The sequence below is a fragment of the Lepidochelys kempii genome, chromosome 3 (genome assembly GCF_965140265.1).
Source record: "Lepidochelys kempii isolate rLepKem1 chromosome 3, rLepKem1.hap2, whole genome shotgun sequence".
Lineage (NCBI taxonomy): Eukaryota > Metazoa > Chordata > Testudines > Cheloniidae > Lepidochelys > Lepidochelys kempii.
Window position 1 is genome coordinate 170,858,317 of NC_133258.1, and position 144,179 is coordinate 171,002,495.

The 144,179-nt window shown below is 42.5% G+C and overlaps 1 protein-coding gene and 1 non-coding gene across 4 annotated transcripts; one reads left to right on the forward strand and one right to left on the reverse strand.

Moving 5' to 3' along the window:
- Positions 1 to 8,910: 8,910 nt before the first annotated feature.
- On the reverse strand, positions 8,911 to 77,344 carry HAAO (3-hydroxyanthranilate 3,4-dioxygenase). Of its 3 annotated transcripts, none has more exons than XM_073335297.1 (10): positions 77,096 to 77,344; positions 58,814 to 58,892; positions 41,746 to 41,829; positions 40,715 to 40,821; positions 37,176 to 37,265; positions 36,134 to 36,177; positions 16,613 to 16,758; positions 15,565 to 15,633; positions 13,292 to 13,374; positions 8,911 to 11,035 (listed from the first exon to the last, which is right to left on the reverse strand). In XM_073335297.1, exons 2-10 carry the CDS (start codon positions 58,868 to 58,870, stop codon positions 10,957 to 10,959), a joined length of 759 nt encoding a protein of 252 aa, XP_073191398.1. In that variant the 5' UTR covers positions 58,871 to 58,892; positions 77,096 to 77,344; the 3' UTR covers positions 8,911 to 10,956. The 3 variants fall into 3 exon arrangements, with proteins under 3 accessions (XP_073191398.1, XP_073191396.1, XP_073191397.1); XM_073335295.1 differs by lacking the exon at positions 77,096 to 77,344 and adding an exon at positions 62,369 to 62,507; XM_073335296.1 differs by lacking the exons at positions 41,746 to 41,829; positions 77,096 to 77,344 and adding an exon at positions 62,369 to 62,508.
- Positions 77,345 to 77,981: 637 nt separating this feature from the next.
- TRNAI-UAU (transfer RNA isoleucine (anticodon UAU)) lies at positions 77,982 to 78,075 on the forward strand. The gene is made up of 2 exons: positions 77,982 to 78,019; positions 78,040 to 78,075. It is a non-coding gene; the product is annotated as a tRNA-Ile (tRNA).
- The last annotated feature ends 66,104 nt before the right edge of the window (positions 78,076 to 144,179 follow it).

Genomic DNA, 144,179 nt, shown 5'->3' on the forward strand with positions numbered 1-144,179 from the left:
GGTGGTGAAGCACTGGAATGGGTTACCTAGGGAGGTGGTGCAATCTTCATCCTTAGAGGTTTTTAAGGCCCGGCTTGACAAAGCCCTGAATAGGATGATTTGGTTGGGGTTGGTCCTGCTTTGAGCAGCGGATTGAACTAGATGACCTCCCGCGGTCTCTTCCAACCCTAATCTTCTATGATTCTGTGTCCAGACAGTCAGTCTCCTTACCATCCTGGAAGCTGTCACTTCCATTGAGCAAGGTTAATAGCTTCTAGTAGTGCTGCAAAGACAAATGTAGCTGTAACCAGAGATTTCATAATATAGCAATACTCAGGCTGCCTTTAGTTTTGTCTTGTATTGGGCTTGGAATTAGAGTAAAGCTACAGCACACAGGACATTAGAAACAGCACATTTAATTTGATGTACCCTGTGTTTGTTTAATCTAATTTGTCTCCATGTGCTGAGCTTTTTCAATCATTATGTTGTTGTTTATCTGTACTTGTGTGTGTGTGTGTGTGTGTGTGTGTTTGGGGAGGGTGAGGGGTTTGAGCCAAATTCTGCTCTCAATTACTGTCATGTAAATCTAGGGTAACACCATTATAACTGAACAGAATTTGGTCCAATATCAATACAAAAGAAAATGTTTCATGTGCAAAATGATTAAAAAGGTGTGTATGGAAAATAAATAGTTTAAATGAAACACTACAATGATGTGTAAATACTTGTAGAAAATAAACCAAGAAGCCCAGTTTCTCAGAATATTTTATTCTGTTTCTGTAGGTTTTTTTAAACAATGTGACTCCTGATGCCTGTGAAAGATACACATTCTAGTGAGCAAGGAGAGCTGAAGATGGCTGTTCCCTGGCCCGTGTGAAATTTAATTTGTTTGTCTCAGTCCAGTTCCCAGCAGACAGTTGTCCACATCATAGAAACCTGGCACACTTGTTGACAGCCTCAGCTGAGAGATCAGTGATCAAATGAGCATAGGACAGTACTAATGGCAGGTCCCTCATGGTCAGGGGGCGGCCCACTGGTAGGTGTGGGGAAGCTTTCACTGCCACTTAGGGTATGTCTACACAGGGATAAAAAACCTACGGCTGGCTCGGGTCAGTTGACTCGGGCTTGTAGGGCTCAGGATAAGAATTGCTGTGCTGTTCAGGCTTGGGTTGGAGCCCAAGCTCTGGGACCCTTCCCCCTCGCAGAGTCCCAGATCTTGGGCTCCAGTCTGACCCTGAACAGCACAGCAATTTGCAGCCCCACAGGCAAGCCCCTCGAGCCCAAATCAGTTGACCCGGGCCCGCTGCAGGTTTTTTAAGCCCTGTGTAGATGCATCCTTAGAAGCCCACACTGCCTGTTCTGTGGATAAAAAAAGGACTTCCCTCTCCATGCCTGTCAGTCTGGCATCTTTCACCAGCACAGTGTGTGCATAGGCTCCCATGCCAGGCTTTCTGAGCCTGCATCTTGCTTCCCGCTGAAGGAATGGAAGCTTGCAGGGAGAATGTGCCTTGTTGAAGCTGTGTTGGTCCCAGGATATGGGAGAGACGAGGTAAGTAAGTTAATCTTTCACTGCAAATTTCTTATAGGTTAAACCCCCTCCTGGCCCCACATGACATATTTCTGAGGTTCAGAGGTCCTTTAGGTGGAGAGCACCCTGCAGTCACCTTGCCATGCTGCTCAGCAAAGTTCTCTGCTTTTGCTCTTGTCCAGCAGTACATGTGGATGGAATGCAGCCAGCCCCCAGAGAACACATAGGTAACTGCTCCATCAAAACATTTCAAAATACATCCTATGTCTGCCAAAAATAAATACGGCCTTTGCTATCAATTCTTCCTATCTCTTATTATTAAATTATAATGCACCAAATGTGATTTGAGGAAAAAGCTTAAAAACACGTGCTCTGGCACAAAACTTACTGGTACTTAGAGAAACTAATGATTAGGTGAAGATACTCAGAATGCCATATATACAAAGTATGGCACACACTGTGGCACCCAAACAGGAAAGCGGGGTAAAGGATTGCCACAGATCCAAGGGATCAGAGCTATGGCCCTATCTTTGGAGCAGTCTCTGGGAGGAACCTTTTCAGTGTGCCAGACCCTCAAGGGGTCTCACGCTTCCTCCAGGGTAAGCCACATGTCTGCAGAGCCCGGAGCTCTGTTCAGTGAGTCCATCTGAGACAGACCGCTGATGGAGACTTGTACGCTCTTCAGGGACGAACGCACCTTGCTAAGCATTTGCAGTGATGCTTAGTGTTGTTAAAAGAGTAGGTTTTATTATTAGTAGGGTTTACTACTCGGTTTATAAATCATCTGTCACCAGCAGCCAACACTTATCCCCCCACCTCACACCTCTCCATCCTTTGATCTCAAATTGATGGAGTAAAGTAATGTGAAGTCCAGAGCTGTAATTTTATTGTCTTGATTTAACAGTAAAGCTGGTCCAATAGTATTCAGCAAACAGTATATTGAATTTTGATCAATTTTTGGTTGTGTCCCCTTTGAAAATCAATACAAATGTTACCAAATGTATTTAGTATTTGAAAATGTTTGCTGAACAGTAAAAAATGAACAATAGGAATCTTCATGGGTTTTCTGCAAAATGTCTGGGCTTGTTTTTATTTTGTCATTTCAAATTTTTCACCAAATCATATGTGTTTGTTTCTGGTCACTGAATAGATGACCTATGCCCTCTAAACTGGAAGCATACCTGAAAGAAGAAAAGGAGTACTTGTGGCACCTTAGAGACGAACAAATTTATTTGAGCATAAGCTCATGAAAGCTTATGCTCAAATAAATTGGTTAGTCTCTAAGGTGCCACAAGTACTCCTTTTCTTTTTGCGAATACAGACTAATACGGCCACTACTCTGATACCTGAAAGAGACTCAGTCTCATAAGCAAATTAGGGAAATGTGGTCTAGACTCTAAATGAAATTACTATAAGGTGGGTGCATAAACAACTGAAAGAACATACTCAGAGGGAGATCAATTGTTCACTGACAAACTGGGAGGATATATCTGTCCTGGGCCTGGTGCTGGTCAGTGTTTTCAAGAATGACTTTGGATAGTGGGGTGGAGAGTATGCTTATGAAACCTGTGGATCACACCGAGTTGGGAGGTTTGCCAGCACTTTGGAGGACAGGTCTAGAATTCAAAACTATCCTGACAAACTGGAGAACTGGTCTGAAATCAACAAGAGGACTTTCAATAAAGACAAGTGTAAAGCACTACACTTAGGAATCAAAAATCACATGCACTGATACAAAATGGGAATAACTGGGTAGGTGGTAGTACTGTTGAAAAGGATCTGGGGGATAGTGTGGATCATAAATTGAATGAATCATCAATGTAATGCAGTTACCTAAATATAATTCTGGGGTTTATCAATAAGGGTATTATATGTAAAGCATGGGAGGTAATTGTCCCACTCTACTCTGCACTAGTGAGGCCTCAGTACTGTGTCCAGTTCTGGGTGCCGCAGTTGAAGAAGGATGTGGAAAAATTGGAGGGAGTCCAGAAGAGAGCAACAAAAACAACAAAAGGTTTAGAAAACCTGACCTGTGAGGAAAGGTTAAAAAAACTGGGCGTGTTTAACCTTGAGAAAAGATGTCTAGGGGAGAAGGGGGCGGGGGGGGGGGGAGGATCAAGGGATATAACATCAAGGGCTGTTATAAAGAGGACAGTGATCAATTGTTCTCCATACCCACTGAAAGAAGGATAAGAAGTAATCAGCTTAATTTGCAGCAAGGGAGATTTAAGATAGGTATTAATAAATTCTTTCTAACTATAAAGTTAGTTAAGCTATGGAATAGGCTTCCAAGGGAAGTTGTGGAATCCCCATCATTGTCTAACCCATTCTTTAAAATCTCCAGTCACCTGTCAGGAATGGTCTAGGTTTATTTGGTTCTGCCTCTGCGCAGGGCTGTGGAAAAGATGAACTCTTGTGTTTTTTTTCCAGCCCTACATTTCTGTCTTTCGATGATCGTGGCTTTGATTCTCTTTGCAAAAGAGGGAAAAGGATCAGTTCTCTTGTTGTTTCCTCTTATTGGCCTGATTCAAAACAATGATGTCAATGGCAGTGGATTTTGGATCAGGTCCTTTGTGAATAGCACAGTGTTTTAATTTATCATCACCTCTAGCATGTATCTCCCTGTGTCACACCTTCAGTTTGCTGTTGTAGGTCCATGCTGGTTCATGGCTGCAAGTGATAACTGAAATCTCTGCTCATTTTCTCTTTCCTACGGCTCCAACTGCTAGCAAGCTCTCCTCCTTTCTAGCCCACAGATGCATTGTTGAAAGACAAGGTCAGTACAGCCAGCAGCACTGAAATGAGCACACAAACTGTTTAATCAAACAGGTGTATTCACACTTCGAAGCTATTTGTTTTGAATGATGTAGTTCAGCTTCATAGCTTTGGGAGTAAGCCAACACCTAGGGCTTGGATTCAGTTCAAACCTTTGTTTATGAAGCTTTTATTTTAGACACATTCTATTTCATTTAACACTCACCAACTCCTTCCCAGACTGAATGGTAAGAATGACCTGGGGGAGGGCGATCGAACTCTGAAAACTCAGTTCAGATACTCACCCTGATGTTAAAATAGTGGTGTTCACCCAATAATTGCCCACTGGGTTTTTCCTGTTTGGACTTTCTTCTTCAGTACAGGAAAGGTCACAACAAGTGTAGTCATCCTGTGGTAAACGTACTGCCAGACCAAGAGGTAGACTATCAGTGGTCCTACAGTCCAAAGCAGGACTGTGTTTTGATTACCTCCACTGTGTATTGTGTGCCAAGACACAGATACCGATGGCACTATTATAATTGATGGAACCTCTGCATCTAATGAAATGTATCCATTCTATTGTTTCTTTTGTGTTCTTAACTTTTTATTATGGCAAAGTTACATCTTACATTACTTGTTCAGAATCAAGTTAATAGTCAAAGAATATGGCTAAAAATTCTGATTTGCTGGCTAGTGAGCTATCCTCCTCTGAGTACTTTAGAAAGAGTGACCAAATTTCTAAATACCTGTGCTCTTTTCGGCATTTCTCTTGTGTACGTACTTGACATGGAAGGTTGGTATGGAAGCTGTTCCCTTACAAGAACAGTCTGTATTTTATTCTGTCACAATTCTGTAGGAGAAGGGGGTCCAATTTTTCCACCAATGTGCAATACATAGCTAAGCTGCTAACACTAAGAAAGGAATTAATTTGTCATTCTGTTTAAAATGGTGATCCTTTACTGGAGCATTAAGTAAGCAGGCTGGGCATCTCTAGGAAGCTGACATTTTGTTATCAAATGAATCTCTTTAATATTTTCCGCCCAAAACCATCTAATTCCTGGACACAACTACCACATGTGCAAGTATGTTCCCCTTTCCCCTCAGTGCCTCCAATAGAGCATCTCCCTAGTATCAAAAATATGATGGATCTTAACTGGAGTCAACTGCCATCTGTAAAGGAATTTGGAGCCTTTATTGAGTCTGCATTTCCTGATCAAAACTTATTTCCTACATCACCAGTTCAATTTTTCAATGCACTGCTGTCTTTGGAATTCTTAGTAAAAACAGTGCCAGGTCTATTAACTATAAATGGCTTCAGTTGTTTTTTTGGTGTTTTTTCCCCCTCTTAACCTCTTGAAATTATAAATTGAATCTTCAAGCTTTACATTAGCATCTGCCAAGTTTTAAATTAAGTCTGGCATTACTGGATGTTTCAGATCTGTCCCCAAACTATAAAACCTAAAGTACAAGTAGTGTACAAGTGGAAGTGTATCTACTGGAAGTGAAACGCACAGGCTTTATCTGTTACAAGCTTTATATTTTACACAGTAGGCTTTCTGTCTTTTAAATTATTTTTCCAATCCAGCAATCAAACTAAGATATCTTCTGAATGAATGCATTATTGCTCTTGATGAGAACTATACAATTACAATCATTCTGTACTACTCTGATATACTAAGGATATTCTCAAATTTTTAATTGCAACTCCAAGCCAAGTACTAGCTGTTTCTGAGTAATGGTGGTAATACTTTACATTAATATCATCTTTCTGTAAGCAGGGACAGAAACATGGGGGAATGGTGCTCCCACACTTTTGACCTCACATGCACTATACATTTGGGGTCACACTGCATGGTGGACAGAATTTTATTCAGAAATGCACCAGGGTCCACCGCAGTATGGGTGGAGTACCTGCACTTGCAAAATCAGGGCTACCCGCTCAGTTGGTCACAGAGTGGGGAACAGAACCAAGATCTCCTGAGTCCTGACTCTCAGCCTTTTGCTGTAACCAAAGTACAACACTGCTTCCCCAAACCAGTAAAACCATTCCAAAAATCCTACCCTGCTACTTTGTGCCCCACCCACAAGTTGCCTCAATGGTCAGGTACATGCACTTTTGACTAACTGTTAGAAAACAAAGAGAACATCAAACCCTTCAAGTTCACACTTTTGAAATCAGTTTGTGTGATATGCTATTTGATATAACTTATTATTGAATATAGATTACATGGCTTCTGGTTTTTTTCTTCACAGTATAGGTAGCATTTTGAAGTATGGTTTTTTACCCAAATGACTAAGTTTAAATGCAGAAACTAAGACTATTAAAGGTCATGGGATTGTAGTTAATGTTGACCAATACCAAGTCAAAAGACAAACTCTCACAGGGCCTCCTTCTAGAGATAATAAACCCAGAACTAGGGAGCTCTGAGGAAGGATATGAGATCAACAGTGCATTGACTTACTTTGTTATTTCAGTGCTTGATCCTGCAAAGGTGCTGAGCATTCCGTGAAGTGCTACATGTCCTCAACTCACATGGATGACAATGGAAGTTGAGGGTGCTTAGCACCTAGCAGGCTCAAGCACAATATGTTGAATCCTTTTCTAACCTATTTCCTTTTTCTAACTTTGCTGAGTCAGGTCTCCATCAAAAACTCAACAAAATCAGTGGGAGCCCTGCTGTTGACTTCTGTGGGTTTTGGATTGTCCCTTCAGACTTGCTGAATGTCTTTGATTGGCTAGCCCAGTTTGTACTTCCACTAGCTAGCTTGTTTGCACCCTGTCTTTGCAGCCCTGCCTTTGTTTCTAATATACAGTATGAAATTTAATTCGCCCTTTAGTTACTCATTTTAAGTCAATTCATCTTATGCATCAGCTCTGTTTTACTTCGAGTCCGACCAGCTCTTATTTTGAAGGTTGTGCTGTTAAGGAATAGTTCCATCACTATTTGTGTCTTCAGTTAGAAATAAACCATGACTGACAATCTTAACAACTGGAACTAATTTGAATTTGTTCCTTCAAATGGAGTCTAGGTTGGTAGCCACAAAAAACCCTGAAAAATCCATGTAGGAAGTATAAGCTTTCATGAACACATGACATTTTGTAGGAACCTCTTAAAATGCATAGATAACTCAATTTATCTCTCTCTTTATTTGAATGTGAAGTTTGTTTTCTATGCATCTGTTCCATAAAGTGAGTGTGGGTGGTGGGGAGCTGAAAGCACTGTACAATGAGCATTTTAAACTATAAAATGGGAGGCTACTTCTTCCACTGTGCAACATTTAGGCCATGTCTACTCTCCCACTTATGTCAGTATAACTTATGTCGCTCAGCGGTGTGAAAAAACACCACCCCAAGCAACATAAGTTACACCGACATAAGCACCAGTGTGGACAGTGCTATGTCTTCCGACAGGCTTCTTCTGCCAACATATCTGCCGCCACTCATTGGGGGTGGTTTAGTTATGTCAATGGGAGAGCTCTCACCCGTTGGCATAGAGCGGCTACACGAGAGATCTTACAGCTGTGCAGCTGCATCAGTACAGCTGTGCTGCTATAAGCTCTCTAGTGTAGACATAACCTCAGAGTAAGATCTATTTACCACGTGTGAGTAAACTTACCACTCTTAGTGTGTAGGAGGACAAAGGTTCTGCTACAGGGCAGATTTTCTGAACGCTGAGCTGACTGGTCTGATATCCTACTTCTGGTAGGGCCTGGAACCTGACACTTCAGAACTATTCAGGGATAGTCAATTATTTTTTGTCAAGGTCCAAATTTCTTGGTCAAGGTATAGTCAAGGTCCAGACTCCAGAGAAGAAAATTAAAAAAATGATGATAATAAGTAGTAAATAAAAAGGTTTTGGGGCCCATTCAAAGGCATCTGGCAGTCCAGATTTGGCCCAAGGTCCGCCTATTGACTACCCCTGCTTCAGAGGAAGCAGTAAAATTCACCCTTGCTTGTATTGTTGTTCAAGGAGGAGGAATTCCTTCCTGATCCTTTACAAGCGATCAGTTTATGCACTGAAACATGAGGTTTGGTTACTCTTAAACCAGTCATAGCTCAAGTAAAAATGTTCTTAATGATAAAATTATCCAGTGTTTTTTAAAATCAGGCTCCACTATTTATCAGTGAATTCTACATGTTGCATAGAGAATGATTTCTTTTTATTGGTTAAAACTGTACTGCACTTTAATTTCACTGGGCCAAACATATGCTTCTCCCACTGAAAATTTTCTCACTATGCCTGTTCCAATAGACTGGAAAACATTGGTGAGTACTTGTGACTTCCTTATTGTGCTGGGGATTACTCCTTTTTATCGCAGTGGTTGCTTAGTGGGACCAGGCTGTTTGTTATGATCAGATGCCGACGTTCAGCAGAATCTTGCCAATCAGCACTCTTTCCAATTGTCCCCACATTTTAACATGTTTAGTACCACAGTGATGCCATGAGCACTTATATAATTACGACTTAATTGGACAAATGGTATAAATGGCATAACTCCACAGATTTCAATGAAGTTATGCTAATTTGCATCAGTGGAGGATCTGGCTCCATTGTTGTTATAAAAGAAGACAAAAGTATATAAGGAAGTTATTTCTAAATACTATAATGAAAACAATTTAAAACATTACAATATCTAAGAAGGTACATACAGGGTTTAATCTTTCTCCCAGGCTTGAGCAGGCTCAAGCATACATTATTGATTATCTTTCTTTTTCTTGTTGTTTGATCACTCAAGCCCTGATCCTGCCAGGTGATGAGCACCCTCTGCCCCTGCTGACTTCAATACTCAACACCTTATGGGTCAGACCCTAATCCTAGTCCTGCTTGAAGATGGTGCCAAAACTCCCATTGACCTCAGTAGGAGCAGGAGTGTCCCTTACTCACTGAGGAGATAGTGCCGCTTAACCATGTGAATAACTTTAGTCACATGAGTAGTTCCTGTGAATTTAATGGGAATTATTCATATGGTTAAAGTTACTCACATGTGCAAGCACAGCAGGACTGGACCCTAATTAGCCAAATTCAGTTATTCACAATGGGTCTCACAGTTGTGAGTGGGAATTAAGTTCTGTTGTACTCTCCAATGGAAAAGCTTCTAGAGTGAGCATTCCATAAGAGTTAAGGATTAAAGTCATTCCATCTGACATCTTCTCCCCAAAGGAATGAATAATAGCATAAAAGAGATATGACAGCTCAGTTTAATAAGCCCTGTAGGTGGTAGGCAGAAATACTGAAAATCTATAGGCAGGAACAGTCTGTTTTTAATTTACATTATTAGTATAATTGGAAATATTCAAGCTACAGTAATTTTAGACTTTCACAAACATACAAATGTTAAGATTTTGTAACACCACCTTTCTAACTAACTTGTTTTTCAATGTTTCAGTAGTAAAAGGATCCAATATGCAGGCCCATGTAAAATCTTTGAGACCCCAGAGGAAACCAGTGAAAACCACTTGTCATGCCAGATATTTCCAAAGTAAAAATCAAGTGGGGACTAGCAGGGGGTATCCCTTTCAGGTTTTCGAAGGAATAGCTGGTCACCTTAAAATGAGGTTTTGGCATTTGGAGAACTACAACCAGACCTATCTGTGTGCTTTAGAGTCATATTGCCACAATATCAGTTGATATACATACAATACTGTATGTTGTATGAAGTATTACGTGATATGCATGATATGTTCCCTACCAGATTTTCATAGGCTCAGGTCAAGCTGTACTGTTATCTTTTTGATCTCTTTTAATTTACTTGAAAACATAAACACTGAGGGTCAGCTACAACTGCAGTCTCTGAAGGGGTGTTAGGGGAGTACAAGGACCAGCCCCTTCTTATGCTGCAAAATGGCAAGTAGGGACTGGGTGATGGCCCCATTTCCACCCCACTGCAGTTGTCTGTACAGGACTGTGTATGTGACAGCTGCATATCTCACACATGCACCCCTGAGCTCACAAAATGAATGTAACTTAAAGGTATGGTCTCGCTCTAAATCCTTTAATGTAGTCACATTGGGCCACACCTATGGGTCCCAGTGGGGAACCATTACTCACATGAGTCGTCCCACTGAAGTCCTTCAGCTACTAGAAGAGACTCCTATTTGGAAAGGTCTTTAATTTGCTGTAATTGGGATTCACAGATTCATAGGTTCCAAGGCCAGAAGGGACCACTGTGATCTAGTCTGAGCTCCTGTATAACACAGGCCATAGAACTTCCCCCAGATAATTCCTAGCACAAATCTTTTAGAAAAACGTCCAGTCTTAATTTAAAAATTGCCAGTGATGAAGAATCCATCACAACCCTGGGTACATGTTCCAGTGGTTCATTACTCTCACTGTTAACAATGTACACCTTATATCCAGGATGAATTTGTCTAGCTTCAGCTTTCAAGATCAAGTATATAAATCTGTATATTTGGCTGCATTACTTAAATCAGTTTCACATTTCTTTTGGAATAATGAGTATTCTGCGTTTTAACCAAATAGCTCATAGTTGTCAGTTTATCGTGCAGTATATCGTATGCAAGCTTTATGTTTAATTGGATCTATTGCTTGAAACCAAAATTTAATTGTAACCTTTTTATTAGACATGTAATTCAGTTTACAGTTGTTTACTGTAGCCCTGTCAGCACCATCTTTAAAATGATCTATGTGGGATAAAGTTTTTGATCACCAGTGTTTAGTTTACATTCCCAGAAATTAGGCATAGGGTCTTTTGTGTATTGGGTCTTGAGCAATGTAAAGAGCAATGCATCCTTCCTCTCTCTTCCAGTGGTACCTTCAAAAATATGAAGAGAGAGAGATTATATAATGTAAATATTAATGTATTTGTAATGTAGGGGAAAATAATGGGGTCTAGTTCTGATCACACTTATACTGGTCTCATGCTGGTATAATACCATCAACTTCAATGGAGTTTCTCTTCACAGACACTGATATAAGAGAGGTCAGAAGTGAGTTTAGGAAGCCAGACACAAATTAAACAAGATGAAATATTCAAGTAGAGAAAGGACTACATTCTGCTTTGTTACATGGGGGTAGCAGCAGAGTAACTCCACTGAGCACTGAATTTAGTTCAAAAAGTCCAGATCTGAACCAGGATTTCAAACACCTAAAAGTTCAGGAATGTTTGCAGTTGGTATTGCGGTTTAGGGCCATCTCTCTTACTCATATACTTACTTATTTAATGTCTATTACAGTATTGACCAGAGGCCACAGTCAGGATCATGGCCCCGTTGTGCTAAATGCAGTCCATATGTATAGTAGGAGAACCCCTGCCCCAGAGAGATTACATTTAAAGGTCCCAATCCGATATGATCTGCCTGGGTGGACCTTTTCGACCAGGCTTAATCCCACTGACTTCAATTGGATTCTACATGGACCCACTCTCATTGATCAGATTGCAGGATTAGGGGCTAATTTAAGACAGGTGGGTTCAAAAACTGTAGGAGGGTACAGTAGAGGGAGGAGTGAGTGAGTGAGTGTAAGAATCACATGTTTATAGAGAATAATTTGGAGACAGCACTGTATTGTCAGGACAAAATTAAAAGCTGTCACTTTAGATTTTGCTCTGCTATAATAGACAAATAAAATGAGGCCAACAACAGTCATGGAAAACAGCATGTTATAGGGTCAAATCAAAATGATTTCAAATCTAGAACAAGCCTGAGTTTGTAAAGAGATGAAATCGAGGATCTATTAACACTTTTATACCTCACATTTTTATAAATCTAAGTACTTATAGTTACTATTAAAAAAATCTGCATGGCACTAAAATATTTTGTAAGTTACAATATAAAGACAATAGAACAAGATCATACACTACTGGGAAAATATTTAATCAAATAGACGGCATATGCCAAAGGGTAACAATATTCGATGTAGCACTTGTTATAAAACAAGGTAAAGGGGGCATGGGGCCCTCTGGCAGAGTATTTAGTGAAATACTTAGATGTAACTTCTTATAGTGTTTTGGGTGGAAGTGGCCAGTGTGTTAATAGAATTATAGATTTTTGTCTTAACTGTTGACATTGAACATGATTTTTGTGTGTGTATACTCTGCTGTTATCTATCACAATGATTCTGTATTAAATCCTATTTAAAATGTATTGAAAAGATGACTAAGCTCACTAGATAAGTGGCCTGACTTTATAGTACTGTGCACAGTTAGATGGTTTCAAGTCTTCAGACAAGGTTTTTAGTGTTATAGGATGTTAATATAGTAATGAAATATCAGAAAGATTTTTCTTGAGCTAGTGTTCCTCCATAGGAAAGAAAAAACGTCATCACTATCATCTTCCTGTACCCAGCTGTACCTACCAATGTGCATGCATTATCCTTTATTTTTTGAGGATGGGTGCTTTCTCTGCTGGGGTGCCTGTGTCACTTTTCACAAGAGTTGGCTGGAAAATGACATTCTTCCAACTAAAATATTTTCCATTCTCCACTGGAAAACTTCTCACCAACTCTCCTTTGCAAACATCTTGTCTGTCAGCAGCCTACTTAGGGATGGCCATGCCATGATCCCATTTCCTCATGAGGATAATGCACATGGGAGAAAGCTGTGTTCCTGAACTGGCATCTAGATAGTTGGTGTTCATATACACCAGTTAGATCAGGTATCATGCTCAGGAAGTCACCTTCTGAAGGATATGGGCTCTGGCTCCCCACCACTTTACCTGTACTCATGGTCTTTTCTGTATCCTGGTTTTTCCAATGCTTTTAGTGAGAGCTATTTTCTCTCCCTGACTCCTCAAGAGAGGTTCTAGACTGATCTGTCAGCACCACCACATTTCCTCCTCAATGCCCCTTTGTTTGAGTAATATTGCCTATGCAGATACCGTATTCATTGGGGCTATATTCTGATGTGCCAGTTGACACATACCCTAGTATGTAGTGAATGAGTCTATTTGCTAGAAGTTTTGTGCAGCTGCCTTGCTCAAATAGGCATGCTCACTCGTCTCCTGTGTATCCCAGTACGGAATTGGGACTTTTGTTGCCAAAACCATGCATAGAACCATTGTTCTGCACTCACCTAGACAGGGCAGGGATGAGCAGGCTGTCACCAGCAGCTAGACTCAGTGTTTTACCATCCATAGTAACAACAGATGTGCCTTCCTGAAAGACAAGAACAAGTAGTTGGCTTTTAATTCTTTGTGTGCTGTCACTGGCAGAAAGAAAAAGGAACCACTTAGTAAGAAGTAAAGCCTACGAGGAAAATCTAACATTTCCACAGAAATAAAGCTTGAAAATGGCTCTGTTCTACATGGCCTTTGTTAAAACTTTAGCAGATCTTCCCTGCCTGACAGTTAGCAGCAATAAAAACAAGGCTTCACACTTCATAGTCCCTCAGGTTCCCCATGGCTGATTCATTGCAGCTAACCTAACAGCCCACTGATCAATATGCCTCCCTGAAAATCACAGGGCTGGACTCCTGGAGTATTTTTCAAGTTTCTTTTTTAGATTCCTCAAATCCCTTTTGAGATTTGAAAAGCAGTTCACAAGTCAATGGAGAGCTGACAAAAATTACTGATAGGACCCCATTGAAACTGAAATGGACTCATCACTATCCTGTCAGACAGCAGTACTTTGAGACGTTAGATTCTTGCCAGCATTAACAGGGTCTTGCCTGCTATATCATTTAGCAGCAGTACAAACAAGTTCTCTTTGAGGTTTTTTTTTGTTTGAAACTAGCATTTGATGGTCAGTGTCATAAATATAAAGGGCAGGGTAAACCCCTTTGAAATCCCTCCTGGCCAGGGGAAAGCTCCTCTCACCTGTAAAGGGTTAAGAAGCTAAAGGTAACCTCGTTGGCACCTGACCAAAATGACCAATGAGGAGACAAGATACTTTCAAAAGCTGGGAGGAGGGAGAGAAACAAAGGGTCTGTGTGTCTGTCTATATGCTGGTTTCTGCTGGGGATAGACCAGGAATGGAGTCTTAGAACTTTTAGTAAGTAATCTAGCTAGGTATGTGTTAGATTATGATTTCTTTAAATGGCTGAGAAAAGAATTGTGCTGAATAGAATAACTATTTCTGTCTGTGTATCTTTTTTGTAACTTAAGGTTTTGCCTAGAGGGGTTCTCTATGTTTTTGAATCTAATTACCCTGTAAGATATCTACCATCCTGATTTTACAGGGGGGATTTCTTTATTTCTATTTACTTCTATTTTTATTAAAAGTCTTCTTGTAAGAAAACTGAATGCTTTTTCATTGTTCTCAGATCCAAGGGTTTGGGTCTGTGGTCACCTATGCAAATTGGTGAGGATTTTTAGCAAACCTTCCCCAGGAAGTGAGGTGCAAGGTTTGGGAGGATTGTTCATTGTTCTTAAGATCCAAGGGTCTGGGTCTGTAGTCACCTAGGCAAACTGGTGAGGCTTTTTACCAAACCTTGTCCAGGAAGTGGGGTGCAAGGTTTTGGGAAGTATTTTGTGGGGAAAGACGCGTCCAAACAGCTCTTCCCCAGTAACCAGTATTAGTTTGGTGGTGGTAGTGGCCAATCCAAGGACAACAGGTGGAATATTTTGTACCTTGGGGAAGTTTTGACCTAAGATGGTAAAGATAAGCTTAGGAGGTTTTTCATGCAGGTCCCCACATCTGTACCCTAGAGTTCAGAGTGGGGGAGGAACCTTGACAGTCAGTCTCTGCGAATTTAAACAGAATAGGAACTAGTGGGACTGTCTGGCAGCCTGCTGTGTAAATGGGAACTTTTTCTTCTGTTCTCTTTTCTGCTGGGCTGCAAATCTTCTCTGCTTTGTTTTTGTGATCCTTTAGGTTAGTTTCTGTCCCAGGATCCCTGCTCTTAAGGGCTGCTGAGCCATAGAATAGGTGCCTCTACTATTTCACTTTCAAGTAGACAAACTGTTACACAACCATGCAAATCTACTTCAGAGTCCTACCTGATTCCTCCATGGGAAGGTCAGCAGACTGTGTGTATAACTAGGTCAGGTGCTCTGTAGGGCCAGGGGAGGGACAGCAGAGGAAAGATTCCTGCAGTCCATGGTATGTCCTCCGTGGATCTGGGGGAGGGACGCTGGCAGGAATCTAACCCCATCCAGGATGTGGTGAGGGATGGTAGTGACCCCTGATCATTCCGTGGGAGAGGAGGAAGAGGGGTTACTTTTCAAGCACTGATGAATGACTGATGGTTTGAAATGGACTCACAGGTGGTTCCTGGGCTAGGGAGTCTTCTTAGAGAAGGAATACAAAATTTCTTTTTCTTGCCCATGGCTAGGAAGTTTTCTCACAGAGTGATCTGTTCCAGATCTAAATACAAACCCAGACTTAGTCCGTAAGCATGTCACTTACCAGCTGCCATATCCAGATATCGGCATTCGTTTTGCTTCCTTCACTTACTCCTTGTCCATAAACTACAGCCTAAAACATAAAATGGGGAAAAAGTCGTGGATTTTATCCAGAGACTGAAGTATATGTGACTCTTCCTACAGTATGTAAAACATTTTATTTTTAGGGGAAGTGTTTTTAGAATGCGAGATTATTTTACCTACACTGTTGGAATTCACATTACATTTGCTAATCTCTTAAAGATACCTACTGATAAAAGGAGAACTGATCACACCTGCCACTCCTTATGCTCCTCCATATTCTCACTTATCTGTTTCTTTTGCCTCCTCCCTCTCTCAGCTTTGCTTCTTTATTCTTGCCACCTCCTACTCTTGGAACAAACACCCTCTCTCCCTGCACCATGGGGCATGATCCAAAGCCTGTTGAAATCAATAGGATTTTTCCCATTGACTTCAAAGGGCTGGAAATCAGGCTCTGTGTGTCCTCCTTTTCCTCCTTCAAAGCCTTATTATTCCTGCTGTCTGCATTGATCTCTCTGACAGCATTTCCATGCCGTCTGTCACTGGAACTGTCTCATATCTCTGAGTGTGATTCTAAGTTCTCCAGGGAAGACATGTTACTTTCTACATGCTTTGTAAAGGACTGTGTATGTTGAATAGCCACCAGATGCTAACAACTTTACTTTTATGTGGGACTGATTTTGAACTGGTGATCTAGACATGAAAGGCTCTTCCACTGCTGATCCCCTGGATCAACCAGTCCCCTATCCTCCCCTATTTTATGATTTAAGAGAGAAATCACACGATTAACAAATCAAAGTTGGCCTTGGTGCCAAGAATGTTATCTGAAATGAAGGGGGTATAATGAACAATTTTAATAGCATTTTTCAACTTATTAATTTTATGTAAGAAAAATGTGGGAGCGGTTATCAAAACAGACATGGAAATGGTTGCCTAATTCTCAGTGATGGCTAATGGGAGTTGGGTACCTGACTGCCATTTGAGCCTTTGAACATTTTCCCATGTCTCTTGAAAAAAATAAAAGCTTCTACCTCTGTCTCAAAATTGTCTCCAAACATGGTCAAGGATTTCTTCTGATTTATTTCTCCATGATGATCATTTAGCCAGATTTGGAAGGGAAATGGATCCATGACTCCAGTGGCATTTAGTGGGAAAGGGGTGTCTTTCAGGAGATCATCTGCAACCAAAGCAAAATGTTAATAGTAGTGAAGCTCTCTTCCACTTGCTCTTTACTGATAGTTCTAGATGCCTAAGCCAGTTGTAAACACAGATGTCGGCTAATGAGGACGCCAATGACAAGCAACGTGTGCTGTTATAGAATCTTAATTTTGTATCTGATGTTATGTATATATGCATGTTTCTGTGCACTAATGGAATGGCACTTTCCATAATAGGGCTGGTGAATTATGTTTCCCATTTGCTTTAGACTGATAACAAGACCAAGCACGTAGGCCTTATCCAAATCAGGGCTCGTAGCCTTCTTTCAATCTCTTTTCAAAAGTGGTTTGCATGAACACATAACACAGTTAGGGTATTGCAGTTATATTCAGAAATTATGCTATAGATATACAAGGGTGCAAAGCTTTTGGCACATTTTCTGCTAGCAGGTTATTCATGCCCTTTCCACACTGGTCCCTAAAACAGGTAAAATCATGCAGCTAGGCTGATTCTCATCTCTATGACTTCAATATGACCTCTGTGTAAATAAGGCCTGTTTTTCACATATTCAGCAACAGAATTCTCTTCATTTCCTCTCCACCATGTGTTCTGAGGCATTATGAAGGTTGCGTTGACCAGAGTGAAACAAATCAATTTTACAGTCTTAAATTTAATAAAGAATCTTTCTCATGATGTTCATGCAGTTATGGTTGGAATTAATTTCCAGTAATTCTCCTTCATAACTGGTTTATTTTAAAATAGCTAGAGGGCTGAATGCAGCTTCAGTTTTGCTAATGAGGTTCAAGGTTTGTGTCTTGAGTTGCTGTTATTTGAAATTAACTTCAATCATCCAAAATTATTGGAGGGCTGGAAAAAAACCCTGCTGTATAGCGAGACTTAAAAAGTTCAAACTGTTTATGTTATCAAAAAAAGATTGGACTTGATCATGATGTAGAAGTACTTTCATGGGGACACAATAGCAAGTAATAAAAGGCTCTTTAATCTAGCAGAGAAAGGCATAACAAGAACCTGTGACTGGAAGTTAAAGATGGACACATTCAAGTTAGACATTAGGCACAAATTTTTAACAGAGAAGGTGAATAAACATTGGTACAAACTACCAAGGGAGTTGGTGGATTCTCCATCTCTTGATGTCTTCAGATCAAGACTGTCTGCCTTTCTAGAAGATGTGCTTTAGTCAAACACAAGTTACTGGGCTACATACAGGGGTAACTGGGTGAAATTCAATGGCCTATGTATTGCAGAATGTCAGACTAGATGATCTAATTGTTTCTTCTGCTCTTAAAAATCTATGACTCCATCAACCCCCAGTGAAGTGCAGAGATAATGCAGTTATCTCAGGTTATGTCTACACTGGCAATTGAATGACAATGGCACTCTCCTGCTGACAAAGCTAACCCCACTGTTTGGGGGTGGAAGATTTTTGTTGGCAGGAGACAAAGAGCGGCTACACTGCATGCTTTAGGCTATGTCTACACTACACCGCTTTTGTGTCATTACAGCCGTGCCTCTAAGGCTAGGTCTACACTGGCAATTGAATTGACAAAACTTTTGTCTTTCAGAGGTGTTAACTCTCGCCCTGCCCCGTCCCCGGAAGACAAAAGTTTTGCCGGCGACAAGTGCCAATGTGAGCAGCACTTTATTGGCAGGAGCTGCTAGGTAGAATGTTCTGAGATGGGGTGGAAAATGCCTCTGGGATGTTTTTTCAAGTAATAATCCCACGTAAGTAGACACAGAAAAAAAAGCCGCCCACTATTTCACAGACATTTCCCATAGTCACAGTCCTTTGTAGCAGGATGCAATTTATTGCCATGCATGTTTGCATTAATGCAGCCCCAATGGTCGACTTCCCCACTCCAAACTGATTCGCGACCAGCTGGTAGCAGTCTGGAATTGCTAGCTTCCACCCAGCGATTGCCACATGCTTCTCTATCGAGAGGGCAGCTCTCATTCTGGTGTCCTTGCACCGCAGGTCTGGGGCCAGCTCAGTACACAGTTCCAGGAAGGTGGCTTTACGCATCCAAAAGTTCTGTAGCCACTGCTCTTCATTCCACACCTACACGATGATGAGATCCCGCCATTCAGTGCTGGTTTCTCTAGCACAAAAGCGACGGTCTATCCTATGCAGCTGCTCTGTGAATGCCAAAAGCAATGTAAAGTTGCTGCTATCCATATCATGCAGAATGTCGGGTGCCTGTGAGTCTTCTTCTGTCAGTAATTTCACGATTAACTGCACTGCCATGCACAATGTCCTCATGACACTTAACAGAGCATAGGAGAGCAGTGCGGGATCCATCCCATCTCACAAAGATGCCAGGGTGCACAGCAGAAAATGGCCGTTGTAAAAATGCCATGAAAGAAAGCTGGAAGCCCATGGAGTTCTGGGACACAAAGCAATGCAACACGGGACATTTAGTCAGATCCCAAGATGTGTCACGACCCGCTCCGCCTTCCCACAACCCCTAGCGACAGATGGTGTCGCCCTGCACTGTGGGATATGTACCCACAGTGCATTGCTCACATTGTCGATGACGGGGCCCCCAGTGTGGATGTCATCTGTCGCCAGAGGGGGCTAGTGTGAACAAGCTTTTCTGATTTTATTAAGTCAACTTTTGGATGTCGATATAAGTGTAGTTGACAAAACTTGGTAGTGTAGACAAAGCCTGAGTCCCAGTACAGATAATGTGAGTTTTAGAAATGCAGTTTCATTCTGTTGACTATATGATGTTCTCCTTCCTCTTTTCTAGAAATTACAAACCTCACTGAATGTGTTATCACACCATGGTATCCTGAATGTAAATTGCCACCATTTTTTCCCAGAAGGTCAGTGCATGAAATGTAATGCACTGTGTTAAAGAAGCTATCACAGTTTAATGGCTCATGATATGCACAACATATTTGCAGCCATAGTCGTCCTCAAGAAAATTTGGACAAGGTAAAACCCCTTTCAGCAGCTTTTGATCTAGAAACATCCTCTTCTGCCACATAAATTAAAATCTCTATTATATCAATGCATGTTAAAATAAACAGGTTAACAAAGCTCCATTTATAAGCAAACCATTTATTTTTGTAATGCTTCTCTTCATTATTTAGTGCTAACACCAAAAGAAGGAATCTTTTGGTTAAAGCTCTTTTTACTTAACAGTTATTTTAGCAAAAGGCATCTTATTCTGTCTTATCCAGCACAGTTGTTGAACAATTTTGTTTTTGTAAAACAAAACAAAGCAGAAAATCCCCTAGAAACGGAGTGACACTATGAGGAAAAATATGACAGAAACTCAGTTTACTTTAAGGTGGGATCGCAAACACTAATAAGAATTAATTCTATTTGTATGGTTATTGCATGGTGTCACTACAGGGCAAAGTAAACATTGTCTGGGTGCCTTAACTGTCCATTTTCATACCTGAATATATTTGGGTTTCTTTTAGGTTTAATTTTAATTCTGAATTTCCTAGGTTCATAATGCTTGGTTTTGGGATAATTACCACATGCATGTAATGTTCTTCATCCTTAAATTATAGATATAGATTCTCAACCTCAACTGCATCTTAACATTGGTTTTTTTGGCTGGGAATGCATGTAAAATATTTTTATAATTCATATCTACACATAAAAGCAGAGAGAAATTGAAGACATTCCACCATGGTACTTAGTGCAATTAGTGTTCTAATTTATTTTTAAATGCTTTGTTTGGTTAACAGTAATAGTCTGCTTTATTGAGCACTATTTAGATAGCTGCGTTATTTCCAATGTCACAGAACATATGGCACTGTTTAATTGGAAAAAACTTTCTGGAGCCCAACAAGTGGCTTAGTCGTAGTGCTCCCTATCATGTGGGAGACCTGAACATGGTGCCAGTGTTTCACAATCCAGGCTAAAATGGGAGGAGAACAGTGAGTTTTATCAGCAAGTTGAGCTCCTCTTGGGACATTACTTGGCAGTGAGACACTTGGTTTCCAGTTGTTAAGGTTCCCAGTGAGAGGCTTAAAAGGGAGTACAGTGCTCTTGGCCTGGAGGAATAGTGGCAATAGTTTGGGAGTTTGAGGGTGAGCATAGAGATAGTTTAAGCAAGGGAAACTGGGGGTCTTTGTGGGTTCAAATGAGATGCGAAGAGCCCTGCAAGGAGAAAACCCCCTACCTTGTTTGTGTTTCTAAGCAAGAAGTGGAAACTGATCCAGAAATGGAAAGAGTCAGTCTGAGTATGGGCCCAGGAGCCGATTATAACCCAGGATCTGCTGCTCACTCATTGTGGGGCCCATTTTGCTAGCCTTACTCATGCTAGTGTCCCACTGATGGACTCCAATGTGGTAGCCAACAGGGTGTCAGAACTTATGGTTGGTATAGGCCTGCAGCAAAATTACTATCCCATCCTCTGCCAAGGCAAGTGTGATGCAGGGAAGGGCTTGTAGTTCTGAGGGGTTGATGCAGGCCCAAAGAGGCTCAGTCTGGGGTATTGCACCTTATATGCCCTGCCCGTCCCCCCTGCTTGCAGCTGTGCTGAAAGGCACACTGTCGCCGTTAACCAGTGGTTTCAGTTAAATCCCATATGAGATGGGGGATAATGTTACTTTCAGGCAGGAAGGCTTAAATTCACAAAGTACTTCAGTGCCTAAGTCTGGGTCTAGGCATCCAAGTCCCAGTTCTAGGCTCCACTGTGATTCACAAAACTCCCGCTGAACTCTGTAGGTACCGAAACTTACTTGGCACCTATGTTTCTGCAGTAAATAGTTCCTTAGGCACCTGGGCTTCTGCCCCTGGGCATGCACACTAGGCATCGCTCTAGGCATCTGGTTGCTTGTCCCCGCCTAAGCCCACAGTGATTCACAAACCAGGGGAAGATGGGCGTTCAGCCGCCGAACTCAAGGGATTGGATAGGCAGGCTCCAAGGCTGCCTACTGAATCTGGCCCCTCAGGTGAATTCAGACAAAACAGTGGAGGAAAGGGAGGGAAGTAGAGGAGGAGGATTACCTCTTTTGTAACTTTTAGTCAATGGCTAGAGTACTCACCTGGGATATGGGAGACTCCTTGTTCAAGTTCCCCCTACAGCTGATGAGGAGAAGAGAGTTGAACAGTGATCTACCTTTCAGGGGCATTCTAATGAGATATTCTCATGGGGGGGCTCCAGCAGTCTCTGTTGAAGCTGTTGCATTGTGGATAAATACTTAGGGGCATTTGGGCCAGAGAGAGAGTGCACAAACATGAGAACGAGTTTATAGCATGGTACCTAGAGCACTCATCCAGGATGTGGGAGACCCAGCATCCAGTCCCCCTGCTCCAATGACTTTTAATTATTTATCCACAGTGGAACAGCTTCAACAGGAGAGACTGAGGGAGCCCTACATTGCAGGCAAGGTAAACAGGCATTTCATTACAACCTAACAACCAAAGGAATTGAGTGTCTCTTATCACCCAATGGCTTTTGTTTTGATAGGACCGCTTATGTTTATGTATAGTTTGTTCTTTTGCTTTAACTAATCTCTAAGCAAATTGGTCTCTTGATACTTCCTTAACATTTGATGTGCTAATGGTATTATGAGACAAGTAGCAAACACAAATTAATTTATTGGGGGCAGTGGAACACACAGGCAAAATGTAAGAAGACAGTACTTTCAAACTAGACAGCCAAAAGCATTAGTATATTTATTCCCCAAATGCCACATCCTTAAGTGGAACATCAACTCTAATATTTTCATACATGTCCTAATATTGAAGAGCTTCATTAGAAGAGTTCAATAGTTAGGTCCATTTTTATAGTTCATTACTATTAAATATTCATACTGTGAAAATTTAGTGTTAAACTATTAGTGTTATAAACTCGCTGTGCTTTTTACAGCTTTGACTGATAAAGTGTGACAATATGCTAAATTGAAAAATACATCAGGTTTACTGAATGAATTTATAAAAGAAAATGACACTTTTTAGAGCAGGTCAGATTCAGTTAAACAATGAAAGCTGAGATTAGGTCTATGTGGCTCTGCTAAAGGGATTTAGTGGGAGGGAGGGGATTGGTTTCAAGAAACTTCTACAACTTCAAACCCTTGCATAAAGGTAGTTCCAGTCTGTCCTTCCTTCCAGCTTGCACCTCAAAGGAGACAGGGTAGGGCAACCTCTCCTTCTCCATTGACTGGTGCAAAGCGTGTGCATGCTGGAGATGGTAAAAGGCTTCAGCAGGGATGACTGGCCTACAGTGTCCCAACACTCTGGCAGGCATTGAGTCTGTGGCCTGGTCTACACTTCACAGTTAGGTTGACATAAGGCAGCTTATGTCATAATAAGATGACATAATAACGCCACCTCCACAAAAGGTATAGGGCTTATGTCGGTTAGGGTGATACAGTGTCTGTGTATATACTATGTTACTTACATCTGCTGTTAGTGCTCTTGTCAACAAGAAAGATGGGCAGCTAGAATCCAGCTGTCCCCCGCTCCCCTGGAGAGCTGGGCAGCTGGACCCCACTCTTTGCTGGGAATTGGGGCAAGAATGGACCCCACTCCTAGCTGGGAGCTGTGACATTGACAAGGTTGCCCAGCTACCAGTGAGGAGCTGGCAGAGTGGAGGGGGGCGAGAAGCTGGGGCAGCTGGACCCAACTCCCTGGGGCCTAGAAGCCCCAGAGGATTCTCCCCCCCCTACACTCCTGGGGGGGGGAACGGGGAGCTGAGTGGAGGACAGTCCACCAGGAGCCCATGAGCAGGAAGCTGCCAAAGGAGCTGAGAGCCCGGGGTCTCCGCTCCCTACACTGCCCCTCTTTGGTCAGTGGAAGTGCTCCTGGTGAGGGCATGTACCGTCAACCCAAGGAGGGTAGTGTGGACATGCACCACTGCAATAATTACTACGGTGGCTGTAAGTCGACTTAATATAGGTCGACTTAAGTTTTTAGTGTAGAGCTTTCACTGCTGCCCTCTGCCTGCATGCTCAACGCTTTACTGCAGGCAGGGTTTACATGCCTCAACTTTGTCATTATTTGCATTAATAAGTTGCTGTTTTTCGATGTATTTTTGTGGGGTTATTTATATATATTTATTCCTTGATTTCCCATTGCGGCCCTTATGATATGTAGCTTCTTTAGTTATTTGTACAGCAACAACAGTGTGTTTAAAAATAAATATCACAGTGCTTCAGTAATAGCATTGTTAATGCAGGACACTTATGTTCCTTCAAAATCAACATCACTCTGACTGGATGGGAGGGATTATTCTACAGACAGAAGAGCATCGATGCAAACTACATCCAAATTTCTAACACCTCAAATTTCAAGGGAGCAGGGTCTGGGACTGGGTTTTTGTTCGGTCCATTATAAAAAATATACACTATTTGCAAAGACTAGTGATTTTCGGGTGCCCATCTTCAGACACCTGAAAGGAGCCTGATTTTCAGAAGACAGATGCTCAGCAGGTATATCAAGTTAGGCATCCAAAAACTGCAACACTTCAAAAAGGAAAAAAAAAAAAAAGGCTCAAAAGGTAGATTCGGATGGGTCTGGCTCTGGGTCACATCCAGAGTTTGAAATTTAGATCTGGGATTTTACTTCAAGTCTTTCTCTGGTTCATCTGAACCTTGTTTTGGTTTCCGAGTCTTCAGATCCCCTTGACCTCAACCCAAAACTTTAAATGAAACTATTGATGAAAACAGTAAATTTTTCCCTATTTTGGGATTTAAATTATGCCAAACAACCAAGTCTCACAGAACTTCCATCCACCACTAGCCTGGCAGTACTTACAACTCAGGCTAGACTTGGGCAGGCCTTCTGGATTCTGTAACCTGGCAAAAGCTCACCAGGTTATGGGTTTCATTACAAAAAGCTCTGCATGCAGCTGACTCAGAGTCCAATTCAGCCCTGGCACAATGGGTGCATCTTCTAGAGTTTTCAGTGGGAACTGATTTGTCTATACTAGAGCTGAATTTGGTTCATACTCTCCACTGGCCCCAGAAGCAAGACTTGCAAATTCACTCTTGCACCCAAGTGTTCTGCATGGCCAAGTAAATCTGAAACTACATCTCAAAACCAACTCATGCTTTAAGAGACACTGGAAAGCAGTAGCACATCCCCCCTCCGGCTCCTACGCGGAGGTGTGGCCAGGCAGCTCTGCATGCTGCCCCGACTGCAAGTGCCGCCCCCGCAGCTCCCATTGGCTGCAGTTCCCGGCCAATGGCAGCTGCAGAGCCAGTGCTTGGGACAGCCGCAGCGTGTGGAGCCCCCTGGCTGCCCCTACACATAGGAGTCGGAGAGGGGACATGCTGCTGCTTCCAGGAGCCGCATGGAGCCATGGCAGGCAGGGAGCCTTAGCCCTGCTGTGCTGCCAACCAGACTTTTAACAGCCTGGTCAGCAGTGCTTCGACCAGGTGTTCTGGTCGAAAACTGGACACCTGGCAATCCTACTGTCTAAGTGAGAGCAGGCATTGGCCATAATGCTCTCCAGAAACTCCACATATCTGTGTGCTGTGCCCCCCCCAACCCCCCAACCATTGCTGCTGTGCCAGAGCATGATGCAGGAGGTTAGGAGACAGCTTTATGGCTATCTTCTCCGTGCTTGCATCAGAGCAATTCTCCTGCAGCTGGAACAGAGGTTTTTATGCCTCTCTGGCCTTTTTACCCAGCCGAAAGGTGCTGGAGTGGAGATGGGGAAATCACACCCTTTTACTTTAGAATTTGCATTTCATTACTTTTTTTGTTCTAGTTTGCATTCATCTCCTTCCACCTCTTATTAATGAGTGAGTGTATTTTAGCGAATCTGTTTAGGTGACCGCTATAATTCCATAACTTCGCATATGTTAAGGTTTAATTGTTCCTGCTAATGAGTTATATCCTAAAATTCTCTGCCCAGATATGTAAGCCTAACTCCCCATGCACAAGCACATCTCCCATAAACACTAATATCTTTAAATAATGTATATAACTTGAGACAGCTGCATTGTAATTGATGCAATCAAATGCTATTCTAGACAAATTATTTTACTGACAATGTCAATTAAATATCTAGGCTAGCGTTTTCAAAGTGGGGTGACAACTAAAATAACTGTTCTGATTATCAGAGGTACTTGAGAGTTCAGTTCTCAAAGCCTCAATTAAAAAAAATCTCTTTTTTCAGGACAGCAGTTGAGCACCTGTTTACCTTTAAATCAGTGCAATGGGTTTTAAGCACATTTCTAAGTGCTGTCCTGAATTGGGATGGACTTAAACATGTGTTCAGTGATTTCCTGAATCAGAGCCTCAGTGAAGTCAGTGGGAGTTGTAGGTGCACAATAACTCTGGAAATCAAACCACTTCATCAAGTGCCTGAATATGGACTCAAGTTTGGACTATATTAGTCTTATTTCACCTTGTCTTTCTTATTTCATATAAATCTCTCTCTCACACATGCCCATCACAGTACATTTAGAGTAATTTAGAGTACCCAGCCTGAATCACTGAAAAGGGACCTGATTTTCAGCAGCTGGATGTTCAGCACTTTCTGAAAATCAGGCCTTTTAAAAGTATCTCAAGTTGAGCATCCAAAAACCGAGGTACCTAAAATCACTCGTCAATTTGAAAACTTAGGCCAGGGTATTTATGCCCATCTCACTGATGTCAAGTATAGCTGCTGAACCATCCATCTGAAAATACAGCACTTTGGCATATGTTTCTCTGTGTAATTATATGTTTTTGTGGCATGCCTCCAGGCTTATCATGGCTAATAATTTATTAGTGATCATGTAACAATGTCTTTGCATATTTTTTTTCATGTCACTAAATCTATGCTACAAATGAAATGGTAGGTTTTTCTCTTGTGTTTTTCTGATTCAGACAAAGAGGTTGATGAAGAGAATTTATAAAAATAAATGTTGCACGTAAAGAAATAGGCCCATGTTTTCTCCTTTCCATAAGGGAGGTGTAGCCAGCTAGATGAGGGAATAAGTGAGAACGGGAACTGTATGTGCTGTCTTCCTTTGCTCAGGTAACAAGTAATTAGGCCAGGTTTTGCTATGGCCCATTGCAAACTCTTAAGGGCATGATGGGTCTGTATCACTGTGGTCAGGAATGCCAGGTAATACATATCGCAAATGTAGTCTAGTGTTCTGGGTGCAGGCCGAGATATTGAGAATCATGGGTTCTATTTCTGAGTCTGCTATTGACTTGCTGTATGACCTTGTGCAATTACCTCACCCGCCTTGTCTCTCTTATATCCTAGGACCAACATGGCGACAACAACATTGCATAGGACCTTGGGCGAGCCCTTTAATATCTATCTTTGTGACTTGATTTCCCCATGGATAATAATACCTACCTCACAAGGGTGATGGGAGGCTTAAATAATTTCTCCAAAGCCCTTTAGATCTCTGTGAGGAAGGGGCTTGAGGGATGCAAATTATTATTATTATTATTAAATAGCCCTGGGTGTGGGTAAGGCAAAAGGCAGCAGATTGATTCTCCTGGTGCATAGTCTGTTCTAGATGTTGCTGTCTGGGGAGCATTTGAAAAGAGAAGAAGGAAGTTAACCAGTAAGTTCATCTCCTCTAACAAGGTGACTGATCTAAGCTTTGGTTCTGGTGACCAAAGATTGAACAAAAAAAGGAAGAGCATTTTGACCCAGCACTTTTGTGATTCCTCTGATGGTGTCATTAAATACATATGTGCAAAAGGTTGGCAACGGCTCAGTTCCCATGGTGAAGCCTTAGGAGAGCTCTTTAAGATTATGGCTTGTGCTCTGCCTCACTTGTTGGCATCTCAGCTGAGAGTATTACAGAACAGAAGAGGTCTCTGTGTTTTGGGGGTTTTCTGGGGTGTGGGTTTGGTTGTTGTCATTAGAGTGCACTGAGTTCAAGGAACTCCTCTGGGAACCCATGGCTCAGAATCCTGAGATCTGTAGGAAATTTAGAGATTTGGGATTAAAGATTTTGTGGAAGTTTTCAAATGGCAAATTATGTAAATCAATGTGTAACTCAATTAAAAAAATTACTATCCTATGTCCTTAATTTAGGACAATTATGGCCCATCCTTTGGGTCCACGCAGGAGAATATGACCATTTATTCCCATATACTGGCTGCACATATTGTAGGTAGCTTCATGGTGGGGAGAGCTGGTTCCATAGAGCTTCTACATCCCTGCCCCAATGCGGGGGTGGGGTGGGGAAGATGAAGGGGTGGAGCCGCCTTGGCTCCCCGCCAATGCACTAGTCAGCTCTGCTACACTAACATGCTTGGGGACTATACAGTGCTAGGTATAGGCCTGGCACGTGGTTGGAGCTGGGGAAAACTGGGAGGGAGACTGAATCAGTGAGTCACAATCTGCTTCCTAGGACAATGCAACAACATGCTTCTCCTTGTCTGGGGACCGAGACAAAGCCACCATTTAGCTCTTAATTAAAAACTGCACTCTACTGAATTTCTTGATGTGTAAATAAGAAGTTTAAAAAACCCCCCAAACTACACATAGGCTTGTTTTGATAGAAATACTTTGCATTTCAATAGCACCTGCCAAGGGCTCTACATACAGCAATGAATTACACCCTATCAGATGCCTGGGGTTTAGGTAAGCATGATCCTTACTTTACAGCTGGGAAACCGGCACACATGAGACCTGATCTAAAGCCAGTTAAGGTCAGTGGACAGTCTCCCACTCATCTCAAAGGCTCAGAAAAATTAAGGCCAACTTTTACCTTATTAGTTATGGGTGCCACAATTTTGGGTACCCAGTTCATCACCTAGATTTTTAGGTGGCCCACTCAATCACTATTGAATGATTAAATGGCTTGCCCCTGCCATACATACAGTCAGTGGATGAGCCAGTAGGTCACCTGACTCCCAGTTTTTGGACTTAACCCCACCCACCCATCCTTCTTTTTAGGTAATTTACATTCTGTCTTTTAAACTGTGCTTCTGTTAGCTCTTGCAGCCAGAATGCTACAGGTAGACTGACATCTGGCCCTCCTTTCAAACACCTTGTCTTCTCATGCTCATATCTTTGTGAAAAGAATTTCCTCTCGGACACAGACTCTATTCAGTCTCAGCTCTTTTTACAACTGAATTTTAGATTTTTTTTTTTTTTTTTTTTTTAAGTTTGAAGTGAATCTTTTTAGCCATTTTTGAACAGTGGGCAAGTGGACGCAAAATACACTCTTGAAGGGTTTTTTTGCTTATCAATAACTGAAAAATAACCGAACAAGAAACCTCCAAACGTGGCATGAGGCCAAGCCTCCATGAAGAAGGGCCTGTTTGCTTAACGGCAGATTGTGCTTTGAACTCAGTCTCTTCTAGAGCTGGTGAGTCTGCATGCTGTGCCATTACTGTAAATGGTGCAGCCTTCCCCCATCAGGTGCAGCCAGATGGAGGGGTAGCACAGGGGGTTAGTATGGCCACATCTTTCATGCCCCCTGTAGGGCACTAGTACAGGATCTGCTATTATGTCTGCCAGCCTAATGGAAAAGTCATATAGAATTTAGTAGAAAAATCTATCGTATCTATAGACACTTTGACCCTTCCTATAGAATTTATTATTTAGACATTTATTATTTTTTCAAGTGCCCAGAAGTGTGCTAGGAACAACACAGTCCCTGCCCAGAAAAGCATAGTCTTGGTTGCACATGCCGCTACTAGTAAGGGACAGACGCACATAAGGCCCAGAGAAAGGGGAGGGGAAGGAAAGGACAAGGGGGACAACAAGATCACACGATCACTTGGTAAAGCATGTACATATTTAGATGGTCCCATTCATTGCTTCTACTTATTGTTGACTGTGTAGCATTCATCAGTCTTAGGAGGGATTGCATGTGGCTAGGAGAGCTCGCATGGCAAACAGGTTTGGGGAAGGAGTTCCAAGAAGAAGGGGCAGGGTAGATGAGGCCTATGGACAAAAGAAGTGACAGGGGTACTGAGGCTAGTATCTTTGGCAGAACGAAGAGAGTGGGGGAAGATGCGAAAAGAGACCAGGTCTGAATTATAGGCAGGGGTTGCACAGATAATGTCTCACGGAACTCTGAAGTTTTCATGGCCCCAGATAGTTTTAATCCACCCCTGAAAAGTGATTACTGGTGTGAGCTTAACTAGCCCAACTTGAGTGCTGCTCGGCTGGGATTTGCACAATATGCGGAGACTTGGGTGTTCCCAGCAGCAAGGCCACTTTTTAAACATCTGCACACTTCAGTCACTGTGCACTTTAGTCACAGCCCATATATTAGACAATGAGAGAGGGTTAACTGGTCACAGAAGAGAATTGAGTAATCCGGCCTAATGTGTGGGTGGCCTTTTAACTCCTCCCCCCTTCCTCCATTAGTGTAATAGCCAATGAATCATTATCTTAAACTGCTTCAGAGCCAAAAGATTGTCAGGATTAATGTTTTCAACATCTGGATCATTTTAATTTTTTTTTAAGTTTTTGTATGGGACTGAAGTGGGATTATTTTAGGGTGTGGAAAAGGGAAATGTAGGATATTGGTACAAGCTGTTTTTAATAATAACTTCAATTTAAAATATTACTTTATAGGTTTTTTTGCATATATGAGCATAACACTGGAAAATATAATTTCCATAGGAAAACTTGTTTTTGTATATTTCAGCTGGCTCAACTATGATCTTTAACATATTCTCCTGAATTACACAAGTGCAAATCTGATGAACTTTTCTACAGAGTTACTCTAGATTTATTTGAGGTAACACAGCAGAATTCTGCCCTTTGGAGTTTGATCTTTTTTTAAGTTGTACAGTTTTCATTTAATTGAACCAATAAACTGTCCACTAGCCAGTTATCTTTCTTATTTAGCTCTCTTTATTTATTTTTTATTTTCAATTAACTGATAATTACACTTAAGCTTATGTGTGCTAAATCTTAATGTCTCTAAGGATGATGTCCTGGAAATAGGCCTTGCTGTAAATCAGACACTGTCTGTTGCATAACATACAACTGGGCTGTGTCTGCTGAGAACAGTGTTGCACTCCTCTTGACTTGTTTGATTTCATGCTCTATTGGCACAAGATTCACAACAAGGTATGAAGGCTTGTCTAAGCACAAAAAATGGCACCGGATTAACAAAAGGTAGGATGTTAAACCAATGCAGCTTTGTAATGTGGGCACTCATGTTGGTTTAAATCCGGCTTACTCTGGTTTAGCTCACAGCTATAATTTATATAATACTTCTAGTTAGTCAATTTATAGAATACTTTAGTTAGTTAAACCAGTGCAAATGTGTGTGTAGATCAGGCTTTAGACTACATTATATCTTTCCCCCCACAACTTGATGAGTGAAACACACAACGTTTCATACTTGTTCATATATTTTTTTGTTTTCGCTATGCTGAGTGATTACCAAGAGCAAAGACTTGGTTATGTACTCACTAGGCTTTGAAGCCAATGCTGCAGTTGTTCCACGCACTGGAACAGTGCAAGTTGTGTATGTGATGTGACAGCAGAATCAGGCTCTTTGTACCATATTCTTCTATATCCATGGTGCTGTCCTCATAAAGCCCTTTGTAGCTGTTGAGGCACTGGTATATATTGACTAAAAATAGGTAGTTCCATTTGGAGAAAATCAACCCTATTATAAAATCTTTAGTGAAGTTCATTAAACTTTAGTTTAAACTTTAGGGCACCTAAATTCTCTGCAGACATTCTGACAACATTTCCATCCCACCTGGAAACAGGTACCAAATGTCTTAGAAGAGAGACAGCTGGCACAAATTTTTGAGCCCAGATTTTAAGTGTGAATTATTTCAGGGAACACCAGATAAGCTTCTGAACCTTTGGATGCTTTTGTAAACCAAATCTCTGAAGCTTTTCAGGCACAGCCATTGCTGACCATTACTAGTGATGAGCAAACATCAAGTGCCTGTCTACACCGTACATTTGTCTACACCAGAGGAGTGTAAATTCTAGTGTACATTAACATGTCACACACTAAGTAGCCCGTGTGGAATCTGCTGGTGCACACTAAAAGTTCCCAAGTGCATGTTAATATGATATTGTTTGAAACAGGACTACATTACTGCGCACTAGGGAATTTTAGTGCAGGCCGGCAGGGTTCACATGAGCTAGTTAGTGTGCGACATGCTAGCGCGCACTAGAATTTACACCCCTCTGGTGCAGACAAATGCACCTTGTAGACGTGCCCTTAATTTGGGTTGGTTCAAATAACCAACCCAGACCTTGGATACCTACCTGAAGCTTATTGAACATATCTGAACTTTCCGAGTCTGCAAAACTGGGCTAGCACTGTAACCATATCAGGTTCTCTGATGAGATTTCTGGCACTTTGGCTTCCAGCTGGAAATCTCCAGTGAAGAAACTCCCATGGTTATTTTGGCACTTACAGTTCCACACATCATGACTGTGATCATAAAACAAATGTATTTGATACCTTTCCTGGACCCCAAATCAGGGGGTTTTTAAAAACATGTTTAATTCTAGAAATAAGAGGAGGAGTTCTTGTTTACATAAGTTGTGGGCAAGCCAGCTTTTATCCCCATATGGCAAAACTTCAGGTTAGTGTAACAGGTAGTTTCACAGAAGGAGGCCTGAGGTCTGCATTCAAAAATGTGTGCATGATTGCAGTTCACGTGATTGTCCTTGAAAATGGCTATTTAGACAGGCGCCTGCTCAGTTTTTGCATACATAATTTTTCTCACTTACAGCACACACAAATGTAGGCATTCTTTTAAAATTAATCCCAAAGGCTTAATTGTACCCTTGCATGTAGCTTTGTAAATCCTGATTTCAGTAGGGTTGCCTTAGTGATAACTGAGGCCAAAAATGGGCCCAAAATAAATAAACAACCAAGAAGAAACTTAGCTCAAGTCCAAAATAGTTATGGAGCGATTGATTCCATTCATAGCTTTCCTGAATGAAACAGGTGCTATCAGGACTTTCTCTGGAGATTTTTCTCTTGCTTCTTTTACCTTTTCTATTTGTCTGTCTCTCTGCAGAGGTTGTGGAACAGCTGGGACTTATGGAGATGAGGCTGAGAGCGCTTTGGCTGAAGCCCTGTTGCTGCTGACTTAGATGCAGATTGCTTGCCTGGCTTGAAATTCACCTCTTTGCCCAGGACCAGCACAAGATTTGTGGACCACTTAGGTACCTGGGGCTTCAATTGGATTTGCATACTGCACACATCTTATGCTGATCCTTGAATTACACCAAGGAGAGAAAATTATAAATCCCAGAGGAAATCACGGCTCTGGGGGGGTATATTCTCCATCAGCAGAACACAACTTGAGAAGTTAGTAGTTTTTTGTTACTAGCTTACCCAAGGCTTTGTGCAGGGTTTGATACACAAATTCAACTGAGTTTAATGGGAGCTGGGAGCTAAAATTCCTGCAACTCTAAAAATATTAGGGTATGTGTGGCTTTTTTTGCACAACAGAAGCTGTTTCTGGAAGCTTGTGTTTATCACTGTCTCTGAGAAGTGCAGATCAGGAGCACTGAGCTGTTCACCAGGCTGAAATTCTGCACAGAATTTTTCTGATTGCATTTTACTTGGGGCAAGAGCAAAGCCAAAAACCAGTGAAAATATTTGTATTCTGGATTCAATTGCTAAATCCAAGTGGGAAACCATTCAGGGGAAAAAAAGATGTAATGAGCTCAGAACAAATGTAATACGCTTAAGTGCTTAATTTTTTTTCTCTTGAAAACATCTCTAATTAAACTCTCCCTAGCCTCCTGGGCTTTGGAGGACTTTTGAACAGCAACAGAAGAAAGATCTTCCTTGCTAGATTTATGTAAAATTTCTTGCAGTTCTATGTGCAAAAGCTTCAAGAAATATTATGGCATGTGACAGTCTAGCCTGTGGTTCTTACTTTCTGTGAAAATACTGCCAATGTTAATATTTAGTATTCTACATTTTTTTCCTGCTCAATATAATTCACTTGTTCCTGAGCTACAACCTCCCAGTTCTGATGTGGAAGGGATTTGCTCAAATATATCTTACTCGTGTTTATTGGGAATCATTAAATTGACCAAGGATGGATGATGTGTGAGATTGGGGATATTATTTTTATTACAATATCACCTAGAGGCCCCAGTTGAAATTAGGCCCTCCGTTGTGATAGGCACTATACGAGTATAAATTGAGAGAGAGTCTCTGCCTTAAAGAGATTACCATCTAAATAGACAAACAGGCAAAGAATAGGAGAAAAACAATCCTAATTTTACTGATTGGGAAGTGAGGCACAGAGAGATTAAGTGACTTGCCCAAAATCAGAGTAAGCCTGTGACAGGTCTGGAATTGCAAACACATCTTCTAAATCCTAATCCAGTGCTTTAACCACAAGGCCAGACTACCTTAGATTCCAGCTCTACAGTCTGTACCTGTTGGACACTGGGAGACACCAGTGTTAGAATAAACTAGTTTGTTTATTCTATGAGGTAAGTAGAAGTGAGCTTTTGGGAAGACAAAATTTGCTTCCCATGAAAGCACAGAGCCCTCCTCTGTCAGAAAGCCATTTGCCAGGAGTATATGAGAACACAGTACTGATGCTGAGTCTCTCATGTAGCTCTTGTACATGGTAAGGTGCAGGTCAGGCCCTTGAATCACATGTGGACTGACTACAGAGTTTCCTTCCCGGGGATACACCAGAGATGTGTTCACTATAAGATCCTTCAATGCAGTGACAGGTTTCAGAGTAGCAGCCATATTAGTCTGTATCCGCAAAAAGAACAGGAGTACTTGTGGCACCTTAGAGACTAGCGAATTTATTAGAGCATAAGCTTTCGTGGGCTACAGCCCACTTCATCGGATGCACAGAACTTACTTATAGTAAGATATCACTACAAAAGTTTTTTTCTCCTGATGATAATAGCTAATCTTAACTAATTAGCCTCTCACAGTTTGTATGGTAACTTCCAACTTATCTGTATGTATGCGTGTTTTTTATATATATATATATTACTAAATGTTCCATTCTATGCATCCGATGAAGTGGGCTGTAGTCCACGAAAGCTTATGCTCTAATAAATTTGTTAGTCTCTGAGGTGCCACAAGTCCTCCTGTTCTTTTTTCAATGCAGTGCTTATTCTAGCTATTACTAGCTCAGATAAGGTATGTTACACATGACACCACCTAATGGCTGAATGGTAGAATACAGTTTAGCATCCCATTACAGGGTCAGATACAATACTCTTTATGCAAAGTTTTCATACTCTCTAAGCCTATGTCTATACTTAAAATGCTACAGCAGCACAATGGTAGCACTACAGCTGTAGCAGTTTCCCTGTCACTGTATTTAATCCACCTCCCCGCGAGGCAATAGCTTGGCAACAGAAGAATTCGTCCGTCAACCTAGCACTGAATGCATTGGGAGTTAGGTCTGCATAGCTACCTCTCTCTGGGCTGCTGGGGGGGCCTCAAAGAGAAGAGATTTGCACTCCAATCTGAGGTTTGACTTGAAAATAGATTAGTGACTTAAGTAGCTGCTCTAGGGCAACACAATTGCAATCAGCACTGGGGCTTGATCTAAGGCCTAGTGAAGCCAGTGCAATTCAATGGGATTTGGATCAGGCCCTGAGTGACCTGAGGGTAAGTGCCCTTTCTCTCAGATAGGGTCGCCAGGTGTCCAGTTTTCGACCGGAACGCCCGGTTGAAAAGGGACCCTTGTGGCTCTGATCAGCACTGCTGACCAGACCGTTAAAAGTACGGTCAGCAGGGCTAAGGCAGGCTCCTTGCCTGCCGTGGCTCCGCGCGGCTCCTGGAAGCAGCGGCATGTCCCCCCTCCTTCACCCCAAACCCCTCATCCTTGGCCCCACCCCAGAGCCCTTCCTGCACCCCAAACCCCTCATCCCTGGCCCCACCCTGGAGTCTGCACCCCCAGCCGGAGCCCTCACCCCCTTCCACACCCCAATCCCATGAGCCAGTCCAGTGAAAATGAGCGAGTGAGTGAGGGTGGGGAGAGCAAGCGACAGAGGGAGGGGGGATGGAGTGAGCAGCGGCGGGGCTTTGGAGAAGGGGAGGGGCCTCAGAGAGGGGGCAGGGCAAGGGTGTTCGGTTTTGTGCAAGTAGAAAGTTGGCAACCCTACTCTCAGAGTGTGGATAAAATACACAATCCTGTGTAAAGGAAGAGAAATAACTGTGCGATGTGGTGATTTGATTTACTAAAATCTCACTCTGGCTTGCATGGTGCTCAAATAGTGTGGAAGCAGAACAGAGTTTCTTAGATCTTGCACTATATAATTCTCTAAATAGTTCATTCTGATGTCCTCACATAAGCAGACTAGGTACTAATTCCGCTCATAGATATGCATTTTTCTTGTCTCTGTTGCAGGGAAAGAGAGTGGCTATTTTTCCTTACAAAGTAGCTTTCATTTACAGAAGCAGCGAGAAAGGAAAAACAGAACTTTAATTCAGTTAAAATCATTGCTGCTTAATTACTCTGATGTAAATTAATTTTGTAATTGGGACAATCATTTCATTACCTGGATTTGGTTTTCCAGTGTGAAATTGTGTTGAGTTGAAAAACCTGCAATAAGAAACATTAAGCATCACTAAAACCTAATGTTCACATTTTGTAGGCTGAGATTATGTAGCAACACAGCCTATGAAGTTGTGTACTACCATAAGCAATCTGCAAAATAGATAGGGCCAGATCCTCAGCTGGTGTAACTAGACATAGCTTCATTGACTTCAGTTGTGCTATGCCAATTTCACCAGTAGAGGATTTGGCCCTAAGGCACTTTCCAACCCAAAGTCATTCACACAATAGTCACTAAACATTTTGCTGACTTCATGTTCTGCGGCTCTGGGAGACTGCCTTGCCATCCTGTAATACAAAGCTTGCTCTGCTAGTTGCTCATCCTTTATGAACCATTTGGAGAAAACAGGTTTCAGAGTAGCAGCTGTGTTAGTCTGTATCCGCAAAAAGAAAAGGAGTACTTGTGGCACCTTAGAGACTAACAAATGTATTTGAGCATAAGCTTTCGTGAGCTACAGCTCACTTTATCGGATTTTGTTTTGTTTTGTTTTTCCACTGCATGCATCCGATGAAGTGAGCTGTAGGTCACGAAAACTTATGCTCAAATACATTTGTTAGTCTCTAAGGTGCCACAAATACTCCTTTTCTTTTTTTGGAGAAGACAGCAACTCACTTACATCAATGGACAAGTTTACATGTTGCCTGGAGACATTTGCTTTTCACACGCTCAGGCAAGTTTAGCAAAACACTGATTACCCATTAATAATATCTCAGTGGAACTGAGCAGGCCTTCTTAGTCTTACCTGCAATTCCAAAGAATTAATTTCAGGAAGGAACTGTGGTGGGTTTTTTTGTTTTTTGTATTTTTAAGGTTTTGCTATATATTTTAAAAGTCCAAGCAAACAGAAACAGTCAAACAAGCAGAGCTAGAAAACCTAACCTATTTTTTACAGTTAATTTTACAGTTAATTTTTTTTACAGTTAACATTTTTACAGTTAACATTGTTCAAAATGCAGCATAAACAGAAAAGTAAATAGATACTTACTCTTGGATTATCGGTATAAGTTGTGTGCCAAGATCCTCACAATAAAACCATCTTTCAAACAGGACATTAGTTGATTCTCCAACATAATATCTGACAAAGTAACAACATTAGTAAATCATTCCTTTGCATAATGGTTATTTTTTTAAAAAAATAGCATCTTTAGAGTTAATGCAATGAGCTACATTTTATTAATAAGGATAGTGCATTAGAGGGCCAGTGTTCTCTAGTGGCTAGCATGGAGAGTCAGGACTCTTCGGTTCTATTTTCAGCTCTAACACAGTCTTGCGGAGCAACCTTGGATAAGTCACCGAGAGTGTGCTCCACAAAGGGACTTAGGTGTTGCAGCACTGAGTGTCATGGTGGCTAACTTCTAAGCACCTAAAAAAAAACAAAACAAAAACAAAAACCAACCACAAGAACAACACTGGGATCCACAAAGCAGTTACGTGTCTGGCTTCCCTATACAGTGAACGGTGAGAGATAGGCACCTGAGCAAGCAATCCACAAAAAGCCAACATGCTAGATGGGAAGCTGTCTAAGCTAGCCACTGGGAGATGCTGAGGAGATGGGTGTGTGTTAAGCCCTGCCCCTCTCACAGAGATAGGCACCTCCTGGTAGCCTGGATTTAAGTGTCTATCTGTGCCTAGTGATCCATGAATGGGAAACTGTCCTGGAGTCAGGCTGCTTAGGTTCTTTGGGTGTTTCTTGTGGAAATGAGTGAGGCTGCCATATTGAAGGCCCCTGTTTGAAGAGAATTAAGTTAACGCAAACTAGGAACCTTTCAGTTCACACCCACAGCAGCCACATGGGGGAGTTACAGAGCACCACTTTGGTGTACGCTGCTGTTCACACCCCTGTAGTCCGAGCTGTGAGGCAGGGTAGACAAACCCTTTATTGATAGTGCTGTGCCTAATAATCTTAACAGGGATTTAGAAATAGCCTGGGGGGTTGGCCACTTTGAATTTCTAGCTTTGCTTGAATGTTTTTCTTTGCCTGGACACTTTTAATTTATATAAAAATAATATATAATATGTGAAAAATTCACATATATGTGTTACGATTAAACTTAATTCCAGTGCAGCCTCAAAAGTGGGATATGGTGCCTGGGAATATCAGAATAGTGAAAGTGAGATCCATGTTAGATGCATCAAATACTGGACTGTAAGTTCCTACTCTTGATTTCTGTCATTGGTTGGCAGCGATAATGACCACTTTCTTATCATTAAGGTTTTGCTGATTACCCATACAGGCATTAAACATGCAATCTGCATTATTTGTTAGAGTAGCTATTTACTTAAAAGTGTACTTGAATACAATTTAGTTTGCCAATTGCAAACAAGATGTTGTTTTTTAATTCCTTTAATTTCTCCACAGGTTATGAAAGCAAGAATATATCGGTCCATGAATCAACAACTCTACATGAGCTTCTTAGAAACCATATGCCCCCTCTGGCCCAACTTGATTATCATACACATTGTAAGGAGAGTGATCACTTTAGATAAGCTATTACCAGCAGGAGAGCGGGGTGGGGGGAGGTATTTTTTCATGCTTTGTGTGTATAAAAAGATCTTCTACACTTTCCACAGTATGCATCCGATGAAGTGAGCTGTAGCTCACGAAAGCTTATGCTCAAATAAATTGGTTAGTCTCTAAGGTTCCATAAGTACTCCTTTTCTTTTTGCGAATACAGACTAACACGGCTGCGACTCTGAAACCTCTCTAACATTTACAGACTACATCTGGGAAGCAGCCGTTTTAACCAGGAAAGGTGATTCTATTTAATGTTGGTGAACAACTTCAGTTTTAAACTACAAATATACAAGGTTTCCTCAAGTATTAGTCTATTGTGTTTCCAGTTCAATGTATCTTTGGTTTCTGGAAATAAACCAAGTGACATTTTTTATAAATGCAGATGACTCTGAGCTGTTTTGAAAGGAACATACAGTGCTGTAGCTGAACAGTGTTTCAAGTATATTGGGTGTGCCTGGAACTCAGAATCCATTCAGGTGACTTTCTGAAAGGTGCTATTCTCAGTTCTTTTTTCATTCTCTAGACTTCCCAGTTGAACAAATTTATTCCTCTGGCTCAGCATATCTACTATAGGGAGTTCTTTTGGCTACTGTGACATGCCCCAATAGAAAGATCACAGCTGTTCAATGTCATGTTTTCCTGAATGTAGCTAATGAAAAAACTGGTAACTCTGTTACTGCTATTGTTTAAGCCTTCTGTAAATCACATGAATAGCCAAAAACTCAGCTTGGTCAGTCTTCAGGGGCGGCAGGTTTGTGTAATTTTTGGTGGTGCCCAAGTCGTAATGTCCCACCCCCCCCTCAAACACACACCCGCCTAAGGCTCTGGGAGGGAGTTTGGGTGCAGGCTCTGGGCTGGGGCAGGAGGTTGGGGTGTGTGGGGGGTGAGGGGTACAGTGCTTACCACGGGCAGCTCTTGTAAGTGACCCGCACCCCCCTCTGGCAGCGGCTCCTAGGTTGGGGGCCTGGGGGGCTCCCTGCGCCGCTGTCCGCAGGCACCGCCCCCGCAGCTCCCATTGGCCACAGTTCCAATGGCAGAATCTGTGCTGGGGCAGGGGCAGCACGCGGAGACACCCCCCCACAGGGGCTGCAGGGACATGCTGGCCGCTTCCTAGAGTGGCGCGCCGTGCGGAGTGAGGGCGGGCAGGAAGCTGCTTTAGCACCGCTGCGCTGCCGGTGGGGGCGGTGCAGGCCCCCGAGCCCTTGTAAATCACCCCGGGGGCCAGAAAATGCTCCGGGGGAGGCACACAGGGGCAGCAGGCGGGGCCAGGGAAGAGACCCAGCCCCGAACATTGGTGGAGCCGGGCCCCATGCTCTGAATATTCTTGGAGCACAGCACCATGGGCCCATACAACTCGCCGCCCGTCAGTCTTATACAGACAGTAACAGCAATCCCCTCCTAAATTGGCCCAAGTCACTGCTGTGACTTGCATTGTTAAACACTTAACAAATTCAGCAGAGCTAAAGACCAAAGCTTGATCCTGTTCCCAGTGAAGTCAACGGTAAAATTCCTATTGATTTCAATGGGAGCGTGAGCAACACTGAAAAACACAGAGCCATTCTGAGCCACCGTTGATTTAGAGATTTTTGTCTAGTAGTTAGAGGTGTAGACATACGTTCTGTTCCTGACTCTGCCGCTCAGAAATTGTGTAAATTTGGCCAAGTCTCCGCTATCTCTCTATCTTTTGGTTTTTAAATGAAATTAACGATACAGTGTGCCAATAATCTTGTAAACCTTGCTTGTTTCATGGTTTTAAAGTATTCTGAGATCCTTAGACGAAAGTTAATATGTAAGTGCAAACATATGACAGATTTGTATAAAACATTTCAATGAGGAACACATTAGCTAACCCATTTTCTAAATTGTGTGTGTAATAAATACATGAAATTTCCATTTATAATTTACCAGGAAAGAAATAGAATACAATATTGTAGTGAAACAATAACTGATTCTCATATTTGAAGTTTAACAGATTAGCTCTATGTCCAAAGTAGAAAACTACATTTCACCTGAGTCCATCTGTTTCTGTGTTTAGCCTTTTCCTCTCGATCACGAGTCCCACAGTATTTGCATACCTCTGAGGAGAATGTGGTATCCTGGCAGGTAGGAGAAACATCTGCCCAGACAAAGATATTGGAAACAATAAATATAACAGTGTCATGTAGGTTTCTTTTCTTTTTTGCAGGCCTTTGTTCACCCTCCCACTTTTCCTCTATTCCTGTTGATATGATGTTTCTTGGCAACTGAGCGCACGTTTATACCAGCAGCAAAACAGATGCTGTTGCTAGCTTTCTCAGGCTGGTGTCTTGTTAATGACAAGCTTTCATTCAGCAGCGGGCACTGCCTTCTCAGATATTGAGCTGCTCTCTTGCCAGCTGTATCATTCATGGCTGTTAGACAATCAAAATGAAGAACCTACCTGAGATTTAGAAAGTTACTATATTTTCTGAGCAGTGGTAAGTAAAATTAAAGGAAAGCTTGTTGTTAGCACAACAGGATTCCTAAATTAGTCCTCCATGACTATTTCTCCAACATGACAAGTGCTTGTCATTGACTGACAGGGCATGTGGTTCTCTCCAGACCCAACTGACTAATAGGACGTACTTGATCTGAGAGAAAGAAGACAAACTGTGTGTGGGTCTGTGACTGCAGTTTGGAAATAAACTTGTTTTCCAGCAGCTACCTGCCTAAGTAGGCTAGTACTATGGTTAAACCCGGAGACTTTGTAAATAAATGAACAAGGATTTGCCCCAATGTCCTTGGACAAAATGTTCCCTCCTCCACACTATTTGCAGTGTTGTGTCTGGCTGCCATTTTATATCCCAGTTGTTGCTGCTTTTCACTGAAATTTTATGTGCAATGTATAGTTTGTGTAGTGGTTTGGTACCTTTTAGAATGGAATTTATTATATTGAATTCAAAATATTATTAATCATGACCTGATCATTATTTTATGGAATGCAGTGGAAGGATGATTTGAAATAATTGTTATGAGAGTCATTTAACACATGCAATAATGACAAGAACAAACCCCAGTTTACCTCCCCTTCTCTGATGTGGATATCTCTGTGGTTTCCATTTTCAATTATCTTCAAGCACATGTCTCCTTCCACTTGGTAAAATAACTGATATGTAGAAAAAAAGACATTAAGGCATGTGAGTTTACTAACAAGGCTCTCTCCTGCAATCCTTTGATCCCTAAGTCCTTAAGGATGTCTTGACAAGGGGGCGGGGCTTGAGAACAGAGGTTTAAAAAGTCAGGGAGAACAGAGGTTTAAAAAGCCAGCTCCTAAGCAACCAGAGGAGGTAGCAATCAGGGGAATTTTGTGAGAGAGTGTAGATAGGGAGCATGAGAGCCAGAAACACCTAACAAATATACTCCAAACTTAGACCAAAAGCTCACCCCCCTGCCCCCAAACAACGAACAAACAAATAATCCCCACCTTCAAAGAGTACCAATATTGCAGGCAGAATTCCATCAGCAGGGTGGGGGGGCTACCCGCTTTATTGCACTGAATGCAGCATGTATGAGTACCTGCTTTGTGGAGGGGAGGGATATGTGTGCATTTGATGCAAGCAACTCATGCCCCTCAGGGTCTCAGTACAGTCTCCGGAGGACGGAGTGGCTGAACTAGAAGAGCTAAGGGAGGCACAGAGATATATAGCTGAGACACAGTAGAGCGGTCCCATTCTGAGTCTTGACCAGCTGTGTGCTGTGGAGGAGGATGAAAGTCTTGGGGAAGGAGACATCAAGCTGGAGAGGAAGGAAACGATCCCATAGTTGGGACCCTCCTCCCAGATGATGTCATGGTATCCTCTTGCACAGACCCCAGTTATTAGGAAGAGACAGGTAATAGTAATGAGGGATTGGATTATTAGAAATATAGATAGTTGGGTTTGTGATGAGTAGGAGAACCACATGGTGAACTGCCTGCCAGGTGCGTAGGTTATGCATCTAGATAGACCAGTGGTCACCAACCTGTCGATCCTGGAGACTCTCCCCGCTGATTGCAATCTCCAGCCACAGCAGCGCAGCAGGGGCCTGACTCTAAGGCAGGCTCCCTGCCTGCCGCGGCCCCATGCCACTCCCAGAAGCAGCCAGCATGCCCGCAGCGGACCCGCCGGGGAGGAGGGGCAAGAGTCTCCACACCCTGCTCCTGCCTGCAAGCACCACCCCCACAGCTCCCAGGAACAGGAGCAGTACCTGCAGAGAGGGGCAGCATGCGGAGCCACGTGCCTCCCCCAGGGGCCACAGAGACATGTTGGCCCCTTCTGGGAGCAGCATGGCCACATGGTGCACTACTGGCTGGCAGGGTGAGGGGGTGGCCTGGCTCGTGATGGGGAGGAGGTGCCGATGTGCCTGAGTGGGGCCAAGCCCCACTGCACTGCTGACTGGGAGCCGACCGAGTTAAGTGCCCCCCTCCTGGAGCCAGCACCCCAAATTTCCTCCTGCCCCAGCCCTGCCCCCCCTCCCGGAGCCAGCACCCCATATCCCCTCCTGCACCCCAACCCCCTGCCCCAGCCCTGCCCCCCCAGAGCCAGCACCCCATGCCCCTTCCTGCACCCCAACCCCCTGCCCCAGTCCTGACCCCCCTCCCAGAGCTTGCACCCCCTCACTCCTTCCTGCACCTCAACCCCCTGTCCCAGGTTCAGCCCAGTGCCTCCTCCCACATTCCAACCCCCTGCCCCAGCCCAGTGAAAGTAAGTGATGGGGGGCGAGAGCGAGCGACGGGTGGGGGGGATGGAGTGAGTGAGGCGGGGCCTCAGGGAAGGGGTGGGGTAGATCCTGGGTTGCCCTTAAATTCAAAAAGTGATCTTGGGCATAAAAAAAGGTTGGAGACCACTGAGATAGACTTACATGTAGTGCTGGGGAGGAGCCGGTGGTTGTGGTACATGTAGGTACCAGTGGCATAGAGAAAGGTAGGAGAGAAATCCTGGAGGCCAAATTTAGGCTGCTAGGCAAGAGATTAAAGTTCAGGACCTCCATGGTAGCATTCTCTGAAATGCTTCCAGTTCCAAGTAAAAGGCCAGTTAGACAGGACAGGCAGAACTGCAGGATCTCAATGCATGGATGAGATAATGGTGTTTGGAGGAGGAATTTTGATTACTAGGAATTGGGAAAGTTTTGGGAAAGGAGGAGCCTATATAGAAAGGATGGGCTCCACCTAAATCAAAATGGAACCAGGTTGCTGGCATGTCAAATTAAAATAGTTGTAGGGGGATTTTTAAACTAAGGGTTGTGGGAAAGCTGACAGGTGCAGAGGAGCACGTGGTTTGGACAGAGACATCCTTTGGGGGAAAATTTATTAATGGGGATACTCTATATCCCAGGGAAGGGGAAAGGACAGAATTTGATAAAAGACAGGTAGGTACTGAAAGGAAACAGTCAGACAAAAAAGAGTCCCATTCAATTACACCACGTGAAGGCAGATAACCCAATTTTGACAAATTTTATAAGTGCTAAAACGGGTGAACTTGAGTGCCTTGTATTAGATGAGGATATTGATATAATAGGCATTACAGAAATGTGGTGAAACCGTGACAGTGAAAGGGACATGGTTATACCAGGGTACAAAATATACAGCAATGACAGAGTAGGTTGTGCTGGTGGGAGGAGTGGCACTATATGTGAAAGAAAGGGCACAGAGTCAAATATAGTAAACATTTTAAATGAATCAAACTATACCATAGAATCTGCATGGCTAGAAATTCCATGTATAGCAGTATGAATGTACTACCGACCACCTAACCACAATGGTGATGGTGATTGTGAAATGTTCAGAGAGCTTAGAGAGGCTACAAAAACAGAAAACCCAATAATAAAGGGGGATTTCAACTATCCCCATATTGACTGGGGAGATGTCATCTCAGAGATTAAATTTCTAGACACTTTTAATGACTGCTTCTTGGAGCAGCTATTCAGGGAACCCACTACGGGAGAGGCAGTTCTTGATTTAGTTTTAGGTGGAGCACAGAATCTGGTCTAAGAGGTGAGTATAGCTGAACTGCTCAGTAATAGTGACTATAATGTAATTAAATTGAACATCCTTGTAAGAGAAAAAATGCCAAAGAAACCCACCACAGTAGCATTTAACTTCAAAAAGGGCAACTACACAAAAATTAGGATGATAGTTAAATGGAAATTAAAAGAAAGAGTCACAAGAGTGAAATGCCTGCAAGCTGCATGGAAAGTATTTTAAAACACCATAATAGAGGCTCAAACTAACCATAACCCAAATAAATAAAAAAAAACAGTAAGAGGATCAAAAAAAAAAATGCCACCGTGGCTAAACAACAGAGTAAAAGAGGTGGTTAAAGGCAAAAGGACATTCTTTAAAAATTGGAAATCAAATCCTACTGAGGAAAATAGAAAAGAGCATAAACTCTGGCAAGAAAATTGAAAAGTATAATGAGGTGGGCCAAAAAAAGAATTGAAGAGCAACTAGCAAAATACACAATAACAAACAGCAATTTTTTAATTACATCAGAAGTACGAAGCCTGCCAAACAATCAGTGGGGCCACTGGATAATCAAGGTTCCAAAGGAGCACTCAAGGAATACAAGGCCATTGCGGAAAAGCTAAATGAATTCTTTGCATCGGTCTTCACTGCAGAGGATGTGAGGGAAATTCCCACACCTGAGCCATTCTTTTTAGGTGACAAATCTGGGGAACTGTCCCAGACTGAGGTGTCACTAGAGGAGGTTTTGGAACAAACTGATAAAATTAAACAGTAACTTTACTTCTCTCACTGAGCCCACCCTCTGACTTAACCAACAGTCCCTCCCCGCCACTGTAACTGCTTTCATATGGCTTACCTTTGCCCTCAGACTCACAAACCAGATAGGTATCTAAATGGATACAATTGTTGGTGCTGTTAATTTGACTGATAATATCTGCCCTGCCCTGGCCAGAGCCATGGGGAGGAAGGGCCAAGCTCTTAGCCCCCCCACCCCACCCCAGCTGAGGCCACAGAGGGGCTGAGAGCAGTGAGCGGGGGCATGGCCTTGACCAGAAGAGGCAGGGCAGGGGGCTAGCCTCCCCAGGGGGAAGCTTCTGAAATGTTCACCTAGCCATGGTCTGAATCCCTTTATTGTCCTTGTATTCCATTTAACCTTCCCCCCGTCATTTTTCTTTGGTCTGGTGTCAGTGAGTGATTGTCTAAAATGCCACAATTGCCTTCACTCACAAGGCCGATGGCTCATTCTACAGCATAAAGTGACTCGAGGGGAAGATTGCTCTATAACACATCCCTTCAAAGAGAGAGATCTTTTGGGGGGGTTTTAAGACTGATCATGACTATCACAAAGGCCTGTTCATTGGCCATGCTGGTAATTGAATAGTAATTTCCGAAGTGCTCTCTTTGGTAGCCATATTTTGCTGATAGCTGCTGCTCAGAGTGCTGCTGCAGAACATTACCATGGAAACATAGACTAGGAAGACGGAAAGGGCTACGGTCCGCTAATGTCCAGCGCCAGGAAATCACTCAGCCATTAGGAACAGAGGATGTAACTGTGCCTAACTCCCAACTTTAATGCTGCGACTAAAAATAAAAAACTCAAAGTGTCCTGATTGTAAAATTCCTCCCTGATCGCAAAGTTGTTCTGTTTATATCTCTATGTGTGAATTTCACCCTTGTGCAGAGGTTGGGTTGCCAACTTTCCAATTGCACAAAACCAAACATCCTTGCCATGCCCCTGCCATGCCCCTTTCCCGAGGTCCCACCCCTCCTCTGAAGCCCCATCCCCCACTCATCCAGCCCCCGCCCTCTGTCGCTCACTCTCCCCCACACTCACTCACTTTAAATGGGCTGGGTTAGGGGGTTGGAGTGTGGGAGGGGGTGAGGGCTCCAGCTGGGGGTGCTGGCTCTGGGATGGGGCCAGAAATTAGGGATTTAGGGTGCGGGAGGGGGCTCTGGGCTGGGGCAGGGAGTTGGGGAGTGCAAGGGGGTGGGGCTCCAGCTGGAGGTGCAGGCTCTGGAGTAGGACTGGGAATGAGGGTTGTGGGGTGGAGGATGGGGCTGGGGCCAAGGGGTTGGGAGTGTGGGAGTGGGCTCAGGGCTGGGCGTTGAGGTGCGGGAGGGGGTGGGGGCTCCAGAAGGGAGTTAGGATGTGGGAGGGGGCTCAGGGCCGGGGTTGGGGTGTGGGAGGGGGTGCGGGGTGTGGGCTCTGGGAGGGAGTTTGGGTGTGGGAGGGGGCTCCGGGCTGGGGTAGGGGGTTCAGGTGTGGGAGGGGGTGTGGGGTATGAGCTCTGGGAGGGAGTTAGGGTGCTGGAGGGTGTTCCAACCTGGGGCAGGGAGTTTGGGTAGTGGGTTACAGCCAGGCAGTGCTTAATTCAGGCGGCTCCCGGTTGGTGGCGCAGCGGGGCTAAGTGGCTCTGCGCTGCTCCCAGAAGCAGCCAGCATATCCAGCTCCTAGGCGGAGGCGCAGATAGGTGGCTCTGCACAGTGCGTGCTGCCTGAGCCTGCAGGCACCACCCCCACAGCTTCCATTGACAGTGGTTCCCAGCCAATGGGAGCTGCAGAGTTGGCGCTGGGGGCGGGGGCAGCACCTGGAGCTTCCCTGATTGCCCCTGCACCTTGGGGCCGGACATACCGGCCGCTTCTGGGGAGCTACACAGAGCCAGGGCAGGCAGAGAGTTTGCCTTAGTCCTGCTGTGCAGCCAACTGGTCTTTTAGTGTCCCAGTCAACAGTCCTGACCAGAGCCGCCAGGGTCCCTTTTCGACTGGGCGTTCCGGTCAAAAACCAGATGCCTGGCACCCTATGCAGAGGGTCAGCTCAAGGCCTATGCACCTCTTCAGCCCTATTCTGTGGGTGCATAGGGCTTGTGCTGGCCTTCTGCACAGGGCTGCATTTCAGCCTGTTGAGATTAGGAGTAATCATGGAATCTTTCCTGTATTGAATGTTTTTTGATTGCTTGTGATCCTGCCCCCATTCAAGTCAATGGAAAAAAAGCCCATTGAATTCTATGGTACGGGTCCCTAATAGAATACCTAGGAACCTTAACTCTGAATTTATTGCTGTGTTGTTAAGATTTGTTTTGCAAATAGTGGGGTGTGGTGGTGGTGTGGGTTTCTTTGTTTTTTTCATTATACTCAATTCAAGGATTTCTTGCGTCTCTATTATAACAACGCGTTTCACAGCAAGTTGGGGTTTATTCTTTGAAATGGTTTTGAGGAAAACGTCTTTTTAAAGAAAAAAAATGAACTTTTCATTCACCTAAAAATCATTTGATATTTTGACTGGTTTCAGAGTAGCAGCCGTGTTCGTCTGTATCCGCAAAAAGAAAAGGAGTATTTGTGGTACCTTAGAGAAATTTGTTAGTCTCTAAGGTGCCACAAGTACTCCTTTTCTTTTTTTGATATTTTGAGGAGCACGTGGCAGTAATTAGCCAGTTCATTACTGTGCTAATTATATCTTCTGAACTTTATCAAGATAACTGTCCTCTGTTTAATGGCTCATTGAGTTACAGCCCAGGACCCTTCCATTTCAAGAGCCATAGGAATAGCTAGTAATAAATATAGGACTACTGTCCTTTGCTGAAACACTGTCATCCATCTGCTGGTAGAACCTCTCCATACTTTGGGGCAAATCCAACCCTTCCTACACAGCCACAGAAAATCCTTTGGCCGTGGAAGCAGTCTGGTTCCAGCAGGTGGGCGTGGTTGCATTGAGCATGCGGATGCTTAGAGCATCTGTTCAGTGCCCAGCCTTGGAACATAGCATCTGCACCTTTGTCTGTTTTGAGAGAGACTCCGATGTCCAGTCTTAGGAACATGCGGGAGACAAAGGAAATCAGGCTATTGTGTTTAATGTGTAGGCTTTTCTTTTCATTTTTTATTAATTATATCGTGTCCCCCAAACTGCTATGAGCCCTAGACAGAGCCCTACTCCAAAGAGCCTATGGTCTAGAACGTACAGGCAAGAGAAGAGAAGGAAAACAAGGGTAGGCTTGGGTTGTTTAAAGTCTTCTAATTTTTGTACTCTTATTTAATTTGGTTTTTGATAGTCTCCCAAAGTTTACACATCTTCTTCCCCAACCCTTCTCCCTGTGTTTTTTATTTGAGCCCTTTCTTATTTACTATCTGACACTCTCCCGTTCCTGTTATTGTAAAACTTCCCTGCTTTCTTATTAATCCTTACCTATTACCTCCCCCCTCGCAGCCACCCTCCCAGAGTTATCATGAATTCAGAAGTGGCCCTTGACCTTAACCAGATGGCTTTATATTGCAGAAGTGTTGAATACCCAATGTCTCTGTTGAGAGCTGCAGGTGCAAGGCATTTCTGAAAATTAATCAATAACCCCTTGAGACTGGCAGTTTGGTTTTGACCTAGTTCCCTTGCGCTTTCTGGAGTATCCAAGACTCACCTCCTCTCCTTTACTCTGCTCCACCCTAATCCATTGCGGTCCAAAGGTAGGTGATATCACCAGTTACTAAAGTCACTAGAGTACAACGAAGAGCAGCACTGTTGATACTGAGCCATTGTTGAGGCTGTGACGGATGCCTGCTGCCACTGCAGTCCTGCCCAGCTGCACGATCTCTCACCTCATGGGTACAAGGGTTTGACTGGCTCTTCCAAAGGAAATAGGTGGCACTTCAGTTCCAAAAAGGAGGGGGGCTGAGGCTTTGCGGAGAGCCTACTGCTCTGTGCAGTGCTGCTGCTTTTTTTTTTGGCTGGGCCCCGTTTCACTGGGGAAGGCAAGTGAGAGAGTTTGTCATCCTCACTGTCACCTTGGGGCCCAGCCCCAGAAAGAGTGCACCCAAGTAGTGATATAGAACGAAGCAGGTAGCAGAGATTCAGAATTCCGCATCGCTGATTTGAGCGTGAAAATTAACTGAGTAGGGCCTGAGTGCCTTGGGTCCTGCCAGATTAGAAATTGGGGCTGCTCAGCACCGTGTAGGATTGGGCCCTGAACTGGCATGTACTATGTGTCAGATTATCAAGAACTAAATGAATTTGCAGAGCAAATCACATTCTGATGTGGGAGTAGAGTTTGGGTGCTGTCCAGGCTTCACAGGTGACTGATCAATATACATGAGCACAGAATAACATAATTTTCTCTCCCTTTCTCATCCCAAGGTTTTCAACCATCAGAAATCTGGAAAAGCAACTGGATGAGAAAGGGAGAGAAAATTATGTTTTTCTTTGCTCATGTGCATCAATCACCTGTGAAACCTGGACACTAGCCAAGCCTTATCCCACCAATCTTAGGCGGCGAAACTATTTCTGAAGATGAAGGCTGTTTCTGATGTGAATGGAACTTCTCTCCCACTGATTGCAAGAGGAGCTTTGTTTCCGCTCATTTAAAAACAAACAACCCATTATTTAAAGTATTTTCACAGCTAGATAGATCAGGTGTTAAAATATTACAAGTTACCAACAGGCCTTTTTCTACTTTGCTGACTAAACTGTCTGCATAACAAACAAAACACACACAATGTAGTAATAAAAATCTGAAGCCAGTGACAAACTATTTCTGATTATCATTAACTATCCATCCATCGTCAAGCTTCACAATGAGCATAGTCTTCATCTCCCACTGACTTCCCCTGAAACAAACCAGTCCCTTCACTTTTCACATGCCACATCTCATGCCAGAGTGAAATTTTCTTCTGGGAACTCTGGAAAATATCACAGGAGGAGGAATTTAAAAGATACAGTGCTACATCTTTGCTCCCATTCAGGCAGCACAAAGCAGCCAGGATGCCTGTAAATCCAGTCCCTGAAGATGCCCCACGAACAGGGAAGTCTGTGGGGTGTGTAGAGCTGTCTCAACTCCTATGCAACCCCTCACCCAACCTCACCTTCAGTGTAGGGGGAAATGTCCAGGAGAAAAGGATGTGGCCAGGGTGCCCCTGAAGCTGGCTGATCCCTAGCTCCATGTATGGCCCCTTGAAGCCATGGATAGCTGGGTATAAGGCCAGGTCTACATTAGAAGCTTTTGTAACTATAGCAATGTTAACTAAAAGTGGGATGGATTTATTTATTTTGGGTGACATTTCTGTGCAGGCAAAAGCCCTAGTGTAGATGCAGTTGTACTGGCACATAGGCCATGTCTAAATTAGAAGTCTAGTGTCCCCTCTCCACCCTGTTTCCTTCTTTAATGCCAATCTGCTTACAGGTTTTGATAGACAGGTCTGGGTTCTTCTGGATCCCACTACCCACTCAGCAAGGTGCATCTTTTTTATTTTACCTTATGAAATTTATTTGGCGGTGCCTCCACCCCACTCGCTCCTTCCTGGCAGGGTCACCAGGGCAGCTTGGGAGGAAAATTCTAACCATAGGTAACCCCCACTTCTTTGCCAGATAGTTGGAGGCTCCCAAGAAATAACACAAATACATACAATGTACTCAACCCAGTAATTATATTAAACAGGAGACAAATATAACATAGCAGGGTTAAACACTATTCTTAGGATCACCGGTGCCAAGGCAGATAATACCCGTGACTTTCCCCAGTCATGGGACCTGATGTAGCAAATGTAAGATTAGTGTCCTGTTGGTACATGTACTTTGCTGAGGCCCTTGATGACCTATGACCACAATATCTTCTCTGCAGTGGTTTAGCAGTCTGGCTGACTGGATTCAGTACAGCCCAAAGGACTCACAAGTGGGAGGAGGTGGTAAGTCCCTCCACTATGGACTAATATGCAGCAGGTTATAAAATCCCCAAACCCTTACACCCTGGCTTGAGGACAGAGTTCAGGAAGTAGGGAGTGCCCAAAACAATTTCCCTGACTGACTAACTAAAAGATGGTTCACTCACAAACTCCATGAATGATCCTCTGCTGGCAGGGATCCTCTTCAGGCAGGAGTCAGGCTGCTTTTGGTCCCAGATTTCCCCTCCCCACAAAGGGGTGCAGGCCTTAAGGTGCAGATTACACAACTATACTAAAATCCAAACTGTAATCTCCTAGCCCAGCATCCAGACACACTCACAGCAGGCAGCAGCCCTGAATTAGCAGACTGAGCAGAGCTGACCATGTGGTGACTGGTCTCACCTAGGGAGCTGGGGGCTAACTCAGCCTGGCTGGGGAAGTTTACCAGCAAAAAGACTCTACAAACTGGGAGTCATCAGTGGAGAAGAAAAAGCCCAGCTGAGGGATCTGCTGTCAGGTCCCTAGAGGCCAGTTCTCAGGGGGAACCCTGTATGCAGGCCTGGGACTCACCAGGTCCCCACACAACCAGTCCTGCCCTTGCCCTGGCTGGCTCCAGACTGTCTCAAAAAATGGCTTCTCCCCTTTTCTGAGCTCCCTGGGAAGGGCATCTCACTCCTATTAGTTGCTGGACAGACTCTGAGTCTGCCTTGGCTCCCCCTCCCTACCAGGGACAGCGTGCCTCTCCCTGAGCTGCCAGCAGACAGGGTCCCAGGAACCTGGGTAATCTCCTTGGGGGTTACAGAAGGTTATAGCTATATCAGCAAAACTTTTCAGTGTAGGTTAAGTCCAAGTTAGAGTAGCCCTAAGTCTACTCTAGTGCTAGCCCTGAACTTGCCCAGACTTGCGGATTGTGGTCATTCTGGTCCTGTGCCAAGTGCGGCTGGGTTTGATCAAAGTTATAAAGATTTCCAAAATTTCCTTGTCCTTCTCTTGGGAGCGAGTGTGGTTTTGAGGTCAATGGAACTGCATATGAGTAAGTGTTTGCAGGATGAAGCCCTGCTCTCTTTGCTTCTGCGGAGAGAGATCAAAGGGAACTTGATATTAGAGAAAATATGAGTATGCTGTCGTGGTGGGCTCAAGCCACACAGTTTAGAGCCAAATTTGTCTAAAGTCTGAGTGGTAGCTCAGGCCTATCTCTGATAAACTGGGTATTTTAACTCCAGTGTCTATAAAAATAATCGGAGGGGGAACAGAATACAAGATGAGGGATGCTTCTGAGTGTGGTTGAGGATGATGCAACAACAAGTAATGGCCTGAAGCTAAGAGTATCAGTTCCAAGAACTGGAGCATGCTCACAAACCCTGATATGCTGGTGAATCCCTTGGGGGATGTGACCGGCAGGCTGAGAAGCACTGGGCTAGAGAAGCACAGAAGATCCTTTCTGATATTGTCAACTAATTGTGTATGAGTATGTAGTTCTGTACATAGAACAATGAACTTAACAGATTTAAACTGTTCTAAAATTAACTTCCCTCCCAAAACAAACATGTCTGCCTGGAATTTCCTCCAACCTGGTAAGTGTCAGTGTCTGAAGTTTTGAAATCACTGAGACATTAAACCCTTATAACCAGAGTGGCTTATAAAAGGGTGCCATCATAAATTATTTTTAAATATACAATAGTGCTGTTAAACTGGCATTAAGATTGTGAGCCCAGCTTTTAAACATGAGCTCCTTAATAGGATATGCACATTCTGGGCCTCAACTTGTCACTTGTTTGTGTAAATGAGCATTTTCCTCCCCCTAAGTTCAGAGGTGAGCATCTACATATGGCATTTAGATGTCCTATTAAATAGCCCACATTAAAATGTGTTTGTATTTATTGTATATCAAGGCTGAGGTTCATAATCATCTGATTCACTGCAATAAAAGTTTAAAACATAAGTCTCTTTAGGAAAGGGGTGACAGTGGACGAGAAGCTGGATATGAGTCAGCAGTGTGCCCTTGTTGCCAAGAAGGCCAATGGCATTTTAGGATGTATAAGTAGGGGCATAGTGAGCAGATCGAGGGACGTGATCCTTCCCCTCTATTCGACATTGGTGAGGCCTCATCTGGAGTACTGTGTCCAGTTTTGGGCCCCACACTACAAGAAGGATGTGGATAAATTGGAGAGAGTCCAGCAAAGGGCAACAAAAATGATTAGGGGTCTGGAACACATGACTTATGAGGAGAGGCTGAGGGAACTGGGATTGTTTAGTCTGCAGAAGAGAAGAATGAGGGGGGATTTGATAGCTGCTTTCAACTACCTGAGAGGTGGTTCCAGAGAGGATGGTTCTAGACTATTCTCAGTGGTAGAAGAGGACAGGACAAGGAGTAATGGTCTCAAGTTGCAGTGGGGGAGGTTTAGGTTGGATATTAGGAAAAACTTTTTCACTAGGAGGGTGGTGAAACACTGGAATGCATTACCTAGGGAGGTGGTAGAATCTCCTTCCTTAGAAGTTTTTAAGGTCAGGCTTGACAAAGCCCTGGCTGGGATGATTTAATTGGGGGTTGGACTAGATGACCTCCTGAGGTCCCTTCCAACCCTGATATTCTATGATTCTATGAAAAGCTAGTTTAATATTGACTAAGTGAAAGAACATAAGGGCTATATCTACACTTGGAGCTGATTCCCAATTTGAGTAGACATACTTGGGCTAGTTTGATAACAGCTAGCATGCTGTAGCCATGGCAGCACACACAGTGGCCATAGGCACACGGGCTAGCTGTGCTGAGTACAAACCTGTGCTGCCACTTGCCACTGCCCAGGCTACTGTGGCTACACTACTCATTTTCGTTGGCTAGCTCAATGAGAGGTCCTGGGAATCACACCCCCAGCTCAAGTGTAGATGTAGTCTAAAACAATATTTAATAGGCAGCTGCTGTAAAAGAAATTTGATTGCTTTTTACCTGTGTTGTCATAATATGTGTACAGTTAGGGAAGGAAAAAAATATTTGCTATTTTCCAAGGAACTTCATGTTAATTACCATAGGAACCTTTCCACGTAACCAATCTTGTAACTTGAAAAGTGCATTCAGTGCAAAGAGATGCGATTCAGCATTAAGACTGGAAAGGTCTGAGACAGAGAGCAGTTCATGCATGAAAAGGCTAAACTTCATACTGCTTTTCTCAGCTTTATTTATTGTCCTCTTGAATTTCCTGGCTGAAATTAATTAATTCCTGTCATTTCTATTTCAGCAATTTGTAAAAGCCAAGTCCATCATATGTAGCTTGAGAATACAGACAGATGGGTACAAAGACGGGAAAGATAGGCTTAGAGTGACAACTAGTGTTCAGTTTTGTTTCTTTCTTTCCAGCTTAATAGAAAAAACAGAAAACAAGAGACAAAGTGGGTGAGGTAGTATCTTTTATTGGACCATCTTCTCTTAGTGAGAAAGACAAGATTATGAGCTTACACAGAGCTCTTCAGGGCTGGGAAACTTACTTAGGGTATGTCCACACTACAAACTTATGTAAACCTAAGTTATGTTGACATACGTCCACTTCAGTAATTAAATTGCTTTTGCATGTCCATGCTATGCTCCTTGTGTTGGCATTGCGCATCCTCACCAGGAGCACTTGCAACAATTGAACTGTCAGTGTGGGGCACAGTGGGATGGCTTCAGAAAGCCAGCAGCAGTCAACGTGAGCAATGCAGGGTTTACCCTGACACTGCATCAGACAAAATATATCAACCTAAGCACTACACCTCTCACGGAGTTGGATTTATTAAGTCAGCGTAGGGTGAGTTACATCAGCGGGAGTGACATTTTAGTGTAGGTGCTGTGGCAAATTGCCAGCACTACTATGATGGGTCTCACGCTTTCTCTTCTTGGGGTGACATTCAGGGCACAGTTTCTTGCCCCTGAACTGGGGTATTAACTGCCCCACTAGTGTCCTAGATTAGTGGAGAGGGAGGGACCTGGGCCCACCCACTAATCTGGGTCCCAGCCCAGGGGCCCTAGCGATAGCAGTAAACCACTTGCACTAGCGGTTCCTTCCCCAGGCTACTTCCCTCTCCTGCCCTTCAGCTTATGGGGCTTCCTGCCCTCCCTCTGCACAAACCAGGTGTCCCTTTACCTAGGGTCTTGGTCTTCTTAGCCCACCACAGCACTTCTCTAAACTCTCCTCTACTTCCCTCCAAACTGCTCTCTGCTCCAACACCAATCCGCTCTCTTTCACCTCCTCCAAACTGCTCTCTACTCCAACACCAATCTACTCTGCTTCAACTGCTCCTCTTGTCTGATTGAAGCAGGGGGGTTTTATCAGGTGACTGGCTTCAGGTGCTCTAATTGGCTTCAGGTGCTTTAATTAATCTACAGCAAACTTTCTTCCCTCTACAGGGAATAAGAGTCCCTTCTCACACTCTCCTGTTGCCCTTTGGCCATGCTGTATCACAATGCTTAAAGTGAAGTGAGCTGTAGGTCACGAAAGCTTATGCTCAAATAAATTGTCTCTAGGGTGACTCTGTTAGTCTCTGAGGTGCTACAAGTACTCCTTTTCTTTTTGAGAATGCTTAAAGAGTTAGGTCGATGTAAGCTGCCTTGCATCGACCTAACTCTGTGGTGTAGATCAGGGTTCAGAGTGTCACTGCTAAATACAAGGTGAACAAAGTGTTTGGCATAAGTAGATAACACATATTTCAAGGGACCATTCAAGATAAAGTGACCCATTAACAGCCCTCTAGTCATAGGGAGAAATGCAAGTGGCAGGGGAAAAGCAACTGAGGAGGGGAGTTGTTAGCTGGTTATAGATTGTTTTCATAAGTCATAAATCCAGTGTCTCTGATCTGTCCATGACTTTTAGTGTCTAGCAAAGTTATTAATTTAAGCTGTCAGGGTCATTTTTTGGAAGTGGTGTGCAGGTTTCCTTTGAGGATGAGGACGGATAGGTCAGATACGGAGTGATCGCTTTGTGAAAAGTGTTCACCCACAGGTGATGTGGTGTTTTTGCATTTTGTCATTTCCTGTGTGAGTTCATTCAAGAGCATAGGGGTTGTCTGGTTTTACCCATGTAGCTGTTATTGGGGCATTTCTTGCACTAGATGAGGTATACCACATGTTGTGATAGGCATGTGTAGGACCCATGGATCTTGAAAGATTGTTGTGGGTGGTGTTTGATCACTGGAGCAGTGGAGATATGTCTGTAGGTTTTGCATCTGTTGTTCTGGCAGGGTCTGGTGCCGCTTTGAGTTGGTGTGTCCTGGTCTGTGGGGAGCTTGCTTCTCACAGTGAGCTTGGAGAAGTTAAGAACGTAAGAATGGCCATACTGGGTCAGACCAAAGGTCCATCCAGCCCAGTATCCTGTCTGCAGACAGTGGCCAATGCCAGGTGCCCCAGAGGGAGTGAACCTAACAGGTAATGATCTAGTGATCTCTCTCCTGCCATCCATCTCCACCCTCTGACAAACAGAGGCTAGGGACACCATTCCTTACCCATCCTGGCTGATAGCTATTAATGGACTTAACCTCCATGAATTTATCTAGTTCTCTTTTAAACCCTGTTATAGTCCTATTCTTCACAACCTCCTCAGGCAAGGAGTTCTACAGGTTGACTGTGCGCTGAGTGAAGAAGAACTTCCTTTTATTTGTTTTAAACCTGCTACCCATTAATTTCATTTGGTGGCCCCTAGGTTGGGTGGTTGTTTGAAGGCCAGAAGAGGGGGTTCAAGAAAGATTTCTTTCAGGATGGGTTATAGTTGTTGGATGATACCTCTTATGGGTTCCAGTGTGGGGTGGTAGGTGACAATTAGGTTATGAATTTCCACCACAGCTTCAACAACCACCACCTGTACATTAAACTCTCTTTGGAACACTCCCACACTAGCATCAACTTCCTGGACACCAGGATCAGCAACGGAACTCTACAGGCAGCTACATACAAGAAACAAATGGATCACCACACCTACCTTCATAGATCCAGTAACCCCTCCAAACACACCCAGAAATCTGTTATCTAAAGCCAGCACTCAGATACCACAGAATATGCTCCAAGGAGGAAGTCCGGGATATAGACCAGAATACAGTTCAAACCACCATCACCAAACAAGGACACTCCACAAGAAAAGTAGATCGCATCATGGAATGAGCCACTCAAATACCCCAAGAGAATCTGCTTCAATACAGAAATATTCCCGTCCCCCCCAAGATCGCACATGCCTAGTTGTCACCTATTCGGGTGGTTTGGGGTCATTAATTTTAATTTTGCAACCCCATCACCAGGGGTGCTGGAACAATTTGTATAGTGGGGGTACTGACAGCCATTGAACCAAACTGTAAACACTGTATATGATGGAAACCACTTCAAGCCAGGGGGTGCAGCAGCACCCCCAGCACCCCTAGTTCCAGCACCTATGCCAACCACAATAGCTCCAGTGCCAAACCTTAATTCCTTTAGCTTCACCCAACCCTATCAATACTATGTAATAATAATGTAGTATAACATCAGAATAGAGATCGGAGGTTCCTTCAAATGTTTTGTAACCTGACATCCTACAGTTGTGATTACCTCTTTCACCAGGATCTTATCTCTTATAGAGAAAAATGCACGCAGTTTTTCCCAGCAGTATTTACTTATAAATATATAACAGGTGCTTTTCACCTCAGTTACAATTAAGCTATATTACTATTACAATATAAAATCACCTAAGGTATGATTCTATTAATTGTTTCCATGGTAAGTATATAAACTCCCACAAAGTCTTTTAAAAATGCTAGGCCTAATTCTGTACTGCCTTGTTTTTGTGAAGTCATTTAGGCTGACATTTTCAAATTTTCATTATACTATGGGAATTAGGTGGTCAAATTCCATTGAAATGTAATGGGAGTTTTGTGTTTATTTGAAAATCCCAGGCTTACAGCAGTGCAAATTTGGGTGTAAGATGTTGCCATTTTTATTTGATTTGGTCTATTTGCACTCCACACGTGGGCAAATGGCTACTCAAGGTGCAAAGCATGCCTTCTGTCAGTAGAAAGCAGAACCCCATTACATAAATACTAGAGCTGTGCAAAGGATTTCCTGATGTTGAATTTTTTTCATTCTGAATTGGAATGAAAACCAAAAAATTTAAATTCTCCATAAAGGAAAATTGAGGGAGAAATTCTAAATGTTTCTTTTAGATTTTGATATTTTAAAAAGTGTTGTATTGTATTATAATCTAGAATAGAAAATACAGAATGCAAAACAAAACATCATTTAAACATGAAAAACTGAAAAGTTTCATTCAGAAAATATTGCAATGGGACATTTTGACATTGTTGGAACTTTTTTGCATTTTTTTCCTAAACAAAATTCTGGTGAAATTGACCCAATTTCATGAAGTATTTTGATGGAACTGCTAGTTCTGTTCTCTGCCGACCACTGATCAGTTTAATAGAATTAAGCAGGACATTACTAATTTGCAGGTATCACTTATAAATTTCTTAAACTTAGAGATCAATAAAAGTAGTAAAACATAAATGTACTATGTGTTACCTCTTCTCCTTCTTCAACATGATAATCCTTCCTTTGGTTTGGTCCTCCAACAAACATCACATTCAGCTGCTGACAGTGCCTGGAAAAAATATTTTAAAGAGATCAGTAAGAATATCTTGCATTTCTATATTTCATCTGAGGATTTAGAAGTATTTTACAGTCAATAACTAATTTATTAAATAGTTTAGGCAATATGGCCCAGTGAATAGGCCCCTGGACTGGAATTCAGGAGACCTGGGTTTTATAACATGCTTTGAGATCTAAAGATGAAAAGTGCTATATGAGAGCTAGGTATTATTATTGTTGCAATATCACCTGATCAGACTAGAAGTTTGTAAGTAAAATGTAATGCTTCACAGCTAGTAAAGTTACTGAAAGCTATTGATGTTAAGAATGCTGGTCCTGAATCCTCTCTCGCTTACACCACTCTTACAATGGTGCCACAGGAATGAGTTCACCAGAGTTGCACCTGATTCTAAAGTGGTGGAAGTGAGAGGGGAATCAGGCCCTCTGTCTAATTCTGCCATGCTTATGAATTCTGATGAGCACTTTTTCTCTCAGTTCTACTACTCCGAATGCCAAAATTAGCCTTCAGGCAGCTCCCTTCAGGCTAGACTGTACCTCCAAGTTCCATGTGCAGAAGGGACCCTCTATGTGTGGATCTCACCCTTCCCCCAGGTCAGCAGCCAGAGGTATTACATTTCCCAGGTAGTATCTTACACCACAGAGAGACCCCTACTGAAGGGGATGCTGGGAATAGAGCTGGGAACAGCTCTGGCTGGGAAGTCCTTGGTAGTCCAGTTGCAGTGGAGCAACACTACCATGAAATGCAACTCCGGGATGAGAGCAGGGGGACACAGAGCTACCACAGAGATAGAGAAGCAATCTGTTCACATTGAATCTGGGCCTCAATGCTGAGTGTGTTGTCACCATGCCTACACTCAGCCATCTTCAACAGAGTCATGTTAGGAGAGTTTCTGAGATGTTGGAACATGCAAGTCAACTCGGGCTCACAGGGCTTAAGCTACGAGGCTAAAAATAGCAGTGTAGACGCTCCTGGTTGGGCTGGAGCCCAGGTTCTGAGACCCCCTTCCCTCACCAGGTTTCAGACCCCAGGGTCAGAGCTGGTGCTAGCCCATTGGGGCCTAAGCAGGCATATTTTCCAGCCCCCCCAACACTAAAACAGGCAAGTTCTTATAATAAAAAGCAAATAGGGGGCCCTCTTGAGCTGCTCAGGGCCTAAGCAATTGCTTAGTCTGCTTTTGCCAAGTGTGGGCTCTGCCCCGCCACCAGCCCAAGCAGGAATGCTGCTATGTTTAGCCCTGTAGCATGAACCCAAATCCGTTGACCCGGTCTCTGAGACTTGCTGTTGTGGGTTTCAGGAGACTCCTAAGTCACTTAGGCATTTTTGAAAAGGTTGCCCACTGTGATAGAAATGGTGACAGGATCACCACCTAATGCACCTCACACAACTGATTTTAGTGTGGAGATAGAACCAAAGTTTTGAAATAATTTCAGAAATCTGCTAGCCATTTTTGCCATAGACCCTGGAGTCCTTTTAAAAGCCCTGCCGACATTTTGATAGAGACAGGAGAATGGCAGAGAGAAACTTAGGAGCCATAGGTATTTATTAGACAAATTCAGTCTCTTTCACCATAGGCTGAGGTTACATTGAGAGATGAACATTTTCCAAAAACATTCACCATTATTTAACCAGCTCTGGTACAGCGTGGCACAGATGGGTTGATGCTGGTCACCCTAATGGGAATGATTTTTTCATTCTGACTTCTGTGAGATTCCCCTGCACAAGAACAATTTTCTGAAGCTTTGCGGAGAGATTTGACCCAAGGCAGGAAGAGTGTTTAGGGGTGGGGGAAAAAAAGTTTGCAGTAACAGCAAAGTAGATATCCCTTATTGATGAAGAGCAGAAAGGAGGAATATTCAAAATACTTCAACAATAGCACAGGTGCTGTGGTTCAAAGGTGCTCTTGTTAAGCTGAGAAATGAAGCCACCTTGCAAAAGTATAGCAGAATTCATTTTAAATGAATATTTCAAACTAATAATTGAATGAAAGAAATCAGAAACAGAAGACACTTTCTTGTGCTCTTTCATGCCATGAGATCTACTCAGACCGAGCATTTTTGTCTTTCTTTCTGTCTACAATAGAACATCAAACGGTACTTTCAATAGATGAGGGAATGTGCACATCCTCCATGAAATCTGTATCTTGGCATAGTTACTCAGAAAAGCAAGCATTTACACACAGTCATGAAAAGCATTAACATTCCTTAACTGTCAGAACCGGCTATTCGGCTTTCAATTACAAGGAATCCTTTGGGGTAGGAGAAAAAAAAGTGGTTCCTGGAAGTTTTGTTCATTTGCAGTTTCCTTTCGATGGATTAAAACATATATCACAGAAAATAAAAGGAACATAATATAATGTGAAAATTGGATTATAATATAAAAACATTATAATATATATAAAAAAGAGGGATAGGCAATGGAAACTCTTCTTAAGGAGACCCTTCTTTTCTGATTCATGTACTGTAGGTTCAGAAGCAAACACATTACGCTTTATTCCACTGACATAAGAAATAATTGTTATTACTGTGATTGGAAGAAGGTGCCAAATTCTGGACCCTGGCACAGCCACACTGCAAGTGTCCACACCGGTGCTTTTGTCAGTGAAACTTATGTCACTCGGAGGGGTGTTTTTTCATACCCCTGAGCGACATAAGTTATAACAACAGAAGTGCTAATGTAGACATAGCCTGAGTCACAGTCAGGAAACTGAATAGGCCGGAGCAGCTCGCAGAGCCCCCAGCTGACAGTGGTGGTAATGAATTTAACTCGCTCAGCATCCCTCTTCTTCCCTACCCCCTGGTTTTATGGATTACTCTGCTATTCTTTGATTGTAATAATGGGGTCATCCTTCACTTCTGGAGCTGGAGTGGCCCCTCTCTCACTGCTGGAATGGCTTTCGCCACCAAGTCTGGAAACACAAAGTGGGGGGGAAGTAGTGGTAATTTATTAGGTGAATCTCATAATTCACGAGTGTGATCCCATGAGATTTTTCTCCCATAGGGCCTAATCCAAAGCCCACTGAAGTCAGTAGAAAGAGTGCTGTAGACTTCAATGAACTGTGGATCAGGGCCATATATTGCAGTGTGCTGAACACAGCACTCCATCTATTTTAAAACATTAAACAGTTTTCAAGCACTTTCTGTCTTTTAAAAAAAAAGCCTGTGCCCAGACAGGAAGAACAATTTTATCCACACTCATTAATCTTTCCCATTTGCATGAAATTTACAGCAGGTTCCTTTTATCCCTCCCACTGTATTCTTTCATAGAATCTCAGGGTTGGAAGGGACCTCAGGAGGTCATCTAGTCCAACCCCCTGCTCAAAGCAGGACCAATCCCCAATTTTTGCCCCAGATCCCTAAATGGCCCCCTCAAGGATTGAACTCACAACCCTGGGTTTAGCAGGCCAATGCTCAAACCACTGAGCTATCCCTGAAAATATTCAAGGTAAAACAAGATCTTCATTTACTTACATAAACTTATTGCAGACGGGGGGCAAAAAAGCAGCTTTGTTTTCTTCTATCCATTTTCTTACATTTACAAGCAGCTCCATGGCTCACCAGCAATGAGACTTTTGGGGAAGGTAATGAGCTGGCACAGAAGTATGCAGCCTGCACTCTGGTTAGGTTATTCCCACCACAAAGCTCTGGTGATTGGCTGATAAGATAGAGTTCTTCAGGCTGGGGTTTCAAAGGGAACTACTTTGTTCGATCAGCCAAAGGTTATTTTGTAGAGCAAACTATATTCTGGTAGCTTAGGCAATAATCAACTCATGCATTTCAAAAACATCTAGATCTTTGCTTAGCTCTGTTTAAACATATAAACTCTGTGTGCGTCTGTTAGCAGGGCTAGAAGAAGACAAGCATTCCATTTTTATTCATCATATTGTTGAAAGTACAGGTTAAATGTCAGTCAGTAGCATTATCATGAAAACAATATATATATATATATATATATATATATATATATATATATATATATATGACAGAGAGAGAGATTTATTTTTTTTAAATAGATATTCCTGAAGCACTTAAGAGTGGAATAATGCACTGATTTGTTCATGATATTTAGTTCTCATAACTTGTCACAAGTGCAACTAGAGAATTTAAGTCAGATGTCAACAGGTTAGTATTGTAAGAAATCCACAGCTCCCTGGGAACTACACAGTTGTTACTATGTCAACTCGAAATGTTAGGAACGTCCTGCTACCAAAGCACAGAGCTGCTAAAGGAGAATCTCCATTAACTGTTAACAGTACAGGGCCCTGATACTGTAGATCAGTTCTGAATCCACATAGCAGAAGGCATTGCTAAATATTACAGTATTGCCTTTGAATCCTGAAACATCAGGAATGGGGATGTACATTTTTGAACTCTCAGATGGTGCATGACTAAGCAAAATGGGGGTAATTTTTTCTTAGGGTCAAATTTTCAGAATGTGATATCTATTGCTGAATTATCCAAAGTCAGTAATACAGATATTTGTCTTGGGCACTATCATTAGCTTGTGTACTTACTAGAATTTATATATAAAAAGGCAGATTCTGACTGGGTTATATCAGGGTAAATCTGGAGTAACTCTATTGAAGTCAATTGAATCCTGCCTACAAATTCCATTTGTGCATGTAAACAGAGTTTGTACTGAGTACAAGGGGGTTTTGTGGGTATGAGCGCTATCGTTTGTGCATACAACTGTCAGTGTGCTAAACTGTGTGTACGTAGAATTTCATGTGCACAAATGGTGGCTAGGTTGAGGCCTTTGAAAATATAACCCTTAAAGGAGAACTGTGAAAAGTGGGAGCAGTTATAGTTGCAAAACATCCTCTCTTGAAGCAGGAGTGTCCTTCCCTAGATGGGCAGACCTAGTGGACATCACTATGTTATGTGTACATTAGAGTTCTTTATACAAAAAATTCCCACAGTTGCTAATGCTGATGCAAGCTCAACCAGTGGCCGCAATACAGGGGTCCTTAGCATTTTAGGCTCCATGTAGACTCACTTCTGAATTTATCACCTTCTGTTTATGATTCTACATAAGTTTGATGACAGAATGTGGGGCTGTGACTTGACTATCATGAAATTCTTATGGCTGGGAAGGGGGGGGGGCGTGCAATCTGTTGTTATCAGCTTGTTGGGTAAACAACAAGTGGCAAACTGGCTGTGAATTATTAGGCATTACTGTGGTCTCATTAGTAAGTACAGATCTGTTTGTCATTCTCTGAACACCTGGGGTAGTTTCTGTTCTGTTTTCACTCTCAGTTCCTGGGGGATTTCCCACTGACTTTTATAAAGAAACAAACATATAGATTTTTTTTACCAATTAAAAAAATATTTTTGCATTGGTGACAAAAATAACAGTACAAAATTTACAAGGACTTGTTTCTTCTTGTCATAGCTTAGTCTTCCTAATATTTATATAATATGTATATATATTAAGGGGTGGCAACATGGTTTCTGCTTAAAGCTGAATTTTACATTCTCACTGAATTGCACATATGTGGCCAGATTGGCTTGAAAATTGATATGTTAAAGGGTAAAGTGCAAATATGTGGTAATTTGATCCAGGTGTTCCTTACACAGGAACTTGTCTACACAGGAAAGCTATACTGGTATAAACTAAGGGCATGGCTACACTTGCAGATGTAGAGTGCTTTGAGTTAAACCCGCCTTCATAGAGCGCAGTAGGGAAAGAGCGGCAGTCTGTCCACACTGACAGCTGCAAGCGCACTGGCGTGGCCACGTTTGCGGCACTTGCAGCGGCATTGGGAGCGGTGCATTATGGGCAGCTATCCCACAGAGCACCTCTTCCCACTCTGGCGCTGTGGCTTGTGGGAAGGGGGCAGGAAGTGCGGGGCATTCTGGGTCCTGTCCCAACGCCCCGTGATGCATCGGTTCGCATCCCAGCATTCCCTTTGCTTCCGTCCACATTTGGCACCATCTTTCAACGTTTTTTGTATCGCAAGCTCTGTCTTCCCTTTTGGTCAGTGGGAATGGAGCCCGAACTGCTGAGGAGTATGCTGACGAGTCTCTCCAGCACGTCACGTTTGGCAGTCAAGTTATTCCTTATGATGACAGTGAGGGCTCCAACGATGATATCGACTTGAGTAACACATATGACATGAGTTTGCTTGTGGCATTCATGGACATGCTCACGGCCACGGAACGCCACTTTTGGGCTCGGGAAACAAGCGCTGAGTGGTGGGATCACATCGTCATGCAAGTCTGGGATGACAAGCAGTGGCTGCAGAACTTTCGGATGAGAAAAGCCGCTTTCATGGGACTGTGTGAGGAGCTCGCCCCCAACCTGCGGTGCAAGGACACGAGATTGAGAGCTGCCCCAATGGTGGAGAAGCAGGTGGCTATTGCAATCTGGAAGCTGGCAACTCCAGACAGCTACCGATCGGTCGCTAACCAGTTTGGAGTGGGGAAGTCGACCGTTGGAATCGTATTGATGCAAGTTTGCAGGGCCATTAATCACATCCTTCTCAGAAGAACTGTGACTCTGGATAACGTGCATGACATTGTGGATGGCTTTGCACAAATGGGTTTCCCTAACTGTGGAGGGGTGATAGATGGCACGCATATTCCAATTCTGGCACCAGCCCACCTAGCCTCCAAGTACATTAATCGGAAGGGGTATTTCTCTACGGTTCTCCAGGGGCTTGTGGCTCACCATGGGCATTTCATTGGCATTAACGCAAGCTGACCCGAAAAGGTGCATGATGCATGCATCTTTCGGAACACTGGCCTGTTCAGGAAGCTGCAAGCTGGAACTTTTTTCCCAGACCAGAAGATCACCATAGGGGAAGTCGAAATGCCCATTGTTATCCTTGGAGACCCCGCTTACCCTTTAATGCTGTGGCTTATGAAACCCTACACAGGGAACCTTGACAGCAGCGAGGAGCGGTTCAACAACAGGCTGAGCCACTCCAGAATGACTGTGGAGTGTGCTTTTGGCCGTTTAAAGGGCCGCTGGCTCTCTCTGTATGGGAAGCTGGACCTAGCCGATGACAGCATCCCTGCAGTTATATCCGCGTGCTGTACCCTCCATAACATTTGTGAAGGGAAGGGTGAACGATTCACTCAGGCATGGAACTCGGAGGTTCAACACCTGGAGGATGAATTTGAACAGCCAGAGAGCAGGGCTATTAGAGGATTAGGGATGCCTTGAGGGACCAATTTGAGGCTGAAAGCCACCAGTAATGTCTGGTGCCCTGCACGGGAGTGAAGTGCAGTGGTTCCAATGTTAGTCGGAATCTGTGTTTGCTATGCTGACTTGCAGTGCCTGTTTCTTTCCTGGGCTAAGGTATCTTTTACTTTATGCAATAATAAAGAATGTTTTCAAAGCCAAAAAATCCATTTATTGAAAATAAAATTCATTTATTGAAAAGAAACACAACTGCTTGGGAAACAGAAAGGGCAAGGGGGTGGGGTGGGGAATGGTACAATCACAGATTTGCATATGTCCTGTTATGATACTCAGCCTTCTTGTCTGGAGTGCTTCACTTCAGGATGGCTATCCTGCATAGTGATGGGGGTTGAGTGCAGTTGGTAAGGGTCGTAGTTTTCAGGGCTGGGTGGTGAAGCTCCAGGTATTGGAGGCAGCTGGTGGTGGTAAGAACCCGGATGTTGGGGAAAGTAGGTTGGAGGTGACATGGGGGCACAAGGGAAAGAGTTTTGGGACAAGGGCTGCAGGGAGGTGCGGGTGCGGTAGTGCTCCGCCTCCATTGCTACGAGCGCCTGGATAGAGTCCGCTTGGTGCTCCATTATGCTTATTAGCTGATCCGTGCTTTGCTGCCAGAGCACCACGCTTTTGTGCCGGCACTCCTCATTCTGCTGGTGGACCCTCCTTTCACTCTCCCACCACTCCTGCACTTTTCGATTTTCATTACTTGAATGCTGCATCACTTCATGCAACGTGTCTTTCTTGCTTCTGCGTGGGCTCTTTCTGATTCTTTGGAATCTTTCGGCTGGTGATAACACGGACGGCTGAGATCTCAAGGACGGCTGAGATCTGTAAAGGCAAAATGCAACACTTAACAGAGGCAGCATTGTTCACACCAGACTGCGCAATGATTCCCCTGCACTTAAGGGCAAGCACAGTCTACACAATAGCATAATTTGCCCATCCCAAAGCGAGCGCACATAACCCACGGGAGCCCCAAAATGGTGAGTAAGCACAGGGTCAAGCGTGACTGATTGTTTCACGGCTGTACTGTCCTCTGGGTTTCTGTGCCTTGGGGAGAGCCAACAGTGACAGGGGGCCCCTATACTGAACACTGTTCCCACATTTTCCACAGGAGTTCGTCCTGGAAGATATCTCGCTACTGAGGATGACCTGGGAAGCAAGGGATTCCGGGGTGTCTTCCTCCGCCTCAGCACCCTCGCTCCCGCTTTCCTCCCCTTCCCGCCTTGTTGAACTGGGCTCTGAAGAGTCCATGGTGGTACTTGGAGTGGAGGTGGGGTCGCCCCCAAGTATCGCCTCCAGCTCTTTGTAGAAACAGCAGGTCGCGGGGGCAGCACCGGAGTGGCTGTTTGCCTCATGGTTTTTGTGGTAGGCATTCCGCAGGTCCTTCACTTTAACCCTGCACTGCAGTGCGTCCCGGTCGTGGCCCCTTTCCATCATGTCCCTTGATATCTGCCTGAAGGTATCGTAATTCCTGCAGCTGGGACAGAACAGCTTCCTCCCCCCAAACACTGATGAGGTTCAGCACTTCGCCATTGCTCCATACTGGGGATCGCCTGGCGCATGGAGGCATGGTCACCTGGAAAGATTCGCTGAGAGCACTCCATGCCTGGCTGAGCAAACAGGAAGGGGATTTTCAAAATTCCCAGGGAATTTAAAGGGCGGGTCTGACGGTTGGTCACCTGAGGGCAGGGCAATAGAGTTCAAAGTGACGACCAGAGTGGCTAGAACAGGCATTGTGGGAGACTGCTGGAGGCTGATCAGAGTGCACTAACAGACCAGGGCGTCCACACTGGTGCCGCGGCACTCCAGCCAGGGCACAGCAACCGTTATTCCACTTGCTGAGGTGGAATACCAGCAGCGCTGTAGCCGCGGAGTCAGAGCGCTCTACGTGCCTTGCCAGTGTGGACGGGTAGTGAGCTAATGCGCCTGGGGCTCCTTTAATGTGCTGTAACTCGCAAGTGTAGCCAAGCCCTAACATGTGACTTTAAACCAACACAGTTACACCAGAATATCTCCCTGTGTGGACACTCTTATTCCAGTCTAAGAGTGTCTTTTTCCAGTTTAGTTTATGTCTCTTTAAGTGGTTTAGTCTATACCAAAACAAAACAAAAATAAAGGCCACCCAAAATAAGAGTTTCCGCACAAGTATTTATACTGGTACATATCAGTTTAATTATACTGGTATAACTGGTAAAACTTTCACGTGCTTTTAAAAAAATGTTGACTAATTTTTCACATGACCTGTCTGTCGCTGGAATGCCCCTAGAGAGGTGTCGTGCAGGGGACCGAGAAAGAAGGCCAAGCATTTGAAATAGTAACATTTATTAGACCTTGCAGTACAATGTTCTGCTGCAACCTGCTGGCATGTGGTACGATGAGACAGAGACAGATCTTCCATTCAAACTACACTTTAACTCAGGGAAGGTGCACTGGGCTAGGAAACAGAACAGGATTTTTACAGTAATCTCTTCTGTGACCATGTTTTTGTGTACTTTATAGCCTTATTGTTGGCCAAAATCTCATCTCTCTCCTTTAGGGTAGGCAACTATCATTCCTTCCACATAAGAAAACAGAGAGGTTGCACAAGGTCTCTTCCAACATAGCTGGAAACAGAACCTAGGTCTCTAAAGTGACAGAGCCAAAACTCTTCCAATTAGCACATACCTTTTCAAAATAAATAGGCTAGATCTATGATTTTGGCTATGCTGTCTGTAACCATTGTTCTAATCACACTAGTCCACTTACAAAAATCTTCATGACAAGGACTTAAGACTGCTATTGCACAACAGTACCTTCTGCCAGCTTCCGCAATGGTGGGATTTTCCAACCCCCAATCAAACATTAGAAAATCAAGAACCTCGATTGGATAGGGATCAATCTGCTAACATAGCCCAACAGATGAACCGGTGGGGGGCTGGCACAGTTCACTGAATCCAAACCAGAGAGCAGGAAATGTTTCTCCTTTTGCACCTGTCTCTGACTTGTGGGAAGAAACTAGGTTAGTACGGGGGACTTCCGATTGGGAGACAGACGGGGGAGGTCTCACGTAGCCAGGAATAAATCATCCGTGGAGATTTTGAAAAATTATAGATACTTTTCTAACACAAAGTTTTGTACCCAACTAGGGGTGACTCTATTGTGGGCCTCCTTGTGGTGGGTAAAGATGAACTGATCACAGGACTGGATGTTTGTGGTTGCTCTGGGGCCACTGATCATGACTTGACTGTATTCAGTAAGGACCAGTAGGGTGGTTTTGCAACAAATTGATAAATTAAACAGCATGGTATTCACCCACGAGTTCTGAAGAAATGCAAATGTGAAATTGCAGTACTACTAACTAACCATAGTATGTTGAGGAAAAGTGAACATGGTTTTTCTAAAGCAGATGGTGGGGGAGCTGAGGGCCTCCCGCTGGGCTCTGACCCAGGCCACTCTGAGGGCAACACAAGGGTGTGACACTTCCTACCACCCCGCTATTGTCCAAGGTTCTCAGTTTATCACAGGAAGCGCTGAAGAGTGTCAACTCACTGCTTGGCACCTCTTCATGGCCAGGCGTGGCATGGCAGCTCTCTCCCTCTTGGGGCGGCAGCTGCCTGTGTAACGCTGACAGATCCCAGTCGTTGGTGGGCGGGCTCGAACCATGGACCTCTGGAGCTTAGTGCATGAGCCTCTACAGCATGAGCTAAAAGCCAACTGCCTGTTAGCTAAGGCTGTAGAGCAGACTCATTTTATCTCTCTCTCTAAGTGGTCTCGGTGCCACTAGATGGGACACACCACCACACCCAGAAGGTGTGTGGGTTACCTACTTCCCCTAGCTGAGGAAGCGCATCTTGAGCTTCAGAGACTCCCCAGTTGAAATCCCGGACGACCCCTGTAACGCTGCGGCCTCTGGCGGGACACTACTGAGAGTACCAATTCAGGACAAATTGCTTGGAGCAGGGCAGTGACAGTTCAGTTAAGGTCTCCCCACATATGCCTGAAATGAATGTTAGCACTACAAGACAAAACAAATCACAAACTTAGGGAAAACCAGGAAATGCACAGTTAAGTTGCTGCTTTATACACCTGTTAAGAACTGGGAACATCTCAGTACCTAACCCTTCCTAACAAGAAGTGTCATTTTTCCTGTGTCCAACATAACTCCAAGCCAGGACTCCCTGATGGGTATGTCTAGACTAAAGTTTGTGGGCCTGCTTTAGTTTGAGTTAATTGATTGCCAGCTAACTTGATAAGTAGTAGTACCACAAGTCTGAAGTCTCACCTAGGTGCTCCACAAACATTTGGTCCAGGACACAATGCTATGTCAACATTGTGAATAGGTGTAATCACTAATCAGCACAGCTCTACTGGCAAAGCCCCTACTGGAGATGCAGTTATACTGGCAAAATTGGGCTTTTGCTGGTATTGCGTGTTTCTCTTGGGGGTGGAGGGAGGGAGGAGGGGAGAGAAGGTGGTAAGGGTGAAAGAGTAGCTCGGGGGTTGGGGGGGGGGGCTGAAATAAGCTATACTGGCAAAAGCACAGTTTTGCCCAGTATAAGCTGCATCTGCACTAGGAATGCTTTATTAGTATAGTACAGTGGTATAGATATACCAGCAAAGCACTCCTATTGTAGACATGGCCTAGGACTCAGCCTAGGGTAAGCCAACAGTCTTAGTATCCTGGTACAAACGTTTGTTATACCCCTGCATACATGTTGATGTCATGGCAACCAACAAATATTTCATTCAGCCTGAAGTAACACACCAACAAACATTTGTGGAGTGTTTGGACTAGCATTTACAATTACAGGAACTCCTCACTTAAAGTCGTCCCGGTTAACATTGTTTCGTTGTTACGTTGCTGATCAATTGGGGAACATGCTCGTTTAAAGTTGTGCAATGCTCCCTTCTAACATCGTTTGGCAGCTGCCTGCTTTGTCCACTGCTTGCAGGAAGAGCAGCCCGGTGGAGATAGTTGGTGGGGGCTTGGAACTAGGGTGGACTGGCAGCCCCCCTAGCAGCTCCCTGCTCCCCTAAGTTCCCTGTGCAGCAGTTGCCCAGCAGGCTATCAATTGCTGGCAGTTCAGCTGTCCCTCTCCTCACTGCCATGTGCTGCTCCTGCCCTCTGCTCCAGAGCCTCCTGCTTGCTGTGTGTGTGTGGGGGGAGGGGGGGGAACAGAGGGGAAGCAGGGGAGAAGAGGGGAACTAATGTCAGAGTGTCTCCCTCCCCCCTGCTCCTGCACCCCGCTTACCCCATCTTCCATAGAGCAGGAGGGACACACGACAGTCCCGGAGGCAGCAACTGAGGGGGGGGGGTCTCAGCTTGCTGATCTAATTAACAAGGCAGTGTACTTAAGACAGGGATCAGCATACTTAAAGGGGAAATGCACCTCTCTCTCTCTCTCTCTCTCTCTCTCTCTCTCTCACACACACACACACACACACAGGGTGTGTGTCTCTGTCTGCCATGCTGTCTCCCCTCTCTTCATTCCTTCTGCCTTGTAGAGTGTGAGGCTACATTAACAACAAGTTAACCCTTGAGAGTTAGTTCATCATTTAGCAGTAAGGCATTCCCTGGGAAATGTCCCACCCTCTGACTTCACCACCTCAACCAAGCTTCACAATCATCATTGCTGTGTACCAGTATTAAATTTTTTGTTTAAAATTTATATTCTGTGTGTGTGTGTGTGTGTGTATATATATATATATAGTCTTTTGTCTGGAGAAAAAAATTTCCCTGGAACCTAACCCCCCCATTTACATTAATTCTTATGGGGAAATTGGATTCGCTTAACATCATTTCGCTTAAAGTCACATTTTTCAGGAACATAACTACAACATTAAGTGAGGAATTCCTGTACATTAACTAACTCAGTTTAATTTGGAATCAGTTAACATGGGTTAAAACAGAATCAAAAATTCTAGTCTAGACAGCCCCACTGTAGCCTATCAGCCTTCAAATAAAGAGCAATTGAAACAGAGATTACACTGAATGCATGGAACTCCTTTTTTCCAGCTGCACAATAATAATTAAAGAGGCTAAGAATGCATTAGGGAATTTCCAACAATTAGTTTCCTGCAGTTCAGGCAAATATTCCCCAGTCCCAAAAGAATGATACAAGAAGGCTCTAGTTTTCCAAAACCACTTTTAGTGGAAATTAGTTAGTCAGCAGTGGCCACTTAGAAAAGGAATGCTCATCTTTAAGAGAATTTAAATTTGTCAGGAAAATTTTCTGCTCAATCTACTGTTCTACAAAGAGGAATGGAAATACTGGCCACTTATAATCGGCAAATGAAGATTACTATCTTTATAGTATAAATATTACTAATTTAATGATGTGGGCTTTTTTTCTCTAAATTTTGAAATATAAAAGCAGTCACTTTACCACTGTCTATGATATATGCATGTGGGAGGCACGGAAACCATCCAGTCCTATTTGTGCACCTAGAAGTCGGGCATATAGAATAATGATTTTATGGCTGCTATATAATAGTGACAAGCACCAAAAGGTCCTGTTTTTATGTTTTGATGTAACTCATCATGTCCTCACTTTATCAGGAGTACAAAGAGTCTTCAGCATAAGGTGTTCAGAGTATTGTACCTACAAAAAACGATTAAATTAACCGCTTGCTATAATAGCTTCCATTTTTGGCTTCTCGTTCTGTAAAACTCAACAGTGGCTGCATAAGGGCACTGATGTGAAAATGGTTAATAACTTTGTAAATGAAGTTACATACAATAATTAGCCAAACGGGGAGAAATAGAAACAATATATGCTGACAGGTTGCTTTATTTACTTGTTTGGAAACATGGGTATTTAAAAAGAGCAACACACAACCTTCTGCACACACATTTCTTGTTACAGAAGACTGCTAACATCATAGTGAGGCATGTGGAATTATTCAGAGGTCAGTTGCTCAGCAGCCATGAAAATGTCAGTTTCATTATCTTTATATGACAGACATAGGCTAAGTTTAATTGGCACCAGCAGATATTTGCATGTTAGTGATGCTCCATTCCTGTTATAGGAAGAGACAAATAAGGGTAGTTCACTTTTTTCATCAACCATTAAACATCGCCAGCTTACTGCTCTGTTAGAGCTGAGACAGTTCTATTGGCTTTGCCAGTTATAGCATTAGAAAGTGCCTTCCTCATTACCGCTGTTGATGGGGGGAAGAAATGAAGAGTTTTGACATGTCACACCAGCCACTATTGCTACCACTAAGGAACAACAAGCAGGCAGAGCTCCATTTGCCTGGGAACCAATGAAGTATTTACACCTTAGCAAGTGGCAAACGTCAATTTAAAATAAAATAAAAGAGCAGATCTCCAACTGTTTTGATATACTGACTCAGAGTGACAGTTTCATACGACAGGTTTCAGAGGAACAGCCGTGTTAGTCTGTATTCGCAAAAAGAAAAGGAGGACTTGTGGCACCTTAGAGACTAACCAATTTATTTGAGCATGAGCTTTCGTGAGCTACAGCTCACTTCATCAGATGTTTACCGTGGAAACTGCAGCAGACTTTATATACACACAGAAATCATGAAACAATACCTCCTCCCACCCCACTGTCCTGCTGGTAATAGCTTATCTAAAGTGATCAACAGGTGGGCCATTTCCAGCACAAATCCAGGTTTTCTCACCCTCCACCCCCCCACACAAATTCACTCTCCTGCTGGTGACATACGACTTTCTCCAAGCAGTTGCCTCCTCTGCAACTTCCAATTCATTAGCGAGCCGGGGCCTTTTGAGACTTGTTTTCATGTAGGCAAGGTGCTTCTAATTTGTGCACAATACAGCTGTTTTGCTGTCAATAATGTCATGAGCATTACTAAAAATATATTCAAACTGAGTACTCCAGTGTTCCCTCTAATTTTTTACATTCATGTGCAGAATGAATTCTGTTATGTGCCCCGATATGAAGGTGATGTGTGGCAGAGGTGGGGCCAAGGGGTTCAGAGAGTGGGAGGGGGCTCAGGGCTGGAGTAGAGGGTTGGGGTGCGGGGGGGGGTGTTGAGGACTCTGGCTGGGGGTGTGGGTTCTGGGGTGAGGCCGAGGATGCCGGGATTGGGGTGCGGGAAGGGGCTCAGGGCTAGGGCAGAGGATTGGTGTGTGTGGGAGGTGAGGGCTCTGGCTGGGGTGCAGGCTCTGGGGTGGGGCCGGGGATGAGGAGTTTGGGGTGCAGGCTGCTCTGGGGCTGTGGCGGGGAGAGAGGACTCTCCCCAGCTCTCTCCTGCCACAACAGCTCGGGGCTGGGTGAGAGGCACCTCTCCCCGGCGATGGCAGCTTCGGCAGGACTGGGCTGGGCCAGCGGAGGGGTGCCTCTCTCCACTTGCATGGCCCTTGATAGCCTGCTGCACACCTGCACAGCTTAAAGGGAATTCAGGTGTACTCTATTGGCAACAGCGAAAACAAGAAATTGCTGCAACTGACCTCTCACTGGTGGTGGGTGGGAATAGGATACAGAGCTTTTTGGCAAAGTTGTGATCAATACACCTTAGGCCAGGTCTACACTACCAACTTGCATCGGTATAGCTACATTGCTCAGGGGTCTGAAAAATTCACACCTCTGAGTAACACAATTATGCCAATCTAATCCCCGATATAAACAGCGCTATATTCAGGGTCGACATAGGTATCGCCTTTCACAAAGTGGGATTAACAGCCAACGGGAGAAGCTCTCCTGTCAGTGTAGTGGCGTCTTCACTGCACAGCTGCAGCCTTTTAAGGGTAGCCTAGGGATGTAAATGTGTAAAATCAGTAACCGTGTAACCGATTAAAATTCTATCGGTTACACAGTTAAACGTTTATCCGGGGAACCAGTGGTGCGGGGGGGGTCTGCAGCACCCCCACGTTTTATGTGGGGCTCTGCTGCTGCCCCTGCACCTGGGGATCCCCGCTGTTGCTGCTGCGTCCGGGGCTCTGCAGCCGCCCAGCATCTAGGTGCACCCGAGGTCCCGGCTGTTGGGACAGACCCTGGGCGCGGGGCCAACAGCCTGGAGGGGCCCCAGACATGGGCCCGGGATGCTGGGCAGCAGCAGAGCCCCAGCACTGGGCAGCGGCTGGGATGCTGGGTGCACAGGGATGCCAGGAGTCAGGCATGGGGGCTGGCAGCCAGAGGGACCCTGAGCAAGCAGGGCAGCAGCTGTGACCCTGGGCACGGCGTGGCAGCCAGGACCCTGTGTGGGGTTTAACTGTTAACGGAAACCGATAAGCATCAAGCTTATAGATTAACCAGTTAAACTCTTGCATCCCTAGTGTAGACCTGTCCTTAGTCTCAGCCAAGAGGAGATGCTCAGAAGGAAATACAGTTATTTATCTTACCATTTTATTCTGCCACCCATCACTGCCACATATTTGAGTGCCTTCCCCATAAAATCATTAGCAGCAGTGAAGTACCTAATGGACTTCACAGTGTTTCTGGCCCTTTTGGAGTAAAAACCCTGCTTGGGGTATTTTGTGTTTTTGTTGGTTGTTCCTTTCGTGTATCACCTGCTTTCTCAAAGACTAAAGGCGCTGGAGTAGCGTAGGTGTAACAGTGGATAGAATTTAGCCCTATGGGCTTTAAACTATTGACATGTATTCTGGGGGTGTAATTTAAGAGCCTACTCCAGCTCCCACTGTAGTCAAGAAGAGCTCTGTGTAGCTCAAAAGTTTGGCTCTTTCACCAACTGGGTCCAATAACAGATATTCACCCATCTTCTCCCTCTCCTATTCTGGGACCAACATGGCTACAGCAATACTGCAAACAACAATGGGAAGTTTGTCATTGACGTGAATGTGAGCAGTATTAGGCTTTTAAATATCTTCTTATTTTATATAACTCCAGCAACTTCTGAGGATCTGTCTTGGAAGTTATTTTAAAATGTTTTATTTTTTCCAAAAAGGTGAAGTATGTCCTTATTTCTGATCACACAAAGGTTTATGGGGGACAGAAAAGGAACATGAAATGGCAAGGCGTGTAAATGGGCATTATGAACTAGTTAGTCGTATCCTTCTCTTCCTCTGTCTTTCCTCACCCCACAAACAAGAGAAGCATAAATTAAAGCTGCCTTTGGGGAGTTGCGAGGTTCACCTGGTAACAGTGACTTTTTCATAAATTACTACTTTTGCAGAGAAGCCAGGAATCCAATTAACAAGAAGATTGGATTACTTTCTCACCCTCTATGACTTTGTCTACACACATACATTCTTACACCTAGTGGCAATGTAGCTTCGGCAATTCTAACAATGGTGGATGTGCTAGTGTAGACAAGTCAGAGTCTCTGAGGAGGTTTAGATGACATGAGACAGTGATAAAAATATCAAAGGCTACTTCATACCAGTGACAGAGCAATAATGGGAGAATTTCCTCAAATCCTTGGTGTAGATGAACCTGTGAGATATGGACAGACTTGCCCTGCTGCTGTACCTGTGTATCTCATTAGCACTGAATTCACTAAAAACGTGAACTTGCTCTAGGAGTGCCTCAGACTACAAGATTCTTCTCATTCTCAGTATAATGCATGCTTTCAGGACTGTAATAGGCAGAGTGAAGCAGGAAGTGATTATGGAGAGAACCACTATCTTTGGTTGTGAGGTTTGTTTTGTTTTTTAAATAAGGTTGCTCTGGACTGTGTGGTTAATTTAGTCTGTTTCATCATTTGTTTTGGTAAGAAAAACTGAATTCAGGCTTAAGGAGAATAATGTCAAATACATAAGCCACTTCAATGCTGCCCAAATGTTGGGCCAATAAACCTTAAGCCAGCAATGAAATATTTTATTTGCATATGTAGCAAAGAAATTCTTTGTTCAGAGCCCAATTCTTCTCTATTCTAGTCAATGGGAGCAGTAGCAGGTGCTTAGTCCCTTATACGTTATAAGACTGCAAAGAGAAAATAAAGTTAAAAAACCAACCAACACCCCCCCACTAATATATCCCCCCCTGCAAAAAAATCCACAACCAACCATCCAAGCAAACAGCAAGGCTATGGAAAGGACACAGTCCAGGAATGCTCCTCAGCAGTCATGCCAACCCCACAGTGCCTACCTGCACCAGGACACACGTTTGCAAAGTTGTTTTAGGTGAAGAAGGGGGTGGGGGGAACCCCCCAAAGTATAAAAACTGATTCTCTCTGACCGGGCCCGGGAAGTATTTAGCTCCCCGCCCTAAGGGGCGGCGGCTGCTGCTGGGAGGGAGATGTGGGTGATTTCAGAAGATTTCCTCTCGGGGAAAGAAAGTCACCCAAAGGCTGGTGTGCCAGAGCAGCCATCAGCGGAACTGAAGGGGCGGAGCGCCCGCCCTTCCCCTGGGAACCGCAGGCTGCCGGCGGCCCCGCGCCGGGGACCAGGAACGGGGGCGCTGCAGAGCACAGCGAGCTGCCCAGGGGAGCGGGGCCGCTGGCGGGACCTAGGTCCCGGCTCCTTCCCCCGTGGAGCCGGAACTATGTCAGAGCGGGCCCGCTGCTCTGCGCCCGGCTAGGCCCCGCGCGGCACGGGGGCCCTACAGCGCGGTGCAGAGCTGCCAGGGGCCCGACACCCCGCGACTAAAGGGGGCAGCCGGGCACCTTGCTGCTCGAGCCCCCCGCAGCCTGGCACCGCTCCGCCCCGCAGCCGAGCCCCGCGCTGCACCCCCCCCCCCCGCGCCGCCTTACACCACGCTGCAGAGCCCCCCCTTGCAGCGCCCCGCAGCCAGGCACCGCGGGGAGCCGACACCGTGCTGCCCTGAGCCCATTGCTTGGCTCTCCGGCCAGGCCCTGCTGCGCTCCCCGCTAGCCCAGGGCCGGGCCCGCCTCTGCACCGCGCCGCCTCCTCCCGCCCCCCCATCCACCCAGCAGTGTCCGCGCGGTAGTTTGGAGCATAGGACTGGTGAAAGGCACCACTCCCCACCCCCGGGTGCACCATTGATAAACCGTTCGGAAAGACATGGTGTCAGGGCTCCAGTGGCGCAATCGGTTAGCGCGCGGTACTTATACAGCAGTACAGAGCAGAGCAATGCCGAGGTTGTGAGTTCGAGCCTCACCTGGAGCACATATTCTTTTGGGACACGCACCGCACGTTTTTCGTGTTTGGTGTTAAAGAGTGTTTGCAGCTTTCGACTACTGCTTGCACTAGGAATAACTGCTGAGCTTGGCGACGGCTAAATTGTGCAGCCATTTTATGTGTGTGTAACACTGCATAATAGCACTAATCTATACACTGCATTATATAATAAACACAGGGCATGATAAAAGTGTTTCTCTCTCTGAATATATTTATATATACACAATTTTATGTGTGTATCTGTAGAAATACACAAACTTTTCTATGTATTATATGTATGTGTACACATATACATACGTGCAGGTGATTTTTGTATGTGTCTGTGTATATTTCATGTATGCTTCTGCCTTTATTGATACATCCAAATTAGTTTTTGAAATGATGTAATTCATACATTTTCTTGGGAACAGATGCATACATGATCTTTGTGGTAAAGCATTTTTTAAAAATTCATGTGATTTAATGTATATATTATGATATATGTAAAATACAGATTATTGTTTCATTTCTAGTATAAAGGTGAGTTCATGCAAACTAGTTCTCTGAGGCTGCAAACTGATAAATTGTCTTTTTCCTCATTTGAATTAGATGTATATTGTGTAGCCTCACAATACAATAATTGGCTTTTAAAGTCTGGACTATTAGGGTTGCCAGGCATCCGGTTTTTGACCAGAACGCCCGGTTGAAAAGGGACTCTAGGGGCTCTGGTCAGCATGGCCAACCAGGCGGTTAAGTCCGGTTGGCGGTGCTGCGCATCTAAGGCAGGCTAGTCCCTGCCTGTCCTGGCTTTGTGCTGTGGCCCTTGGAACTGCGGCCAATGGAAGCTGGGGGGTGACAGTGTCTGTAAGCAAGAGTAGCGCACAGAGCCTCCTGGCCCCGCCTTAGCCCCACTGCACTCCAGAGCCCACACGGCCAGCCCAGGTCTTATACCCCCTCCCTCACTCGAACCCCCGCACTCTGAATCCCTTGGCCCCACCCCCCAGCCTGGAGCCCCCTCCTGCTCCCAAACTTCTCATCCCCAGCCCTACCGCAGAGCCCGCAACACCAGCCGGAGCCCTCACCCCCTCCCTCACCCCAATCTGCTGCCTCAACCCCCGTCCCCCTTCCACATTCTGAATCCCTCATTTCCAGCCCCACCCCGGAGCCTGCACCTGTAGTTAGAGCCCGCACCCCCTTCCGCACCCCAACTCTTTGCCTCAGTCTAGTGCAAGTGAGTGAGGGTGGGGAAGAGCGAGCCACTGAGGGAAGGGAAATGTAGTGAGTGGGGGTCGGGACCTCAGGGAAGGGGCAGGGCTACAGTGTTCAGTTTTGTGCGGTTAGAAAGGTGGCAACCGTAGACTCAATCATGATATTATTCTCTGCAATTGTGGATTATGTTGAAAGTTTTTAAAAAACTAATACATAAAATGTAAAAATAAATTATTGTAAGCGGCTTGTAGTGACTTCGGAGGTCTTTGCTGTTAGTGGCATGTCAAAAAGGGAAATAGCAAAATGCTTGATAAAGATTGACATGGTGGTGACTGGATTATGGATGCTTCCATAATATAACGAACAAATAAAAATAATACATAAATAGCTCTTTGTTTGCATTCAGTGTCACCTTATCTTTCTTCATGCACTAGCCCAGTGCCACAATAGTCAAGGTTAAACCCAAACTTAAAAAAAATTGAAAACATAAAAATCATTCCTAAAGATTATTGCTTGCATTGAAGACAACGTCAAAGACCCATGTTGGCATCAATGGGAACAAGATCAGATCCTAGGTTTTGTGAAACATACAGTTTGGGATTAAACTACTTTACAATAGCCTTTTATGAAATGTCCTTACCATTTCCCTGTTAGAAGCTGCTACAAGATGAGGCCATCTGGAGTTTAAAGGTTTCATATATAGGATTTTGGTCTGGCCTACCGGAGACTGGGGACAGCTATGAAATTCTCATCTGATTCTGAATTTACCCAAAATATAGGGATGTTTGGATCCATGTTTTTTTATTCAGACCTTTCTCTTATTATTACCTTTGCTATCATGCACACTTCTGCTGCACAACAGAATACAGGGTAGAAAGGACTTCCTTCTATAATAGTAGGTTTCAGAGTAACAGCCGTGTTAGTCTGTATTCGCAAAAAGAAAAGGAGTACTTGTGGCACCTTAGAGACTAACCAATTTATTTGAGCATAAGCTTTCGTGAGCTCTCCGATGAAGTGAGCTGTAGCTCACGAAAGCTTATGCTCAAATAAATTGGTTAGTCTCTAAGGTGCCACAAGTCCTCCTTTTCTTTCTATAATAGTGTATGCTTTGCACAGGTGTCTAGTTGAACTTCCTCTTTGTTCTAATGAGCACTTTGGTTTGCTAATCTGAATTTAAAATGGCAGGGAAAAAAAAGAATGATAGGGTATGTCCATATGTACAGCGGTGCAGTGACCCCGCTGCATTGATACAGATGCACCACTGCAACGCATCTGGTGAAGATGCTCTATGCAAGGGGTTGGCAACCTTTCAGAAGTGGTGTGCTGAGTCTTCATTTATTCACTCTAATTTAAGGTTTTGCATGCCAGTAATACATGTTAACGTTTTTAGAAGGTCTCTTTCTATAAGTCTATAATATATAACTAAACTATTGTTGTATGTAAAGTAAATAAGGTTTTAAAAATGTTTAAGAAACTTCATTTAAAATTAAATTAAAATGCAGAGCCCCCCGGACCAGTGGCCAGGATCCGGGCAGTGTGAGTGCCACTGAAAATCAGCTTGCATGCCGCCTTTGGCACGCATGCCATAGGTGGCCAACCCTGTTCTATACTGAAGGGAGAGAGCTCTTCCGTCAGCATAAAAAAACTACCTCTGCAAGCAGCATAAGCTATGTTGGTGGGAGAAGCTCTCCCACTGACAGAGGGCTGTGCGCACAAATGCTTATGTGGAATATTCACACCCCCGAGTGACATAATTTTTGCTGACATAGGCTGCAGTGTAGACAAAGGCTGAATCTGTTTCTGAGATGCTGAAATTATCTTTGTTTTGCATCTGAACAAGGCTACTCAGCATTGTTGCATCATGTCATTCTTGTGGTAGAGGTGACTTTATGGATGAAACCTAGGGCCCTGATCCTGCAAACACTTATGCAGGTGTCAACATGGTAGTAGGACTACTCGTGGTAAGGAAATTAAGCACATGCATACAGATTTGCAGGATAGGGGGGTTTATAATGGAAATAATGCTAAATCATGGCAACTACTGGTGATGCAATAGGTCATTAATCCACATTAATGTCTAAATGCATACTCACAAAATGAAGTGAATGAAATTACTACAGATATAATTAATAATTTGAATAGATTTGTGACTATATTCTGTTGGGAGCAGGGCTGTTTAAAACCCTGCCTGGCCATTGCTTTTGATCTTGTGTAGTCATTTGCACCTGTACAGAGTGGTAGCCGTTTACACTCACTTTGCACAGGTGTAAATCACTAGATGAGGTGCAAGGTAGTGAAAAAAGCAGTCTATGGTTTAGCTGGGTTTCAAAAATATAAATAGCAGAGAAGCAGCCTGATGGTAGAGCATTGTGAGTTTTGTTTTGTTTCCTTCCCTTCTTTGTCTACTGAGTGTTTCTTTCATTAGGTAGCAATACAGGCCTGTCTACTAATGCCTCTCAATGACTGTAGGAGTTTGGAGCCAGTAAAACACTGCACTACTCCGCAGCAGACTAATTAAGGTAAGGAGTGTTTGGGGGCTTGTGGTGAGGTAGCAAAGGGGATAGTGAGCCTTGTTCAGTAGTATGTAATGGAAAAATGTGTGTGTCAGAATGAGGTAAGTGGTTGAGGAGGAACAGGGGGCTTACCTTAAATGTGAGAGTCAGGTTATCCATACTCTGTGGGAACTGCCCAGCTCTGGTGCTGTGGTTATGGCAGCCTAGCTTGATACTGTAGATCTATCTTACAGTGATAGAAGGGGGCTTTCTGGTGCTTTAAGAATGTCACCTATCTCAGTGATGGTAGCTAGCTGTACCTACTACACTAAGGGTTAGGTCAGCATAGCTACGGTACTCCAGAGCGTGGCTTTTTCACACCCTGGTGTGCTGTAACTGTGCTGATAGCCACTTTTAATGCAGACCAGGTTTTGTTTGCACTGTCTCTTTGGTTTTTATAGCACTAGTATAGTTGCCCTGGTGCAAATCCTTAACCTGCTGCTAAATCGCCAGTGCGGAGAGGGTCTTGGGGCCATGTAGCACACCTCTGTGTACAGACAGGCCATGCTGTAGCTGGAGTCTGTGGGAGGAATATTGGCAGCACACCCTACTGGGGTAGCTGCACCATTCTTGTTAAGGGTGTGGAGTATGCTTCTTGCTTTGGCTGGCTGGCTGGCTGGCTTCAAGAGACTGGAAAGAAAGCAAAGCTGTATTCTATTTATATCTATGCTAATTACTATTTCTGTTGACAACACACAGGTGTCAGTCATTTGTTTTGATAAAGTAAAGCTCAGCTCTGAGGTATTTTGTGTGTATGACCAAAATGTAATACAGCATGCTTCTGCTTATTTCTGTGCTAAAATCTTGCAAGGCAGTTAAGCGATCAGTACTCTTATATTTTAAAATGAAGTTTGAAAATCTGATACCCTAAACTACCTCTGCTGGCTATCTTACTCTCTGGCTTGCACTCATCTTGGGAATGATAACCTTTGTCCAGTCCAGTAAACACTTGAGCACATGAGTGAAATTCACCCTTTGCAGAGAGCCCAAGCAAGACTTAAGCATCACTAGTGTCCCATCCCTGTCTTCCCCCCACCTGCGCTGTTTGAGTTTTAGGTTTTTCTTTCTTTTTTTTTTAAAAAGACTCAAGTGGGACTAACCAGCTTTAGTTTTATGGTGTGTGTAACCCATGAGTGACTTGCCTAAGCAGCCTCACTGAAGTGAAGGCAGGGGCGGCTCTACCAATTTTGCCACCCCAAGCAGCTGCCGCCAAATTGCTGCCGCCTCACCAGCGGCGGACCTGCCGCCGAATTGCCATTGCGGCAGGAAGAGCAGCAGGGCTGCCGCCCCATTTTGAATGCCGCCCCAAGCACCTGCTTGGAAAGCTGGTGCCTGGAGCCAGCCCTGAGTGGAAGGCATGGGATAGAAGAAGAGTAAAGAAACTTCCCTCCCTTTCCTTCTCAAGTGTTGGCAGAACAGGCCCTTAGTGATCTTGTTTCAAGTCAATCTCCCGTTTCGCATCCTTTTTGTACAAGCTGGAAATGTTTGGCTTGCAAACATCTTGGAAAGTGCTTAGATTTAAACAGGTTTTTATTGTCGTTAAATTTAATCACGTCTGGCAATATTAGGTATTGTAAAAATTAACAAATCCCCTACAAATTTCAGATTAAACTACTGTCTGTGATCCTTTGGCTGTCCTGAAGTCCTAGTATCCAATATCACTAATCTTACACTTTATGCGGAGGCCTCCGCATAATGGCTTATGTTATGAAGCACTAGTTCCATTCAAACCATGCTTTCTATAGTTTTCCAACAGATGGAGCTATGATCACATACACAAACATGAAGTGGAGGGGAAGGAGACAGCGGTTCCAGACTTCCTAAAAATAATAGTCACTTGCCATTGTGCCAAACACTTATTTTGTTCCACACAGCAGAAAACAATAGGCATGCATTCCAGTGGCTAGATAGAAAGCCAAGTTAATAATTGGAGGGATAGATGGGTTTCTGTGAGCCATCCCCCTCCTGCTCATCTCTCAAGTTACATGTATTGTTTGGTGCCACTTAAAGTGAATGATATGGATGGAATCTAAATGAGAACACTAAAAGATTTCATAGCAGTTTGACTTCTTCAGTGCTGGTGGATGGTGTCAGACGAACAGCCCTACAGACTGCATTCTGTCCGCAGATCGGATACAGAACAGTTGGCATTAGTGGAAACTCCCCTAAATTGCTGTCAAAGGGCCAAGCTGCTCTCCACACTAGTGCTTAGTCCAATAGCATTGTTAGACTAGGAGAGAGCAATCAGCTGGGAAGGAACAGGAAAAGCCTCTGTGCAGAGGACAGGAACAGTGTGTGGGGATCCAGGCAAACTTCTGGAGTCTCTTCTTGATGGTAGTGCCCTAACATGACTACACCATTATCCATGGGGGACAAGGGCAGTGAGAGGTGAGTGACTAGGGCAAAAGGACAGAAGAGTGGTGAGGAGGCAGAGTGGATTTCATTGTCGGCTAAAAGCATGTAATAGAGGGATAGGAGACTGAGTGAAGGTTGAGATGAGTAAAGGGAGTGTGTAGGTAGATGGGAGGAATTAATAAGGAAAGGTAGGAATAGTCTGGTAATGGTGGAAGAGAGCACCACACAGGAGACTGAAAGGAAATCCACTGAAAAGACATATCCAGAAAATGACAGAGGGGGAAATGGAGTGAAAGAGGAGAAGGAGGTACAAACACAAGAGGAAAGCATAGTAGCTTTAAAAAGACTGATTTATAGAAAAATGAAATGGGCTGGACTCTGGGGTGTGAACACACATTTTGCTCAAAGCAAGGTAATGGTAAGAGCCAATTGGGTTCACCTACAGAAACTTTTCAGAGTAACAGCCGTGTTAGTCTGTATTTGCAAAAAGAAAAGGTGCCACAAGTACTCCTTTTCTTTCTACAGAAACTTGTGATGGTGACTGCAGAATACAGTCTGGGTCATCAGCCTGTTCCCTTCCCCACTAAGGGACAGGAGTAGCAACAGCAACCTAGACTGAGGCCCAAGATTCCCCCCTGCTTCTCCTACAGTGTAGAGACAGGGGATTCTCTTCCCCCTTCCTTCTACCTTGTGTGGTCACCAATATCTGTGCAGCAGTGTGAGAGCATCTCCATTGCTGCAAATGCCAAGGCTGGGGCTGGGAATGGCTGCAGAATTGAGCACACAGTTGAAGGAGGGAAATGTGAAGATACAACTAGGGTACCTAAATACCTCAGAATATCTGGGCCCTGGTTCTTAAAATATTTTGCATGTTATGTAATGAGCTACACCAATGCAAAAAGTATTTAAAAAGCTACTCCCAGTAAATGAAAGGTGAACTTGATTTAGTAGTACTAGTTTATGCTGCTACTTAATCTGTAGCCTAATCAATCCTGAAACATCTTGGCTCTTTAGCCATGAAAGAGGTTGCTGCAACTAGCATGTTTGACTTAAATATTATGAAAGGTAATGTGTTGGATATTTAGTGGTTGTGGTAATAGAATCTTGTTGTTGATATGGCAACTGAGTAAGATTAGGGGATAGCCCCGCCAGTTTTGGCTGGTTTTTGGTTTAGTTCAGTGTGTGGCAATAAATGGCTGCTTTTAAGGTTTACAGCTCTGTCTCAAGTGATTTCTTCCTAAAACTGTTTCCCCTAAGGATATAACATAAAGTAACTAAATGTCCGATAGAACTTGTTCCTATTCAAGTCAATTATGTTTTTGCCATTGATTTCACTAGGTTCAGGATTGTGCTCATTAACATGGCTTGTGGTTAAGACTAAAACTTGCCTCAGACTTCAGTGCCTAATCTGATTGGGTGCTTCAAAACTCCCTCTCAGTGCCTTTCTAAGAATTGTAAGGTAGGAGGTGTTTGCCTCATTGCTTAAAGGGTACACCAACCCATCTCCTCATTACACCCAGCTGTGAAACTGACAGAGGGAATTCATTATGGGTATACATGGGTGCAATTCCACCAAAGTCAATGATGGAAGCTTCCCACCACCTTGGGATCAAATTCTATCTGACTGCAAGGAAACCAGGAGCTGCACAGGGTAAAAATTTAGCTTTTAAGTATGATCTACTGCAGTAGTCAGCAGTAAGTATCTGACAGGATTCACCAGAAAATATTGGTTGAAAACAGAAGCCCAAATTAGAGTAAATACAGGCCAACTTGAGTCCTCTTTTTCCATGTATGCAAGGAATTGTTCCAATTGTATCTTGTGGTTCCGATTCTTCTTGCTCTTGGCTCTCCCAAAATGCCAACTTTTTTTTGCAGCTGAAACTGGAGTGATCATCCTAGGCCAGCAGTTAGGACCCAGAACCATGGTTAGCCACTTCAAATGCATATGCACCCTGATGACCAATCCTACATAGTGCACAGATTATGGCTATCTTTGGCAGGCAGCAGTGTGGGGGACCTTGTGCAGTGCCATAGCTGGGTTGGAATACATACAGGCTAGTGTGAATGCTACTCTGGTAGATACCTAATACAATCTCTCTATTCTTAACTTCTATTTCTTTAAATGTTTCACTGTCTAGAATACATTCAAACAGTTGGCAGTAAGACTGGATGCATCATAGCTCTTTATTATAATAATTTAATAATAATAAAATACTACTCTGCATGAATAAGGGTGACAGAATGTGCCCAGTTGCAGTTAGTGCATGCTACACTTTTCAGTCAAGCACAAGTTTTGGGGTGTCTTAGTTCTGATCCTTGCCCCCCCCCCCATAGGAAATGACAAAAATATTTCCTATAGTTTGATCACTTCAAGACACTTTGAATCAGTAACTAGGTCTCCACCATTAGGAAGCTATGCAACCACTCCTTGCCTTTGGTGTTATCCACCAAGATCAAAACTACTAGGTGGCACATTGGAAGCAGAGGGAATGCAAGAGGACAGTAGATGTTTCAACATAGCTCTCTTATTAATTGCTTAAAAAAATCTATTCAAGGAATAAGGTATAAGCACAAGTGAAGTTGCAGAATCTGGACTATTACCACACAATGGTAACCTCCAAAGGAGGCCTGGGTCTTCACTTAGCAGGAATGCACTGATTAATTTTAGATTAACAGCCCAAGCAAAGGTGTTCAAATGTATATTAAAAAATATACAGCAGAACTTCACCTGTGTGAGCATCAGAAGGGAAGATGAAGGCATGGCAGATCTATAGGACACAATATTTGTAAGTTATAAAGAGTAACTTTGTTTTCCTAGGAAGTAAATAATCGGTGTGTATGATCCCATCATACTGTGTTGCCTACAGTGTGGGTTCCTTGCCTAATGCAACACTGTTAGTTAGCTAGCTTGGTTAGGTTAGTTTGCTAGCTTGCTATATTGCATAATGTGTTCTTCATTGGTTTGATTATATATTTTTAGGGTTTTGTTTTTACCGAAGTCTAGTATACAGCCAACTATTTTGAGTGGCATAATGCAAGGAACCTACAGGCCAGTATTCTGTATGATTAAGCTAGAACAAGTTAGCATAAGTGTAATCTTTGGCATAGGTAAATGGCCTATTGGTAACACCTTTTTGTCTTTGGGGAACTGAATGGAGAACCAAACAGAGAACTGAATGTTTACCATTAGTCTGGAACAGCCCACAAGTTACACCACAGAACATGGAAGTCATGATTTAGGCAAAGGTAATGGTTTCAGGGATGAAATAATTGATATTAACACATGAATATATGTAGTAATGTTAGGCTATAGAATAAGTGGTACCTGAAGATTTATCTGGGTGGGGAAATAAGATTTGGGTATGGTAGGTTGGGCACTGATAGGACTATCCAGGGTGTTGCAAGGACCGTGTAAAAGGGGCAAACAACCATGCAGAGGGGTCATTCTTTCTATCTTCAGTTAAGCTATTCACTCAGCTTTAATGATATAGCTTAGCTACTAGATACTCAAACCTGATCTCTACCAACTTGGGGAACCTGGACCATCGAATTCAGCGGGCATGCCAGAGACAAGGCTGGTCCTGTCTCCCACTACTAGGTCTCCAGGGAACGGTGAGTGATAGTTTTCTAGTTGAAAAGACTATTTCATATTACCACCCAGGACCATTGAGTTGTATTACTACTCTGTGTGTTATAGCTTTGATGATCCTTTCATTTGTTTTAATAAAGATCTTGAAATTTTGGTATTGTCGTCATCCTGAGAGTCCATTGGAGTTGGCTTCCAGTGGAATATCTTAAGAACCCACTTGTTTCCTCTGTTTGTCTGAGTAAATTCCTACAAAATACTGGAGTATGTAGATGTTGAATAATACAAGAAAGTAAATAGTTCAAAGGTTTACATAGAAAGTAATGTAGGCCAAGACTTTCCAATAACATTGTGGTTTGGATGAGGCTGAAATAAAACACTAGCAACATCTGACTTATTGTATTTACTAAAAAGGCTTATGAAACTGAAGCAACAATTAGCTGGAATTGTTCATATTCATTAGATGTTGGTTTTCCCAACTTAAAGAAATGTCAGTAGGCTGCAAGATGAGGAGCATGTTGCATTTAGTTCTCTATCTAATGTTGGTCAGTAAATTCTGTTGTATGCCTAGTGACCGCATTTTAAATGGCATTAATTTATGGTGATGTAACTAGGGAAAACACCATTGATGTCAATAGAGTTGCCCCCACTCAAACAAGCCAAAAACTTGGCTTTATGTTTACATGCTGGCAGTGCATTCTCTAAACCTTTCCATGATTTAAGAATAACCACATTGCCTCAAGCATCAGTAGCTGCAGCTGAGCTTGTGCAAGACATTTGTCTTGCAAGTGACAGGTAAAAGTTGCACCTATCTCTTGCTTAGTCAAATCTAGTCTTTCAACTATTCTAAATTCCAAAAATGGAAAGGTATGTGTTTCTCTCCAGCGTTATGGATCCTAATGCCTTTTGCACTTGTAGTAAAGAACCTGCTTCTGTGCATTAAGCAACTTCATAGAGTCAAGATCTAGCTACAGCTTAATAGCCCTATTGACCACAGTTGACATGAATGGATTTGGCATGGGTTGCCTTATTGATAAGCTTCAGCTTCCTTCTACACTATCTTAATGAACACGGAGTTGTATTTACATGAAGGTTTCATTATAGTACAAAATGTTGGCTTCACATAGTCGTAGATGCAGTTAACTGAATAAATGGCTTTTTAACTAGGGCTGTCAAATGATTAAAAAAACTAATAGTGTGATTAAAATTGTTAATAGAGGAATACCATTTATTATAAAAATTTTTTGCATGTTCAACAATTTCAGATTGATTTGAATTACTACACAGAATACAAAGTGTACAGTGATCAGCTTATATTTGACTAAAAATATTTGCACTGTAAAGTGTTTTTTTTCAATTCACCTCATACAAGTACTGTAGTGCAATCTCTTTATCATGGAAAGCACAATTTACAAATGTAGAATTATCTGAGTTCAGTTATGTTTAACCCCCTTTCCCCCCCCCCCGCCCCCAACTTTAGGGCTTGCAAGTCCACTGAGTCCTACTTCTTACTCAGCCAGTCACGAGGACAAACAAGTTTGTTTACATTATTTATGGGAGATTATGCTTCCCACTTTTATTTAGAACATCACCTTTTGTAGCCAGCATTGCAAGATATTTACATGTCATTCCAGAAGACATGCTTCCACACTGATGGGTTCTGTTCAATAATGATCCAAAGCAGTGCAGAATGATGCATATTCATTTTCTTTATCTGAGCTGGATACCACCAACAGAAAGTTGATTTTTTTTTCCCTTTTTTTTTTTTTTTTTTTGTGGTTTGGGTTCTGTAGCTTCCGAATTGCTGTGTTGCTCTTAAGACTTCTGGCAGCATGTTCCACACCTTATTCCTCTCAGATTTTGAAGGCACTTCAGATTCTTAAACCTTGGGTTGAGTGCTGTAGCTATCTTTAGAAAGCTCACATTGGTATTTTCTTTGTATTTTTTTTCTTAAATTGACCAACATATAACACAAAATATATGGCAGAATGTGGGTAAAACCATGGAGCAGGAGACCTACAACTCTCCCCCCAGGAATTAGGCATAAATTAAAAAAAAAAAATACCACTCATTAAACAAGCATCATCCGCATGGAAGCATGTCCTATGGAATGGTGGCCAAAGCATGAAAGGGTGCATGAACGTTTAGCATATCTGGCATGTAAAGTATCTTGGAACACCTGCTACAAAAGTACCATGTAAATGCCTGTTCTCACTTTCTGGTGATCTCGTAAATAAGAAGCAGGAAGCATTCTCCTGTATATGTAAACAAACTTGTTTGTCTTAGCAATTGGCTGAACAAGAAGTAGGACTGAGTGGACTTGTAGTCTCAAATTTTACATTGTTTTGTTTGAGTGCAGTTTTGAAAAAAATTCTACATTTTGTAAGTTGCACTCTCACCATAAAGAGATCACACTACAGTACTTGTATGAGGTGAACTGAAAAATACTATTTTTCTACACTGAAAATATTTGTAGTAATAAGAAAAATAAAGTGAGCACTGTATACCTTGTATTCTGTTGTAATTGAAATCAATATAACTTGTTCTGTTAGTGTAATTAAAACTGCAATTAATTACAATTTTTAATTTGTTTTAAGTTAATGGTGGTTAATTGACAGCCCTATTTTAACACTTTTTGTTTCTCAGACAATGGAAATTAAGGGCTAATGTGTTTACCAAGACCTTGCTTGGTGTTTTGAAAATACAGAGAGAGAAAGTGATTTATGAATAATGCCATAGCTATAAGCATGCTTTACTCTAGAAATGCACTGATTCCACAGGAGGAGTTGTTACACCGGAAATTAGGTATATAGTTCATAAAGCATTATGGAAACCTCCTGATAAATAGGCATTATCAATGTAAATCATGCAACATGAATCCAGAGTGACTCATTTGGAGTTACTCTGGATTAACAGTGGTATAATTGATGTTTAATCTGGCCTCAGGATAGTTAGTAAAATGTTTGCCTTCATATGTCTAGATACCAGCAGCTATACAGCCTATTTTAAAGTTAGTGCCTCTGTGACATTCCTAATTTGGTGTACAAGTATATAGAAGGGACCAGAATCTCCACTGGCTTGTTAAGGCACTTGCACCTATGTAAAGTAGGTGTAAACTACTACTCTTCCAGTAGTAGTTTACACCCACCCTGTGCTTGCTTTGTTCAGTCACTTACACTGGTGTCGAGTGCAAGGTGCTGGATAATAAGGTCCGTGATGCTTGGCACTTCATCTGGTAACGCATCAGAGTGACTTTTGTATAGTAAGTCAAACATGGCGAACTGACTCGGATCCTGACATCCTTGCATTGGTGTAAATCTGGGAGTAACTTCAGTGGCGTTAATGGAGGAAAACTAGATCAATATCTGGTCCCCTTGCTTTAAAACTCTTCTATTCAAATACACCTTCCAAAAAAAGAGAGCTCCACTGTAATGTTGCTGACTCTCCTCTTTCTAAGGATCCAGTGCTGTTGCAGGCTCTTGTTTTATCTTGACCACATATAGGCTTCCTAACTCTTATGAAGCTGCTGTGTTCTTTGTACTGGTAGGAACTTTTGATATCATGGCTGGCTGCCATTACAGATAAAGAATTGTACAGCACTGGCACATGGCTTTATTGGCAACATACACCACTGACTTAGCTGAAGGGGAGAATCTTCTACAGATGACCAATATATATTCATGCTGCTCATATTCAAAACATCTTGTGCTCGAAGGCTGTAATCTCTACTATAACAGGAACATTGATCTCCAAAATTAGATGGGAGTCCAAGTCAAAACTTGGACTCTAGATCCAGAATTTGTGGGGTTTGGAACATAATTTAAGCCCATCTCTGTACTAATAGAATTGCCTAAAGTCATGTATCCTGTTATAGAGTAGGCGACTTGAGTGGACAGAATACTTGTGTTAATCTGGGAACGGAGCAAGGACAGGAATAGCTGGGCTATTTAGGTCATGACTAACTCACATTAAGTGAATGTGTGTGGTTTTTAATACTGGAAAGAGTTGGCTTAATTATTTGAATAATGCTGTATATAATCACACATGCCAAATCCTCCACCAATGAGGTGGGAGCTGAGAAAGGAAGAGGGCAAGCATGCATCTTGCCACTCACTCATCTGTATTAGGCTGCATTATCTGTCCTATTAAACCTTAAGGAGGCCCAGTGAAAGCATGTGCCAGGGAACATGGGCAGTGTCCAGAGCACAGGGCCTTCCTGCAGGTGATACTTGAAATCTGTGTGCATCTAGGGGAATCCATGGGGTTTGGTGGCAAAATCATAGCTCGCTGTAAGGTGGCTACCTAACCAGTTAGGGTGAAACATCACAAATCAGGATCTTGGGGCCTACTCCTGCCGATATTCCAGGCAGAAGGAATGCTTTAAGCCACTAGTTCCTGAGAACATTTAATATTTAGACATGCATTGTTATAAATAACTCTATAAATGTAAAATCCTAACCAATACTGACTTCACAACAACTTAACCATTCATGTGTCAGAACTACTGCATATGATCGTGATTTTTGTGCTTTGCATGAAAACATGATTCCAAAAATCATTAAAACCTTTAAAATCTAGTTTCTGCAAGATCAAAATTGAAGCCAATAAATACCTCCAATGACAGACCAAATGGCAAAACTCCAGTAGATGGCAGCATTGTACTCTGTATCTTGTATTTGGTAAATCTGTTTGCAGTGGCTAGTTCCCTTTTTTTAACTTTTTGATTGTTACTCTTCTTATGGTGATAGCAGGCTGATAAAAAGTAAACCAGAATACAAGCTTTTAAGACCTGTATTTCAAATATTTGATTATGTATTGTTCCAGACTTGTGGCTTCCCTATGGAAAATACCCCATACCCTCTTCTAAATAAGAAATTACACTAAAAACTGGTCCTAAAATTAACTTTCAGGATTTGTTTAACTCTGAGCAATTCCTTGACAGAGGAAGGCTGTCTGCTGATAGAAATGTTCATCTTAATACTACTTTAAGAGATTTCTTATCATGTAAGTCTTCAATATAAAATCGCATGTCTCGAGCTCTAAGTTACCTCCTGCGTGTTGTGTCCTCTGCAACATTCTCTCCAACTTTCCAAGCACTCTTGGAGAATGGGATCATGGGCTACTTTCTTTAAGATCAAAGGGAGCCATGTGCCCAAATACAATGTACAGTAGGGACACACAACCCTGAGCGAGGAGTTAAGTACAGTGATTATAGAAAGTACCTCCATGTATTTAGACAAATTATATAATGCATTTTTCAAACTGAGGTGCTACATGTATGCAGAGTAATATCCGAGACCTGTTCAGGAGATTGCTAATGGATTAGAGCTCTCCCTTCCAAGTTGCTGGCTTAAATCTAGCCTGTCTGAGTTGTATGGTGACACCTTTCAGTTAGGCTGCTGAAGTCAGTCCTATGAAATGAGTTGCTAGTGTCAGATCAGTTGTTAGTGGCTAGGTGCCTACAAGCCTCACCAGAATTGGCAGAAAGTGCTCAGCACAGAGAGCACGTTTGCTCATACAGATACTTTCAGACTTAAATGGCTTTTAGTTTACATTAAGAAAATAAAAGTAAAATCTGCATGATATCTCCTTTGTAATAGTCTGTCCTGAACAAGGTAGCTGCTAGACTTGTAGACAGCATAATCTTTAGACATTTTAAAACATGGTGCATACTGACAGGTCTAGCTACACACCAAGGACTGAGTGGGTGCACAATCGCCATTTTTTAGCAGTGACATAAGCAATGTTCTGATTTGATGGTATTACAGGCAAACAGCACTAACATATGACTACAGCAGGGGGCAGGGCAATAGTAAATCAGGCCAAATGTCATCTTCCTAAATAGTCTCAAAAGCAATGTGAAAATAGAGCCTGATTCTGCCTGTTTAGTATTGTAAATCAGAGGTTCACAGAAGTCAACAGAATTACACTGGTTTAAAACAGGCACAACGGAGAACATTAAAACCCATACTTCCCAATGGCAGTCTCACGGTGCAGGCTCTTTTAAAAAGTGTGCTTAGGTCGGACTCCTTCCTTTTCCCCCCCCCCCTCACTTCCCAGCTCCCTGACCCTTTGAGGGGAGGGGGAGTGTAACTCTGAAAACAAAATCAAGTTACCATTTGGGTTACACTTTGCTCTTGGTTACCAGCTGCATTAAAATCAGAGTAGCTGCATTAAAATCAGTGTAATTCTGGCTTTGTCCACAGAACTTAGCTCTGTGTTTGTAATAATCTCTTAAACATAATGCCAACTCATTGCTCTCTAAATGAGAGAATCCAATTTATGCAGCTGTGTTAAGTCAGGTGGTGATTACATCTATGCTTCTGAGTTCAGCAGTGATGGGCCTGGTCACCCCTTGAATGGGAGACTGCACACCAAAAAATCAGGTGGCAGAAAAGAGTGGTTTGAATTACTAATATTCTCTGAAGGTGCTAGGTCAGACGGGATGTGAAACTGAAATACCTGTGGTCACTTAACAAAAATCACATGGCACTCTTGTGAAGAGTAGAACTCTTTCTTCTACTCATGGTAAAACTCTATTGTGGATAATATTCTGCCTACCTGAAATTCCTGCAGCTGGAACTGAATAAATACTCAAATGCACTCTTCCTTTCCTAGGTTCACTGGAGGCAGCTGCTGGTTACTTTCTTGGAGAACTAGATGCAGAAATCACTATAGAGGAAGTTTCTAAAGTGCTTGAGATGTAAGTTAATGCAAAGGATCATTGCAGAAAGTACCAAGTTGTGCCGGTCTCCTTTTCTCTAAAGGAGCAAGAGAACAGGATTTGCTGCCATGTAGAATGACACACACTGCGAACTCCTATAACCTACCTTTTCTTCTCTTAGCCACATTTTAAACAAAATCCTAGTCCTAGCCCACAGTTTGAGCAGCCAGGAGGGAAGGTATCCTTCCCCCTCATGCCTCATAGTAGCAGTAGTAGAGTAATTTTGCATCCCTTGCTGCTACTCTCTGGGGGGTACAGTAGACACTATCTCTTGCATGCTCTCCTTCCACAGTGGAAAATGACCAGTGACTCTCAATCACCACACTGAATGGCCTTCACTCCCCTTCCCAAAGCTCTCCCCAGTATTCAGATTTACTGACTTCCTGTAGATCTGTGCTGCTTGGTTTACAAGGTCCTGGATCCCCTGCATGGACGCATGTCCTCCTTCCCTTTTGCAGTGAAACCAAAACTTTTCTCCACTGTGAGCAGAGCTCTCTGCACCAAAGTGAAGAAAAAGACCACATGTTATAAGAGGCACATCAACATCATTCCTGTTTTGTGTAGCAAAACTCGCCTATTAATATCTAAGGTGTATCTTACACCACCTGCATCAGGTTTCTCAAGACTTCACAGGTAGGTGGACTAATTCTGCATTTGGGTCTATTTTCTGTAGCTATTTATCTTGTCCACATGGGTAACATTTTCCTTGAATATCTTGCTAGTTCCAAGAGACTGATTCTATGAAAGTAGCTCATGGTTAAGATTATCCATTATTTTTAGTAAGTCGCAGGCAAGAAACAAAAATTCACATAACTCTGTCTGTGAATGAGGGGTGGGGGGGCACTTTGGAGGATAACTGAAGCCCAAGTGGTGGGATGAGAGCCCTAGCTGTTCTGCAGAGGGGAGGGAGGTGGGGTCCCTATGGGCTGACAAAGAAAATGTCAGAGATCTGACAAGTCACAATCTGTGACCTCCATGATACAAGCATTGTGAATAAGCATAAGATTATATATCACCCTGCTTTAATTTTCACCCCTCCCCAAAAAAAAAACTTTTCCAAAAATCAGTTTCTGCATTCAGACTTTCTAGCTCAGCTGCTTTCTTGTATGTAGTCTATCCCTTCTCCGTGAGCCAATTTTTTGTGGGCAGATTGGCTAATTTGAATTAATTTCTATAGCTGGCACTTCTTTGCAGACATTCTTCACTGGAATTTCAAACAGTGACTTTTTAGATGTAAGATTCTCTTTAATACCAAAGCTGCTAGAATGTGGATTTTTAGTGTGAAGCATCAGTTTTAAAATGAGCATTTAATGAAATCGTATTTAATGTTGTGACTACAATGGAATTATACGGTCTTTGAGTTTGACCAAGTAACTTCTCATCCATATTCTGCACATAAGCAATTCAGTGGCTCTCTTGCCTATTTGGATAAGATCTTCAAAACAAAGGTCCTGTCCGCTCTATATGGACATTATAGTTACATCTTTTGAAAAATCATGGGATTTGCCCTGGAGTCTCTTGCCTAGTTTCCTTTTAGTCTACTCCTGTGCAATTGTAGCATGCAGAGGGGTGCTGTTAGGAAATATGTGTATTGAAAGATGGTATATAAATCTAAAACATCATGTACTTGTTGCAGAGATAGTGTGGTACATGGAACAGGAATTCCATATGCAGAATGTGCAATAGAGATAGCAACCATGTTTTTCTACCAATTTCAGCAGAGCTACTACAGACTTGCACAGCAGAAATTAACCCAATAGACCTAAAATATTGACCAAAGGGGAGAATGTTGCTGTTAGTTTTTGGTTTTTGAATCGGCTATTACAGCCAAATACTATAAACCAAATTTTGGCCTTTCGGACTCTGATAATTTGATGTTAGGTTCTTTTGTGGCCTGACAGAATCTTCCACTAAAGCATGGACAGATAGAGATCTTTCTCTAAGCTTGAGCCTAGAAATCTGTTAGGCATGGCCTATTCTAAAGGTCACTGTTGATCTGGTAATCAGAAATGGCTCACAATGTGGTGAGAAACTATGTTCCTGCTCTTTCTCTTCTAAATCCGGAAGAACATCACTGAACTCAATGGTGTTACTTGGAGTCTGACTGGGGCCCTAGTGGGGAGCCAGCTGTGGTCACTCAATTAGGGTGAACCCCAAAGAATGGGGCAGACAATCACCAAAAAGCTGGTGGCTATTCCAATCCTCAGATTCACCAAAATAGCTTCTTTATTACCTTACTGGTTACTCAGAAGTCCAAACAACACATTCCCTTAAAGTGATCTAGCCTTAGGCCCCCATCCAGGTATCCACATCAAATATGATGATTTCAGTAAATCTTATTTCATCCATATAAAAGTTCTACCAATCTCAAAAGATCAGGCACATAACCACCCAGGTTATTGAATATTCCAGATCTTACCCAAATACACGCTACAGCCAATTCTTATTAACTAAACTAAAATTTATTAAAAATGAGAGTATGGTTAAAAGATCAATATACATACAGACATGAGTTCAGTTCATTTATGTGCAGATTCATAGCAGAGATGGTGATCTTTGTAGTTGCAAAGAGTTCTTTTAGTAATTAGTTCATAGGTTTTCATCCAATGTCCAAATATTCAGGGCGTACCAGGATAACTAGGACCTCAGTCTTGCGACTCAAACTTCCCCTGATGAAGCCTAAGCAGAGCTGAGATGACAGAATCTGGACCCAAGGATCTTTTTTTATACAATTTCATGTCTTTTGACAAGTTGGCATTCCTCAGGGGGAATAAGGTAATTAGGATGACTTTGAAGGAGGTCCATCACTGGCATTTAGCTATAAGAATTAACATAAGGCTATTTGCTTGTTCTTCCACCATTCACAGTACATCTCAAAGAGATGAATACCGAGAGATCCTATGTTTACAATTAATTTAAATGAATAGTATGTTCTTTTGACCTCTGATTATCAGAATACAGCAAAGACAGGAACTGTTGATTACATTGTCGACCCTACTCATACATATGTAAAAACACAAGCATTATCTCACCTCGTCTTTTGAGGGTTATTTTGTTTAACCCTTTCTAGCCATGTGTCTCAACCCCAAAGTGAGACTGGTGCAGAAGGGCAAAATTAGAGCTCCTGGATACACTTTAAGGACCTTCCAACATTGATATCAGCGGTGTTGACTTGTGTAATGCCAAATTATTGAGGTATGCTTTGGCCCAAGTTAAAAACTTAGTCCATGCTTTGTGAAACACTTTAGTGATTCCATAGTTTGGTCTATGTGTTGACTTGACATAGCCATTAATGCTTTTCAGAGAGCACTTAGTCTGGCATTTAGCCATGAAGGCTGTGAGGTGTTGTACCTCAGTTTCCCTTTGTGCACAGTAGCTCAAGCTTGTAGTGGTCTTTCTGCAGTGGAAACTTCTAGGAATGTGTCTATGCATTATTAGGCTTTTTAACAGTGTTCTTGTTGAACCAAACAGCATAATCATAAGGGTTTATGTACCACTCTTAACATATCAAAGGGCTTTTCCAAAAGACCATTCACCTTGAACAAGCTGACCTAAAGAATGATTGGTTTAAACCAAAGACTTGGCATGACAAAAATAATTATAAATGTACACTTGTGATAAAAACTTATTGCTAATGATTGTAACTAACTCATTGTTGATACCAAGAACTGTAAAAATGTACAATGTCCTTTTTTGAATCTTTGTAGCTTTTTCTTGACCTTGGGTTTCATTTTAACCACTTCCTTGGGGTTTGGGTATTCTAGGGTTAACCTGTGGCTTCCATTAGCACAATCTTTTTTCCTTTCTCCTTGTTCTGGAGGGTCAAAATCTGAGCTCTTTTGCTTAATAGAAACCACTGGCTGGCTGAGGGTCCTTTTTTTGCTAACCGCTACAGGCAAGTCTCCGTCTCTTTCCGTTTCTTCCCCCCCGCACGCCCAGTCAGGTAATTTGCATCAACAGACTGTTTAGCAGTTTTCAGATCCTCAACCTTTACCAATTCTAAGGCTGGAATCTGTCTTAAAGAGATACCATCCATTTTTACTAGCATGTTAGATTCAAGGTTCTCTTGCCCTTCCATTACCAACCTCCGCTTCCATATGAAATCAGATGTCCAGTTCACTAAGACTACAAGTCATATTCAAAATATCTAAAGACGACAGTTTGCCTGCTCTCCCCTGCATCCTTGTGGGATCATCCTTGTTCTGCTCTGAAAAACCAGTAACCGATCTTTCCTCCGTACTTGAGTCAGACTGCTTACTTAAAGAGTCAATATGGAGACATTCATGTTCCAACATCTCCCCAACAAGCTGGTTAAGCTTATAGGGCTGTTGACATAATTGTTAGGGAGTTTAATCTGAAATCTTTTCAAAGCTATCCACACTGGGTCTTTCTGAAGGAAGGCCAGTGGATTCATACACATTTGAAAGACTTTGCCCATTAGGCCCCAACACAGAGACTGTAAAAGAGAGACTGTTTACTATCAACAATGGCCCATTAAGGGTCAATGGAAACAACTCCTTTTCACAGACTTTCAAGACTTTACCAAGAAATTCCTTTCCTTCTGCAATATCCTGCACTGCAACAGGTTCTTTCTGAGCTTTATTTATGGCCAGAACCTACTTCGGCACAGCAGACAAATCACCAAACTCCTTCTGAGTTTCACTTACATCCAGAATCACCTCTGCCTCATCAGGAGGATTTTTACACAACCCCCTTTCAGGTAAACTGCTAGACTTCAGTTAAAAGATTAGACTTTTCTTCTTCTAAGTTTCCACACTGTCTGATCAGGGTGATGATCTAGCCAGGGCACAAGGAAAGCATGAAGATGATTTGACTAGGTTACCCACTTACAATGTTCTATCTTTACCCAACAACACACTAGCAACAGGCAAAATAAAAGCACAAGAACTGTCTGTCTGATCTCTGGGATCTAGTTATGACACCAACTGGATGCAACTTAGTTACAATGTCATCATTCATAGCAGACCCAAATTTAGAACCACTTCCTTCCTGGGCTTCAGTTGTATCCAGAATCCACTCATGGTCAACGACCCTAGGCTGACAGGCTTCTTCTGTCTCTCTTTTACAGATGGCAAAGAGCTGGAGAAACATTCTCCTTTAACAGACAAACAGCTTGGGATATCCTTTCCTTTGTCCCAGCACACATGGCTATTCAGACAACTACTTAGAGATTGGGGTAGCTCCCTTCATGGGCAAGTCATTACTCCTAACACACTGGAACACTTCCTTCACTGTCACAATTCTCCACTCTGGTAATGCCAAAGGCATAAGAATACTCACATTACGCTAACCTTGCCAACACTTAACAAGACTGTACCCTTTCCTTCCTCAATTACAGCTTTAACTTGATCACCAACTTTAATTTGCTCTAGAGAAACACTTCCCTGAGCCAGAAATCAGATTCGCTTCTGAGATACCAGACACTCAGAAATTTCTTCTACAGATGCACTGCTTCTTGGCACAGATAAACATTTGGAGAAACCCTCCATAGGCAAATCCTTGACCCTAACAGACACAGGTTCAGGATTACTGCTTTCCTGTGACTGATTGGGGATGATATTAAAGCTCAGTTCAGTCAAGTTAACCAAAGGATCCTTAGGCAATAACTTTCTTACACCAGCTATAATTTCATGTTTAACACCATTCCATTCAAGATGGATTTGGGCTAAAGGCACACTTACAGTAAACTCATATAGGATTACAATATTCACTCTGATTTAGTAAATCTTCCTCTGACAAAATCTGCATTAACAAGTGTGTGATGTTAGAAGCTGTAATTTGCCCTAGAGAAGCTCTTAACTTTTTTACATTCTCTGCACAAGTTATGGGGTTACCTTTACATGAGCTTACAGTAAAAAGCATTTACATAAAAGGTGGCAGTGTTGGGGTAAATTTTGGTTACACACAGACAACTGCTTAGTCAAACAACATACCAACATTGTTTTACAAACTGGATAGATTCTGTCCCCATCTTTGCTGTTGAGAGGAGCTGGTTCTTCAGGATGATACAGTTCCTGCTGTTTGTTTGTTCTTCTGAGGTTGGAGCTTAAGTCTGTCCACTTCTGCCTTAGCTTTTAGTTCTTTCAATAGAAGATATATGCCATTCTTTGTTCATATTCAAATTGCTGCTGGTTTCTTACTGCAAGCATTTTTGCTGGGTCTGCTTCCTTATGGTTGGCCATTAACAGATCCTGCACTGGGGTCAAGACCAGAGACCCAAAGCAGAAGTCAATAGGGTTCCATGTGGGTACAAGTGTGTTTGTTAACACAGTTCTCAATGCAAGCCTGGGGCCTAAGATCTCCTCCATGAGGAAGTTGCCTTAGGTTAGGGTAGGGTGTGAATTTAAAGCACTACTTATGTTGGTGTCCATACAGGGAGTTGTACTCGTATTCTTTGCTATATTTTGTACTGGCATAACTTTCTCATGTGGACCACTGTGAAGCCCTTGCTATCTAACAGGCAGCTGAGATTGTACCAATAACAACTAGCTGGGCACAGGACAAACCTTAGTGACAGTCCATGTCAGACACTAACAACACTGTGCCACCCACAATGACAGGCTTGGTAGAGAAGCTAAGGAGTAGGTATTCAACTCTGCAGATGGAGAGGGCCCTCCACCTCCATAAAGTGCATAACAATGTGAAGAGGGAAGCATTTGCATGTAAAGCTGTGAAGCCTTTTAGAGCACCAAATCACTTCCTTGATACTGGCAGTGGTGCAACACGGACACGTCTACTCTGAGGCCTGAGCTCCCTGAGCAATGGCAGGGCTAACTTACCTAGAGCTTGAAATCAGGACTCTGTCCTCCCTTCCCCAGCTAATGGCAGGAAAGCAATCTGCTCTTCCAAATCCCAACTGACTGGTCTTTCACAATTTACAGGTTTCAGAGTAGCAGTTGTTAGTCTGTATCCGCAAGAAGAAAAGGAGGACTTGTGGCACCTTAGACTAACAAATTGCTTTGAGCAGAAGCTTTCGTGAGATACAGCCATCATTGTGGTTGGGGTGGGGGAGGGGAAAGCTGTGCAGTATGTTTCTTGGCGTTGTGCCTGGAGCAGGACTACAGGGGGTTATGGTGTGGATTCCCTTTCTCCTTTGTGTGCCTGCCCTATCTTCCCCAGACGTCAGCAGTTTTTGTTCTGTCCCTTGCAGAAGGGAACAAATATGCTGTTCGATGTGAATGTTGCAGATATTTTGCAATTCTATGCATGGAGGACAGCCTACATGTTTTGACTTAACCAAATGGGTTTGGGAGGAATTAGACTTCATTGCTTTGTCTTTTACATTTTTCAGATAATTCTGACTTGTTTTAAGTACATTCTCTCACTTCCACAGTACCCTATTCTACCTCCTTAAAAGTACAGAATAAATTGCTTTACTGTTTATAAAGCAGGAGAATGATGGCACGCTATAGCCTAGCACAGTATGGTTAGGCACAGTGTGAGGTTTCCCCACATGTACTTTTATCTGAACCTATAATGCCCTTGCTTTCTAGACCTGGGCACCTCTTGAGCAAAGTTTGCCAAGCATCTCAACCAGTTTGGAGAATGCTGTGATATTGTTGCATGAAGAGGTTTCCACGGGAGATGAAGTTATAAACCAACCAATGTAACTTGTGCTTGGTTTGAACTGAGAGTTATAGTGAAATATTTTGCATTGATTTAGTAAGCTAGTTAGGGTCCAAGGTTCTGGTGACACCCCCCCCCCCCATGTTGAGATCAATGATGGTTGAAGAGGATTAGCAAGAAGCACCCAGGATTGTGCTATAGCAAAACCAAAAAAATTGCTCATTTAAATAATCTGTTCTGTGAACAGTGACCTTCAATACAACATGACTTAGTCACATAGGCAGTGATGAAACCTAATATTAAAAAAGTTAACATAGCTTTCAGTAATGAATCTGCCAAATTATTGGAAATTCAGCTGTGGGTCGTCCCCCACCCCAAACTTATTTGGAAACTGATAGCTCACTGCTATTAATAGAAATTACTTGAAATGGTTGACTATTACCCTCTGTGGCAAGAGATGGGGAAGAGATGCTGACCCTACTAGAACAAGCCAGAGTTGGCAAGAACATAGAATGCTTGTGGTAGGTAATATTTTCATGACATCACAAATGTCTAAAGACCATTATCAACTTATTACTTAAAGCTGTTTGTTAATGACTGAAAGGTTAATTTTCTCAGTGTTCTGAAATATATGGCCTATGCAAAATGTATTTGCTTTCTGTTTTTAAAGTCTCTAGCTCCTCTGAGAAAATGACTGTCAGGATCAGTCTGTCTTTCAGCTGTTTCCTTCCCTAAACCTTCAATTTACAGAATGTTCTGTGGGGATTTTTTTTCTTTCCTCCTCATCACTTTTTGCATCCATGATCCTCATCTTTGGCAATGTTAGTACTACATAGTCTAGGCTACAGCTTTTAGCTGTAGCCAGGCTTTCATTTGAGCCTAATTATTACTAAGGTCTCTATTCATCAGAAGTTTTCCATGGAAGCCTAAGAAAGATTGCAGCTCTGGTTTCTGCACCACTAGAAAGTCATCTGGGTCATAAAACCATATACTTTGGCTAAGAGTAAGCCTCTCTAATGGGGACGTAGGCCTCTTTAATGTCTTGGGGAAGTAAGTATCTAATATAGATTCCTTAATTTTGCCAAGTTATTCATACTACTGTGTTGCAGTTGGCAAGGGCTGGTATGGCAGATGTGCATGACTGCCATGGGATCATTCACAAAAAAGATTCTGGGCCCTAATTCTCCATGTTGATCAACAAACTGATCTTCTGGCATAGTCACATATGACTGGGGTTGCATTCAGGTTGCCAACCAAAACTACTTTAGAAAGGCAGCCTGAAGAATTGTTTGCCATGCTCTTGTAGCTGTGTTGGTCCCAGGATATGAGACACAAGATGGGTAAAATAATATTTCTCATTGGAGCAACTGCTTGGATGGGACAAGCTTTCAAGCTTCACCAAACTCTTCTATAGGGCTTGTCTGCATTGGTGCAGCTGAGCTGCTTTAGTGAAGATGCTACTACACCAATGGGAGAGCTTCTCCCATAAGTAAAAAGAAAAGGAGTACTTGTGGCACCTTAGAGACTAACCAATTTATTAGAGCATAAGCTTTCGTGAGCTACAGCTCACTTCATCAGATGCATATCGTGGAAACTGCAGCAGACTTTATATATACACAGAGAATATGAAACAATACCTCCTCCCACCCCACTGTCCTGCTGGTAATAGCTTATCTAAAGTGATCATCAGGTGGGCCATTTCCAGCACAAATCCAGGTTCTCTCACCCTCCACCCCTCCCCCCCCACAAATTCACTCTCCTGCTGGTGATGTAAAGAGTTGTCACTTTGGATGGGCTATCACCAGCAGGAGAGTGAATTTGTGTGGGGGGGGTGGAGGGTGAGAGAACCTGGATTTGTGCTGGAAATGGCCCACCTGATGATCACTTTAGATAAGCTATTACCAGCAGGACAGTGGGGTGGGAGGAGGTATTGTTTCATATTCTCTGTGTATATATAAAGTCTGCTGCAGTTTCCACGGTATGCATCTGATGAAGTGAGCTGTAGCTCACGAAAGCTCATGCTCAAATAAATTGGTTAGTCTCTAAGGTGCCACAAGTACTCCTTTTTTCTTTTTGCGAATACAGACTAACACGGCTGTTACTCTGAAATCTCCCATCAGTGTAGTTAATCCACCTCTGTGGTATAAGTAGGTCACTCAGGGTGTGGATTTTTTTACATTCCCTCAATGAGGTAGTTATGCCAATGTAAGTTTTGTAGTGTAGACCTGGCCTCAGTTTCATTACAACATTATACCCTCTCTGCCTAGTAACTCTACTTTGTCCTCTGATCACAGAAGTGTTCAGTGTCCACCTCATTTTAAATGGTCTCCTACATGTTAACTCCTTATGATTAACAATTTTTGTCCTACCTTGTGTTTAGCTGTGACACTTAATTACATTCTCTAGACCTCTTCCTGATATGAGACCTTTCAAAATGAAGTAGGTACTTAATACCTTGGCGGTCATAGGATAAAGGTCTACTAGGCAGTGGAGGGTGTAACAAATGGTTGGAATGAGCCATAAAACCAGTGTCTCTAAGTCCATGTTTTTTAGCATCCACCAGTTCTGAATGTAAGTTCCCAGGCAGCTGGGGTGTGTGTGTAGGAGAAAAAGTGTTCAAGTTTGATTTTGGGGATGAGGCCTGAGGTCAGATAGGGAGTGATCCTTTTGTAAACAAGTGTCTAACCACAGCTGATAGGCAGTTTCTCATCACTTTTTCTGTGAGTTCATTTGAAAGCATACTAATTTGCTTGTGAGGCTTCATCCACATAGTTGTTTAGGCCATTTGATGCACTAGATAAGGTATGCCACACAGTGTCTTAACCTTGTGTAAGACAGACACACACACCCCTTTTCAAGGTGTAAGGGTGTGTGTGTGGCAGGGGGGGCAGGTTCTCTTGGGCTATTTGGATGGCCTGTTCTATGATGCAATCTAACTCTCTGGAGTGTCCTTGTTTGACAGAGGGAGGTTTAATCCAGACTTTCCACAAATGGTACTCTCATTTCTACACCTGAGAAACATAGACACTTAAGATCTAGTTATCTTTAGAGAACCATTTGCTCCCCTTCAGAAGATGTAATGAGGCAGTGAACAAAATCCACTTAATTGTACTTTATGACAAACCATACACAGATACTGTCAAGCTCAAACACTTTCCTGAAAGGTATTGGATATCCCTTCTAAAGATACAAGTGATCCACATGTCTAGTAAGGAAGTCACCAAGTCATTCTCCTTTGTTACAGTCATAACACTTGCATTCAGACTGGGAGGAAATCTGCTTGCATTAATTCTCAACAGACCTTTCCTAAAGGTGTAATCAAACTCCCGTGGGAAACTTTGCTATTGCAACAATGAGTTGGACTAGGATCAGTTTTTAGCATCAATGGACAACAGTGTGAACAGACATTCTATCGTTTACTTTAGATCTGATCATTCAGTTCTGTTCACAGCTTGTGTATGGCAGCCTCCTTCCGATCATATTAGCTCACCATTTTTTACAATAATAGAACTTTTCCCCCCCTTTCTCCTTGTCTCCATATTCTTAATACAAACTTTCTTGGACTTTCAGAGTGCCCCTTTCCATAGCAGTTGGTAAGCATAGGTAATTGGTGCCTAACACTATATTGTATCAAATTTACTTAATTTCTCCCCTGCTCACTAAAGGAGCAACATGCCTGCCTGCAGAAACGTTAGCAATGACTTGCTCTGAATAATCCTATTTTCTTTGCCCCCTGACAAAGAAAAGAGACTGTTTAGCTCTTACCCTATGGAGGCCTGTGTAGGGACATGGATATCAAATAGGGGAGGTGGGGGCCCACCAACACAGTCCACCACCAGTCTGGAGGGCAACTCCAAGGACCAACAGAAAAGCCCCATGTAGCACTTGATATCTGAAATTCTTATTCAAACACACTTCACTTTTGGTCAGAGTGACTTGTTTGTTTAGAGCTGAGAGAACAAATAAATATATAGAGACTTGAAGGCAAAGTACATGTGGTTCTGTAATAACCACCTTGACGTGGTTCATAGGCTGTAATCCTCCAGAGAGGCTAGAGAACACTTTTTTTTTTTTTTTTTATGCTTAAAGCTGAAGTGTATAGAAAACAGCCTTACACTCATGTCTCAGCATACATTTCTGTAGTGACACTTTTCAATAGTGAAACTGTCCTCCAAGAGGAAAACCAAAACAAGAGGTAGAGGCCCAGGTCCCATCTGGCAAAGCTTCTACTGACTTTAATAGGAACAGGATCAGAACCAGAGGATGAGCAAGCTGCTGCAGAAAATTTGCTCCTGTCCCAGACCAGTGTCCTGGCATGTTTAAATGTCTGTCCACTGAAACCAAGCAGTAATAGTTAAGTCTTATAACCATGCTTCTCAGCTTGATGTACCTAAGATTTTTCTCCTTCCTTATTTCCCCACAGATAAATATCTGACTTACTGATTCCTCTTGTGCATGTGGGCACATGCTCAAATTGCTCTTGGACAACCCCACAAACGTGTGTAATTTTAGAGAGCATTGCACAATACAAAGCCATTGAAAGGTTATGTTTTGATTTACCTCTATTCAATTAAATGGCTGTAAAAACCTAATGACCCACAAACTACATTGTGGTGGCTTCTGTTCTCAGAATATGCCACAGGAAAATATGTAAAAAAGGAACTTTGACACTCCTGACAGCTCAAATTTTAAGCAAATCATGTGGGGAAGAAAGCTTTCTGTTGTGCTCCACTTTTCAGGAGGGGCCTTAGGGCTGGTGCTTGTATTCATAGCAACAGTTTCTGTAAGCCTAGTTATCTATAGTCTCTGAAACTTATTCTTCTTTGATCACATTTAACACAAACACTAGGCAAGACAAAACTTAGCCCATGTTGAATAGTGAGCACATTACCTAGCTAATGGGAGTTTGCTTGTGTGGATTGGATAAGTTTCTCAAACTTGATTCTATTAACATAAATCTTAGACTTTGGTTAAATATCTATTCAAGGGAGTATGTTAAAGACAAACTAAAATCTCACTTTGACTTCTTGACTGGATTGCCTGAAAGTGGCAGTTTGGATCCCTTGGATTTCTTTAATAGATTAACCAACTCACTAACTCCTTAAATGTACTGATTTGTTTTTCCCCATAGCATGGTGACCAAATTTCACAGGGAATACTAAATACTAGGGAAGCTTCCATTCCCCTCACTCCTGAAGGCTCTTTCTACCTCTGTGTATGTCTTGGCTTGGGTAGACTGAATAAAGTCAAGGGAAAGACAATACTTAACTCTCTTGCAACTAAATGTCTGACCAGGCAGTTTCTAGTGTCCCTTTATCTTCCAGCACAGTGTCTGAAAGTCAGCAAGGGCTCAGTACCTCAGTGAGCACCTTGTGCTGAGCCAGAGCCTAACTGAAGCCTTTGAGCTTGTTGACACAACAGGGGCTAAAACAGTACCTCAGGCCTCTCTTTTTCAGCTCTGTACCTTCATTTGGGATACTCCCTAGGCACTGTCTAGATACAAAGGATACTCTCCTTTATCTTGAGGACTACAGGAACACATCCCTCCAGAATGCAATTGAACCTGGGCCTCATTTTCCTGTTAAGTAATTTGGGTTTCAGAATTCCTAACAGTAGAGCCTTAGGCAAGACCAACCATGATTGGATTCCTATGGTGTAAGACACTCTGCAAATGGAGTAGTACTCAGTCCCTGTCCTGAGTTGACAATCTGACCTCTGTTTTTCCCCCAATATCCAATGATCCCCTGGACTACTATGTTTTATTAGTATCTTAAAAATCATACACTATTGTGCTATAACTTACTGTGGATCCAAGCATTTTAGTATGTCCAGGGGATCATTGGATATTGGGAAAAACAGAGGTCAGATTGTCAACTCAAGACAGGGACTGAGTACTACTCCATTTGCAGAGTGTCTTACACCATAGGAATCCAATCATGGTTGGTCTTGCCTAAGGCTCTACTGTTAAGTAATTTGGGTTCCAGAATTCCTAACAGGAAAATGAGGTCCAGATTCAATTGCATTCTGGAGGGATGTGTCTGCTAGTGCTTTTGTCTTATGCATATTTCTGCTCTAAACTTAGGGATGTATTTACCCATCACTGTGTAGAAAAACAGTTCACCTAATGCCTGTTAACAGGGTCCAGTAACTCCTTGTCAATCCATGAAACAATAGATCCCTTTAGTCTCCCACTTGGATGTAGGAATTTATCAATAGGCATACAAACTGGTGACTCCGTGTGTCTGTGCCAAAGGTTTTCAACCACACAGGTAGCCTTGAAGATTGCTCTTTGAGGTGCAAAACTCCAAACGTAGTCTGGAAGCAAACAATACAGCCATGAGACTGTTACACTGTCTCTTCTTGCATCACTTTTCCATTTAGTCAAATGACAGGGTGGGGGGAAAGGATTTCATAGAGAACCATGATCCAACAGTAGCACATAACAGTCCGGCCCCATAGCTTTCCTATTTACAGAGGTACTGGATGTATCTACACCTGCAACACACTTTATAGTTTTTTTTTTTGTTTTGGCCTGGTGCTGTTCTTTAAGGGATGGGGTAGTCATCTCAGGAGAAAATGCCTTTTTGCTGCAGTCTACAGCTTGAGAATTCCCCTTCTGAAGTTGCCAAAGGAGCCCATCTTGCATTTTATAAAAGCAGGTTCAGGGAAAAAGTTCCAAGTGAACTCCAACACTAAAGAACACTTCATGTGAGACTAGGTAAACACCTGTCACTGATTGTCTAGGTCTACTTAGTCCTGTCTCAGTGCAGGGGCATGCAGTAAATGACCTGTTATGTATAGGAAATGGGAAGCACAATAACAATATAAATGGACAAACTTTCAAAACATAACCTCCTTTGCATTTATAAATCCATGAGCTTGCATGAGCACAGGCCTTTAAGGGATTTATAGCTGTAATATTTCATCCCATGAATGTGGGTGTTGTAGCTAAATGTTGTGGCTTTAATTAAAGTTTGGTATGTTAATATATCACAGTTTAAATTGGTTTACATACATAAATTTTTGCAATTTATTCATGATCTGGATAAACTGAATTATCAAGGTAAGGAAATCATATAAATGTTTTGCTGTCTAAATGAAAACTAGCACAACTTGTGCTGCATAGCTTACAAATAAAGTGTACATAGGCTCTTCCTATAAACTATATCAATAGATTATTTTGGTAAATTTTAGCAGTACTTTAGGTTGTCTTTGTTCTTGTCCATTTCCAAATATACTAATTTTGTTCATCTTAAGATTATTGCTTTGTTTTTACCCTGTATGAATAGCCAAAGAAATGGAATGAAATCAACATTTGCATTAGTACCAGTGTTTGTGTTCAGTAGAACATCTTGTTATCGGAATTATCTTATTGGCCCATTCCAGTTTCTACTGAAATCAGTGGGCATTTTACCATTGACTTTGGAAACCGGATCAGGACCTCTCTCTTCTCCATCCCCTCTTCCCCCACAAATGTTCAAAATATTTTTCAACTTATAAAGACACTATAGGCACAAACATGGTTTTTCTAAAAATCGGTGGCAAGGGTCTTATTGATTTCCAATGGGAGCACCTTCCACCTTGGGGACTCCTTCAAATTTTAAAACCAGCACAAATAATTGATCCAGATAAAATGTTACTCCCTTGGTTTGGTGAAGACTACATGTGCTCTTTGAGTCACCATGTTGATAGCCTTCAACATTTTTCAGATTTAAGCCTTGAGTCTTAATGGAGAAGGAAATGAAATGGATTTTTAGGCTAACTTTTCTTTCACATAAAGACTTTTCAAAAAGAAAAGGAGTACTTGTGGCACCTTAGACTAACCAATTTTTTTGAGCATAAGCTTTTGTGAGCTACAGCTCACTTCAACGGATGTATACTGTGGAAAGTAGAAGATCTTTTTATACACACAACCCATGAAAAAATGGGTGTTTACCACTACAAGAGGTTTTCTTTCCCCCCACACCCCACTCTCCTGCTGGTAAAAGTTTATCTAAAGTGATCACTCTCCTTACAATGTGTATGATGATCAAGTTGGGCCATTTCCAGCACAAATCCAGGGTTTAACAAGAACATCTGAGGGGGGGGGGAAGGAATAAACAAGGGGAAATAGGCTTGAATAGAGACTGGGAGTGGCTAAGTCATTATGCAAGGTAACCTATTTCCCCTTGTTTTTTTCCTACCCCCCCACCCCCCCTCAGATGTTCTTGTTAAACCCTGGATTTGTGCTGGAAATGGCCCAACTTGATCATCATACACATTGTAAGGAGAGTGATCACTTTAGATAAAAACAAGGGGAAATAGGTTACCTTGCATAATGACTTATTTCAGAGTAACAGCCGTGTTAGTCTGTATTCGCAAAAAGAAAAGGAGTACTTGTGGCACCTTAGAGACTAAGTGAGCTGTAGCTCACGAAAGTTTATGCTCTAATAAATTGGTTAGTCTCTAAGGTGCCACAAGTACTCCTTTTCTTTTTGCATAATGACTTAGCCACTCCCAGTCTCTATTCAAGCCTATTTCCCCTTGTTTATTCCCCCCCCCCCGACATTCTTGTTAAACCCTGGATTTGTGCTGGAAATGGCCCAACTTGATCATCATACACATTGTAAGGAGAGTGATCACTTTATCTAAACTTTTACCAGCAGGAGAGTGGGGTGTGCGGGGAAAGAAAACCTCTTGTAGTGGTAAACGCCCATTTCTTCATGGTTTGTGTGTATAAAAAGATCTTCTACTTTCCACAGTATACATCCGTTGAAGTGAGCTGTAGCTCACAAAAGCTTATGCTCAAATAAACTGGTTAGTCTCTAAGGTGCCACAAGTACTCCCTTCTTTTTCTTTTTGCAAATACAGACTAACACAGCTGTTACTCTGAAACCTATAAAGACTTTTATGTCTCTTACAAGCTCTCCACCCCCCAAAAAAACAAACCAAAAAAAACCCCTCAGATGAAGGGTACACTGTGACCATATGCCTAGCCCTAGGCATACCACTCAGCAAACTAATCTGGACTTAACCTGTTTAAAGGGGTCTGTAGTTCTGAATATAAACACATCACTCGTTAGATGGACAATTGAAAACCTTGCCATGATTTCTGTAACAAATGCTCTGACAATCAGGGTTTCGACATCCCAAGGAGAGAACAGGTGGTCTGAACCCCAAAGAATAAGCAATTGAATCCACTGGTTATATACAATGCTGTGTGTAAATATGTCAGTCTTTAAACCTTGTAATATTCTGAATTTGATGGTCTTGAGGAGATATGTGTGCACGTTATAGTTAGGAATGAATGCATGTGTATTTGTGTAGAATATTGTAACTGTGGTGTGATTACAGCATATGTCACAATTAGGGCTGTCAAATGGTTAAAACTTAATCACACTGTTAATAGAAAATCATTTATTTAAATATTTTTGTATGTATTCTGTGTTGTAATTGAAAATGTAGAAAACAAGTGTACAGTGCTCACTTTATATTTTTGATTTACAAATGTTTGCACTGTAAAAAACAAGAGAAATAGTATTTTTCAATTCACCTAATACAAATACTGTAGTGCAATCTCTTTATCATGAAAATGCAACTCATAAATGTAGATTTTTGTTTGGTTTTATTTTTGAAAGTAGTTATATAACAAATCTAAAACGTTAGCGCCTCAAGTCCACTCTGTCCTACTTCTTGTTCAGCCAATTGCTAAGACAAACAAGTTTGTTTACATTTACAGGAGATGCTGCCACCAGCTTATGATTTACAATGTCACCTGAAAGTGAGAACTGGCATTTGCATGGCAGTTTTGTAGTTGGCATTCCAAGGTATTTATGTGCCAGATATGCTAAGCATTCGTATGCCCCTTCATGCTTCAGTCACCATTCCAGAGGATATGCTTTTGTTTTTTTACAGTGCAAATATTTGTAATAAAATATAAAGTGAGCAGTGTATACTTTGTATTCTGTGTTGTAATTGAAATCAATATTTGAAAATGTAGAAAAACATCCAAAATTTAATAAATTTCAATTGGCATTTTAGTGTTTCACAGTGTGATTAAAACTGATTAAGCGAGATTAATTTTTTAAAATCAATATTAATTATTTTGAGTTAATCGCATGCATTAACTGCAATTAATTGACAGCACTAGTCACAACAGAGGCTGAAGTAATCAAACAGGGAGCGGCACCTTCCAGGCTAGTTTATACAAAACTAACTACAAGAATCTAACACTGTATGATCAAGGGATTATTTTTGTGTGGTGTGATCCATATTATAGGAACTTACATAAAAATGGTCTGATCCTTCAAAGGTGCTGGGCAACTACAGTTGTTACTGAATTCTATAGTTGAATGCAGCTCCTCAGCACCTTAACAATTGGACCACTTATTTAGGTGTCTAAATGTATAGTTTGCTGACTAATGCTAAGCAATGAACTCTGAAAACAGAGCCTCTAGTTGTAAGACCAGAGTGTCCCATGGACTTTATGCCTAGGACAGTTTGACAACAGTTTGCTATTTCTAATTTAATACTTTCTCATAAAGTGCAAGAAACTCCTTTTAACAAAATCTCATAGCCCCTTCTGGCCTTAAGGTCTATCATGATCATCTAGTCTGACCTCCTGCACACTGCAGGCCACAAAACCTCACCCATCCACTCCTGAAATAGATCCAGAACCTCTGGCTGAGTAACTGCCTCAAATAAAGATTTAAAGACTTCAAGTTACAGAGAATCCACTATCTATGCTAGTTTAAACCTGCAAGTGATCAAGGCCCCATGCTGCAGAGGAAGGTGCAAATCCCCCAGCATCTCTGCCAGTCTGACCCAGGGGAAAATTCCTTCCCAATCTCAAATACTCTGAGCATTTGGGCAAGGCCTGCCACCAAAGCACATAGGGAAAGAATTCTCCATAGTAACTCAGAGCCCTCCCCATCTAGTGTCCCATCACCGGCCATTGGAGAGATTTGCTGCTAGCAGTTGCAGATCAGCTATGTGCCATCATAGGCAGTCTCATCATACCGTCCCCCTCCATAAATGTATTAAGCTCTAGCTTGAAGCTAGTTATGGTTTTTACCCCCACTGCTCCCCTTGGAAGGCTGTTCCAGAACGTCACTCCTCTGATGGTTAGAAACCTTCATCTAATTTCAAGCCTAAACTTGTATATAAACTGGCCATCAGCAGTTGTTCTTGTGTCCACATTGGCACTTTAACTCCTCTCCCTCCCTAGTATTTTATCCCTCTGATCACACTCCATAATTAAAATAGACAGTGTGCTATCAACAATCTGCTGTGTTGTTGTAGTGTAGGGCTATACTCACTCATAAGCCTTACACTGGTTGTGAGATTACAAAATATGAAATCTTGCACAATCATAAATATGCATATAGCAATTAACTGCTGGTTGGTAATTATGACATACAAGCAAAATAAGTAGTATGACAATATATAGTATGAATTCTGATCTACTCATTTATGCCTGGTTAGGCAAAATTCACTCTGTAAATGAGTATGAATTAATTCAAACTGTGGAACGCTTTGACTGACTTTTTATTTTTATTTTTTTTTTAATTTTCCCTCCTGGAAGGGCAGAAGATCCACATGTGTCACATCCCCCTATAGGTTCTTCCCCCACCCCATCCCCAATCAATCTTCACTTGCTTTGGGCCTTGAGGAAGGGCACATTTTTGCAGGGATTCACCACAAGGTTGGGAATGTGTGACGGATTCAGTCACAGTCCCAAGGGGGTCTCTGTCACCTGATGTGCTGAGACTAACTCTGAGCCCATTTCTCTGCCAGTCTGGGCCTCCAGAACCCTGCCTTGTTGACCCAGACATGCAAGCCTGCTGCAACACAGACCCAGGGTCTGAACCACAACCCTAAAGCTGCAGACTTAGCTGAAAACAGTTTAAGAAGTGCTCCTGCTTCCAGCACCCAGATACCCCAGCTCCCAATGGGATCCAAACCCCAAATTCATTTTACTCTGTATAAAGCTTATACAGGGTAAACTCATAAATTGTCTGCCTTCTAGAACATTGATAGCGATGCACAGCTGTTTGCTGCCCTACGTATTAATCACTTTGTGTTAATTAATGAACAAAAGTGATTTTATTAAGTATAAAAAGTAGGATTTAAGTGGTTTCAAGTTCTAACAGATAGAACAAGGTAAGTTAATTAGTAAAAAATCAAAATACGCAAAGTTAACTTAATACACAAAGGATCTAGTTTCAAATACTAACTTCTCACCCTAGATGTTATCTCAGCTACAATCCTTTTCAGACCAACGTTGTAGTTTATGGCCTAGGTCCAGCAATCACACGCCCCTGCCAGTTACAGTCCTTTGTTCCAGTTTCTTTCAGGCATCTCTTTGGAGAAGCCATCTCCTGTGTCAGCTGAAAACAAAAATGGAGAGGCTTCCAGGGCCTTTTATATTCTCTCTTGTGGGCAAAAACCCCTTTGTTCTTCTGTGCAAAATCACAGCAACAAGATGGAGTTTGTAGCCACTTGGGTAAGTCACATGTCCACGAATGATTCAGATTTTTGCAGGCTGATGCCATTGTTTACATGTTAGTCTAAACGTTCCCAGGAAAACTCAGATGTGGATTGGCATCTCCCAAAGTTCATGGTTAGTTAAGTACTCCCAATTACTTGAATAGACCCTTCACAATACGTTGGCCAAACCTCCCTTATGTGTTTCCTACAGCAAACACTTCAAATATAAGCATAGAGCCAATGCTCATAACTTCAGATATAAAAATGTTACATGCCTACAAATAGGATGAATATATTCAGTAAATCATAACCTTTGCAAAGATATGTTACATGGCATATCTAGCACAAAGCATATTCCCGTTATGTCATATTTACACTCATAAGTATATTTCCATAAACCTATAGAGTGCAATGTCACAGAAGGATCGAATCTTCCCTTTCATTCCCAAGTTTTACCGCATCAGCATAGCAATTCTTTAGCCAGTAAATGCAGGGTTGTGGATCTACTGACCATCCACCCTATCCCTAGTCCCTACGCTGGTTCCTAATAGCCCTTGTGCAGTTGCACAAAGATACTTCAGTGCGGCAGAAATCCACCATGTAGAAGGATAAAGTCCTGTCGCCCCTGTGATTAGTTTATACCCATGCTCTAGAACAGTGATACTCAGATCTCTGTGGTTTGGGAGCCAAATTAGCAGTTAACATTACCCAGAAGAGCCACAGTAGTGTGAATTATTGTTTTCATTTACTATTTTTAATATTTTTCTCACAGCAAAATGACCAAGTATTATTTTATCAACTGCAATTGATTAGTAGCATAGTAAAAGCATCCTGATTGGTTAATAGTTCAGTGTTTTAATACCATGTGCTGCAAAGAGCCATAGGAGACACATTAGAGCCACTTGCCACTCTCAAATCTCAATCTGAGTATCACTGCTCTAGAAACTCCCTGATTAGTCTCATTAAGACCACCTATTATTCCTCCCATAAGAATTGTCATGCAATTCTTCTACCCTTTGGGCCCAGGGTTTTCAGGACAATCATCCTGTTGGCCAAGGTTACTTGAGCAGGGCCCCTTTTAGAGCCCATTAATGCTTACTTAATTGCCTGGAGTAGTTGCTTTTTTGCAACACTTGGTATTCCTTCCCATGTGGTCTACGCATCTGCCTCTGGGAGACCCATGCAACAGTATGTTACCTAGCCTACCAGACCAGTAGACTGGCTATTCAAAACAAAAACTATTTAGATGTGTTTAGTTTACTGAGAGCACTAGTAATATCTGATTGGGGAATTCTTGTAAATGCACTGTTGCAAATCTTATTGGTCAGAATATTTGCACTCTGGCACAAAATCTGAAATTCATCCAAGAAATTTCTCCCACTGCCTTCATTGGAAACTTCTCCTTAGTAAGATGTGATGGATTTGGTCCATTACTTTATAGGAGACTTCAGTTATTTGTAATGACAAACCAGACTTTGGCAAAGAAAGATTTCTGTCTCTAATATGTGCAATGACACTTCATATAAACTACACAAAACATAAGGTGAATGTCTATTACCACAAAGACAATGTGAAGGATTACTTATTCTCCAGTCTGAGAGAGTCATTAGAAAAATGTGGATCGCATTTGAGGATGAAGGATTTATAGTAAAATCTGTATTACAGCTCTCACATGAAAATATGAATGTTTTAAAAACAACAAAAAAATCTTCCATTTTATTTTTTGGCAACCATCTCATTTTTCCCTCAGAAAAATCTAAACAGAAATGAAATGTCACATTTAATCATTTGTAATTTAGCAGTCACTCTATTTTTCTACTTACTGTGCCTTGGGCTGTACTCATGTTGCGTGATACAGTAGTTTGATTTGCAGAATGTGGTGTATCCTAGACCACTAGTAACCTAGTACTAATGCATTCAACTCTCAGAACCCATGTCTCCAGCATGCTTGTTCTCCCTGATGTACGTGCTCATTACTCCCATTGCTGACTGTGCAGATGGAGAGCAGATTTATTTCCTCTCAAATCCATTATTAATAAATATATTTACTGATCACCTTCAATCTGGCTGAATGTCTTCATAGCAGTCACCAAAATTCTCAGTCATATACCAGCAGTCCTTTGAATTTTATGTAATCCTTGGATGGTTTCCCTGACCCCCCTTTCTAAAACCTTGGTGAGCAGAGAGGAGAGGGGCTTTCCAGGACATCACAGAAATGCACTAACAATTTTCATAACCTTGTTGCTATTAGCTTAAGCTGATACCTGGTCAACTCACGAACATACAGATTTTTTTTCTGATTCCAAAACCTATTTATGAATCTGGAAATAATCATACCCCCAAATCTAAAGACACTAATTCAGCCAGGCCAATAATTCATAATGGCTGCAATTTCATAAACACAGATAGAATAGTCCCCAGAATATGCAATGATTATGGGGAATATTTAGTAATCTCAGGCAGGCTTCCTCTCAATGGGTGTTGCTTTAGTGGTGAAATGCATAGCATGGGGTACAGATCGTTAGGTTGGGAAGAGGGAGGGGAGAGAAGTATTAAGATACCTAAAAGTGTGTGTGAGAGATTGCAGATAAGTAATAGGAAAAGGTTCTTCTCTCCTTTCCTCCAGTCCTGGAGGACTGAGTCCTAGAGAAATTTCTTTAGCTCTTAATCATTGCTAATGGTTTTTGTGAATCTTCCCCAAACTTTTGTTAGGAAAAAAGTTCATTTTCATGCTTCATAATGTTGTGGACAATCATGACCATCGTATCTTCATTTGTATATCTGCTAAATTACAAAACCACTCAGCATATATTTCTTCTTTATTGTCCTCTGGCAGCTTAGTTAAATTGCCCCATGATAGCTGTAAACAAAGACTGCTCTTTTGTGACACATCTTTCTCCTGATTCCACTGAGCTTTGGATCAGGCTTTCACTCGGTTCTTGCTAACACTTTCCCACCTCTTCAAAAGTAATAGCAAAGGACTAACATTCAGAACTTGCAATTGCCCCTTGATGAGAGAAAGGGATTGCTCCTTTTCTTTCTTCATGAAAGACTTGGATAATGGAGTGGAGAGTATGCTTCTAAAATTTGTGGATGATGCCAAGCTGGGAGGGGTTGCAAGCACTTTGGATGGCAGGATTAGAATTCAAAATGACCTTGACCAATTGGAGAACCACTCCGCTTCAGTTGGTTTCTCTCTCCCTCAATTGATTTGCTGAGCTTGGGCCTGACTGGGTAGAGTCTACCACTCTAACAGGGAATTACTGCACAAGCAGTCCCACCATTTTCATTGAGACTGGGTCTGGCGTAAGGTACTGCTCCATTCAAGTAAGTTTGGCAGAACAGGATCCCAAGAGAACGTACTTGTTGAGCTTGGAGAAACTTAATTAATTAGGATTTAAGCACATGCTTAAATGGCTTGCAGAATTGGGTCCTTGGTATATTCTGTATTGCTGGAAAACTGATAGATCAAAGAAACCCTGACCAAACCATCCATAGGAATTGCCACACTATATTAGACCCATAGCCTATCTAGTCCAGTATGCTGTCTGACTGCACCCAGCACCAAATGTTTCAGAGGAAGTTGGAAGAAACCTCATATTAAGCAGACGGGGATAATCTGCCTCTTACATATTGTGTCCTGTTTCAGGAAAGGTGCCACATTTCAGGAAAGATGTGGGAAAATCGGAGGAAGTCTAGAGAAGAGCAAAAAAAAAAAAAACGATTAAAGGTTTAGAAAACATGACCTATAGGGGAAGATTGGGAAAATAAATTAGGTTTGTTTAGTCTGGAAAAGAGAAGTGTGGTGGGGGAGGGTGTGCAACAGCAGTTTTCAAGTACTTACAATGAGGAGGGAGAAAAATTGTTCTTAACCTCTGAGGATAGGACAAGAAGCAATGGGCTTAAATTGCTACAAGGGAGGTTTAGGTTGGACATTAGGAAAACTTTTTAACTGTCAGGGTGGTTAAGCACTGGAATAATTTGCCTAGGGAGGTTGTGGAGTCTCCATCATTGGGGATTTTTAAGAGCAGGCTGGACAAACGCCTGTCAGGGATGGTCTAGATAATAATTAGCCCTGCCTTGAGTGCAGGGGACTAGACTAAATGACCTCTTGAGGTCCCTTCCAGTCCTATGATTGTCCTGCTAAACCCAAATAACTAGAGCTTGGTTTAAACCCTGAGGTTTAATATCCCTTCCAAAATTAATTGATCTTTAAATATTCATGGTAAATAGTCCCAATGGCCTGTGATGGGATGTTAGATAGGGTGGGATCTGAGTTACTACAAAGAATTCTTTCCTGGGTATTTAGCTGGTGAATCTTGCCCATATGCTCCGGGTTCAGCTGATCATCATATTTGGGGTCGGGAAGGAATCTTCCTCCAGGGCAGATTGGAAGAGGTCCTGGTTTGTTTTTTTTTGCCTTCCTCTGTAGCATGGGTCACTTGCTGGAGGATTCTCTGCACCTTTAAGTCTTAAACCATGATTTGAGGACTTCAATAGCTCAGACATAGGTGAGAGGTTTATCGCAGGAGTGGGTGGGTGAAATTCTGTGGCCTGCATTGTGCAGGAGGTCAGACTAGATGATCATAATGGTCCCTTCTGACCTTAATATTTATGAATCTGTTAGCACTATTTTGTAACTCTGAATAGTCTTATTAAACAACTGGTTAGAGCTGGCTGGGTGAATAACTTTTTCCCCCACAAATAGTTTATTCACCAAAAAATTCAGTTTCAGGTGACTATATTCACAAATTCAGGTCAATCTGTCAAATAGCTTCAGCTGGGGGGGAAGCATAAATCTTTTTGGAAGCCAGTTTTGTTTCAAAACTTGAAATATTTCAACTCTTGATTCCAAATTTAGCTTTTTATTTGTTTGTTTGTTTAAAATGAGAGGGGTGAACCCACCCAAAATGAACAAACAAAATCCAGCATTGGGTCAAATAATGTTTTTGTATTTGAAACAAAACTTGAAGTTTTTTTCACTTTGGCCTCTGATCAGAAACCAATTATTTGCTCAGCTCTACATCCAGGATCTCTTTAGATCTTTCTAGGTTTTTTGCCCTCAACATCTATAGTAACAGCTCCAAAACTTTATTGGTTCACACAATACTTTATTAAATTGTTGTGAGCTTAATGTACCACAGTTTAGGAACCCCTGTCTTGTAGTCATGAGTTACATTGTTTAATTTCACATTGGATGGAAAAAGTATTTCCTTGTATTTGGGTTTGAATTTGCCATTTTTTAATCTTAAAATGGGATGACCAGAGCTGTTCATGGTGTAGGTCAATGGTGCAGCCTCACATGGAATAATGGCATAATACTTTCTTTATTCACAATTCCATTCCTTATGTACCTTGACATCTTTAGTCTCTTTACTGCAGCTGAGGTCCTCTGTTTAGCAGTCCACAATGCTACCCAAGCCTCTTTCCTTATCTCATAATTTATGTTAAACCACAGGAGGTGTCTGAGTAGTCTAATGTTCTCCCTTTTGGTGTTTATTACTTTACACTTGTCAACATTGAATTGAATTTGAGGACAAATTGTGTGGCCCATTCCCCTAGCTTAGTTAGGTCCTCATGAAGTTCCTCAGTCATCTCTGGACTTGATGAACCTAAATAGTCTTGTCATCTGCAAATGTTGCCACCTCACTGCTCATCTCCCTTTCCTGGTGACGAATAAACACATATGCAGTACTGCGCCTAATACAGATCCTTGAGGAACCCCACTGTCAACGCTACTTTATCCTTCAGTCAGTCTTCCTGGTAATTCAGAACTTTGGAAGACAGAAAAATCAAATATCTGTTTTTAATAACCACTTAGGGACAAAGCCAAGGGTCTATTTTGGGCATGTTAGGAGGAGATCTCAAAAATGAAGGTCAGTCTTTTTACAAAATAAACCTGTATGTGTTTTAAAATAAGTTACCTCGGAAGTCACCAAACTAGGGCTATTTTAGATTAAGGGCAAAGAACAAGCTCTAAATTCTTAGAGCTGAGATCAGATGGCTGATCAGTGCTGTTTCATCTTAAATGAGTATTGCAGGAGTATAGGTTTTATTATGATTCACAAAGTTTTATGTTTTGTGAGGCTTTTTTTCAAAATTGACATTTTTAATCAGCTTTTGAAAGATGCTGTTACTTTGCATTGATATTTGACATTACTTCCCATGCCTTGTGGCGCTACTAGTTATTACAAATCTTCCACCCATGGAAGTCAGCTATATTTTTAAAATTAGGTTTTACCACTTTTTGTGTAATAACATATTACTTGCCACTGCCTTGCTCTCAAGAACAGCCAAACACCAGGAAAAGTATTTCAAGCAGTCCCTTAATAAATGTTTCATTTTAGCTTTTATTTTTCTAATAAAGCAAGTCTTCAAAGCTGAAACCAACTTCAAAGCTAACTGTGAGGGCATAACTGTAATAGAAACAGGTCTCTGGGGTTCTACTGTATACTGCCTTTTAGCAATGTGTGTAAATACAAGAATTCTCATATTTTTATGCTGAAAGAGTTAAGGGCAGCTGGCCCTAATTTTCTACTTCTGTTACACCAGTTGAAATTAATGGGGTTTAGAACAATTTTAAATTGGTGTAATAGAGTAGACAACTGGGCCCAATCCATTTTGAGCATCCAGAGAAGAGTAAACTGAAAGTATATTGGAATCAACTTTTACTCCCTCCCCTACATTTCATAGAAATTGACAAAATAACAACATTCTGTAGATAGAATGTTAGAAAGATGTGACAAACCCCTCCTATAACACTTAAGTGCATGTTGCAAAGATGTTGATGTGTGGTATTCGTGTCAAATTTTGGCAAAATAGGATACACATTTCTGAACTTAAATCATAGAATATCAGGGTTGGAAGGGACCACAGGAGGTCATCTAGTCCAACCCCCAGCTCAAAGCAGGACCGATCCCCAATTAAATCATCCCAGCCAGGGCTTTGTCAAGCCTGACCTTAAAAACTTCTAAGCAAGGAGATTCCACCACCTCCCTAGGTAACGCATTCCAGTGTTTCACCACCCTCCTAGTAAAAAAGTTTTTCCTAATATCCAACCTAAATCTCCCCCACTGCAACTTGAGACCATTACTCCTTGTCCTGTCATCCGCTACCACTGAGAATAGTCTAGATCCATCCTCTTTGGAACCACCTTTCAGGTAGTTGAAAGCAGCTATCAAATCTCTCCTTATCCTTCTCTTCTGTAGACTAAACAATCCCAGTTCCCTCAGCCTCTCCTCGTAAGTCATGTGTTCCAGTCCCCTAATCATTTTTGTTGCCCTCCGCTGGACTCTCTCCAATTTTTCCACCTCCTTCTTGTAGTGTGGGGCCCCAAACTGGACACAGTACTCCAGATGAGGCCTCACCAATGTCGAATAGAGGGGAACGATCACGTCCCTCGATCTGCTGGCAATGCCCCTACTTATACATCCTAAAATGCCATTGGCCTTCTTGGCTACAAGGGCACACTGTTGACTCATATCCAGCTTCTCGTCCACTGTAACCCCTAGGTCCTTTTCTGCAGAACTGCTGCCTAGCCATTCGGTCCCTAGTCTGTAGCGGTGCATGGGATTCTTCCGTCCTAAGTGCAGGAGTCTGCACTTGTTGAACCTCATCAGATTTCCTCTTGGCCCAATCCTCCAATTTGTCTAGGTCCCTCTATATCCTATCCCTACCCTCCAGTGTATCTACCACTCCTCCCAGTTTAGTGTTGTCTGCAAACTTGCTGAGGGTGCAATCCACACTATCCTCCAAATCATTAATGAAGGTATTGAACAAAACCGGCCCCAGGACCGACCCTTGGGGCACTCCGCTTGATACTGGCTGCCAACTAGACATGGAGCCATTGATCACTACCCGTTGAGCCCGACAATCTAGCCAATTTTCTGCCCACCTTATAGTGCATTCATCCAGCCCATACTTCTTTAACTTGCTGACAAGAATACTGTGGGAGACAGTGTCAAAAGCTTTGCTAAAGTCAAGGAACACCACGTCCACTGCTTTCCCTTCGTCCACAGAACCAGTTAACCCTAAATCTATATAATCCTACTTCATACAGATTTTCTATTATTGTCTCTCTGATATGGAAGTGAGAAACATCAGCTAAAAGGTGATGGGGATTGTAAACAACCTCCCAGGAAATACAGGTTATAAGTAGCAGGCACAGCAGGGAGAAAAATGAGAAAAGTAGGCCAGAAAAGGTATGATTTTAAAACAAACAAAACAGAACTCTAGGCCAGTCCAATACAGAGCTGGGTGAATGGAAAACAGAACACTACTGGTTTAAGGAAATCACATCCACCTGCCTCTCTTCCCTGAGGACTCATATGCTTCACCTGGGACACTTTCAGGAAGACGGCTTTTTAAAGTATTAATGTGTAGCCAGAGGCCTGGTGAGAAGGGTACTGGTTTCCTTTCCCTCCCCTGATTATTTGTATAAGTTCTCTTGCAGCATGAAAACAAGTTCCTAAAAGCGTCACAGATTCTATTTCAACAGAAAAAGCCCTCTTTTTCTCCATTCTTCTGGAGGCTGTCAATAAGGTGGGATAATGTACAATATGGGGATGTGACTTCTACAGTGCACTAATATGTTGGGCATTAATTGGTCCATGTAGACCATGCCGGTGTGTGCTAAAGGTGCCCAAGTGTTTGTTAACCTAGTATGTTTCAAACAGCGCTACATTAAAGTGCACCAGCAGAGTCTTCATGGACCAATTAATACACAGTACATTGGTGTGCTTTAGAAATTTCACCCCCATACAGTGCATCACCCCACTATATAGATGTGCCCTGAGGAAAAGTATGTTAAGGAAGGACATGGCAAAACAGAGCTTTTGGAAAACTAGACCTTCAGAATTTTCCCAACACTATTGGTAGTCAAAATGATTAGAAAAGGATATCTTAGTGGGTGGGGATAGCTTATAAAATATCCACATCTCAGCTAGTAGTGTATGCCACCGGGTTTTGTTTGGCCCATTCCTACTGTAGAATACTCTGTGCTACTGTGTTCCTCATCCTTGAATTAATTGTGAAGTTCAGACAGTATTTAAGTGAAAGACTTATGTATATTTGAATCTGTAGTTCCTCCTGACAGGGAACATTGCTTTATTTCCCATTACGGACTGGGATGTTCTCTCTTCATGGTTCCTGTCAGCCCCCGTACTTCCTTCAAATCCATCCTTAAACGTTTTCCTTGCAAGAATCCTCACCTTGTTCTCCATAACTTCCTTTCCCTGGACTGTTACCCTGTCTTTCCTTTTTTCTCTTAAATAATAGACAGTTAAAGACTGGGAACATATCTTACCATATGTTCATAAAGGCCTCAGTTTAAGCACATGCTTAACTTTAAGGATGTGAGTTGTCTTGTGGAATGTCAACAACATCATATGTTTCTAGGTGTTGAACTGGAGGCCTTTTTAAATTGTCCTAAAGAAACCCAAGGCTTTGGATTGTCCTAGCTAAAGGGCCTAGAATCTCAGCACAGTACCAACTCACCCTAAGTACCAAAGCAGTTCTCACTTTGAATGAAGTGGAAGCTATTACCAGCTCGTTTAAATAAGTACTTAATTTTTCTTCCTGACTCTAAATATTGGCTGGTGAACGCGGGCATAGTTCCTTTCACAGCTCTTTTCACCTGAATGCAGTTGTTCCAACTGACCCAGAGGATTTGACACAAGTACGTTAGCAGTTCCCACATTAGTATGTCTTGCTGAGTATCCAAATTTCTGTCAAGAGTTAAACACGTACCATTTTTTAAAAGAAATATTCTGATAGTGAACATCTGTCAGACAAGTAGACATTGGCTACATTAATGATCCATCAGTAATATTTAGGGAAAAACTGTCAAAGGTACTATATGAATATAATAGTCCTTTGAAATAAGAATATATGCAATTCTACATTGTCAAGTCAGTATATCCTCCGCATATAGACAGAATATTAGCAGTGAACTGATGTCATAAATTCCTACTGTAAACTAGCCACAAATGGAACAATATTAAATGATATATGCCCAGGTTTAAGTGCTTGTTTGTAATTCAGCACCTTGTACCCCGTGCAACCCCATTGTCTCAGGTTGTTTGACAAGGCAAGTGACTATACAGAACAAAAAAAGGTAGAATTCAAACTTCAATATTTTAAATGAAGTCTCTACTCAGAAGCATTACATAGGACAGCCTTGGAAACTGAAGTCCTCTGTTTACCCTACAAAATGGGTAGAAAAAAACAAGAGCAATCCAGAAAACCCTATCTGCAATACCCAGGTATCTTTTACAGTAGAACCATTCAAATGATTTAAAATATATCGAAAGATAGTCACCCATGTAATAATTTTACGGATGTTCTTTGTTTTTGATTCTTTAGGGCTCAAGGGCTGTTATCAAGAGATAACAATCTTTCTAGACCAACTCACATTTTGTCAGACTTGTTCAATTTCTTAATTGAATTGGTTTCAGTTATGTTTAACAACAGATGTTTCACTGCTTCAAGAGGATATTTTTGTTCCTGTTTTGCTGATGTTCCATGTGAGGCCCCTGGGGTGGTTTATTTTAGTCTCTCTATTTACTATGTTGTTGTTGCCATCTTGGATAAGTTATTCACTATCATGAGGTCAGCTTTCATTGCTATACTGATAGCACAGCCTAATGCCCATTTGGCTCTGTTGCATTCCTAGTTGCTGAATATAAACATTAAATGTAACCAAACATGTGTGAATAGCTTTGGGAAGAGCCATCTGTAATTAAATTGTATTTTGGTTCATGGTTTGTTTCTAAAATGTCATGTGTTGGCTTCGGCTGGTCACCTGGTAGAGTCAGGAAGGTATTTCCCCCCCAACCCCCATGTATTGTGGTTGTTCTCCCTCCCCCCCCCACCCCATTCCTCTGAAGCAGTTGATTATGGGACACTGAACAAGGTCAGTGATCTAAGGTGATACTGATATACAGATCTCTCTCTGCTGCTTTTCTGGCTCATTGATTCTTGATTGGTTCCTGAGCGTGTGAGGTCAAAAAGGAATTTTTGCCTGGATCTGATTGCAGTGACCTTGGGAGTTTTTTGCCTTCCTCTGCAGCCTAGGGTGCAGAGGGTCACTTGCTGTGGCACAGTCTATTCTCCTGAGGGCTGTAATACTTTGGTTAAATTCCAGTTGTTGGGCTTGATGTGGAGGTGTCTGGGTGGTGGTGGCTTGTGATAAACAGGAGATCAGACTCGATGATCTAGTGGTCCATTCTGGCCTTTAACTCTGACTCAATCATTGATCTTTCTGCTGCCTAAAAGAGCACCAGCTATTGTGGCAGATTCTATAGCATCCAGTAGGAACTGGACTGAGGCCAGAAGCCAAATCAAGGGCTCAGTCTTGCAAGGTGCTGAGTGCCTCTGACAAAACAGAATTGAGCAGCACCTCAAGGGATATGGGCCTGAACTACTAATAAAAGTGAAGTTTTCAAGAACGCTCAGTATTGGCCTAAATCTTTTCCCACTGAAATCAATGTAAAACTCCCACTAATTTTTAAGGGGGAGCAGATCAAAGCCAATGCTGAGTGTGGGGAAATCAAAACTATGAGATGAAAAGAAGTTCCCTAACTTTCAGTTATTTTACTTAATTTTCAATGAACACACCCATTCCATAAAGGAAAATCTATCCTTTGCTTTAGACATTCACTGACAAGTTTTCAGAATACAATTAAACCAATAGATCACTATCGGAACTTCTGTTAGCTCAATAACTAGTGTGTGTATGTGTGTGTGTATATCTATCTATCTATCTATCTAGCCACTAAAGACACATCTGTTTAATCTCTGTGGTTTCCCAGAGGCCTCCCTGTCCTTATATTTTTGTGTATGAAGGTATGCTTGACCACACTTAAGTTATGGAACTTCACCTTTCCTCAGAATTTCCCAGCTCTCTCTGGTTCCCAGGTACTTTATATAGCATGTTTAGAGCTATTTATTGTCAACAACTGGCTGAAGTAGAAAGCAGATTCAAATTCACCTTTTGTAGTTAGTAAACTTATTTCTTGTTTATAATATAACCCAGTTTATGTAATTTCTAACTGGGGGGGCCAAGTTAATCAGTAGAACAGAGCGCTCCCTAGTTCAAAGCTAGCCTTGTGATATAAAGCTAGGTTAGCTACTTTCTAATCTGTCTCTATTGAGAAAGAATAGATCTAGAAATAAATGGGGTGAAAAGGCAAGTAGATAATGGAAGTGAGCCCGTCTTACTTCCCACATGCTTTGTATCACAGCTTGCTGTGGCACCATTAGACTGCCAGACTGTACAAAATCTGAATCTTGTTTAGTGCATGGCAATTATGGAGAAACTTTTGCTCAAGTATTGATTTAACCAGGGCTTTGGAGCGGAGCCTGGAGCTGGAGTGTGGAGCAGCTCCGGGGCAGTGGAGCTGCAGGTTTTTGCCTGGAGCTGGACCAGAGCCGGAGCATAGCTCCAAAGCCCTGGATTTAACAGGCCTCCGCATTTGACACTGATGAATGGTGGAATAATTGTAAGACATCTGAAGTGTGATTATGGTTGTGATGGGTTTGGGCCCTTTGGGGTGTCATCTGATGTGCTGGGATGCCACTGAGTCAGCCTATTCTGCCAGCCTCTGTCCCCTTTAGCTGGCCTTGCTGGGTTAGGCTCACAAGCCTCTTCCAGCCAAGAACACAGGCAGGGCCACACCCAGCTGCACAGAGAGACAGAGATCCGCTCTGGAAAGATTCAGACTTAGGGGCTTGCCCCAACACTCTGGTGCCCACTCCCTTAAAGGGATACAAACCCAAAGGTTTTATGAAATTTGCCCCTTCCCTCAATGTGGAGGAAGATACACACGACTTCTTGTCCTCCCCAGTTAGAAATTACATAAACTGGGTTGTATTATAAATAAGAAATAAGTTTATTAACTACAGAAGGTGAATTTTAAGTGAATATAAGAGATAACAGACAGAACAAAGCAGATTACTGACCAAATAAAGCAAAATACACAAGCTAAGTTCAATATACTTAAGAAACATGTAATTGAGAAAAATGTAATTTCTTACCCTAAATATTATTTTAGGCAGGTTGCAAAGTTGCTGTGGTTCAGAGTTCCAGTTATATTTCTTTTCAGACTGGACCCCTGTCTCAGTCTGAACTGCCCCCCTGCCTTAACTTCAGGTGGCTTTAGCAGTCTTTCTTCTTGGGCAGACAGGCCATGGAGAGGAGTCCTGTTTGCCTTCCTCCCCACCCTAAATAGGATTTACATAAGGCAGGAATCCTTTGTTACACAGTAGATGGAAGTTACTGTTAACATTAATATTACCTTTTTTGTGTGTGTTTTGTTATACCTAGCTTATCTTCAAAAATGAATTACTGAATAGTATGTCCCACTTTTGTTTTGACACCTGGAACCTCTGATCTCTTCAGTTTATTTTTATGATCTACTCATTCTTCTGGATTGGCATACATTATAATACCTTGCTTATTTTGTTGGAGATGAATTAAAACTAGAGTATTGGTCCTCTCTGATAAATGGTTCTACGGGTGGATAAGGCACCACACTGGGGTCAGAATGAGGAAGAGAACCTAGGCTTCCTGCAGCATGACCTTGGTAAGTCACTTTGGCCAAATCCGCAAAAGTATTTAGGCACCCAATCCCCACTGAAATTAGGTGCTAAGCACCTAAGTACCTTTGTGGATTTTTACAGGCACTAGCATAATTGGACCCTGAGCTCCACTGGACCTCTAAGTGCAAAAATAATGAACACATCTGAACTTTGGGACATGAAGCTAAAGAAATTCTAATGCACAGCCATAAAGCAACCATTCTATAAAATTTAGCAAAAGCCAAACTGGGCAGTCCCCAGCTCTAGTTGCTGTACCCTGATCCAGCTGTTTAAAAAAATATTGTTACAACTGTTTGGAAACTGTTGTTGGTCTGTCGTATGATAAACAGCTCGAGCCTTTAAAAAAACAAAAACAAACAAAAACCTAGCTGAGATCGCTGTAATTACAGACACAAAGGGGCGATCCGGGGCATGGATAGTGGTGGTGGTAAACTTTTCAGTCAGGTACATAAATGAAAATCCTTTTTAAAAAGTAAAGTCTCTCTCACACAAGATCATTATAACAGTTAAATATTGTGATGCAATTATATATATTTTATGGACTAAATAGGAGCCTATCCCCCATTGACTGAAAATCACAGCCTTAACTAACAAAACAAAAAAATGCCTCCCCCCATCCCGCTTCATTAATTTTTACGCTGAGAGCCTCTACAAAGAAACAGGCAAAATTCTTTACACTGATTTAAGGGCCAGATCTAGAGCCTATTGAAATCTGTGGAAAGACTCTATTGACTACAGTGGGCTTCTTCGGGTGATGTGATATACTGGGGTCTGTGCAGGTTTAACAGTTGCCCATAAAGTATATTTATTTTTAAAATTTGTCCATTTCTGACTGGAGAAAGAACTCCATCTACATATCTGTTCCTCAGCTGAAATAGTTATTTTGCTTTAATTTGGAAATGGCCAAACAAATTTTAAAATGTTGTGGCAGAAGTTATTGGATATGTGATGAGATTTATTTGGGTTGTTTAATCCAGATGTGTGCCCATCAAGTAACTTAGAAGTTCTGTTAAAAAGACAAAAATATATATATGGCAGGAGCACGGTAAGTAGCAAGAGCACTTTTGAAGGGCCATTGGAAAAACATGTAGCTTTTAAAGTCAAATGGATTATTGATTCAGATGCCACCCAAAGACATTTTAGCAGATGTGGAAACATATTTTCTCTTAAATTTGACATCATTCTGTTAGTAAGCATGCTATATTGCTTTGTATAGGGCAGTTCTTGTAAAGGTCCTTTAAGGAAAAAAAGCTTAAAGGAAATCACTAGGTTTGAGTTAAGAACCCAGAAGGGCTGATAAGAGATCAAACATGGAAAAGTGTGTGTGTGTGCGTGGGGAGATTGGTAATAGGGTGAATAAACTATATGTAAAACGCCTTTGTATGCCTTCAGAAAGATGTTGCAACCTCTTACAAAGAAGTTTGCTGTCAGCTTAGAGTAAGAGACAGAATCAAGTTGTCAGCCTTGTTCTGGGCTATCCAGGACTGGAAAAAACCCATGAATTCCCAATACTTTTGTTTTAAAATTGCTCTTCTCTGAAATCCGCTCTTCTGGGATCACAGGTTCTTACTTAACTTACTATAAATATAATGGCTTCTTACTTCCCAGAAATGCAGTGTACCCATTAATAGTATCACATCACAGCTGGACACGATGCCCCTATCCTTCAGTTTCTCTAAGATGTGATAGGCATCGGGGAGCAGCAATCTTTTCACTCCACGTGTCTTGAGGCCTTCTTTGGTCCCCTTCCTTGGCCCTGTGCCTGCCACATTTTGCTATGCTAGAGGCTGCAAGGTGGGGTGAAGTTAGAGCTTGTGCCGCCCAAAGGTTCCCTAAAACTGGGCAGATTTCCTCCGGTAGTTTAAATCAGCACTGTGGCCCCTTGCAGTGCTGGAACAGTGACAGGGAGTAGGCCCTCTCCTGACTATTAGAAAGTCATGGTGTCCGTCTACTACAGTCTCTAGGACCTGAATTAGTTTTGAATCCTTATATTGTCATGACAGCTGTGCATAGGACTCTATCTGTAAGCGACTTCTAACAGCTTTGAGGCTCATATCCCTGTGAACACAGGCAGGGAATGGGGCACAGGCAATTGGCTGTGATCCTCTGATCCTGCTGGCTGGCCTTGGCAGATGGCAAAGCAGATGGGGCCCTGTTCTAAGTTACCTTGGTGAAGGATAAGCAGAAGAGAAGTCTCTTCTATCCCCTTTGCCTCTCAGCACACCCCCCACCCCCACCCATGCCAGATGAGGCGGTGGGGGAGAAGGATAGTGAAGGGGTTGACACAGTAGGCTCCAACAGTTGTACACCAGCTATGGCCAGAATCACTGAGTGGCGCAAAGTAGAGGGAACAGATTGGAGAATCTGGCCCTCTGTTTGTATTGCAAATGCGTATGTCTTTAGTAGCCACTGAGAGCTGGAATGCCACTGGGGTATCCTTGTTACCTTGAATGAGGTTGCTCAGGAAGAGAGGGATCATTTTCATGGCACAGAAGACATTTAATTTATCCCAATAACTTCCTATATAGAACATGATTAATAGACTTGGACTTGACCTAGAGTCTAAATTATGCAGACACAAAGTTTCTGTGTCGTATAACTAATTCACATTCACGTAGGGTGAGACTTGCCCGTGGAGCGGAGGACCAGCACAAAGACCTTCACATCACTTAAACGCTATATAGGGGCTCTGCTGGGGATATGTTGATGGAGTTGCCACAGTAGGGGCAGCGGGGGTGTCCTGTGTGGTCCAGTGCAGAAATCCACAGTGGGTCCAGGCTGGGGTGGAGTGTGAGAGCGTCATCATGTAAAGCCTTTCCTGTGAAATTCTTAAGGAGTAAAGCTACTCATGTGCAGAGGAGTAACCCCACTGCCTTCACCTTCCTGGAATCAGACTGTTCTTGTAAGTAAAAATACTTGTGTACCTAAGTGCTTTCAGAACTGGGCCCTAGTTCTGAAACCTAACAAATGTCATTCATGGCTGGATTTATGCAACTTGTGTTCTATCCTCAGAGCTGATGTATAGATCCACACCATGGGTACGGGCCAGATAGAAGTAGGCAGGGAAAGCCCAGCATTGGTAAGTCTTACTCTTTATATTACACAAATGAACACTTGCATTCATTGAATGGCTGTACGTTTTTCACGAAGTCATTAATGTTGCTATCCTCTTCTAAAACTCCAAAATGTTCAGTTTCATTCACAGAGCTTTTTTTTTTTTTTAAACTGACAATTTCCATGTTTTTGTGGCATCTCATCTCATGCTCCATATTTATTTCTCTAGTGGCCCATTGGAATTTAGTGTAGAATTGTTCTAGATCACATTGTACAATATTTGTTTTGCTGAAAAATAAGAGTTCATAGGAAAATCTTAGGAATGACGCATCTAATTGTGTTTTGTTTTTTGCTAGATTCTCCAATGCTGCTTTTACAGAGTGAAAACTCTATCTGCCTATTATGGCAGCAATCTTGAAAGGATCATTAAACTTATGTTTACAACTCAGAATGGCCCAGTGTCACCAGCCTTTTTGAAAACTTGTTTCCAGATGTCAAAAATGTTGTCCACATGCTAGCTATTGTGCAAAAAATGGAAGAGTGAGAGACTGCTTGCTGCTCTATCAATGACTTCAGCTGTCACAGAAAAAAGTTGATAAAATACAAGGGCTTTCTTTGAATCTTGCTTCATCCAACCTCTAACGTTTTATTTGAAATGATTATGCATCTGTAATCAAAGGTCATTTAAAAACCATTCACATCTGTTACTAGTTGATATCAAACCCATATAGTCCTGCAATCCAGTCACATTATATAGATATGCAATCAAAATGCCTTGGCTTTCTCTTCTGCCTTTTTAAACAATATTCAATATGTATATTTTGGGGTACATTGTAAGGCCAATATTATCACAGTGATTAGTGATTTTTGGGTGTATAGCTTGAACCATCTTTAAAGTGGTCAAATTTTCAAAAAATGCTGAGCTCTCTCCCACTGAAAAATTAGGACTCTCAAGTTAGGCACGTAAAACTAGAGTTCCCAAAGTTACAAGTCACACTTTCTTTCTTTCTTTCTTTTTAAGAGGAGTCCTTGTGGCACCTTAGAGACTAACAAATTTATTTGGGCATAAGCTTTCGTGGGCTAGACCCCACTTCATGAGATGTATGGAGTGAAAAAAACAGTAGGCAGTGTATATATATTACAGCACATGAAAAGATGGGAGTTGCCTTACCGTGTGTGTGTGTGGGGGTGACAGTGCTAACGAGGCCAATTCAATCAAGTCTCTAAGGTGCCACACGGACTCCTCGGTGTTTTTGCTGATACAGACTAACATGGCTGCCACTCTGAAATCTAGTAATACTTGCAAATCTTCCCCTATATGTTTAATCTCAGAATAATATTTATTACATAGTGCATCTGGTTTCAGGTAATATTACAGATCGCCTATTTGACTCGGATACCATGTTGGATGACAGGATGATGCTCACTGGAAATAATCGGAGGGGCAGTAACTCCCTTTGTCACTGGACTCTTCTAGGGGCCTTGGATAAACAAAATTCATAAATAGAATGTGTACTAGACAGATGGGGTTGTCTGACCTCGCTTTCTGAGTAGATGTGAGGGTCTTTGAAACAGACCTTGGGACATACTGAACTCCCCTGTCTCATTCCAAGACTAGCCAGGGAGCCTTTATCACAGGTCTGCCACTATGGATGTCCATTGGTGCATCTGAGTAAATGACAAACCAGCACTGTATCAAATTTTTGAGAGGGTTCTGATGCTGGCCCAGTTGAAACCAAAAATTGTGAGTCAAATATGAAGACGCTGTAGGCAAAACAAATCTGGATAAAGCATCCACCCCAAACGTGAATATATTTTAGGATTCACTATTTAGACAAGTACAAGCCAAGGCCCCAGTGCTGTGAAGGAATCCCCAACGGCAAATCCTTATTTCTGCATGAAGTTGCATTCATTTCCATATTGGGGCCCAGTGTTGCAAGGGAGTTATGGGGCAAAAGAGAGTGGAGTGCTCTGGACTCAATATTGTCAATCTCAAGTGTTCAAAAATCATGATCAGACCCTAAAACAGCATAAGACCTTACTTAAAAATCATTGTTTTAAAATCATGGTTCTTATTTGTCTTCTGGTTTCTGAGCCTTTGGGGTACGCTCTCTTTGCGTTCTCAAGCTTCCACCCTCCAACCATGAGGCCTAGAGACTTTTTTTAATTTAAAATGAGTAAAACTGTGATTCTCAGGCAATCTCTTCTTTCCAGCAGCTGGTGCTTTAAGAAAACACTCAAATACTGTGAGACCAGCTGTAATCACAAGAACACCACCAATTCACTATTTCCTTGTGTGTAGATTACTGTCACTCTCTAGTTTAGTGCACACATCTGTATATTTGATGTTTAGCAGTATATATCTGTGTATACATTTATTGTAATAAGTGACTTTGTACAGACTCAGACAAAACCTCTCTGCACTAGGTTCCAAGGCCAGAAGGAACCACTGTGATCATCTAGTCTGATCAACTGTATAACACAGGCCATAGAACTCCCCCAAAGTAGTTCCTAGAGCATAGCTTTAGGAAAAGATCCAAACTTGATGTAAAAATGGTCAGTGATGGAGAATCCTCTAGAACCCTTGGTAAATTGTCCCAATGGCTAATTACTCTCACTACTAAACTTATGCCTTATTTACAATCTGAATTTGTCTAGCTTCATCTTCTAGCCATTGGCTTATGTTATAGCTTGATCTGCTAGATTGAAAAGCCTGTTTGTTAAATGTGTTCCCCATGAATAGATGTGATCAAGTCACCCCTTAACCTTCTCTTGTTAAGCTAAATAGACTGAGCTTTTTGAGCCTATCGCTATTAGGCAGCAGTTCTCAAATTTCATTGCACCATGTCCCCCTTCTGGCAACAAAAATTACTATACGACCCCAGGAGGGGGGACTGAAGCCCAAGCCTGTCCGAGCCCCTCTGCCCTATGCAGGGGGAGGCCTACGCCAAAGCCTGAGCCCCACTGCCCTGGGGGGGCGGGGGCTATGCCAAAGCCCGAGCCCGCCACCTCAGCCTGAAGCCCTTGGGCTTTGGCCCGGGTGGTGGGGCTTGGGCTTTGGCTTCAGCTGCAGGGTGTAGGGCTCAACCTTCAGCTTTGGCCCCAGCATGTCTAACACCAGCCCTGGCGACCCCATTAAAACAGGGTTGCAACCAGCTTTGGGGTTCCAACCCACAGTTTGAGAACCACTGCTATATAGCATGTTTTCTAATCCCTTAATATCTGGTGGCTCTTCTCTGAACCCTCTTCAATGTATCAACATCATTCTTGAATTGTGGGCACCCGAACTAGACACAGTATTCCACCAGTGGGCATACCAGTGCCAAATATAGAGGTAACATAATCTCTTTACTCTGCCTTGAGCAAGAACTGCAGCAGAATACCTGTCTGAAGGACTGCTTGCTTGCCATGGTTCTCTTTCAAAAGCAAGGCCTAATCTCAAACAAGGTCTGCTGCATGATAGAACAGGAAATCTACTAAGTTCCTCCTGTAAATGTTATGCTGAGTAAGTGTAGCTTGCAGCAATGTCACTTCCATTCTGAGTTTGCACAGTGAGTGAAATGATTTATAAGAGACAGATGGCAAGCAATTGTCATAAATCATGCTTGTATGTCAGGTCACAGATATTGGGTCACAGCTTATAAAATGGCATTAGGTTACTGATATAATGTTGTACTGGGACACAATTACATTTTCAAGACATGCTTTTTCAGTCAAATAGTTAATAGTCAAATTAAATGAAACATGAAATTTTTCCAGATCTATCATTCTTCCCCCTTTAATTTCAAAGGTAAATGCGGACTAATTAGATGGTTTCACAATCAAAGAAGGACAACATCATTCTGGGGGTGGGGGGAGACAAAGACAATGGGTCTGTTTCTCACTAAATGCTGAGTAAGTCTTTTGAGTAAAATTGGTGTAAGAGGAGAATGAGGCGATTGGTGTGTTTTTTCTTTCTTTCTTTTTTTTTTTTTACTTGGGGGCGGGGCGTGAATCTATTCAATCTGATCCTTGTAGTTCAATGCTGAAAGAAACCATCAACTGGTTAGTTCTGGGTTATCAATGAGGCATCCACCACTTTGCTTTAAAAGTTCCAAATTGCAATGAAAAATCAAAATTCTGAAACTTTGTTTTTGAAAAACTAAAACATTTTATTTTAAGAAGTCTGAAATAATTTTGTTTCAACATGACTATGTTGCACTATAATTTGTGATATAATGTGTAATGTAAATGCCAAAATACTGGTCGTTTTATTATATTATGACAGACATGTCATATCATAATAGTCTAAATATTTTGGCTTACATGATAACTAGTCAAAACAATAATGTTGAAATGAAACACTGATTTCCCCCCTTCTTCCCCCCCCCCCAAATGTTTAATGAAATAGATACATTCCCAGGGAATGTATCTATTTATCATCTATTTCATTATCTGACTTGTCGAAGTTCAGTGTTTGGGAGAATGAGGGTTTTTGTTCCATCCTTTCTATGCTTAAGATATCTACAATTCCTGTCTCTAGGGCTGTTTAGACTTAGCCAAAACCAGAACGTGCAAGTAGGGTTTGGCCAACTGCACTTAAAATATTTTCTTAATCTTCAAAATATTTGTGCTCTGATGTTGCAACATTTTCAGCGTCACCATGGTAAGGAATAAGAGGAGAGCCTGAGCTGTATAATTGCTCCCATCTCCTTGGAATTCCAAGTCTAGGGTAGACTTCTTCCTTTCTTTCTATTGATTAAAATCAGCTTTGAGACAGGAAAAACGTGAACTTGTTTTTGCTAATTCTAGTGTCCCTAGTTTTTTTTCTTTCAAATAGCAGTCATCCCGACCCTACACCTTCAACCTTTATGGTCTAGGAGCTGTAGAAAATACCCACAATGTTCTATGTGGAGCAAGACACCAAAGACAATTGCACAAGGTCATTGCTTTGTAGCAGGATGACCTGATCAGAAGAGAGGGCAGCAGGTCTTTAAGCCAAGCTTCTTGAGTCCATGGGATGCCTTCTTCTAGTCCCCATCTCAGTAAATCATTTAAGTATGTGAGTAGTCCCACTGACATCTGGGGTAGAATGCACATGCCTAACTCCTTTCGGAGAAGGAAGGCCCTAGGTTAGAGGTTCTCAAACTGGTCTGGGGAGCACACTGGTGGTTGTCTGAGAGCAGGTAGATCATGGGGAGTTGGCTTTGCTTTTTTGTTTCTTGCTGTTTAAATTGCATAAAAAGACTGCTTAAAAAGTCAGTGTTTTCCTAGTATTGCTGTTCCTGTGAACTGTAGCTGTGACTGTCACAGGGATGTAAGACCATGACAAATGGGAATGGGTGAGGAAGTGGTTTGAGACAGTCGCTGAACAAAAATGAGTCTGGAAAATGTTTGAGGATGCTAGTCCTACTGGATGTGTTGCTGAATCATCAGGCATTTGAATAGAGAAAGCTTAACCATGCACTGAAATTTGTGGCAAATAAGAACTGGGCGGAGATGTTGTAGAATACCTGTTCCCTGTCCAATCACTCTGATAGGGTATTTGGGAACATCCACCATGAAAAGGCTAGGCTGAGATGGGCCTGGAGTGTCCCCCCTGATATTTGTGGTAGTTCTTGTGTGTTGCCTGGGCTGCCAGCTGGAGCTCATGTAATTTTACACCCAGGTGTGTAGAATACTTGCACATGTGCCCACAAAGCAGGATGTGTGTTTCCCTCAGAGTGAAGCCACAGATATATTTTTTTTGGTTGTTGTTAAACTAAAATAGTTCTTCATCCCTCCAACCAAAGTTTTCTAGCTTGGAGGACTTTTAATTGTCCACCCCTGTCTTCTGAGTAAGTGAGAGAAAGCATGGAAGCACACATGAATCATAAGGGCTGCAATCTGTGCAGCTTATTCATTCATTCTTTTTTTTTTTTTTTAAAGGGTGGTGTGTATTTGACAACTGAGGGTGGGAAACTTTGCTTGTGCCCTTAGATTCTGATACCGTTATACCTGATGAATGGTATTCTGTCTGTTGACTGCAGTGAGATGACTTTCAGAGTGAGGCCCTACTCAATGTGAGTAAGGGTGTAGGAATCTCTTCCTTTAAATATATAAACATGAGTTCCTAAAGGGCCCTCTCCTGTGGGACTGACCATCTCCAGAAAAGTGTGGGAAGTGAGAGCATCCAAAAGAAGGCATTGGGGCTGATGGTGTGCATCACTTTGTAGGAGGTAGTTTGCCCCTTACAGAATTGAACCCCATATTATTCAAAAATAAATAAAATAAATAAACAGGCAAGTAGGTGATGGGGATTCAGCTTGCTTGGTTTTTTTTAACCTTCGAAATATCATAATAACTTTTGACTTACATTTTTTTCTGAGGGGCCCAATGGAGAACTAAAGCAGGATAGTGATGTGTCAGTAGGCTGAAATGTGACAGCCCTTTCTCATGGCCCGCAGCTGAGATCCAAAAGGTGGTTGATTCTTCTTTCTCAAATTGTCTAAACTTTGAAATGAAACGTGTGAACAATAACAATTTTAGTCCACCTCGTGAAACTTCCAGCCTTTAACTGAAGGAGAGGGAAATGGAATTTGATTGCATGCTGTGATGTCACTACGGGCTTGTCAATGCTTCAAATGCTACAGCAGCACAGCTGCACCATTGTAACGCTTCAGGGTAGACATTACCTGTGCTGACAGGAGGGCTTCTCCCATCACTGTAGGTAATCTACCTCCCTCAGAGGTGATAGCTAGGTCGATTGAAAGAATCTTCCATTGACTGAGCACTGCCTATGCAGGGACTTAGGTCAGCTTGACTATGCTGCTCAGGGGTGTGGATTTTTCATACCTCTGAGCAATGTCGTTGGGCACAGACCTACAAAGGGACTTACGCATCACAATGCCTAATTTTTAGATGCCTTGAAAATCACTGCAACAACGTGATACACAAAGCTTTATCCATCTAGGTTTCCCTATACAATGAATGAGGGAGAGAGGTACCTACAAATCCACAAAAGCCAGTCAGGAAGGCCCCTAAGCTATCTGAGAGGTAGGTATCCTAACCCCTGCCCCTCTCTCAGACTTAGGTACTGGACTCTAGGGTGCTTGGAAGCACCTTTCTCGGCTTGCAATCCACAACCATCATCCCTCTCCTGGAATCTGGCAGTTTAGGCACCTAAGGCATTTATTGCAAGAAATTCCAGAGGTGGTGGTGGTAATGGTGCCTCTAGGCTATGGGAGACCCAGATTCAGCTGTCTCCCCATCAAACAGAGAAGAAAGAATCTCTGAACAGGAGTCTCTCACGTCTGAGTGCTCAAACTGAGTTGTGGGCTATTCTAAGGTGGGCTCCCTCATTCTCTCCTGTGGAAGCTGTCCCACTGTGAATAAATGAGTCATTGGAGCAAAGAGGCAGGACCCTGGTCTCCCACCTCCCAGGTGGATGTCCTAATCACCAGACTACAGAGTCATTCTCTCTCTGGCCCTATAACTAAGTATTTGTCCAAACTGGAACAGCTTCAACAGGTGAGGCTTAGGAGACCATGTCAGAATAACCTATAGACCAGTGGTTAGAGCACCTTCCTGAGGGGCTTTGAACAGATTCTCCAAATCAGGCAGAGGAGGGAATTTAACCTAGGTCTCCTACTTCCTGGGTGAGTGCTCTAACCACTGGGCTAAAAGTTGAGGGAGGTTTTTCTCTTCCTCCTTCTCCTACCCTGGGGTTTTGAATGGGTTCTAATAGGTGTACTCTGAACATGCTTACAGGATCAGGCCCTTCAGGCACAATAGGTGGAGGAAGGCCCATTTTCCCCTGGTTTGTGAATCATGTTGGGGCTTAGAAAGGAGATAGTTGTCTTTGGATGCCTGTGTACGTGCCCAGTGGGAGAAATGTAGGTGTATAGGGAACTTTTATGGAAATTTAGACACTGAGTGAGCTTAGGTGCTAGCAGGGTTAGCAGCAGTTGAATAGGGGTTTTGTGGATCACAGTACTGCCTAAAACTATCATTTAGGTACCCAAATCCTTTTGTGTATCTTGATCTAATTGAGTAGTTTTTGGCAGATTCCCTAGTGTGCCCTCTCTTCTCTCCCCCCCAACCCCCCCAAAACCCACCTCAGTTAATTCTAATGTAAAACACAAGCATAAACGCTTTCAAAGGGGGAAAAAAACCTTACTATTACTTGAGATCTTCTTAATGCATCAACACAATTTTGCTTTTGCTTTGCTGCTTGTCTTTAAGATCAATTTTCCAGTGAGGGGTTAGCATGAACTGTAGCTGCCAAAAGGAGAAGATATTGAAGAACAGTCTCTGGAGATTTAAAAATGGCCTCTGTGGCTAGTTATTGAACTGAGCAGAACAGCAAAGTCCGTTTCCATATTTATGTTCAAGTTAGTTACATTTGTACTGAGAACATTGCTTTCTATGAAGTGTATATATTGGGTTGCTGCAGTCCTAGTTCATTTCCAGATGGGCACTTCCCATAGCCTTTCCCATGGGGGGGTGGGGCCATGAACTTTGCAGATTGCCTGTTCTTTGGCCAGGGTAACCGAGCTCTATTTATAGACTCTAAAGCCAGAAGAATCCATTCTGATAATCTCATCTGACCTCCTGCATAGCACAGGTTAAAGAAACTCAACCAATAACTTCTGCATCCACCCTATAATTTATTTTGAGCCATAGCATCTTTAGGAAGATAGCCCGTTTGAATTTAAAGATTTCAAGTGAGGGGGAATCCACCATAACTCTAGGTAAGTTAGTCCAATGGTTAATTACCATTAACTATTAAACATGTGTGTGACAGTTTGGATCCCTTGGGATGACACCTGATGTGCTGAGATACCACTGAGTCTACCTGTTCTGCTAGCATGGGCTCCCTTTAACCTGTCTTGCTGAGCCAAGCTATTAAAGCCTCCTCTAACACACATGCAGGCAGGGCCACGCCTAGCTGCAGATCAGCTCTTGGAAGACTCATCTTAAGGGACTTGTGCCAGCACTCAGATATCCGCCTCCTCTGGAGTGCAGATGCAAAGATATATTATGAAATTTGTCCCCTCCCTCAATGTGGAGAGAGGTGTGCACACTTCTTGCCCCCTACCCTGCCTCCCCCAGTTAGAAATGACAGAAACTGGGTTTAATAATAAATAAAACAAATTTTATTACTATAAAAGGCAGATTTTAAGTGGTAAAAGGGATAACAAACAGAACAAAGCAGATTACTGAGCAAATGAAATCAAACATGCAAACTAAGCTAGTTTCAGTAAAGAAATTGGTTACAAATAGTATTTCCCACCCTAGATATCATTGCAGGCAGTTTGCAAAGTTTCTGTGCTTCAGAGTTCCAGTTATATTTCTTTTCAGACTAGACCCCTGTTTGTCTGGACTCCCCCCTTGCCTTCCTTTCAGGTGGTTTTAGCAGTCTTTCTTTTTTGACAGACAGGCCATGGAGAGGAGGAGTCCTGTTTGCCTTCCTCCCCACCCTTAAATAAGATATACATAAGGCGGGAATCATTTTGTTTCCCAAGCTTGACCCCCTCCTTCCCTTCAGTGGAAAGTTACAAGAAGTCCTAGGTAATGTTTAGTATCCAGTGACAAGACCCCCTGATCTAGCAGTGTCACAGTTACATCCCCAGACACTTCCCAGAAGGGAGAGAGATTAGTATCTTCATGGTTTTTTTGCTCCTTCCTGATGGCTCATCAAATTTGATGGCCTGTCGTCTGGTGGGTGTCTTTCCAATACACACCCAGTAGTAATTGTTACATAGTCCATGTTTCTAACTTTAGAAACAGAAATGATACATACATACAAATTAGATAATCACATTCTGTAAATCATAACCTTTCCAATGATACCTGACAAGACCCATCTTTCATGAAGTATATCTGTTATGTCATATTCATAACAAGCATATTTTCATAAGAAATATGGAATGTAATGTCACAATTTGCTCCTTTTTTCACATCTGAATTTGTGTAGCTTCAGCTTCCAGCTATTTAATCTACCACAAAAAGGTAGAGTGAGACCCAAGACCCACCTGTGTCTCCTATCTTTTTCCCCATCTAGGTACTTAGGATTATGTCTCCTTTTAGCCTTCTCTTGGATAAACTAAATAGATTGGGCCATGGGATTCTATTGCAGCCAAATGGTCAGAAGTAACAACCCTTTCTTCACAAATGTCCCATGCTCTGCTGTCCAGTTGAAGGAGAAGGTTATGCATCCCTACCCCATGTGAAGCCCATGTACCAATGTATTGTTTCTGTTATATGGGACAGAGGACCAAACTGTCTTATATGGAGTTGGAAGCCAATGGGAATTTTAGCAGTAGCTAGGAACTGCAATAATTAGCCTGAAGTTCCCCAGTTCAGAACATGAAACAAAGGTTTACCAATGGATGCCATCTGTATTGTTAGATTTTTTTTTTTTAGCATATGCAATTAAACATCAGACCACTTCACAGATATTGCAAGTAGGAAACATTTAATAATGAAAAGAACAAAATACAGAAGGGGTTGAAATGCAGATCCTGCTACTTTTGTGCAACAATGGGAAAGAATGAATGGTTCTCTTATAAAACGATACACTAATCCCCATAGTTGCTTATAAAAGCAGCAAACCAACCTGATCTATTGCAATCTGCACATTGGTGGCTGTGTGGCAAATACAGATATATTCAAATTGATATTGAGTAAATGAAATGAATGCAGTTTGTCTAATAGCATTTGTTACACCTTCCAATGCAGAGCACTGTCCAATGTTTGAGGCCTCAAGTGTCACCTCCAGCAGGAGCACCAGAGGGCGCTGTGACTTATGGAGCACAATGCTTCTTGGAGCTCCATGGGACTCATGAGCAACTCTGCTGCTTTACCCCTTCAGGATGCTCCTCCATTCCAGGCCCAGTCTGCTCTGCTGGCCAATGCAGGCTTGAGAACAGCCATTAACCAAGCAGCTGCCCACCCCTCCTCAGCATGCCCAGTGCTCCTGGGATTGCCACCTACTAGCAATTCCTGTGCTCAAAGAGGGCAGGGATTGCAAGTGTAGACAATGTATGTGGGGGGCACAAAAGTGCAGAGAAGAGTAGTTATCCCTTCCCCTGTCATGTGCACTTGCTGACTTGTGCTCACAAAACCTAAGAGGTAGATACTGCACCTGGCAAGAAGACTGTTGGCTGTCTACTGGACCTACATATATCACTATCTTCTATTAGATTGTCAGACCTGTTCTGGGGTGGTTATTTGGCCCCTCCGGAGATTGGCCTTTGCAGCCTACAGGGCCAGGCTCTGAGCTCGAAACCTGGAGTTAAGCTGATTTATATTAGCTGAGGATCTGACCCCCCAATCCTTAATATAGCTATAACTCATGTACCAAGTGGTAGGCAGGCCTTGAGTCAGAGCCGGGTAATGACACCAACTAAGACTCACAAAGGCAGCAGTGTGACCAGGGTGTCCGTGTTGGGGCTATAAATGTCTTTTAAAGTGGGTTGACATCTCACAAGAGTGAAAGTATACAGCCTCATTTCTTGAGAAGATATTTGAAGAGATTATTCCTGTAACGTAGGATACTGTAACACTGAAAAGTTTGACGTTTGAGTGCTAACGCTCTGAAATCAGTGCAGTCACCCAAGTCACACTAGTAAGATTACAAGTTGGCCCTACTTATGTATCCTCATTTTGCTGAGACCACACAGGATACAATTTTCAAAATGGACTAAGTGACTTAGGCCACATCTACATTTAAACTGCTGCAGCTGCCAAGCTGTAGCACTTCAGTGTAGCCATTCGCTACAGGGTTGGGAAGGATTCTCCCACCACTCTAGTTAATCCACCTTCCTGAGGGGTGGTAGCTAGGTCAGTGGAAGAAGTCTCACTTTGACCTAGCACAGTCTAGATGGGGGTTATGTCCACTTGACTACATCACTCGGGAGTGTGGATTTTTCACGTCCTTGAATGATGTAGCTAAATTGATTTAACTTTATAGTGGAGACCTGGCCTTAGACTAATTTCCATTGATTTTTTTCAGTGGTATTTAGGCTTCTATGTTTTAGGATATCATTGCAGGGATAGACTCAAGAGGCCAAATTGATCGCTACTGTAACTCCACCAAATACAATGGAATTACAACATGGATGAATTTGGCCCAAAGTCTGATTTTGTTTGTTGGGTCCATTTCCACTCTTCCGCGCGCCACCCCCCGTGCCCGCCGCCCATCCCACATATCTCCTTGACAGGCTTTTTTTTTTTTTTTGGAAAGGTATATTTCTCTTCCACTGTTACCATTTATTAAGTAAGGCAAAATCCTACAGCTAGTCTAGAGACTTTATTGATGATAAATCCAGAACATGAAAGATTTTAAACTATTTAAAAACACTTTAAAATAGCAAAATGTGCTGACTCCACACAGAGTGCAGTTAAATAGCAAACCCAGACTGCTTTTGTTTATTTCTTGTCAAAGTCTAACTCAGACTGAAGACTTAATGTGTGGCAACAAAAGCCATTACTCTGTTTTTCTTCTAAGGTTGGAAAGGTTAATATAAAAATGCTAAAATCTTTACTGCGAGAAGATCTTTTAACATTCTATCATCAGGTCAACATCCTTACATTCTGTGAATGAGACTGGTTGATTATAGGGTTAGTTTTGCATTAAATTGTATTTTGTTTATCTATCTAAAACTAAACTAGCACTGTCTGTCTTTTTTTTTCCTTTTAAAACCAACACTTATTTTAAGCAGGGCCTGAACAATTTCTTTTCAATGTCTATGCTGTTAATCATACCTAATTTTTATCTGATTGTGACTGCCACAATTGAACAGGTGCTGAAGAATAGAAAAATCAGATAGCTAGATAAGCCTATGTCTAATCAGAGAAGAATGAAATTTTTCATAGCTGTCAAGTTCAGGCAAAGGATACCATTAACCAATCAAAGGCTCAAGTGTCTACAGCTGTTTATTTTTACAATTGTTTGTATCTTTCAGTTTGTACCACGTTGCTGTTTTAGCTTTGAAAATGGAGCTGTCTTTTCTCT

Coding starts and splice junctions, on each gene's coding strand:
- HAAO (XM_073335295.1), bottom strand. CDS start 62,448: ATGGAGCTGCTTGTAAATGTAAGAAAATGGATAGAAGAAAACAAAGCT. Junction 15,634..16,612: donor GAGACAATTTTGAGACAGAG/GTAGAAGCTTTT, acceptor TTTATGTTTTAG/GCTGTAGTTTATGGACAAGG. Junction 13,375..15,564: donor ATATCTGGATATGGCAGCTG/GTAAGTGACATG, acceptor CTTGTCTTTCAG/GAAGGCACATCTGTTGTTAC.